This window comes from Meriones unguiculatus, chromosome 10 (genome assembly GCF_030254825.1).
Source record: "Meriones unguiculatus strain TT.TT164.6M chromosome 10, Bangor_MerUng_6.1, whole genome shotgun sequence".
Taxonomy (NCBI): domain Eukaryota; kingdom Metazoa; phylum Chordata; class Mammalia; order Rodentia; family Muridae; genus Meriones; species Meriones unguiculatus.
Genome location: NC_083358.1, coordinates 39161992 through 39304462, shown reverse-complemented (window position 1 = coordinate 39304462; position 142471 = coordinate 39161992). Strand labels below are relative to the sequence as shown.

At 49.8% G+C, this 142471-nt stretch overlaps 1 protein-coding gene across 1 annotated transcript; it reads left to right on the top strand.

Moving 5' to 3' along the window:
- Positions 1-61403: 61403 nt before the first annotated feature.
- On the top strand, positions 61404-129547 carry Nkd1 (NKD inhibitor of WNT signaling pathway 1). The gene is made up of 10 exons (XM_021656826.2): positions 61404-61618; positions 61746-61778; positions 62365-62498; positions 111428-111494; positions 119960-120066; positions 121999-122094; positions 125748-125895; positions 126352-126436; positions 127328-127455; positions 128050-129547. Exons 1-10 carry the CDS (start codon positions 61594-61596, stop codon positions 128640-128642), a joined length of 1416 nt encoding a protein of 471 aa, XP_021512501.1. The 5' UTR covers positions 61404-61593; the 3' UTR covers positions 128643-129547.
- Positions 129548-142471: the final 12924 nt, after the last annotated feature.

The following is a 142471-nucleotide window of genomic DNA, read 5'->3' as shown; positions in this document are numbered from 1 at the left end:
TGAAGCCAGGAGGAGACTGGATGTGTTTCACACTGGGTGTAGCTTGAGCATTTAAGACCCCAAAGCCTGCTCCACAGTGACACACTCCTTCTAGCAAGGCCACACCTCCTCTAATAAGGCCATACCTTCTAACAGTGCCATTCCCTATGGCCGAGTGTTCAAACACATGAATCTATAGAGGCAATTCTTATTCAAACCACCACACTCGCTGAGTTCTATGATTTTATTTTATTTTTTTTTCAGGTTGAGGTTACTCTAAGGTAGCTTGTAAGATTTTCATTTGGTTGGTTTGGTTTTACTTTTTAATTGTAAAACATATTCTCTTATGCTTTCACTTCCAATTCTTTAAATTGTGGTAAAACATATATTGCATATAATTTACCATTTAAGCCACTTTTAGGTGTATTTTTCAGTAGATGAAATATAGTTACATTGCTGGCAACCATCACCACATCTGTCTTTAGAATCTTTTGTTCTCCACACCTGAAAATTTGTAGCCATTGATATAACTCAGGTCTCAGGTCTCACCTTCCTTGCCCAGGAAGCCAGTGTTCTGAGTTCCTTCCCTAAGAAATGTGCACATATGTCCAATATCTATGTTTTGTGATAGACCAGTATCACTCAGTGTAATATCAAGGGTCTGCCATGTTGTGACATAGGTGTGAGGATGTCTTAAAGCTAGGCGATTCTGTTGTTGGATATGCACAGATGTCTCTCTGAGATAGTCTTAGTCCTTTGGATATACACCCCAAGAATTGCTGGGTTCATGGGAATTCTGTGCTTGAGTTTTTCCACAGTGGAGATGCCATTTTGCTCCAATTAGGTTTTTGAGAATTTTCTTTCCAAGCATGTGCAAATGAGGGGTATGGGATATCAAGCCAACAGAGTGTGAGTTTGGAGTCTTTCTGAATGCTCTGCCCCCACCTTAAATCATGAGAGGTTTTACATCTTGATACCCAAGAATAGACACAGAATGGGCTCTGGGCATGCTAACCTGCCCCAGTGTCATCTTTGTCTTTGTCTCCTGCTCTCTTCTGGGATAGATGGCTTTGATATTATAACCCTGGAAAGAAGGCCACAGGCTTGTTCCACTGTGCCTGACAGCAAAGATTTAGCTTACCCTAGGCATGGATGGCTCCAAGATCTCGGGCAAGGCTTGGAGGCCCCTCTTGGCACTTGCTGCTAGAAGGAGGATGAACTGGGGAAAGAGGCACCCAAAGGCTCTGTCTCTGTATGCATTTTAGCCAGCTGCCACCCTTCCCTATGGTGGGGCTTAGCCCAGAGTCTGATCATTTAACATCTCCAACATTTTGGGGTCTCCAAGGCAATCCAGGCTTCACCCACACAGCTTCACACAATGACCTCCACAAACCTTCATTCAGGGCAACCTCTGAAGCATATCTGGCCTTGGTGACTTTCCTTAGTCAAGAAGGAAGAGTTCATAATCCTTTTTTTTTCTTCTATTATTGACTCTAAAGCCAGAACCACATGGCCGAAGCTGCCAAGTCTGCTCCTTGCTGGAGCTGGATCATGGCCCCCTCATTCAATCATATATTCACAAGCTTTCGGTTTTGGATGGTTTCCTTCACTTCCTAAGTTTGGCTGTTCTGAAATGCTCTTTGTAGATCAGGCTAGCCTCAAATTCAGAGATCTACCTGCTTCTGCCTCTAGAGTCCTGGGATCAAAGATATGTACCAACACACTTGGCTCTAAGCTTTTCTTTAATTCCTTTTCACAAGTTGGAAGCTTGCCCTGCGGTCACCACTTCCTTTATTCCATTTAACATCAGGCCTTTCTTAAATCTGTTTATCTCCTTGAACACAAGACTTATCTCCATTCCACTTACTGGTACCCCTTTCTTCTCAAATTGCACATTTTGTATTTTTCCTTGCTTAGTTTGCTCCTTTTCATTGAAGATCTGCATAAGAAGGACCATTAATAACCACACAACTGAGTTAATACTGGGATGATTTGAGATTTTTTTTTCCCTGCCAATGCAATTAACCCAGAACTCTCCAATTTAGCCTCAGGCAGACTTATCAGACAAGGGCAAGAAGCAACCACATTCTTCACCAAAATATTACAAGAACAGTCACTAGACCACATACTAACATTCTTTTCCTTTGAAACCTCTTAAGCGGGGCTACCACAGTTCAAATCACCCTTGGTACCACTGTCTTCCATGCTTCTACTAATATGACATATTAAACCTCACTTAAAGCATTCAACTGATCTTTTAATCCAAAGTCTCAAAGTCCACATTCTTCCAAACAAAAACATGATCAGACCTATTACATGGATACCCCACTCCTGGTACCAACTTTTGTCTTAGTGTTTTATTGCTGTGAAGAGACACCATGACCACAGCTACTTTTATATAGGAAAACATTTTGTAAGAAGGAACCAAACTGAAGCATTTTTGAATAAAACTTCCATTTTGAATACGGGTCAGATAAAGTTCAAGTTCCCAAGACCTCCCTGGGTAACTAACATTCTGCTTGGCAGAGAGAGACTGGGTAACTGACATCCCGGTTGGTAAGTTGAGACATTAGTGCTAGGCAAGTCTCCCCACCACAGCTGAATAACCCAGCCAATGAGGAGAGGATAACTGTACCACAAAGACATTTTCCTAAGGAAGTTCCCTATTCCTATATCCTGGTTGGTGGAAAAACTTTTACTGTAACTTGGCACAGATGTTTGTGGTTTTCAGGTTTAAACGCTCTGTAACGTTCTGGCTCAGGGTTGCAGCTCAGCTTCTGAGTCTATACTGTGGCCCTGATTGATCATGAGCGGCTTGATTACAATAAATTTTTGTCACCTGCATCGATCTCGTGTTTAAGTTGTGTTTGACATAAGTTGACCCCGTAACAATTTAATTGGGGCTGGCTTACAGTTCACAGGTTTAGTCCATTGTCGTCATGGCAGGAAGCATGGCAGCATGCAGGCAGACATGGTGCTGGAGCAGGAGCTGAGAGTTCTACATCTTGATCTGCAGACAGCAGGAAATTAATGTCACACTAGAGACTGAACATTTGAAGTCTCAGAGCTCAACCCCAAGATGTGCTTCCTCCAACAAAGGCCTGCCTACTCAAACAAGCCATACTGCTATTATTGCCACTGGCTGTGCGCCTATGGCGGCCATTTTCTTTCAAATCACCACAACATCCTTCCTCCATCCTTCTCAGAACAGCACCACTGGGGTGCTTTCACATTAGTCTGTGGGGGTGCTTGACAGTCAACCCCCCACACCCTTCTCAGAGTCTTGGCACACAGGGCACCCTGCTCTTGCTTGTACCCTTTTTTTGTACGCCCTCCCCAGGGAGGGCCATCTGGAACTGCTGCCTCAGTTTGGAACAACTCTGAAAGGCCTGTGGGGCTCTGAAGACTCAGTGTTTGTTGGCATTCCAGCCTGACTCCTCCCCCTTTTCCACCTTGGTCCCTTCATCCTTAGGTGTGAAGATGAGAGTTCCTGACTGCTATATGCACACTTCCTCCCATTCTCTGGATCCCAGGGCCTCATGGGAGAGCAATCCTTTGAACTAAATCTAAAAGGAAGAGAAAATTTAGAAATTTTTATTTTTCCTTTGTGCCTGCCCATGTGCAGTCGCCCTGGAGGGATTAATGTAAACAAATGTAATGTAAGAGGTGCTAATTTAGAAGGTCAAAGGCCCAAGCTTCGTATATTCAGTTAGTTTCTTTTGTCCCCTTGACAGCGCTGAATGCTTCATGCCAGACAGCGCCCGTGGAGTCTGTGTAACCTGTGTCTCTAGGCTCAGTGCTCTGCATGCCATCTTAGCATGCTGTAGCCACATGAGGGACCGTTACCACCAATATCTTAAAACAGGGAAGTGATGCTCAGAGAGGCTAGGACGCATGCCCAAAGTCACAGAGATAGGTTCAGGACTGCTGGGAAGTGCAACCAAATGAGAGATTTGGGGAGCACACTTGTGTGGGCATTATGTTTTATTACTTTATACCCAATTATTTTGGTTGTTTTTGGTTTTGATTTTAAGACATAGAGTTTCACTGTTTCATCAGTACTGGCCTGGATCCCAATATGTAGCCCACACTGGCTTCAAATTCATGATCCTCCTGCCTCAGCCTCCTGGGTCCTGGGATGACAGCCGTGGACCATCAAAGCTTGTTTTCTTCATGGGCATTAGATCTGCAGGCTGTTGCCTGTGGGGGCTATGCTGGAGTGACTAGAAGGCAGCCAGTAGGGAAGAAAGCCACGCGTGGCCAGAGCACAGACCCATGCTGGCAGTGCCTGTCCACCTTGTATGCATCTTGGATGTGGGGCACAGATGGACATGGAGTTATTTGCACAGTGGTGGCAGAGTGGGCAGGAAAGGGAATGAGAGAGGGCAGGGTAGCCCAGGTGAGTAACTTCAGGCTGGTCAGGTGAAATAGATCGTGTGAGGTGGCCTGGAGCATAAGGGGTGGTGGTAGGAGTCTGTGGCAAACAGAACTGCCTGAGGGGCTCTCTCTAGCTCTGGTTATCATTGCCCTTTAAGAATGTGGGTGCAGTACGGACAGATAGCTGGACTTTTTTTCAACATGGCTAGTGACTTTAAGTCTGGAGTGTGTGTGCGCATGCACGCGTGCGTGCAAATCCTGCCACTTGAAAATGTTAGCAGCCAACTGAGTTTCTAGCTATTTTTTTTTAATCTGTTACTTTTTTCTTTTAAACTTTGTATCGGTTCTTTGTGAATTTCACATCATTCATGCCAGTCCCGCTCACCACTCCCTCCCTCACAGCCACCCTCCACCCTTGCAACCTCCACCCCAACAGAGAAAAAAACCCTGTTGTGAAAGCTGTAGTGTGTCCCAGTGTGTCCTACAGTGTACTCTTTTGCCCACACTTGTTTGCTTGTAAATGTTCATTGTAATGACTCGTTGGTCTGGTATGAGGCCTCTGGCTTTTCCTGCTCTATTAATACAGGAAGCTCACTGGGACTTATGTTGGATATTCTGTTGTTGCCCTGTGTCACGGAGATCCTGTAGTTTTGGATCTGTAGGGCTGGCCCCTTCGTGCATTCCAGCAGTTCCTAGATGGGATAGACATTCAAATCCCTGGATCTGGGCCTGAGAGGTGTCTGAGCTGGTCAGCCTATTGGCTCTCCCACTCTCACTCCCTTGGGGCGGTTCATCCATGGCCCTGCAATCAGGGTTGGCTCCACTGTGCTGCCCAGATGAGGTGCAGGGCCTGCTGTCCTGAGTGCTGCAGCAGGGGAAGGGCAGGGCTAGCTCGCTTGCTCTGACCCTGTCCAGGTCAGCCCTCCCACCCGCCACCAGTGGCAAAGGCAAAAGGGAAGGGAGGGGCCTCACTGACGGTGCCACTGCCCAGCAAACAAGAGGCAGAGCCAGCTCTACTCTCTCATGTCTTTGTCCTCGGGGCGGGCTCACTCAAAAGCCTCACATCCAGGACTGGCTCTACTACGCTGCCCAGGAAAGGTGCAGAGCCCACTCTCTGGAGCGCTGCAGTAAGTGAAGGGCAGGGATAGTTCTCCTGCTCTGATGACTCTGATGACCTCGGAGTCAGCTCTCCTGCCTGCTGTAGGTGGCAAGGGGCACACGTTGGGGTGCGTGCATGTGGCATCTCACTTTCGTCTATGTCACCACACGACAGACAAGTGTGGGGCCAGCTCTTCCATGCTCATGTTCTCAGGGCTGGCTCAACCATGAAACACACACACACACCTGCTATCAGTGTCGTGTGTGTGTGTGTGTGTGTGTGTGTGTATGTGTGTGTGTGTGTGTGTGTGTGTATTCAGAGTTATGTTGCCCAGGCTGGCCTTGAACTTGTGATTCTCCAGTTTCAGCCTACCGAGTACTGGATTTGTAGTCATGTGTTGCCACATGTTTGCCCACTTTGCAAAATTTCATGCAAATTAAATGTGACATTTTAAATGCAAAAACGAAAGGAACTCTTTCATTGAAGTTGCTGGATTGCTTTTCAGTCTGAAGGAACTTAACTGCAGTGGCAGCTCATAAGCCGAACAGAGCTTCTTTGGTGCCAACCAGCCATCATGCTGTTGTCCCTAAATGCCTTCTTCTGATGGCCCTGGCCATTGCTAGGGCACCTTTCCTTTTGCCGGGGGCACTTTGCTTCCTGCTTTTATGTACTACCTCTTCATGTTCTTTGCCATAATTCCCATGGGGTGTTTGTCCTTTTCTTTCCAATTTGAAAGAGCTTTTTGTAGATTACAGGCCTTAACCCTTTGCTCTCTGAATGACAAAGATTTCCTCCCACACTTATTACTTGTCTGTAACCTTTGCTTGTGGTATCTGCTGCTTTATGCAAGACGAGAATTGTCCTGTGAGCCCATCTTTTCTATGGCTGTTCTGGATCCCTGCTCCTGGCTTGGCATCTGATACTTGGGATGTGGCTTTGAGCCACCTAGATAACTTTGGCCAAAACGTTTGTTTGCTTTGTCCTCAACTGCTATGTCAGAAGCATAGGGAGCTACTGGCCCTGCCAACTTCTGGAAAGTTGTTGGGAAACCCGAAGCTTGTAGATGCTTCTGGTACTCTGGCAATGAAACCCTACCCAGACATGGAGTCAGCATAACAATGTGGCAGCTCCCAACTTTCTTTTCTTCTTCTTATTACTGGTTTTTCAAGACAGGTATTCTCTGTGTAGCCTTAGCGGTCCTGGACTTGTTTTATAGACTAGGCTGGCCCTGAACTCACAGAGATCCGCCTGCCTCTGCTTCCCTGAATGCCATGAGTACAGGCATGCACCACCATGCCCAGCTCTACTCACAACTTTCAATCAAGCAGCTGCCATGATTGTGTGGCCCTGAGGAGGAACCCTGAGGAGGGACAGGGCTGGACTCATACTGGGCTATGGCTAGACTGATGGTAGGTGGACAACCAATGTGTCTTCTTCCGCAGACTCAAAATCCCCAAGGGCTGTGGCAGGCACTGTGTCTACCTCCTCACAGTTCTATTCTCCTTTCCTGGTTAACAAAATTCCCCAAAAGTGGCCCTTTCAGACTTCTCTCACTGTCCATAATTGCACCGAAGGCTCTATTCTTCCTAAGAAAATGGCATTGTTATGTACAATTGGCTTAGCTAGTCAAGACTGACTGGCACGGTAGAGAAAAGTCCATCTGGAGGCAGCCATTTTGGTCTCCCATACAGACATAAGTAGGTCCCAAGGCAAAGGATGAAGGAAGGCCAGATGTGTGTGGTGGTTTGTATGAGAATGGCTCCCACAGGCTCATATGTTTGCATCCTCCATCCACAGTTGGTAGAACTGTTTGGAAAGGACTGAGAGGTGTGGTCCTGTTGGAGAAGGTGCTTTATGAGGGATGTGCTTTGAAATTCACAAACCCACAGCATTCCCAGTTATCTCTCTGTCTCTCTGCCTCATGCTTGAGGGTCAGACGTCAGCTCTCAGCTACTGCTCCAGCCCCATGCCTGACTGCCTGCTGCCATGCTCTCCTCCATAGTGGCCATGAACTCTAGCCTTCTGGAATCATAAGCCCCACATTAAATAGTTTCTTTTATAAGTTGCTTCAGTCATGGTGTTTTGTTACAGCAATAGAGAAGAAGCTAACACAACACGTTTTGCCTAACACATGTTCAAAGCAAGATTCCTTGGGGAGGAGCCCAGGAAAAGGAGAGAGATTGCCAGTGCCTGAGTGGGCACCAAGAGAAAGTAAGAGCCCGAAGGCTGGGAGATGCAGGAAGAGGAGTTCGTGTGCATATCTGGTGGTTGCCATGTGGTGTGGGGTTGCTCTTCCGGAGGGTGTGAATCTGATTCCCAGCACCCATATGGTGGCCCACAATCATCTGTAACTCCAGTTCCAGAGGATCAGATGCCCTCTACTGGCCCCCATAGGCATCAGGGACACATGTAGTACAAGACATCCATGTAGGCAAAGTATATACTTTATATGCACAAAGTAATAAAATAAGTTATAAAAAGAAAAAAAAAAAGGAAGCTGAATGTGAGCCCAAAGAGCCAGGAAGCAGCACTCCTCCTGCCTCCAGGTTCCTGCCTTGAGTTTCTCTCTTGCTTCCCTCGGTGGACTCTGACCTGGGATACGTAAACCAAACACTCATGTCCTCCCAGAGTTGCTTTTGGTCATGGGCACTACCACACCAGTAGAAAGCAAACCAAGCCAGAGCTCTTGCAGTCATGAGCTCCTGGGAAGAAGGTGCTGTCTGTGACCCAGGGTGTAAGCGTCATGGAAGCCGAACGTGCCAGTGTGCTGATCTCAGGCTCCGCCGTCCTCGGAACCGTGAGAGATACAGTTCTGTTGTTTATAAGGCACCCAACCCCCAGTATTACGTCATATCAGCCTAGAAAGACTAAGCTAGTTACTAAAAATTTTTGAGAGGAATAGGGTCTTATTGAACTCTTATCTAACAAGATACCAAAGAAACCACTTCAGGAGCTGTGGCTCAGTTGGGAGAGGGCTTGCCTAGCATTTTTAAAGCCCTGGGTTTGATCTTTAACACTGCCTAGACCCAGCATGGTGGTGTACACCTGTAATCCCAGCACTCAGAAGGAGGTGAACATAGGAGGACCAAAGGCTCATCCTCACCTTCACCTACATAGAGAGACAGAGACAGAGGGGAGGTGGGAAATGAGCTGTAAAATTTCACGTATTGGTTTGCCATCGATGGCAGGTGAAATAACTGACAGGATCCAATGTCAGCAAGCTTGGTCTCAGGACCAGCATGTGACCCTCTGCTCTCTATTGGTAGTGAATTAGCACGTTCGTAAGGAGGGCAGCTAGGGGGCGTGACTCCAGATGCAAAATGCGCCTGCCCTCTGCCTGTGTGGCCCTACTTCTGGAAAGTGGGGGCCATAAGTGCCCATGTTTCAACAGGCTTCTGAAAGGCTCAAATGAGATAATCCGTGACAGCTAGCTCAGTGCCTGGGAGACATTCTAGAGACATCGGGATTGCCATTGGCACAGAACCGCCTGCATGTCAAATGATGAGCTGCAGAAAATGCCTTCTGCAATGGCAGAAGCAGGGGCCAGCTGACAGCTCACCAAGAGTGAAGGAGACCAGTTCCCGGGGCCCCGAGTCCCTTTGTTAACACAGCATCACCACCACGAATATCCGGAGACCTTTAGTGGTGAACACAGGCTCTTCTTCCTTGGATATCTGACCAGTAGGGTATTGGAGCTCTCTTCTCCACCTGCTCGCCAGCATTTGTCCTCTGCCTTTTGCCTACAGCCATTCTGTTTGGGGCTTGATACTAGGTCCCACATTTCCGACTTGTGTTTCCCTGATGTTTAATTCTGCTGGGCTTTCCCCTACATACTTCATGACTTTTTGTGTATCCTCTTTTGGAGAAGTGTCTACTCATCTCACTTCCCTTTTGTCTTTTTGCTACTAACTGTAATTCCTTCCGTATTCTGGAGCTTACTCCCTTGTCACACGCTCAGCTGGCGCCGCTGCCTGCCTTGCAGTGGCTACCCTCCCCCCCCCCCTTTTCGCGGCTTTTTCCTTCGCTGTGCAGAGGCACATCCATTGGGTGCACCCCAGTCTGTCACATCTGTTGTCTGAGAGCCACTCCAAAGCTTCTTTACCCAGCCAATGTCCCGTTTCTCCAGTCTTCTCCCCTAACGCTTCCAGCCGGCAGGCCCACGGTTCTGACTTCTGAAGACTGGAGGAGAGGAGCAAAGTGGCCGGCCTCCTCCCACCGGGACTTCGCAGGGCCAACTTCTGCTGGAGCCTCTTCCTAGAAGGCTGCATCAGAAAACACTGGAGCTGGGCGTGGGCTGGAATCACAGACCCACAGTTAATTATGGCGGCACAGTTGGCGCCATCCTAATTAAGGCTGGTCCCCGTAGAAGCCAAGATTTAAAGTTCTCTCTTTTACGGTGCTTGCCGTGTCCCCTCCCTCTGCTGCATCTCCTTCAGTTCGGAGGGTGAATGGCAGGAAGCACTTGACGAAGGCTGTCATTGTCCTTTTGGAGGAATGCCGAGCCATCCTTCCAGTGCTGGGGACAGGGCAGCTTGAGGGTGGAAATGTCAGCCCAGGGCCTTCCTACTGGGAGTGGTGGGTAGGATGGTAGGGTCTTACTCTAAGGGAAAGGTTAAAATTATCTTGGCTCTGGGACCTTCCAGAAAGTGAGAAATGGCTCCCAGAGAGACACAAATGACTCATCTGGCCCAATGTCACTGCATCCTCAGCCATGTTCTTAGTCTCCTTGGAGTCTACAGAGCCTTAGCCCATATTGACACAAATAAGATACAGAAGGTATATTTACATCTGAAAACCACATTTAACACCCAGAGAATTTCCCTTGAGATCAATGATCTGCAATATAGACTGGTCCACTTCTGTATTTTGCAGTTCTGTTAAGGATCCATTGGATCAGCAGGAACATAAAAATAATTTCATATTACAGGTGAAAAAATTGAGGCCAAGGGAGAAATCTTTTTTTTAAATATATTTTTTAAACTTTTTATTGATTCTTTGTGAGTTTCACATCATGCACCCCAATCCCACTTATCTCCCCATTTGCTCATATCTGCCCTTTGCCCTTGCAACCTCACCCCCAGGCAGGCCTCTGGGAGCAAATTAGTTAACAATCAAATATAAAGCACCCGACCATGCTGTTACACTTTGGAGTGCTACAGCTGGCAGTGGCAGTGAGGGGCAAGGCCAATTTCCCTCTCTTCTGACCCCAGGGCCAGGTCTCCCTATTGCCAGGTGGTAAGAGGGGCACGGGCTGGGGGACCCCCCTGCACCCATGCTACCTCACAGCAGATGAGTGGTGGGGTCAGCTCTCCCCTGCTCTCATCTTTGGGGCTCACCTGTGCCCCTGCCACAGGGCTAGCTCTGCTGTGCTGTTCAGATGAGGTACAGGGCCTGCTCTCCTGAGTCCTATAGCTGGTGAGGGGCAGGACTAGCACTCCAGAGCTCATGGTCCTGTGGGTAGCGTTTCTAGCTGCTGGAGGTGGTGAGGGGATGCAGGCATCACCTCTGTGCCCATGCCAGCCCATGGCAGGTCAGCTCTCCCACACTCATACCCTTGGGCCAGCTCACCCACACCCCTGCCACCAGGGTCAGGTCCACTGTGCTGCCTGTGTGAGGCATGGGGCCCCTGTTCTGTAATGATAATGTGAGCCCTACACATCAATGCCAAACCTCCCATTGTGTAGCCAGGGGCTCAGACATGGCCTTCAGAGGCAGCTCAGGCTGGGACCTCACCATGGCCTCAGGGGGTGGGGCTGGCCACTCACTACAGGCAACTCCTCTCTGCCCTTGAGTCTCCAGTTCCAGCTCTCTTCATGATACTCAAGCCGCTCCATTTCTCTTTCTCTCCCACCTGAGCACCACATACACGATCGTTGTGGGTGGCTCCTGCTGCAGGCTTGCCACATGGCTGGTGGGCCCCTGGATGACATCCTCTGACTGCAAGCAGGAGTCTATGACCCACCTGTGCCATGGGCCAGAGGACAGGTCTGTGGGTGGCATGGCAGTTTGCGGGTCTCTGTCTGTCTTCCTCCTCTTGCACTGTGCTGCCTGGATTTGATTTGGTTTGATTTTTATGAGTCCTTGGCATAAAAACGGCTTTGGCCTCCACCAAGCCAGGCATCAAGCTAGGATGAACCAATCTCTGCCATCTGCTCTGCCCACCACCAATGATGTGTCTCTTTGCCCATTGCTGAGGGGTGGGAAGGGGGTGCTGGGGGGGATTTGTTAGGTCCTAGAGCATGTTAGATCAATGTAGACGACAACTATGGAGGGGCTCTGCCCGGGAGTGGGTGGACGGCTTGGGTTGACTGAATGGACAGTGCGGTGCTGAGGTCTTTATCCTGCTTAGTGGGGAGCAGGCATTCCTCAGATCAGCAGTGTTTGCCAAGGTACTGGAGGGCACATGGTGGAGCATGTGCCAAGACTGTTATCCACAAGTGGATGTCAGAGGGGCCCTCGGAAAGAAGGTGATGTGGGAGGTTTGAGATGGCCTAAGAAATGAAACTCAGAGCAAGCTTTTGGAGAGAGGCAAGGAATCCAGGAATTTTTCAGTGGACTGCTGCTGAGTCATCCCTTTAGGTGACAGACAGAATGGGTATTCCTGAGGGCTTTCCAGTTAAGCCCTGTTCTGATGATGAGGGAGCTGTGTGCCTTTGTTACTTTTCCCCAGCTCCGAGACCTGTCGTCCTTGGGGCTGTGGCTTATGGTCCTGGCGATGGATCCCAAAACCCTCAGAAGGGCTGGGCATGTGAGCAGCAGGCGTGACTGTGGGATCCCAAGTGCCTGAGATGAAAGGCCACTGTTGGAAGCCTGCCTGTAAAGGTGTCTAATTCCTCTCTGGCCTCTGCCATCACCATTTCTCCTTCAATGGGTGCTATCCACACAGTCTCAGGGACCCCAAGCTTTCTCGATTAACTGCTTGGTTCAGTTCTTCACAAATTGTGGTAAGTTAGGCTTTTCACAAAAATGAACATTTCAGGCGGGTGTGGTGGTACATCCTGTAATCCCAGCACTCATGAGGCTGAGGCAGGAGAATCAAGACTTGAAGGCCAGTCAGAAGTATGTAGCCAACCCAGGATAACATAAACATAATAATAATTTAACTTTTTTCGTTTAATCGTTTCTTTTCAAGACAGGGTGTCTAGCCCAAGCTAGCCTTCAACTGCCTACGAATCCAGGGCTGACCTTGATCCTCATGCATGCTGGGCTTATAGATCTGCCTGGTTTCTGTGCTGTGAGGGATCCAACCCAGAGCTTGCACGCTGTTGGCACCCGACCTCCCGAACCACAGTTCCAGCTGCTATCTAACCACTTTAAAGCCTGTAACGCAGGAGCTCACACTGTTCACGATGATCAGCATCCAGTTCAGAACTTTTCTTCTTCCTCATCTGAAACTCTTTGCCCGCTAGCTGACAACCACTCTAGCTCCTGGTACCCATTGCCGTGGTGTAAATAGGGAGCTAGCCCCCCTTGTGGGGTCCCTAAGAAGTCCTTCCCACATGACCACAGAAAGTACAGTCAGAGGGGCCTACAGTGATGAAGAGTACTCACACAAATCCTGGGGAGTGAGAGGTGGCCCTTCCCTTAGAAGACACGCTGAAGAGGTGACAAGGGAGCAGGTTCAACTAAACAAGTGCATGGGAACCTGTAGGCATCAAGTCAGAGAGAAAAGACTCCTGGCCAAGGACTTCATGAGGCTCGGGAAGAGGACACTGCAACTGTCATGAGAATTTGCCACTGTTGTATCTGAATGGCACTGGGTCCCAGTCAGGAGAGGACAAAGAAGGGGAACCATGGCAGGGTCCAGCTTTGTCACACTGGTCCTAGCCACCTTGGTGAGATGTTCACTGCCTGTAGCGAGGATATTGCTTTTGAAGGCATAAAGGTTTATCATAGAGTCCTTTGACTTTCTATCACTGTGAGCCGTCACTCTGGATACTTCAGGTAGGTGGAATCCTGTGGAATTTGTCCTTTTGTGTCTGGCTTATTTCATAACGTCGTTATCTGTTTGCAGCTTGTGTTGGGACTTCATGACAAGGTCTCTAGCCCAGGCTAACCTTTCACTCCCTACGTAGTGGAGAATGACAGTGTTTTCTCACTCATGGTGGGTGGGCCACAGCCACCTCCACCCCTTGTTCCCTGTGGACGATGATGCTGTGAGCATGGGGGTGTCCGTATATGATTTAGCCTCTGCTTTCATGGCTTTGGATGTCTAGGAGATCCCTGCATCCGATCCTCACTTGAGCCCTCCTTGTTACTTAACTACTCTAGATCTGTGGATTGTAGCAAAGGAAATGGCTCTGGGATGGCGGCATCATGTCACAAATCTGGCTCAGCTTCAATGAATCTCTGGGGTGTCTTCTGTAGCTCCTGCCCTGCTGAGATCTCCTCACCAACAATGCCTATTTTCTTCAGTAGCCACTTTCATGGGAGCAACGCAATCCTCATAGTTTCAGTTTGCATTTAGTTCATCTTCCATGTGGCATCTTTCCATGTGCCTGTTGAACATGAGTCTATTGACCCAAGTCCTTTGTCCATTTTGAGAATATCTTTCCTTTATTTCTTGACAATTTCGTACTTGTCTACAATGTGTCTACATTATACCCACCCTGCCTCCTTCCCCTCCAGTTAGTGCTGCCAGCTGCAGTGTTTGCTGACTTTCTTGGCTTGATCTTGTGCAGGTAACTACAGATGCTGTGAGCTCATGGGTGCAGTGGTCAGGCCATGTCCAGAAGACTTCATTTCATATCATTGCTTCCCATCCTCCGGGCCTTAACATTCTTTTTACCTTCACTGTTGAGATGCTCCCTGAGCCTTAATATTGGGGGTGTTAATATAAATGTCTTGTTTATATCTGAGCACTCACAGTCACTTATGGATCTGAATTAACTGCTGCAGCTGCAGAAGAAGCTTTTCTGCCCAAGGTTGAGAACATCGGTGACCTATGGTGAGAACATAAATATTTAGACGATGGTCTGACAACATGTCCATTTAGCATGACAGAAGTTGTAGCTTCCCCTTTAGGGTTTATGACCTGCTAGGCTGTGTTTTTTTTTTTTTTTTTAATTTTACTAACTTTGCAGGATTAGCCATGAATCTCCTCCCATGGAACAGACCTCAAAGCTTTAGGAAGTGCTTGCTCACCCCTATAACCTATATGTCACTACTGCACCAGTGGGCATGTCCTTACCTGGCAGGTCAGAATTGTATAAAAGTATCTTTCATTTGCCTGATATAATTATCATCTTGGAGGCTTACTGCCTCTGTCCGCAAACCTAGACCTAGTCCGGAAAGCTTCTAGCCTCTATACAATCTAATCTAGGCCTAGAATGTTTTCAGCCTCTGAGACTTAATAATGAATGAGCTTACTTTTTCTAGCTCATTCTGAACTCTGGCTGTCTTAAAACTTCTCTCCAGTCAGACTGATTCAAACTGGGTTCTCTCACCTTATTACTGAATTACTTTGCTTGACCTCAAACTAACTCTAGCAATCTGTTCTAATCTTTCGGTTCCTTCTCATTCTCTGGCTCATTGTGTTTTCAACTCTGTCTCGTTTGTTCTCTCTGTAACTGTCTCTGTAAAACTCTGTCAGTAAAATTGCCCCTCCTCCCTCTGTGTGTGTATATGTGTATGTGTGTGCTGCTCTCCTAAGTCTTCTCTTTCCTCTCTTTTCTCGTGAGAGTTGGGCGTATCCTATTCTGTCAAATCTTTCTCTGATTCATCACTTTGTCTGCCGCTCAATTAGACACCACTTTCAAGCATAGGTGCTTCCTTCTACAAACTATACAACACTGAGGGTTTGATTTAATAACCCTGGCTTCTGGGACATTATTTACAAGGGCAGGGTACCTGTGCTCAAACTCCTCTATTGTTTTTTAAATTACATTAAAAAAATTGGTTTACATCTTAGTTTTTGTTGACCTGCCACCACTCCCTCCTCTTGCTTGTTTCTGTGTCCTTTCCCTCACTTAAATCTTTCACCCCTAATATTCCCACACCTCCTGTCTTTATAGCATGTGTATTACTTTTCCCTCACACTATTAAGACTTCTTCCACTCCCCATCTCATGGGCTGGCCCTTTCTGCTTCTTAACCTCTACAGACACTCCAAATTAAACACCAAATTCTAAAATTCAAAACTGGGACCCATGTAAGAGCACTTGGTGTTTGTCTGGTGGGGCCTGGGTCACCTTAGCGTAACATTTTCTATTTCTGACCATTGTCATGTAAACAACTTCACTTCATTTTCCTTTACAGCTGGATAAAATTCCATTGTGTGTATGGACTACAGTCTCATTAGCCATTCTTTCATTGATGGCCATCTAGATGGATTGCCTTTCATAGCTACTTTGAGTAGATCAGCTGTAAACTTGGAGGAGCAGATAACCGTGGCAGGATGTTGAATCCTCGAGTATACACCCAGGGGTGATCCAGTGGGGTCATAATGGTAGCTGTGTATTTAGCTTTTTGAGGAACTTTCATTCACGATGATTTCCATGGTGGCATCTCCTATTTATCTACTAACAGCGGATAGTGTGAGCATGCCCTTTCCCTACATTTCACCAGCGCTTGTTGTCACTTTTTCCCTCATGATAACCACGTTCACTGGAACAAGATGAAACCTCAAGCCAGTTTTCATTCGCGTTTCTCTGATGGCTAATGGTGTTGAACACTTTTTAAAGGTTCTAAAAAATGCTTTTTACCCAGTGTATTTCTTCTTCCAAGACCTCTCTGGTTCAGCTCCAAAGCCTGTGGGGTTCTTGTTTTTGTTTTTGTTGGTTTGTTTTCTTTATGTTTGAATGTCCTGAATTCTTCATGTATTTTATATAGGAATCCTCTGTCGACACAAAGCTGGAAAAGAGTTTCTCTCATTCTGTAGGCTGCCTCTTCACTTGATTGGGTTTCCTTTGTTAGACAAATCCTTTTTAATTTTATGAAATTCCATTTGTTGACTATTGGCCTTATTTCCTGAGTAATCAGAGTCCTATTCAAAAAGTCCTTACATATGCTTATATCCTTTATTTATTCTATTTTATTAATGAGTGAGTGTGTGCTGGTGCCCACGGAGGCCAGAAACAGGCATTGGATTCCTTGAAGCTGGAGTTCCAGGTATTTGTGAGTTCCCTGATGAGGGTGCTGGGATCTGAATTCTGGTCCTCTGAAAGAGCAGTACGTTTTCCTAACTGCATTATCTCTGCAGACACACCAACCCCTCGATCTTGAAGTGCACTCCTACTTTTTCCTCCAGCAGCTTCAGAGTTTAGGGTATCAAGCTAAAGCCTTTGATCTATTTGGAGCTGTTTTTTTACACACAGCAAGAGACAAGGATCTGGTTTACTATTTCTAAATGTAGATGTCTGATTTTCCCAGCATTGCTTATCGATGGTTCTATTTTTTTCTCCAATGTGTATTTTTGGCATCTTTGTCAAAAAAAAAAAAAATCAGGTAGCTGTAATTGGATGGCTTTGTGTCTGGGTCCTCTATTCTGTTCCATTGACTGATCTTTGCATCTGTCTTTGTGCCAGTGTTGTGCTATTTTCATTAATGTGGTTCTGTAGTTCCATGTGAAAACAGGCCTGGCAATGCCTCTGGAAGTATTCTTTTGCTCAGGATTGCTTTGGCTATCCGAGGTCTCTTGTGCTTCCCTATTTTAAGTTTGTTTTTTTTTTTTTTTCTATTTCTGAAACATTAATGCTTCTTTACAGAGATCTAGAAATGATCCACACATAGACACATACACGGAGAGACATACACCTATAGACACACAGACACACAGAGACACAAAGACATATACACACAGGCAACACAGACACACAGACACACACACACAAACAGACACACACGTATACACACACCACCCCTTGGAATAAACCTTACAAAAATCTCTATAATGAAAATTTTAAAACACTGCAAAAAGAGGTTTGAGGAAGACACTAGGTAAAAGATAGAAAGACCCTCCATGTACACATGTAAGCTCACAAACAGTCCTTCTGGAGACTCCAGATTAAAGCACCCCTCAGCCAGCTCCGTTCTGGCAGGAGATCCTTGTACCATGATGTTATGGATGTCTGGATAGGTTATGCTGTAACTCCCTTTTATTAGATAACTCCTATTTTTTAATTTGAGACACCGTTCCACTGTGTATCACAGTGGATACACAGTGAATCTATGGCCTTAAAGTGGCCATAGTTCTGTCTCCGCATCCCAAGTGCTAGCTTTATAGGTGTGTGCCACCACATCTGGTTAGGTGACTGACTCTTGATTGTTCAGATATTAGGTGGGACAGGCATTAGCTACCTGGCCTTCAAGGACAGATTGTCACATCTTCCTTCGGCAGGGAATGGACCTCTCGGGATTGACCCTGCCCGTGTCACTGGGGCTCTACTCTTTGATAGATGTCCTTTAGGTACTATAGTTTGTATGCTTTGCTCCCCATTATTCGTGTGCTGGAAGCTTGGTCCCCATGTGACAGTGTTGTAGTATTGATTGGGTGTTGCTCCTAATTAATACTGAAGAAGGCTAGTTCCTGAAAGAATAGGTTGCTTTTAAGCAAGCTTGGCTTTCTTGGCTCTCTCTCTTGCTCCTCCCTCTCCCTACATGCCCTTCTACCATAATACCATCCTCCATCCTATTCTGGAGCCAGACCACCCCACCAGAGCTGAGCAGATGCCTTCTCCAAAACGAGCTAAATAAACTCTTTCACTCCATACATTACATAGCTCTAGGTATTTTGTTATAGCAACAGAAAACAGACTAAGACACTAGGCATGGGGGCAGGATTGAGCCAAGCTGTCTATTGAGGCCCCCATATCCTCCTCCTCCTCTTCTTCTTCCTCTTTTTTTCTTCTCCTTCCTCTTCCTCTTCCTCTTCCTCCTCCTCCTCCTCCTCCTCCTCCTCCTCCTCCTCCTCCTCCTCCTCCTCCTCCTCCTCCTCCTCCTCTTCTTCTTCTTCTTCTTCTTCTTCTTCTTCTTCTTCGCCTTGCAGAGAAATTCCACCAGTAACTGAGGTAAACACTCTCTGTGGCTTCCCCACCTGCCATTTCGGTTCACTCTTGCATCTTCAGGAGGTGTTTTTGAATTCTCTAAGGCCATTCTGGTGGCTAACAACTATTTGAGTCTTGGCACAAGACACAGTTTGTTCCCTTGCCCTAAGTGAAAGCCTGGATGTCCGATTGGGAAAAGTCCCCCAAAAGGAAGTGACTTGTGCTGGAACTATATGTGGTCATCTGAAGACCTAGCACATGTAGTGACATTTCTGTCACTGGCCAGCAGACCTAGCCTACCCATGTCTTCTTTGTCTCTGAGGTCCTTAGCACTCTTACTCTATAGGACCTACTAAATAGATCTCTGAAGGCCTCGAGCAATGGTTTGGACCTTAGATAACCCTGAAGGCTTACTTGCTAAGGGCTACTTAGCACCAATGGTGCTGCTGGCCAGTGATGGAAACTCGAGAAGGCGGGACCTAGTGGAAGGAAATCAGGTTATTGGGAGTGTGTCCTTCAACCCTAGCCTCTCCCCCTTTCTCTTTGCTTCCTGGTACTGGGAAGTGAGCGAAGTTTTCCTCTATGGGATTCTGTGATGTCCTGGGCCACCACGGGCCCTGAGAAGTGTGACCAAGTAACCATGGACTGGAAGCTCTCAAACTGTGAGCCGAGTGAAATCTTTCCTCCTTTAAGTTGGCCATCTCAGGTGACTTGTCACAGTGGTAGAAAACAGAGTAACACGTTTCTGCTTTACTGGCTCTACAGTGTTTACCTCCTCTGTAGAATGGATGTAAAGACCCCTTCATGAGAGGCTTCTGTGAGGTAAATGCCTGTTATCTACATGACAACACATCACAGTGCCCTGCACTCAGGGACTGATGGGTAAGTGTTGGCTGTTATTTAGTTCCCCTTTAAAAACATCTTAGGGAGACAGGATTGAATTAAACATAAGCTTTGACACATGACATACCACTGCTCCATTAATTAAGATGGCAAACACCTGTGAGACTGTTGCTCCATTGAAGAGCTGTCATCAATGGTAAAGACTTAGCCTGCTGGTGAAGCCCTTCCTCTGCAGCGTCCTCAGTCTGTTTATCATTACCATGTGTGGGTATGCATGTGGTCTTATCATAGATAAATGTTCATCTGAACAGCATACTGCTTTGTTTTGTCTGCCTTTGAGCTTTATGAAAAGCACACGTGCTGCAGAGGCTTAGGGGAAGTTTTTTTTTTTTTTTTGTGCACACACACTTTTTGGGTTCCCTGGTCCTCATCCACAAAGGCAATGTGATCTCACAGTGCATTCTTGAACGGAGGAAGGGAGGTCACTTTCAGCAGAAATGCATGTTAGCTCTTTCCTTCTTGTTCAGTTCTTGTGTTCTCTTTGCGGAGTCCTGCTGCCCTTCTAACTGTTTCCAGAAACACCTTTGGTTTGGATCAGTGTGGAGGGGCTTCATGCTCTCTGGTTTGATTGCCTTCCTGGGCACAGGGCTAAGATTTGAGGGCCCAGGAAATGTAACCTCTTAGAGCCTGGCCCATGTAGAGAGGAGGGTGCAGCCCCTGTGGAATTTTTCTGATGCTTTTGAATCCCCACCGGGAGTCATTTTTCCTTTTCCATCCCAAATATGGGCTGGTGCTCTGGGTAGCATGGGAGAAGGAGTTTGAAGATAGTGTAAACACTTCCGTGCCAGTGGAGTCCTGGCCAGCAGAATTCCAAGTCATCTAAGAATTCTGCCAACCTGGAGGTGGACTTTAGCTGGGCATTCTCTGGAGCTACTTTTAGCTGGGAACATTTTTTCCCCCAGGGTGGAAATGGAGCTGCCCAGGGGCATGTCCGCCATAAGCTGGCTGGTCACGTGCCTGCTTGTCTTCTCTTTCTTCTGGGGGTGCTAGAACCTGCCTACCTGTAGAGACAGAGCTCCTATTAGCTTAGACCGATGGCCCAAGTATCTCTTTTAGTTTCTCATCTGGAACATGGAGAAAATAGTAACACCCACCTCTTGGAGTGTGATGAACTTTAAATGAGAAAATACACATAAAAGTCCGTGTACAATAAAGACTCACAGTCAAGAGACCGAGACTACGTGGCTGATGAATGTCCAGCTATAAATGTGACATCTGTATCGTCCCCTCCAAGGCTCGGGGAAACATTACAAAGTAAGGAGTGAGGGCTAGCTAGACGGCTCAGTGGGTAAAAGTTAGTTACAGTCAAACTTGGAGTCTTAGTTAGGGTTTCTATTGCTGTAATGAAACACCATGACCAAAAAGCAAGTTGAGGCGGAAAAGATTTACTTGGTTTACACATCATAGTCCATCACTGAAGGGAGAAAGGGTAGGAACTCAAACAAGGCAGGAACCTGGTGGCAGGAGCCATGGAGGGGTGCTGCTTACTGGCTTGCTCCTCATGGCTTGCTCAGCCTGCTTTCTTACAGAACCCAGGACCACCAGCCCAGGGACGGCACCACCCACCATGGGCTGGGTCCTCTTGATCAGTCACTAATTAAGATAGCCCAATGTTAGGGATGCATTTTTCAATTAGATGATTCTAGCTTGTGTCAAGTTGACATAAAATTAGCAAGCGCACTGAGCAGCCTGAGTTTGATCCTAGGAACTCACACAGCGAAGGAAGGAACTGACCCCCAAAAGTTGTCCTATGACCTCCACAGGCTGCCGGGGCTTGTACACTTGCACAAAAACACAACAATAAACAAATGTATTTTAAAAAAGAAGCCTTGAAAGAATGAGCTGGAGGAAGCAAGGGGATGCTGTGAAACACTGGTCATGACACGGATGCTGCACGCCTGAATCACCGTGACTACCAGCACGTGACTGGTCCCATTAACACAGTTGAAAATGGAGGAGGCCCTTATGGGATCCCATCCAACTCTGCAGACTCTTACACACTTAACGGTTCATGGGGAGAGGACATACACGCACACGTGCATGCGTGCACACACACATACAGAGACAGACAGACAGACAAAGAGAGGGAGGGAGGGAGGGAGAGAATTTCTTCACTGGCCTAGCCACTGATAATTCTGATGCATCTACCAACAAACCTGCATCATACTCATGTAAGCACTCCTGATAAAACCCACTGGGGCACCACCACCACCAACAACAACTAAACAAACAGAAAAAAGGAAAGAAAAGGAAAAGAGAAAAGAAGGACATGAAAATAGAAGGAGAGGCTAGTTGAAAAGATCATTGAAAGGGAGAGGGGGACACAAGACAGGGTCAAGGCAATGGATGTGATCAAAATACACAAGGAAAACATCAAGATGAAACCTCTTATCATATGTGGCTAATACAAGATAATAAAAACAGGTTGAAAGGGAAGATAGGGATGAATAGATTCAACAACCATAAAAAGAGTTCTTGCACGTGAAAGTGTTTGTACCAGCCAGTCCAGGTGAGGCTACACACGGTAATAAACATCCCTCAGTGCTTAACACAACAGAAATGCAGTCTTATTCCAAATTTGCTGCATGTCCAACCCCCTTCTTGGGCAGTTTCTCTTCATGAATGGCAATGCTCCAGAGGATTGAATTCTAGCTTATCATTTCAGCAGAGAGCTGCCACGCTTCCTGTGGCCAGTGAAATCAGCAATGAATTTGCCAGAACACTTTTGCTCTCAGTTAACTGGTCTGGCTGTGCTTAAGACCAAGGATGACTCTCTATGTTCTGTGAGAAAAAAAAATGGTCCAGGTATTGGGAAGGCCTCATAATATCTGTCACAATGTTCAGCGAACACTCGTTTTCTGTCCCCAAAGAGCCGAGAAGCTCTTCAAGGTGAAGGGACATCTACAGATAATCCATCAGCGTGTTTTTAACCCCTCTGAAACAGGCATCCCCTGAACCCTACAGAGTCTTTTCGGTCACCTTTTCATGGCTCTCTCGCGAATGTTTCTCCTGTTTAAAACCAGCACGATAGTGGGTAATTCAGGGCTGGGGCTGTTGGTCACCTGGCAGGCACATGTGGGCCTGACGTCTCTGTAGAACTCTAAGTGCACCCAGACTCTGTCCCTTAGCAGCCCCTAGGGACAGGCAAATGGACAGGGATGGCCTCCTGTCTGTGGAGTCCTTATTATGCACCAGGCATCGGTGAGTCCTTTGTGCTGTCGATTATGTAGCTATTATCAACACCCAGCTTTACCAGGGAGGACACTGAGTCAGAGTAGAGCCGTTTCCATCTCAAAGGATGGGGCAGGAATATTGGATCCTCCCTCCACCTTTCTGCTCATGTTACAGCTGGAAAGGAAAACAGACAGAGTTGTTGGCAAAATACCACAGGGGACGATATACGGTGGGCCTTTGCAAAATCGGTGCTGCCTGTAGCAATTTCTCAAAAAGGAAAAAAAATGAGATTTAACTTCCAAAGTGGGAACAGCTGTTTCGTTTTGGGTTTTTGTTTGTTTGTTTTTGCTTTTTTTTTTTTTCTCCTGCTGTACTCAGGGTGATACTCAAGGTCCCAGTCCCAGTTGCTAAGCAACTCTACCTCTAGGCTCTCCTACTGGATCTAAGAGACTTGGGGAAGGATGAAGGACGGAAGATGAATCCTTCATGTGGGCAACTTAGGACAACCAAGATCAGAACCAAAGTCCTTGTGTGGTGGAATGTTGACATCTGGAACAGAAACAAGTTTGTTCAGGGTCCCACAGTTAGAAAGTGGTCCATGTAGGGAGAACCAGTCCCTCATCCACTCTTTAGCCATTCTACTGCTGCTTCAGGAACACAGCAGGAAGATCTGTGTTCTCCAAGTTAACAGAAACTCTCCCGGGCTCTGTAGACGGTAGCTTCATGTCGGTGGATGTACTGTCCCCATCCTAAGGGCCTGAGGCAGCAAGGAAGGAAGAGGAGGGATGACTCCACAGCACTTCAGTTTCCCAATTCGTCTCACTTCCATAAAGGTGATGGTGAACATACTGTCACAGCAATTACTAAGAGTGTAAGATTTAAAAAACATCAGGACCAGGACTCACCAAGACAAGGTGGACTAACAGGGGACCCTTATTATGCAGCTCCTCTCCGACCCTATCCCGGCATCCACATAGGTCCTCCTCCTTAGTGTGGGGGTGGGGCTGGCTACCCAAGCCCAGCACTTAATAATGCAGAAATTGAGGTGTGTAATTTCAATGAGCAGCTGCAAGTGGAGGCAAAGACAAGCTCCTAACTCTGAATGCATACACACTGAGGGCGGCACAGGCGGGGATGCTGTGGGGTGTTTCACTGCGCTCAGTGTTCTCCTTGCTCCTCCAGAACCTGATCCCTGATCAGACTAGCTTTACATCTTTATCTGTTTGACTGCCGTGTCTTCCATGACCTCCATCTTCTGCTTGGATTTGACCGGCAGGGAGCACCAATGGAAGGCCAGACAGTAGAAGACAAAGCCCTATTCAATGGCAGACCTTAGCTGGCTGCTGCGTCCCCCGTGCCCCAGAGCCTCTGCTCTCTCAAGGCCACCTGCCCTGGGTACCTGCTTGGCTCTGCCTCCAGTCTCTTGGGCCTTGGGGTGCTCACAGCCTTTCCAAAAAGGCTAATCCCTTGCATCCACCATCCTGTGACTAGCCTGCCATTAAGCTCTCCTTGGTCACTCTTCAGACCTTCTGATCCTTGCCTGGCTGGACTCATACAAAGAGGAAAGTTGGGACATTGATTTCCTGGATCTAGCCTTTCCAAGATGGCAGGATTCTGGGATCTCTGTGGACACCTGATTATCCTGGTGCCGGTACCCGGCTCCCGCCAGCCGTATTTATTTATTGAACAACATGCAAGCACAGTTTCCTTTTGTGCTTAATGTGTCAGCGTTTCAGTGGATTCGGACTTCAAGGCTTGGATTTTGTTGACAATAATGAGATCACCCAGACAATTATTGTTTGATTTTTCAGTTTGCTGGAAGATTAAAGAAAGTTAAGAAGCTTTGGCTGTTTCCTGTTATCCATTTGCTGGGGGCAGGGACGGGGTGAGGGACGGGGCGGAACAGAAGATCTCACGGCTTCAGCTGTCCACATGAGGAGCTGTTTATACAGCATGAACAGCTTCCTGTGCATCTAAAGGTACCTATCTCTACATGTAGAGGACCTTCACGAACCTCAAAGGTCCAGGTGGGGCTGAAAGTGTGTCTGCCCCAGTATCTGAGGTGACTACTGAAATCCAACAATGCTGTCAATAGATTATTGCTGTCTTCACCCAGCCATGGATTTGCTGATGTGGGAAGGCAGCTTTTCTTAGGTCCCTCTCAGTTTTCCCAGCTGCAAAGTGAGAGATGGTTGAGTCAGATGATCCAACTGCTCTTAGTTCTGCTTTCTAGATCCCCCCTAACTTGAAGGATTGGGTTTATGGGCGCTTCAGAAGAGGTGAAGCTCAAAGTGTGCTGTGAAGAGATGCTAGAGACAAAAGCAGCTGCCAGAGGCATCCCACCCAACCCCTGCCCGGCTCCTGCCATATACTCACCAGGACAGATAAGTTTTGGAGAGAGCAGGCAAGTCCTAGGGTTCCCGAGGGCCCTAGGGGAGAAGCAGAGTCACAGCAGGGCAGAAGGATGTGGCAGGACTCTGATTCCTCTCGCCTGCCTGGCTCTCCCAGCTGGGAAGTCCTGAGAAATAACCCCACTGATTTACAGGGTACTGTGTTTATGCCCGGAAGAACCGTTTAGAAGACACGTGGAGACTGGGATGTGTCTTCCCACATTGCTCTCCTTTTAGGCCTTCATAAGACTCTTCCCCGGCTAGGACCCATCTCGCCCCCCTGCTTAGACTCCTGCCCTTCTCCCATCCTGGTCCCTCACACACTGCCCCCTAGGTTGTCACCCTGTTCTCAAAACCCTGCTGGGTACAGATGTGAAATGTGACTGCGGAGGTAAAGCTGTTTGTCCCTGGGGAAAAAGTGATAGAGGGTGAAAGAGACTCAGAAATTTCAAGCAAGACAAATGAGGAAAGGGAAGGGCTCAGAAAATAATCCCAGTGCTGGGGAAAGCAGAGACAGCTGGAGAGCCAGCCCGGCCAAGTGGGTGTGCTATGCGCTCAGTGAGAGACCCTGTCTCAAAACTAATGTGAAGGGCGACTAAGAAATACACCCAATGTCTCTGGCTTCCATAACACACACACACACACACACACACACACACACACACACACACACACGCACACACACATACACGTATTCAGTCCTGAGTGTACAAGTGCATACACACACACACACACACACACACACACACACACATATATATATGACAACCACACACACACTTACACACAGAGGAAGCTGAAACTCAGGGAGAGGAGAGACTGGCTGCCTCCATGCCTGGCTTGAGCAGCCTTGCCACCTCAGAACTTTTCAGTTTCTGCAGATGGATGTGTATGGAGACATAAGGCTGAGGTTTGCATCACACCTTTATTCACTTTCCTATTCTGGGTGTTAGAATGTCTATGCTTCTGTGAAATCCTGGCAATAACTGATAATTTCCAATTTTCAAGTTTTTTTTTTTTTTCAAGACACGGTTTCTCTTTTTAGCCTTGGCTATCCTGGACTTGCTTTGTATTTCAATTTTTTTTAAGGTTTATTATTTATAACGTATTCTGTCTGTCTGTATGCCTACACACCAGAAGAGGGCACCAGATCTCATCATAGATAGTTGTGAGCCACCATGTGGTTGCTGGGAATTGAACTCAGGACCTCTGGAAGAGCAGCCAGTGCTCTTAACTCACTTTGTAGACCAGGCTGACCTTGAACTCACAGAGATCCACCTGCTTCTGCCTCCCTAAGTGGTGGGATTACAGGCATGCACCACTGTGACCTGCTACCAACTTCCTTTTAAATTGGCTTGGCTTGGCATAAAACATACATTTGAAACCTTGCTAACATCACATTAATAAACCAAATATGGGAGTTCTGGTCATTTCGTATGGAAAACCTTTGCTTTCAGAGGATTTGCTGCATGGACCAGCTGTGGCGTAGCCTTTATGGGGATCCTAGTCTCCTTGGAAAGCAATTCTGATGAGTAAAGATCATCAGGAGTGAGGAGGCCCTCACTATGGGTGACTAAGGGGAAATTTGCACTTTTCCACTATTAAATTTTCTTCTTCCCCTCTTCCTATTTCTCTCCTCCTCCTCCTCTTTCTTCTCTTCCTCCTCTCCTTCCTCTTTCTTCTTCCTTCTCCTCCTCCTCCTCATTTCTGGTTTCTGGTGTTTTTGTTTTTGAGACAGGGTCTTAACAAGTAGCCCTGTTTATCCTGGAACTTGCCATATAGGCCTCTAACTCACAGAGATCCTCTTGTCTCTACATCCTGAGTGCTGGGATTAAAGCAACCACACTTGGCTATTTTTTTCTTTTTAATGATGAGAAAAATAACTCCTATAACTTCCTCCAATAAATGATGTCCGTAGCAAATGAAAGACCGGCCCAAGGACCTCTGCTTTCCAACTGTCAGAGCAGCGATTGCTCATCAGGCAAAGAGGGGAAGCTCAGAAGAGAATAAGGTGCCTCTGTACTGTACATCAACTTGACACAAGCTCGAAAGGGTGGGTAGCACTTCAGGTATCTCTCTTCAGCATTCGGGTCACTCCAAGGCAGTTGCTATGATAAGGACAGGCACAGTTGTCAGATGCCATGCTTTGAGAAAGCAATCCCTTCATTAGGGACTAAATCTGCATTCTCAGGTTCCCTTTTTCTTTCTCCCAGTGTCCTACCTGTGCCCTCATCAGCCTCCCTCAACACTATTAGTAGCCCTGTAGCAGTTCCTGCGTGAATATTTGTGGAGTGAGTGACAGCAGACTGGAGAGCCAGCTCCTTGGACAGGAGGTGTGCACTCGGCCTGGAGGACACTGCTGAGCCCTTGAATACCCTGCCCTTCTTTCTTTATGCTGTTTGGCTCTAAACAGAGATGAGACTCCTCACTGTCTCCAATGACCTGAAATGGTTTCCTAAGCAACCTGGGCAGCCCCCCAGTGTCCACAGGGCATTCAGGGGCCCTGGGCCTCTGGGCCTGGAGGCCTGCCTGCCTTGCCCTGGCTGTCACAGATTCCAGAAGGGCAGCAGATGCCTGATGGCTGAGAGCTGAGGGAGGGAGTGTGGATCAGCATGGGGGAGGGCTGGGCAGGAAGCAAGGGGCCCTCCTGGGCTGGGGTATTGTCTGTAGGGCCAGGGAGGAGGAAGAGGGCTCTGCAGCTCTGGACAGTGATGAACAGACAGAATGGGGTTAGTCTTCCAGAAAGCTGAGTGCTCAGATCTGGGGTACCTCCCTGGGGCTGGTGGCCTGGGGACAGTGCCAGAGCATAGCTGAGGGTTCTCTACAGAACAGAAGGGGAGCTTGTCCTGGGCAGCCACGAAGTTCTAGGGTTTGAGACGTTAAGGCCTAGAAGGCTGGCCAGTGATCATCAAGATGGAGAAACTGAGGACCAGAGAAGACCGTGAGCTTTCCTGAACTCCTTCAGTGAATCAGCAGCAAAACTGGGGCCTTAATGCGGGTGCCTGTGGAGACACAAGGTTTGAGTCTGAGTTAGTCACTTGGTAGGAGTCTTTGAAAACAGTGGGGCCGCAGCTTCTTTGGCTGAAAAAAAAAATTGGAGCACATTTGTCATTGTTTTGTTACTCTAGTGAGATGCCAGAGACAGGACCCTTTATAAGAAATGGAGTTTACTCAGCACACAAGTTCAGAGACTGGCAGGCAGTTCCTGGGGATGGTCCCCTTTGTCTCAATGGCCCCATGGCAGGTGCTTCTCTCTGGGTGGTGTCTCTCCCTCTCCTTATGAAGTCACCCAGGTTCAATCATAGCGCTCTCCCCTAGTGGCCTAATCTAATCTACTCACCCTGTGAAGGTCCTATCTCTAAACATCCTGGGGATTAAGTTTCTACCTTCTTAATCCATTAAGATAAGACTTTGGGGATTAAACTTCTGCAAGAGGTTTTGTTTGCTTGCTTTGTTTTGTTTTGGGCAGGGGTAGGGGTGGGAGGAGAGATAAACAGCATGGAGAGGAGATGGCCCAAGGAGCTAATGCAGCGAAGACCTTGTTAGCGTGTGTACAGCTGACCCTCTCCCTCCCCAGCAGTGTGTTAACAAGCCTGGCACATGACGGTTACATAAGCCTCAAAAAACAACAAAACAAACAGACAACAAAAGCCCTATGAGGGGCTGATGCTATTTGTTCTCATTTCACAAGAAGAATTTGGTGCCAAAGTTGCAGGACCTGATTCCTTTTAGGAGCTACTGCATTAGCCTAGCATGAGTGCTCCAGGCCTGGGGCCTTCCCTGCCCTTTCCCTCTAGACTGTGTGCCTAATGGGCAGCGCCTGGGTGCCCTCTACCAAGGGACTGAGGAGGCATTGGCATTTGGCTACCCCTGGTCATGTGGTCTCATGGAGGGTGAGTCCAGGTAGGCTGGGTGTTGTGCACCCGAGAGGGGTTGGAGAGCAGAGTCAGCAGGTTTCATTTGTGAGGTTTTACTGCTGGTGCAGCACCACTGCCCTCAGACTGGCTCTTTCCTTACAGAGCCTCAGGCTTGAAGTCACCCTCCGTGGCCGGGGGAAATAAGCCAGATTCAGAGAGACAAATAACTTATTTTCCTCTCATATATAGAACAGCACACATTACAGTAGAAAGGAGACTGTGAGGGGCAGAGGGAGGAAAGAGACCTGACTCGATCGGGAAAGAAGCAGCAGACATCTCCTGCACAGACCCTAGGCCTAAACATTTGTGTATGTGCCAGGAGCAGTGGCGCACGCCTGTAATCCCAGCACTTAGGGAGACAGAGGCAGGTGATCTGTGTGAGTTCGAGGCCAGCCTGGTATACAAAGCAAGTCCAGGACAGCCAAGGCTACACAGAGAGAGCGAAAAACCAAACCAAACAACAACAACAACAAAACTGGTATGTGTATGTAAATATATACTATTTATTGCCATAGATGTGGTTAATAAGAAAGTGGAAGAAGGGCTATTTAGGAGAAGGGATGGGAGAAGGGAAGGGGGCAAAAGGAGTGAAATACATAAGAGCTAATTACAATGATATACATGCTTTATTTTGTATATTTAATGAAACCTTTTTTTGTTTTTAATTTCAATGAAAAGAAAAGAAAGCATAAAAAACTTAGGGGAGCCATCTTGCACCATCGCCACTGGAGAGTTCTAGCCACTCTACCTACCTGTTGGCACTTGGTATCATCCTGCTTGCTTTCTTGGCTGAATACAGCTATAGCCACCTAGTGTCATCTTGTCATTTCCACTTACCTTTCTCTGGTGGTTAGTCACACCAAGTGCCGTGACTCGCTCCACGGTTGGTCACACTGAGTGTCTTTCTGCGTGCTGGTATCATCTCCCCATAGACAGCTTTCTTTCTTAATTTGTTGGCATGCATTAAGATGGATTCTGTATCTTGGCTGTGGTGAAAGCTGTGTCCAGGAATTCAGCAGTACAGAGATCTCTGTAAGCTATGGGTTTCATTCCTGTAGGTCTGCAGAGGAGGGATGGTAGCACGCAGAGTAATGCTATTTAAGTTTTCGATGATAGTTTCTATTGTGCTCTGTTCTAGCTCAGTCATTTCTGTTCAGATTTGTTCATGTTTCCCCTCTCTGATAAGCTTGGCTTTAGTGTTTTCTTTTAATAACGCCTTACGGTGCAAAATTAGGTTGTTTGGCGTCTTTCCTTTTTCTTAATGGAAGCATTTGTCACTGCAAATATCCCCCTTTGAATTTTTCTCTGCATTCTGTAGGACACAAACGGTTTACATTTTTATTTATCTTAGGATATGTATTTCAGTCTGTGACTCTGTGTTGGTTTTCCATCTAAATGCTATTGCTGAAAGTGAGGCTATTAAACTCCTTACTCTTGGAGTCATTTTCCCTTAAGTCTTGTTAGCATGTGCTGTGAATGTTTAGGTGCTCCTCCATTGGGCACATGCATGTTTATAACTGCTATGCCCTTTTGATGAAGTTCTATAATGAACATGATACGATGAACTGTTTCTTTTGATACTTTTAACTTAAAGTCTATTCTGTATGATTTAACCGCAGATGCTGTACTTTTTCTGTTGCCATGACAAAATGCCTGACAACAACACCTTCAGAAGAAAGGTTTATTTTAGCCCACAGGGTAAAGGTGCGTCCCATCATGGCAGGGAAGGCATGGTCATATTACCATATTAGTAGAGGAAGCAGAGAGAGGGAATGGGTAATGCTTATGCTTACCTTTTCGTTTCTATTCAGTTTGGGATTGGTGCAACCCAGCCTAGAAACCGTCAGACCTAGCCTGAGGTTGTCTCCTAGGTTATTGTAGATCCTGTCAAGTTGACAATAGTAACCATCACAAGTCAACTTGATGCCTAACATATCACTCTTTAAATAATTTTTAAGGTTTCAGTTATGCATATATGTATGTGTCTGTATGTGGGTTTCTGTATGTGTGAGTGAGTGCAGGTGTCTGTGAAGAGGGAGATGGGTCCCCTGAAGCTGGAGGCCATCGTGAGCCATACTGCGTGGGTTCAGGAACCGAACTCTGGTCCTCTGCAAAAACAGTATACACTCAACCACCGAGCCATCTCTCCCCCTGCTCAAATAGATTACTTCTTTTTTTAAAAAAAAAAAAATTATATAAAAGCAGGTTTATTAGAAGCAGTACAGGAGGGGGAGGGAGAGATAGAGAGGAAAAGCAGTACAGAGAGAAAGGGAAGAAGAGGAGACATAGAAAGAGTGAGAGAGAGCAGAGCAAGAGAGAGAGGAAGAAGGCAGGGGAAAGGGAAGGGGAGAGAAAGGGAGAAAGGGCAGAACAGTTTTTTTTTTTTTTTTTTTTTTGAGACTGGGTTTCTCTATGTAGCCTTGGCTCTTCTGGAACTCATGCTGCAGACCAGTCTGGCCTTGAACTCATAGAGATCTGCCTGCCTCTGCCTCCCCAGGGCTGAGATTAAAGGCGTGTGCCACCACCACCACTTCTAAACCACCTCCTGTTCCCCTAGGCTCATGGACGTCTCAAAATGCAAATTTTATTTACCAAAACTTCAAAAATCTCCATAATTTTTAACAGGTGAGATGCTTTTTAAAAGTTCATAGTTCAAATCTTTTCTGAGTAAGGGCCTATAAAATAAAATAAAATAAAATAAAATAAAATAAAATAAAATAAAATAAAATAAAATAAGTTACATACTTCCATTATACAATGGCACGGAAGAAATATTCCAATTTCAACAGGAAAGAATGGGGGCACAGCAAGGAAATATCAGATCAAAGTAAGAATGGAACCTAGGCTTGGGGAAGTGTGACTGGGTAACGTGAACAGGTCCAAGCCAGCCTCATCCTCCTGTTTCCTGTCGCCTGTGTATCTCAGTGCCAGTGAATGTAGGGACTTGTTGGGACTGTATTCCTGTGAGGGGAGGAGGGGTGCTGAAACTCCTCCCATCTTGCTGACGAAACCACGATGGCTTAAATAAAAATATTTTCCTAATGTACTCCCAGGCAAGCCATTTAGCCTCAGTTTCTCCTATGTTCAAAGCAAGCATATAAACTCCCACTCATAGAACTTTTGGGAATTCCAGGATATATGTCTAACCAAAGACACTTTGCTGTGGTGCCGACGTCCTGCCTGCTGTATGTAGCAGGTTTTAGTTGTGAGCAACTCCCTGTTCACAATTCCAGAAGTTTGACCAACAATAAGAACAGTCTGCTCAGCTTCAGAAATGGATAGTGGAGTCAGAGGATGACAGCTGGGATGTGGAAATGTGCAGGTGGGCAGACAGAGAGGGGAGGCTTCAACTCATCACCAGCTCCATCAAAGTGTCTACTTTGTGTGTGTGTTTACCTGCATGTATGTTTGCATGTGCACACCTGAGTGGTGTCTGGTGCCTGAGGTTGTCAGAAGAGGGGGTCAGATCTGCTGAAACTACGGATGATTGTAAGCTACCATATGGATTCTGGACCTGAGTAACAAGTGCTCTTAACCACTGAACCATCTCTCCAGGCCTTGTTAAACCTTTAAACTGAGGTTAAAAGACTTGCCTAAGAGTTTGGTTTGCCTGTGGTATATATGCAAGATTAGAGTCTCACAACAGCGTAATGCAGCCATGACCATTCAGGCCTTTACAGCCATTGAAGCAGGACAGTCTCCCCAAGCATGGTTGGCTACCATAAAAAGCCAAAATGTTACGCTCAGGATGAGAGGCTAAGCACTGCACTCAGGGTCAGCCGCTTTGGACCCAGAGAAGAGCATGTCTGATTGCATGCGGGTTGATGCCCCAGGTCCCGCCTCTGAGAAAAAGGTATCAGACGGGTCTGATGCTCTTTGGGTGGATGACACCTAAATGAACATCAGTACAAAGTCCCAATTTATTTCTAATATCAGAGATCAGACCTCTACTCTTGCCTGATGCGTCCAAAACAAAAAGGGGGAACTGTAGAGAGCTGCGTAATGCCGCACCTGAAAGATGGAGCTGGTTTCCGCCTTCCACCTTCCCGATGGTGAGTGCTCTCTGTCACAAACAACTCCACATTTGGCTAAGGCTGAGAATCTGGCTTGCTTCCATGTATGTGGACCTATCTGCATTGCCCACGTGGCATGCTGAGGTTGGCTACCCAGAGGCTATTTAAAGTGGGCTGGCTTTACCCAGGGTCAGATGATTGTTCAAGGTTCCTGAAAAAACTGCATTGAAAAAAAAAAAGAGTTCATTACAAGGACAAAGTCAGGTTTTGAACCCAGATCTGTCTGGTGTCTTCATGTGGAGCCTAATGCAATGCCGCGCAGTACGCCCTGGCAGTGCAGGGGCATCTTAGTCAGTGTTCTATTGCCCTGAAGAGACACCATGATAACGGTAACTCTTATAAAGGAAAGCATTTAACTGAGGCTGGCTTATAGCTTCCATTGTCGTCATGGCAAGAAGCATGGCAGCACACACACAGCCACGGTGCTGGATCTACATCTAGATTGGCAGCAACAGGAAGACAGCACCACTGAGGCTGGCTTGAGTGCCTGGAAGCTCAAAGCCTACCCCCAGTCATACGCTTCTTCTAACAAGGCCAGGCCTCCTAATTTTGTGCAGTACTTCCACTCCCTAATGACTGAGCCTATGGGGGACATTCTTCTTCAGACCACCACAGGGGGTGTCCAGGGTAAAGGCTGGAGGTGGCACTGGTCTTCTTGATTCTGTCTAGGAGTCTGGATCAGGTTCATTTTTTTTTTTTAATATGCCAGTTAAAGAATTGAAAATCAGGAAAAATCTGGAACACAACAGGTGGCAGCAGAGAAATCTCAAGCATCATAGACAGAATCACCAGCTGAAGAAAGGAGTTTGTTTATTGGGGGTGAGGAAACACAGCCGTGCTGCTGACACAGAGAAATAGGCTCTCTGCAAAGTAGAGGGGGACTCGGAGAGCTGAAAAGTTCTGTCTTCTCTTGATGTCTGAGCTTTTAAAGCCTCTGAAGATCTTCACCCTTGACTTTAGGACTGGTCAGTATAAAGACAGATGGGATGGCTGATTGGTCTAAAACTGTTGCATAACAAACATGTCTTGATCTGGCTTGAATTTGCGGAGCTAGTCCATTTTCAGGGGCCTGCTGGTGGGAGACAAGAGCTGCCAGGCTTTTTTTTCTCAAGTCAAAAGGGTGAGGAAGCAGCTGGCCATCTTGGACATTCACCATCATTATTACTTACCCACGTCCCTGTCCCTGTTTGTCTGCCTAACAAGGAGTCTGCCTAACTCCTAGTCTCTCATTCAGGAAGGTATGACTAGAACAACAAAGCCCTCTCTCTTTGACAGTCCCAGAACCTGTTTTTCTCTCTGTTTCACCTTCATCCTCTATCATCCCATTTGCCTGGTGAAGGTCTGTTCACCCTGCTGTGGTACTATAGAATCTAACACAAAATTTCTGAGGAAGAAGGACTGGCCAAGCCTGGCCCATGTGTCTACCACTGGTACAAGTGGCAGGTTTGAGAGATGGCACATAAGTCTGGACGGCTGGATCAAGGACACCGGAGGCTCTAAGAAGTCATCTGGGTAAAGATCTCCCGGGCTCATTGTGGACTCGGTACAGAGCTGCTAGTGGCTGTTAGTGAGGGGCTTGAGCCGAACAGAGTTGGCTCACTGTGTTACCTTGCTTTGGTCCTTCATTCTCTACAGCCTTGAGTGTCTCCATTGTATAATGCAGATCAAGGGGCAACACCTATCCAGCCCCTCAGCACACCAAGGTTCCTGAGGTCACAGAAGCAATATGGTGCCATTTCTAAGTAGCAAAATTGACGGTTTCATCAAATTTCGAAAGGCAAACAAGTCCTATGGCCTCCGTGTTGCACTTTGTTTTCTGAGTTCATCATTAACTTCTGTGTGATCTAAGGCCAATTTTCTGCATGTCACAGGGCTTCAGTTTTCCTCACTTGCAAAAGGACATACTCATCATCGCTAGTGTACAGGAGTAAAGTTAAGGTTGGTGGGCTGTGGGGTGGGGCGGGAGGGCACAAATGAATCAACGGTTTACAGCTACAGCCAAAAATGAGCAAACAAGACCTCATCCATATTAAAGTTAAATGCCCCAAGGACCAAGAAAAAGCCTCAGAGAACTGATCCCTCATTTCGTCTGAGCAGGTCCAGTATTGTAGATACATTGACTCGAAAGAGAATTTTAAAAGGAAGTGTTCTATTTCTTTAAGAAGTAGTTAAGTAACTGACATATTTTATCATCCTTTCAAAAACGTTGTAATATCTCAAATTAGTGTTTAAATAAAAAATTGCTATGGGGTCAAACAAGATGTAGCCTGAGGCTACCAGGGTAATACCTGTTCCCAGATGCATCTGAGAAGTTAAGGGCCTCCCTCTGAAAGCTCTCCCCACTCTCCATCTGGTCCAAGCCTCAGACCAGGCCACAGAATTCCTGTCCCCGCACCCCCTCACCCCTGCCTGGTGCCAGGGATGACTTCAGCTGAGAGACAAAGGGGCCTTCATGTTCAAAGGCCGGCAAGACGTTCATCCTCCATTCTCCACAAACAAACAGGGCGGCTTTGATCTGAGTGGGGGTGGAGGCAGCCGCTCCAATTAGGAGATCAGCCCGTGACTGGGCTAAAGAATGTTTGCAATAAAATAAAAGATCTAAGTGGTCGTAATGAAGGGTAATAGAAAAACAGTGTCATTCTGGCTTCCCTCTGAGTTGGCCCATTGAAGTGGATTAACCAATTGGTGTGGGAGAAGGGACAGGGCCAGTATCCAGACCCTTCTCACTCCCCCCAGTCTGGGGTGAGGTGCCTGGGTACACACAGAGAGGCCACCGGAAAAGACAGCAGTGCCATTTGCTGGAGCATGACCCCCTCACTTTTGCAGATGTAGCCACCTGTGCCAGAGTGGCCCACCTTCATCCTGTGACCCCCAGGGACCTTCCTCTGGAAGATGTCTCTGCTCCTCTCTGCCTTTGCATTCCTAGACCTTCTGCAATCTTTGCAGTCTGCTTCATGGAGTCCAGGACCGAAGAATAGAAGCCCTGGCCTACGTCCTGCTGAAACTGTTGAAGGAGGCATGAGAGGCTATCTTTAGCACTGCTGGTTGCTTTATGATCTTCTTCAGGGCTGCTCGGATTACCTATTGCCTAACCGTAAGAAGAGTCATAGACAACCTGGACAATGATTCTTTGAGTACTTCCATTTTTCTGGCTGACTTCAAGCCTATAGGACAGCCATTTTGGTTTCCCAAATGAGAAAACTGAGTTTCTAGGAGAGCTAGACTCTATCCCTGAAGCAAGCTGCTTGCGCTGGGGAAGTGAAGCTTCCTAGGCATTTCACCATGTGTCACCAGTTCAGGACCCAGCACTGCCAAGGTGTTTAGTGCCAAGGGGGGATCGAGCAGGCACATTGGGGCTTTGCCCACCTTGCGGCCCATTCTTTGCACATCCTGTGGGTGCTGTTACAGGTAGAATCATCACCAGTTTGTCGTGGAGCCGAAGAGGTCTGGGCACACTCGGTAAGTGGAGCTATGCGTATCTGAGCTTGAGGAGCTGGGCCCCTAAATCCACAGTGTCAGTCATGCATCTGTCACCACCCCCACCTCCCCACCTCACTTCAGCTATCTGGTCTGATAGTTATTGGGTTTTGTTTGTTTGTTTTTGTTTTTACCATCTATAAACTGGTGATTCCATTCTGTTTATTCTATTTATTCTGTCCCAGGCCCCATTAGACCCACCTAAGTGGACAGGGACCTTCTTAGGAACTTGCTGGGACAGTGGGTCCTTCCTTCTGGTGTCACAATTGTCTGGCTCATCTTTTTCTGGAGCCAACTGCAGAGTCTTTCTCTCCCCCAGTGTGTGTGTGTGTGTGTGTGTGTGTGTGTGTGTGTGTGTGTGTTCCAGGGATAACATGCACCCTTCTGCTTTCTCTTTCTTCTTTCAAGGGGTCCTGCTTCTGGGGAACCTGCCTTGTAGAGCCCTGGGTGCACTGCTCTTTCTTTGGGGCAGGGTTCTCTAACCCGACTCTTCTAAGGATGAGTTTCTCTCTCTCTTTCACATGCTTCCCCACCTGTTGTTTCTGGTTTGTGCTCATCAGAACTGTCTGAGGCCCAGACTGGCCTTAAGCCGATCATCTTGCCTCAGCCTTCACAAGCACGCACCACCACAGCCAGCTGAGGAATAACTCTTCTTTTGAATAGAGAAAGATACTCAAGAAGCATTGTCTTAGATAGGGTTTCACTGCTGCAATGAAACACCGCTACCAAGAGCGAGTTGGGGAGAAAAGGGTTTATTTGGCTTGTACTTCCACTTCGTAGCCCATCACCGAAGGAAGCCAGGACAGGAACTCAAACAGGGCAGGAACCTGGAGGCAGGAGCTGATGCAGAGGCTGTGGAGGTGTGCTGCTTACTGGCTTGCTCCCAGTGGCTTGCTCACCCTGCTTTTCATAGAACTAGACCACCAGCTCAGGGATAGCATTACCCACAGTGGGCTGGGTCCTCCCCCATCAATCACTAATTAAGAAAATGCTTGCTGGGTGGTAGTGGTGCATGCTTTAATCCCAGCACTCAGGAGGCAGAGGCAGGTGAATCTCTGTGAGTTTGAGGTCAGCCTGGTCTACAGAGTGAGTTCCAAGACAGTCAGGAATACACTGTGCAACTCTGTCTTGAGAAACCAAACCAATCCAAACCAAAAAGAAGGAAAAGAAAACGTCTTATAGCAGGGTCTTCTGGGGACATTTTGTAAGTAAGGTCCCCTTCTTCCAGATGACTGTGATTTGTGTCAAGGTGACATAAAACTAGGCAGCACAACTAGGTTGCACCCTCGGAGCATCTGGAGAAGGTGGATCTGTGTGGGGTTCTGACCCAGGGACTCTTGGTCAGCCCTTCGAGCAAACACTCACCACAGAGACTGGGAGACCAAGACAGTTCTTTCCTGAGCAAAGACAAGTGAATCTAGGAGGCTGTTCTGGAGGCAAACACGCACACATGCACATACACACACAAGACACACTCACACAGACATATATACACACACATATACTCATACATATATACTCATACATATATACACACACTCATATAAGCATACACACGTATGCACACACTCACATACATGTACATACACACATATACACATACACACTCACACATATATGCATACATACACTTACATATATAAAAACATTCACACACACTCACACAATATGTACACACACACACACACACACATACTCATACATACACAATATCCTCACACTCACACACACATATGTACACACACACACACACACACATACTCATACATACACAATATCCTCACACTCACACACACGTACCTCCTCCAAAGCCGCCCCCCCCCCCGCGCCCCTGTGGAGCAGTACCCTGGCTAGAGGTGCCAGCAGGCTCAGCTGAGCCCTTTCCAGCTGTGTGGTGCACTGGTGCTCTCCTGCACACGAGGAGAGGCATGCCAGGGCCAGGCTGGCTGAAGGCTGTTTCCAAACACTGGCCTTCCACGCCAACATCTGCCCCTGGCCTTGGCAACCAGAAGCCTGAGGACAATGTGGAGTTGTTTGTGACACTAAATGAACTTATTTTAAAGGCCGTCCTTTCTTCTGAGATGACGTCCTTCCTCTTTTTGATATTCAAATATCACTTTAAGAGTCAAATGAGTGAGGTTCTGTGTGCGTGTGCCCGTGTGTGCTGGTGACGAAGGGCAGCACAGAGACTTTGACAATAACTGAAGCGCAGCCTGGAGGACCCCAAAGCCCTTTCAGGGGTCTCTAAGGTCAAAGCATTTTCTTACGACAGCGAGATGTCATTTGTCCTCTTCAGCAATTGACATTTGCACGGACGGTGCCTGAACAATGGCAGTCACACCTGCCGCTGTTGGGTGTGGTGCGTGTCAGATGTAGAAGCGTTATTTTTAGTCACACACACACACAAACACACACACACAAAATGATTGAGGAGACAGAGTAGCTTGCGATGTCCCCAAAGCAGGAAAATCTGTTCATTTGTTCTTTTCTCTGAGCTCGAGGACAGTCTGTTTTAACATTCACTGTAACCAAGCGGCCTTCGCGCCCAGTGGTCTTCCCGCATATGACGTTGGAGCATCACGAGCAAATCATTCGTGCGGTTGAGATGTGAGCGGACCTCACACACACCCTCACCCAGCACCATTCCACCTGCGGCGAGGGGGAAAGCACTGATGGAAATCGTGGTTTTCAGACTTGAGCGCATGTTTTCTTAAAGATGAACAAAGTGTCTGTCACTTAAAAAAAAATAATGATGGGCATGTTTGCATCTAATGATAACACGATAGCTTTTAAGAGAGCAGTGCTAAATGGCTGACATGGAGAGGAGCGTCCACCAAGTGCCATCTTTCTGGGTTCTCTCCTCCCTTCTCCAGTGCCTACTTGGTGCCAATCAGCCTTTTGGCTTGGTAGGTAAGGCATCTGAAAACTGGGCATGAGGTGTGGAGAGGAAGTAGGTGCTAGGGACCGGGAGGCTGCTGTGAGGAAAGTCCCCTGCAAGTGACATGGATGAGAGAGGATGCTCTTTCTGTTGTATGAAGCTCCAAGCAAGGAACCGGGGTAGGGGTGAGGGTGGTAGTGTTGGCCATAAAAGTCAATTCTGTGAGCCAAGGACTTAAGAGCTACCACCTTGTTCTCTGGCCAGCCCAGAGCTGGAGCTGAGGTTTACTCTGTGTCGTAGGCGGAAGAATGGAAGGCTCCCACAGCTCACACTGTTCGGGTCCCATTTGCACGGTGAATTGCTTCTTTTCCTGTTGCTGAGCTAAAACACCTTGATCAAGGCAACTTGTAGAGGAGTTTTTGTGGACTTACAGACAGTTCCAGATGATTAGAGTCTGGAATGGCAGGAACAGCATGGTAGCAGGCAGTGGGCGGGGCAGCAGGGACAGGAAGTTCAGAGCTAATGTTGAGAACCACAAGCCCAAAACAGAAATAGTGAGACAATAAGTGGCAGGATTTGGGCTCTGCAAGCCTGATTCCAGAAACACTTTCTTTAGCAAAGCTGCTCCTCCTGAGCTCCTCCCCAAACAGCCCTACCAATTGGGGACCAGGAACTCAAATACGGGAGCCTGTAGGGACATTCTCCTTCACACATCACTGCCAGGGAGACCAAAAAGTGTGATCTCACCTTGGGGCCAACTATTTCTAGAAAAGAGCAAGGGAAGACTGGATGTTGGCAGATACCTCCTTCAGGAGGAGAGGTGCAGGATCTTAAGAAAGATATGGAAGGGCAGAAATGTGGCACCCATGGACTCTCAAGTCTCAGCAATGTGCCCAGGCTGGTGGCCACTCGATCTATTCCCAACCAGGCAGTGTGCAGTGGTCTAGACCAGACAGGTGCCCTCAGGTTTTCCCAAATTCCAAACCTGTGTATTCTAGAGGCCTGAGAGAACCTCATCCGTCCAATGGACACTGTAAAGTCAGGGCCGGGATACAGCTGGAGCCAACATCCCCCTCCCCTCCTCCAGGCTCCAGCTTCCCGCTCACGCCATTTAGTCGTCACTGGTGATGTATCAGGCCAGCTCCTATCTGGAAGAATGAGGTGACGCCACACTGGAGCTGGGGTGCTCACCTCGACAGGTGCCAGCAGCACACTTTAAACAGCAAAGGCCGCACCTGCATCGTCAGGAGCAGTGGAAGACCGTGGCTTCCAGCAGGCTACCCAGCCCTCTCCATTCACGTTTTAGCCACTCCTGGCACCAGCTTCTCCGCCACCGGGGGTGTCTTGTCAACAGTAGCAGTCCAGGCTGAGGACAATCTGAGTCCTGGGCCTTTGTTGGAATGAATCCAAGAGTGGAAGAAAGGGCTGAGAAGCTTCATGCTGGAGGGTGCCAAGGCCAGGGGCAAAGCGTGCCACCTCCCCCACTCTGAGGATCCCACAGAAGTCCCTGTCAGTCTCCAAGCCTCTGTGCCAGGATAAATGTGAGGGAAAAGCCTGACTCCATGATTATCCTATTGGATTGGAAAAGAAAATCAGCTGAGGTTGGGGAGGGCAGGAGTGGCGAGTGGGTGGGTGGGGAAGCTAGGCTGCAAGTGAAGTCAGTCCCACGCCTGGGATTCCCACACTAGCGACTATTATTCAGGTCTGTTTAGTAGATTAGGTTCTGCATTGCCTCTATTTTGTCTGCAGCACTGGGGGCTGAAGCCAGGGCAAGGCTAAGCAAGTGCTCTGCTCCTGAGCTCCATACCCAGTAGATGGAATTTTATGTGTTTATTTATTTGTTTGCCTGTTTGTTATTGTATTTCTGCATGCTTGCAGGTTTGTGTGTGTGCCATAGCCTGTCAGTAGAGATCAGAGGATGTCTTGATGGAGTTGGTTCTCTTCTATCTTTCCATGGGTTCTGAGGATTGAACACAGGTCAAGCTTCCCAACAAGTGCTGAGCCATTTTGCTGGCCCTGGGTTGCAGTCTTATTCCAAGTTTTAATTCAGAAAATATGTGTATAGGTTTTATTGGGGACGTGTTTCTAGTGGGAGGTGACGCATACAGCCTCACCTCAATACCCAGGAACTACAATGCTTTGAGCGAGCTACTTAGCCTCTGAGAGACTCCATTTCCTCATCTTCAAGGTGGGGATCAACGCTCCTTATGGGGTGCATGAGCTAATTAAAGCGGCAAGTACGTGAAGGGTCTAGGAGCTGAGTGAGCATTGTAGCAAGCGCGAAGATAAAAAAAAAAACTTTTTATTTCATATGCATTGGTGCACGGGTGTTTATCCTGTCTGTCTGTCTGTCTGTCTGTCTGTCTGTCTGTGTGAGTGTCAGATCCCCCAGAACTGAAATTACAGGCAGTTTTGAGCTGCTATGCAGGCGCTAGGAATTGAATCTGGGTGCTCTGGAAGGATAGTGCCCTTAACTGCTGAGCCCTCTGTACAGCCCCCAAGCATGGGAGCTTTTTAAGCATCTAAGTTTTCTTCCCTTTCCCTCTTTTAGGTTAAGTTTCAGAGAGGGGGAGATGAACAGCAAGTGACAGCTGTGGCAGGGAGAGGCCAAGCAGAGTTCCACAGAGCGTAAAAGCCACTGTTTGGGGTTGCAAAAGCAGGGAACAAGAGATCTGTGGTATTGGTAGTCCTACCATGCTAGTCTTTCGTTGAGGTCCCTGGAACGCTGGGGCAGCCTGCCGACAATGGGAGACAGAGCTCATCAAGGGGTCAGAGAGAGAGGCACTCTGGGAACATGACTGCAAGCACCCAACTGCTCTCACTCTCCAGATGGTGAGACCTTCACAAAGGAATTAGGGCTAAGCAGGCACAGCAAGGTGGCTAGGCAGCCTCACTCCTGTGGCTAGAGCTTACCACTCAGGCTCTAGTGTGCCCTCCTGGGAGTGGGTAATTTGCAAAGCACCTCTTAACGGAGGGTTGGAAATCCAGGTGCTCTGAGCTCAGCTCAAAACCAGGGATGTTGAAATCCCAGCCTCAAGCTGGCTTGGTGGTGCATGCCTGTAATCCCAGCCTCAAGCTGGCGTGGTAGTGCATACCTGTAATCCCAGCCTTCAGAAGATGACCCAGAGGATCATGAGTTCCAGGCCATCCTGGGCTCCAGGATGCTATTGTGATGCAATAATTGTGATGCTATTAAAACAAAAGGAATGCTATCTCTTGGGGGGACCTTTTCCCTAGGAAATAGTATTTCTCCACCATTGGTGTTCTGAAGTTCCCTGTTGCCCTTTGTTTAGGATTTAGGCCCTTTGAAGTTTTTCCTTTCAACAGCATGTCTATTGGCATCATCCTTGTTCAGGTCTTGTTTAGGCAGCCATGTTGATGGCCTTCATGGATGTAGCATCTGACATTTCTAGGAGATGCAGTCCCATAGCAACCTTCCTGGTCCTCTGGCTCTTAAAAGCTCTCTGTCCTCTCCTGCTACGATCACTGTCTTAGTTTGGGTTTTATTGTTGTGAAGAGATACCATGACCATGACAACTCTTGTAAAGAAAGAAACATTTAATTGTCAGTTGGCTTACAGTTCAGAAGTTTAGTTCATTATCATCTCGGTGGGAAACATGGTGGCATACAGGCAGACAGGGTACTAGATACGCAGCTGAGGGTTCTATATCTTGATGTTCAGGCAGCAGGAAGAGACAGTGAGCCACAAGGCCTAGTTTGAGCATCTGAGATCTCAAAGCCCACTGCCAGTGATACACTTCCTCCAAAAAAGCCACACCTACTCCAGCAAGGCCACACCCCTTAATAGTGCCACTCCCTGTGAGACTAGTGGGCCATTTTCATTCAAACAGCCACAATCCCTGAGCCATGCTGAAGATATATCAGTTGGGGCTATCAACCACAAGGTAACTTGTTCTCTCTATTTTGATCTGTTGTGGTTTTCTGTGGTTGTCTCTGTGTGTCCCAAGAGACATTTCTTAGATGGGAGATAAAGACTGTGCTTATCAGTGTCCATAAGAACAAATATTTAGAATGAGTTAGGGATTGTGTTGGTTTAGTAAAGTGGTAGTGATAGATTCTCCTCCAAGATCCATGGCCCTAGGCCTCTGTAGTTGGCTAACTTTTTCAAGTAGTCTCCCTGAAAGCATGTAACAGAAGTAACATGGACTGAGCAGATTGTATTTGTACAAAAAGAGGCCGTGAATCTGAGGGAAAGCAAGGCTGGTGCACAGAGGCCGTGAATCTGAGGGATGAGGGAGGAAAGGGAAGGTGGAAAATGATGTAATTGCATTTTAATTTAAAACATTTTAAATGTTAAAAAAAAGAAAGGGGAGAGGTACCTATTTATTCCCAGGCCCAGGATCTCCATGTTTCATTTATTTATTTTAACTTTTATTCATGAAGCATCTACGGTGAGTAGTTATTCCAGAGAGTCCTGCTTTGCACATGCAAATCTAGTCCTTGCTTGTACATGGTGTGGATGAGGGGCCCTTGTGGGGAGTTGGTCTGCCCAGCGTGCACCTATGTCTTTGATACGGGTTGTACATATGTTTTTTTACCCCATAATAGCTAGAGTGTAGAAGAGCCAGTGGGGGTGCTTCTCTACTTGGGAAGTGGCTGGGTAGTTTATGTCAACTTGACAGGAGCTAAAGTCATCTGAGAGGAAGGAACCTCAATTAAGAAAATGCTTCCATAAAACCTCTAAGCCTGGGTTGTAGGTAGGTCTGTAAGGCACATTGTCTTAATTAGTGATTGATGGGGAGGGCCCAGCCCATTGTAGGTGGTGCTATCCCTGGGCTGGTGGTCCTGGGTTCTATAGGAGAGCAGGCTGAGCAAACCATGATGAGGAATCCAGTAAGCAGCACCTCCTCATGCCTCTACCTTAGCTCTTGCCTCCAGGTTCCTTCCCTGTTTGAAGGTTCCTGTCCTGGCTTCCTTCAGTGACGGACTACAATGTGGAAGTGTAAGCCAAATAAACCCTTTCCTCCCTAACTTGCTTTTGGTCATGGTGTTTTGTGACAGCAATAGAAACCCTAACTAAGACAGGAAGGGAGCAGGCACATGGGAAGGGCTTTTTGTAAACAGAAGCTTCAGGAGCCAGTCTCCAGGTCCCCAGGGATGGGCTCCTATACCACAAGTCTGTGGCTTCTGGCCCCAGCTGTCTGACTTTGCTGTTTTGTCTTGTTTTCAGTATGATCTTATAGGTGCTTCTGATTTCTTTATTGGTAGAGTTGATCATGGTTAGATTTGACTCTTTACAGATCTTCAGATAAGCTGAGGTAACTGATAAACTTGACTAAAATTGGTGGAACATGGGTCTAGGCTAGTGGTTGGGTTTGGAGCTGTTCTGTAAGTTTTCCATTTTGGGACCCAGGCTGCCTGAGCAAAGCTTTTCATGAGAAACAGCAAGAATGCAAGAGGAAGGTGCAGAAGTGTGCATTGCCTCTTAAGTCCTTGCCTTGGAACTGGCACCCTGCATTTCTGCTTGTATTCATTTGAGCAGGTGAGTCACGTGACTGAGTCAAACACACTGGTGTAGAGCAGTCCCTCTGCTCACAGATAGAGGTAGAGGAGGGTTCGTGGTATTTGCTGCAGTGTGATGCAGCAAACCCCTGAGCAGTTGCCCGCATTCTGCAAGCTGCCCTCTTGGTTTTGATCTGCATTCCCACACTCAGAAAGACTGTGCCGGGGTCAGTGAAGGGCCGCTGCAGCCTTCCAGCAGAAGAACAACACGACCAGCACAGGGCTTACAAGACAACGGCAAAGGAGGTGGCTGTGAGGACTTGAACCTGGTGTTCTTTATCTCGGGTTGTGTGACGAAGGTCCACAAGAGTTGGTGGCTAGGGACAACAACTGATTGTGTCTGCTGACTTCGGGCATGGGTCATTCAGTGTGGCAGCCGTGTACCGTGCGACGGCCTCTCAGATGCAGTCAACGGGAGACCTGCTGGTGCTGGAAATGTGAGGTGACAACATGCCAACTGATGTCGCTGGCGGGGGCTCAGCTGGAGCTAGTCGATGACGCCCCTGCGCGCCCTTCCCTCCCAGCTTGGACTTGCAGCACGGTAGCTGGGTTCTCAGAGAGGGAACACAGTGAGTGAGCGCTCACAGAAGGAGAAAGCAAGAGAGGCCCATCTTCCCGCAGGCTGGACCCAGGCTTTTGCCCGTCTCCCCCTCAGCTACTTCTCCGGTCAGAAACAGGCAGAAGGGGAAGGAGCTCTGACTTTATCCTTCATCGACTTCCACCTGCGCCATGCCTGCCAGCTCAGCTACGTCTCCTGGCCCTCAATCCCAACCTTGCTTAATCACCAGTGAAAGCACTCATTTTTCTGTTTTTCCTCCAGGTATCTGTTTGTTGTTTGTTTGTTTTTGAAATGAGTTAGAAGCTTCTGGGGCAGCCACTGTTCCCTGGGTGTTACTTCCTAGGTTTTTTGCTTACAGGGCTGGTACTGACTCACGGGATTCCTGGGAAGTGATGAGTAATTTACTTTAGCTGTTTTAATCAGCCACAACTGGGCAGTGCAGTGCAGAGGGAGCGGCTGCAGCCTCACGGGAGATTTAGTCAGAATAGACATAGTCATTATAATGCTTGGATCTTAAATGTCTCCCTAGAGCAATGGTTCTCAACCTTTCCAGGGCTGCGACCCTTTAATACAGTTCCTCATGTTAGGGTCACCCTCAATCATAAAATTATTTTGTTGCTACTTCATAACTGTAATTTTTGCTACTGCTATAAACTGTAATATAAATATCTGCTATGCAGAATGTCTGATGTGAAAGTCCCCCGAGGGGGTTGAGACCCACAGGCTGAGAAGCATTGCCCTAGAGCTCGTGTGTTGAAGGCTAGGGACTAACCCATGGAGCTACTGCTTCCTCCACTGAGAGCCCTGTCTCTGACGCTTCCCCAGAAGGCAGTGGTGGGATAGCTGGTCCTCCTTTCACTTTGCTTCCTGGCCACTATGAGGTGAGTGAAAGTTCCCTTCACCACAGGCTTCGACCAGAATGTTCTGCCTCATCGTAGGCCCAAGGACAACAGAGCCAAGTGACCACTGACTGAGCCTCTGGGACCATGAGCCCTGACATTGCCTTTCTTCCCAGAGGATGATTTTCTCAGGTACATATTTCAGTACATCAAGGAGAGCTAGTTGCCTTGGTCAGCTATGGAAGGAAGCAGTGGGGTGCTCCTGAGTCTCAGTCTTATGCTTTCCGGGACAGCTGCTTCTGTGGGGTAGCTGTGGCATTCTGACGTTTGATGTTGGCCCCTCGGTTTGGTGTTCCATGTGTGCCCTTGCCCTTAGAGGGAAAGGTGCTCACAGTCACCCCAGGGACATCAGCTCACCAGAGACGCTGTGTGCCTCATTCAACACTCATGCGGAGGACAAAGGATAGGGAATGCTGCTGACAAGGAGGCAGAAGAGGGATACCCCAGGCTCTTCCCAGAGAAGAATGAGATAGGGTGTGAACTGTATGGGGATGTGCAGAGGTGAGCTCCCGTGACTCCAGGTCCCATAGTATCCAAGACCAAATCTCTCTGGGACAGTGGTTTCCATCCAGGTGGGACATGCTTTGATGGTACCCACCCCTTCAAAATTTCCCTCCCTTCTGAGAGACCCCAGGCCATGAGCTCACGGGAGAAGAATTCCCAAGTCACTTCACTGAGGCCACTGAGACCTGGCTGTGGAGAGCTCTCAGTGTCCTACATATGCTTCTACCTTCGGGGATTGAAGCAATCGCTGTCTCACGGTAAAAGCTGGCTTCCCTTCTCTGGTCTGTTGTCACCGTTACCTACAGGGCAAGGGCTGGCAGAGGGAGGCAGTGGCATGGAGGGGAAGTCTACATCCTGCTCAGGTCATCCTTCTCTCCTCAGAAGGGCGGTACTAGGGAATAGGAAGAAGCCAACAGTCTAGACTGAGTTCCAAGGCCACCGTTGTGTCACATGACCATGAACTTTGAGACTCACTTTCCCTAGTTGTAAAGTGGGCTGAGAGCCAAGCTGTGGGGATATCCCACCACATTCCTCTTGCTGCCCCTTCTCTTAGGCCCTTGCCCCTTCCCATCTTGTACTTGGCAGAGGAGAGGCTGCCCATCGTCTGGTCATGGGGCTGGGCATCCGGCTCAAGCTGGATTGACAAAACTGCTATTATAATTGGCTCAGGAATAAGCGTACGACTCAGGCTATGCCAGTCAGAGGCAAACTTTCCCAGAGTTTTTCTCACAGAGGCTGGGAAGGATATCTCTCTTATGTGGGTGGTGCACACCTGTAATCCCAACTCTTGAAAGGCAGAGGCAGGGGGATTTGTAATTCAAGGCTATCCTGGGCTACCCGAGACCCCCATCTCAAAAACAAAACCCTGAAGCTCTCTTTTCAGACTCTTCCCCGAGTAGTTAGACGGAGGCTGTCCGTCGCCTGTCTTCCCGGGGCATGTGCGCACTCGAAGCTCCTTTATACTCCGCCTGTCTCCTCTCACTCCAGTCACTTCACCTTACAACCAAAACGTCTTAAAGAAAACATTAATGTTTCTGATGCTAACTATGATAATGGAAGAGTAAGAGTCATTCTAACCACAGGCCTGCTGGGTATCTGGCCCCATGCAGAATGCTGGGCAGGCACCAGCTCCTGATCTCCATCCATCTTTCATGTGTGTGCAGAGTGGCACACCCACCCCTGCGCCCACTCTCTTTGAGGTTAGATTTGTCTCAGCATTGTTTGGTGAACTGCTGGGTACCTAGAGAAGGTGCACGGGTGCCTAGCTTCAGGCCCTCAGTGAGTCACCTTAGAGGGAAGTCTGCGATATTCGTTGTGGATTGAGTAGGGGGTCAGTGCAGGGCTATATCCCGATGCCTTAAACCTGTTGCTCCTCTTAATTAAAAACAATTACTTGTCTGAGATTTTGCCTGCGTGTTTGCCTGTGCACCACGTGTGCAGAGTGCCACAGAGGCAGAGGAAGACGCAGGATCTCCTGGAAGTTACAGGTGCTTGTGAGCTGCCCTGTGGGTGGATGCTCTTAACTGCAGAACCACCCCTCCAGCCTCTGATATTAATCCTAATAATTTTTTTATATTGCATTTTTATTGTTTGTTGCATTTGGGGTGGGGCACGGGCATGTCTTGGTGCCTGTGGAGGGCAGAGGACAACTTTTGGGGATCTGTTTTTTTCTACCAAGTAGGTCCTGGTGATTGAATTCAGGTGGTTAGGCTTAGCCAAGCGTCTTTACCTGCTGAGCCGTCTCGCCTACATCTATTATTATTTTTATAGCTAGCCTAAGAGATCACCCTAGGGGTGTGTGTGAAAGGGGGGGTGATAAGGAGCTTTCTGCTTGTTCTGAGATACCCAGAGTGTTGGGGAGACCTCCTCTGGGATCCAACTGGCTGGTGCAAGAAGAAGGGACAGATATGGCTGAGGGTGGCCAGGAACCAGGAGTTGGAGGAGCTGAGGAAGAATTGGCAGAGAAAGAACTCAGACTCAGGAGGCAGCTAGGTACTGGCCAGAGGAAGACCCAGGGATGGATGCCCCAGGAGTAGGTTGAAGATTCTAGTTCACCTCAAAGATAGATAGATAGATAGATAGATAGATAGATAGATAGATAGATAGATAGATAAAAGCAGAAAATGAGTAGTATACAAACTTGGGATGGAGGAGCAGAGGATGTAGCTGAGTTAGACAAATGCCTGCTTAAACAGGCATGAAGCAGATGGACGTGGGTTAAGGGTAAAGTCGAGGCTCTTTCACCTACTGCCTGGTTTCCGACCAGGAGAGTTGCTGAGGGAGAGGCGGCCCCATCACACACATCATTCAAGGTTGTCAGGTCTTGGATAAGAGGACTGGCCTCAGAAAGCAAAGAGGAGAGGTGGGGTGGGGGTTGGGCCAGTATCTCTTGCCACCTATCCTCAACATTCCTCCTGGCTGCTCTAGAGTCACAGAGACACAAGAGGTTCTGGGGACATGAGAGGAGAGGGAAGCTCAGCAAAAGCCCCTGGCCTCACTGAACACCTACAGGGCCTCAACAGCAAGAGTCCCAGGAAGGGATTCATAGCACAGAGAGCTGCAGTCCAGCAATGCCCATGCACCCAGCTCTTTGACACCTGGGATAACCTTAAACTTACTATGTATGTGAAGATGACCTTGGCCTTCAATCTCCCTGCCTCCACTTCCCAGGTGCTGACATTACAGGCGTCTGCCACCACGCTCAGTTTGTATGGCGCTGAGAATTGGATGATGAGTGTGACGAGGCCGCCTCTCCCTCAGCAATTTCCCTGGTCAGAAATCGGGCAGTAGGAGAAGGAGCCTCGGCTTTACCCTTAAACCACTTCCATCTGCTCAAGGTCTAGCAACCAAGTATGGATGGCAGCAGACAGTGTGAGCTCATCTTACGTCGTGTTGTATGGGAGGAGTCTGCTGCTTTGCTTCTGTGTCACAAATGCTCCCAGAAAGGCCGGCTCTGCTGTCCGTGAGCTCCAGAAGGAACTGGCCTGATGCCTGAAGAAAGAGGGAGCCAAAGCGGGGACGGGGGTGCTGTATGTAGGAGATGGGCCTGGCTCCGTTGTAAGTCGTGGAATTATAATGGTGAGCCAACAGTCACGCCTGCTAGGTTCTACTGTGGCCTGCTGAGCAAGGGCATGAGTGATGCTACAGCGAGTGAGGTAGACAGACAGTGCTCCATGCACAGCTGGAGGGTGAGGACAGGCTTTGGCAGCAGCCCCCTGTGCAGCCTCGAATCAGTCTCCAGTAGTTCTAGGAATGCTTGGTTCATGCCCTAGCTGTAAGTCTGTGATAGTTACTGAAGGTTTCCACTTAGAGATGAGAAGACGGAGGGCCAAGGGATGAGCTGCAAGAGCGACTGTTCCTCTCCTTCTCTGCCTCTAATGTCCATGACAGGAATAAGGTCAGGTCAAATGAGAAATATATTTTCTCCCTGGAAGCAGAGACTGTGTTAGAAAGAGGGATGGGGGGAGGGTGCCTCTTCTTCCTGGACCAAGCCCAGGCTTTGTGCATACCTTGATGAATGCTTAATTTGTTATAATCTGTCTGTTCTGCTACAGGGTTGGCAGCTAGTGTAGGACACATGCTGCACACTTCCAGGAGCCATAACTGTGGCTCTGTGTTAATTAGCTCTTACATCATACTTGAGAAATAAGAATTAAACAGGAGATTCACTTGGCTCATGGTTCAAAAGGCTTGGATTTATGATCTCTTGGCCTGCTGTGAAACAGGACACCATGGTGCCATGGTAGGGAGCAGCAGGGAGGCAAGAGAGACCCCAAGAATACACCTCTGCTGACCTACTTCCCTCCAACAGCTGGTTCCTTTGCCTCCAACATCCGAGCCTTGGGGGGAGCACTTTCATATGCTAACTAGAACACTGGGTACCTAGCCTTGCAGCCTAGGACAGTGGACAGTGGCAGCCAACCATAGGCTCGGCCAACTAACAATGGGGTTGAAGTCTGTCTTTGGCTACTTTGCTCAAAAATCCCATCATTCATCCCTCACCTATTTCCTCATATATAAAGCAGAGATGGTGACTGTCATCCCAGCTTTCCTGGGAGTTCCTTGGTCACAATCCATGTACAGACCCTTGCACAGAACCTCCATGCATGGGAAAGTCAGATTTCCATACTTCCATCTCTATATCAAATGTATTACCCTTTATGTACAGCTCTGCCTGGCATATAGGACCAAGTGTCATTGCTGAAGGCCTGGTAGGGTCACCCTGAGGACAGCAAGGACCCCTGGAAGATGAATAGCAGGCGGTTGTTTCCTCTGTGGCACTCTGCTTTGATTCCTTCTAACCCTCATGCTTTTTCTCTGGAATGAATTGAGGGAGTTGGTAATCAGGAAGCATCCAGCAAACAGCAGGAATGGTTTATCATCAGAGCTTCACACTTCACACTTTTCTTTTCCTTCCTTCCTTCCTTCCTTCCTTCCTTCCTTCCTTTCTTTCTTTCTTTCTTCCTTTCTTGTTTTTTGAGAGAGGGTTTCTTGGTATAACCCTGGCTGTTCTGGAACTCACCAAGCTGGCCTCAAACTCAGAGATCTACCTGCTTCTGTCTCCTGAGTTCTGTCTCCTGGGATTAAAGGCTTGCGCCACCATGGTTGTCCTCTCTCCTTTTCTTTTAAGGCAGGGTTTTACTCTATAGCACAGGTTGGGCTTGAACTTGTGATTAGCCCTAATTTAGCCTTCCAAGTGCAGTATTACATACACCACTACATATGGCCACTTTCTTAGTTGCTCCCTCGCAGCAACATTATTATTATTTTTTTAATTTGCAGATTGCCCTTGGAAAGTGTGGCAGTGCCACCCTATATGATGGGCATGACACTTAGTTTTTCCCAAGTCTACACGGCCCCTCCCCTGGGGTAAATCTGGAGCTCAGGATAGGCCTGCTGACAGCTGCAGCGCTGGCTGGGCAGTTTATGACTGTGGCAGGCTTTGCCTCTTGCTATGGGCATCCCTCACCAACCAACCAACAATCTGCAGAGTGCCCTCCCATTTGCACACTGGGGTACCATCTCCAGACTTTTCCTTTTCTGCCTCCCTGAGCCAGCCAGGCTGCTGCCTTGCTTTGGGACGCAAACACACACGTTATTAGAAGCCCAGATCAAAGGCGGCACCCCACTGCCTGCCTCTCAATGGACCCTTTGTGCAGAAGGAAGCCAGCGAGAGTTAGGATCCAAGGAGACAGGGAGGGGTGGAGGGGCTCTGCACAAAGATACTTGTCACTCGGAGAAGTCTTCGGAAGATGATGTTAAAAAGGCGCCAGGTGGAGGCCGGGCGGCTTGCTGCTGGGAGGTGCAGATGGACAGTCCTTGCCTCTGGTCCCTTAGGGTTTCCCAGGCGGGAGACAACGACAGTGGTCTGGAGCAAGAGCACAGCCTCCATCTGCTCTCCTGCCCTCGCTGAGGTGCTGTGGTATCGGCACGGACTACTTGGAGCTGCAGGATGGCACAGCCAGATGAAGCAAAGGGATGATGGGGGAGCCCCAGGCAGGGCCTGGAGATGCTGAGGGCAAGAGTGCATGGTGTCTCCTCGGGCCCGATGTGCCTTTCCCTTCTGCCATTTAACCCATATTGCGAGGCTGCTATGTGCCAGGACAGTCATAATATGAGGCGGACTCAGAGGGAATGAAGTTGAATCAGGACCCCAGTGACAGCGGGACGCCGGGCATTACAGAGAGCTGCCATCTGCCCCTTGCCAGATGCGGAGGTCACATACCGGTTCTCATCTATCTCCAGAGAGGACAGAACAAAGCACTGCTCTCAGAGCTCAGCATTTCTTAGAACTTGCCTGCCAAAGGCACTGAAGAGGAGGAGTGGAGAGCAGGTATAGGAAGGGTCGCCAGGAGCGGAGTCTGTAAGGACCGAGCGAGGGCTGAGGCGCTGCTGTGGTGTTGTGAGGTTAGGAGACAGGCAGAATGGATGAGAGGGTGAGCACTGACTTGCAGCCCCAGGCTCTGTCCCTGACAGTCTTTTCTCTGTCCCTGCCCATTCTTCCAGAGTCTCTCCAGGCTTGGGTCTTGCTTTCTGACACCTGCTGGGATCTGGCAAGGCGGCTTGCATCTGAACTCTGTGGTTACAACTGTCTATCTGCAGATCTCTCAGACACCAGCTTCTCCTCTCAGAATAGTTTGCTTTGAACAGACCCCTCCTCAGTCGGAGCTTGTCACCTGCCTCACTGTGTGTGTCCCATCAGTCACTGGCAACCCTTTTTATCCAGTTGCTGTCGCCAACCTTCGAGTCTTCCTTAGGGCTCCCCCGCCTCCAAGTTCTTTATGTTAGTTAATCTTGTGACCTTGAACTTCCCATAAGATTTAGCATATGACTCCTTCTATCTCCACTGCTGTCACTCTGGTCTAAGCTACCATCATCTTGGGCCTGACCTCTTGCTGTCATCCCTCAATCTGGCTCCTCTCAACTGGCTACTGTCTTGCTTGAGTGAAGCTAAAGAAAGCCCTTGCTGTAGCCCATAAAAGTCTCATGATCTTCCCCTGTCCCCTTCAGCCTCTCCGCTTCACATTCTCTGCTTCAGAGCCCTCTTTGTTATTCCCACGTGTTCACAGTTTGTTGCTACCTCAGGGCCTTTGCATGTGCTGAAATCTGCTTTCTCAATATTTAGTCCTTCTCTTGGGCAAAAAGTTAGAAGAAACAAAGTAATGTATATAAGAAGGGCTTAAGTTAAGCCAGGAGATGCCATGGGGGCAGAGGATGGAATTGTCTTTGAGGCTTTAGAGATTTTTATTTTTTATTTTTAAAATTAATTTATTTTTTATTAATTAATTTATTCACTTTGTATCCCAGCTGTAGTCCCCTCCTTCATCCCCCCCAATCCCCCCAATCTCCCTTCCTCTTCTCTTCCCATGTCCCTCCCCAAGTCCTCTGATATTGGAGGTCCTTCACCCCTTCCATCTGACCCTAGCCTATCAGGTCTCATCAAGACTAGCTGCATTGTCTTCCTCTCTGGCCTGGTATAGCTGTTCCTCCCTCAGGGGGAGGTGATCAAAGAGCCAGCCACTGAATTCATGTCAGAGACAGTCCCTGTTCCCCTTACTAGGGTACCCTCTTGGAGACTGATCTGCCATGGGCTACATCTGTGCAGGGGTTCGAGGTTATCTCCATGCATGGTCCTTGGTTGGAATATCAGTCTCAGAAAAGACCCCATTGCCCAGATTTTTTGGTTCTGTTGCTTTTCTTGTGGAGCTCCTGTCCCCTCCAGGTCTTTCTATCTCCCCCTTCTTTCATAAGATTCCCTGCACTCTGCCCAAAGTTTGGCTATGATATTCAAAACATGCTCAAGTATATAACAAGTACATTTGCTCAACTATCTTTGTAGCAGCTTTATTCATAATAGTCAAAATCTGGAAACAACCCAGATGTTCCTCAACTCAAGAATGGATACAGAAATTGTGGTACATTTACACAATGGAATACTACTCAGCAATTAAAAACAAGGAAATCATGAAATTTGCAGGCAAATGGTGGGATCTAGAAAAGATCATCCTGAGTAAGGTATCCCAGAATCGGGGAGACACACATGATATATACTCACTTATAAGTGGATATTACATATAGGATAATCATACTAAAATCTGTACACCTAAAGAAGCTAAGCAAGAAGGAGGACCCTGGGTAAGATGATCAATCCTCACTCAGAAAGGCAAAAGGGACGAACATCAGAAGAGGGAGAAAACAAGGAACAGGACAGGAGCTTACCACAGAGGGCCTCTGAAAGACTCTACCCAGGAGGGTATCAAAACAGATGCTGAGGATTTGAAGTTTTAAATTTTTACTTTTATTCTGTGGGAGCATCAGGCTTGTGTGACCAGTGCTTTGCTCACTGTGTTATCATGCTGGCCCAAGGTTTTGATTTTTTTTCCCCACATTGGCCTGTCTGTAGAAAATCATGAGGCACATCCTGGTGTACCTTCTTCCTGTTTCTCACTTGACTTTTTTTTTTCCACTGTATATTTCACTGACTAACCTGATCCTAATGCCGTCCTCCCTAGCCAGTGAGCTTCATGAAGAGAGACCTTTTCATCCATGTTGAGCATAGGCCAAGTCTGGTATAAATGAGACATTTAGTCACATTTGTTTGTTTGTTTGTTTGTGACAGGATTTCTCTGTGTAGCCTTGGCTCTCCTGGATTTGCTTTGTAGACCAGGCTGGCCTGGAACCCACAGAGATCCACCTGCCTCTGCCTCCCTGAGTGCTGGGACTAAAGGCATGAGCCACCTTGCTTGGTTGTCTAGTCATCTTCACTGCACAGTGGAGTTAATGGAAAAGAAACACACGTGTCTCTTGGTCCCTTCCTGCCTTCTGCCACAGCTTGGGCTGCCTGCCCTGCTTCTCCTCACACTGAGTCATGGTCTGCAGCCCCAGAAGATGGCTCACTGTTCTCGAGCCTCACGCTCATCTAGGACCTGTGAGGAGCACAGTCTTCAGGCCACACTGGTACTGCATCTTAGTGGGCTCGGGGCTTGGTGCACATGTTCCACACAAGGAGCCTCGGTGATTGGCATGAGCCCAACAAAGAAGGGCTGTCAGGCCCTTAGGGATTTAAGGTCAGAACACAGGCCACTTTATATCCAAAACCCAGCGTCATCTCTGTTCCCATCCCAGCTTCCTCCTCATGCTTTTTATTTTCCCATTAGCTTACCGGTACCTGTAGAGGCCCTGAGCCTCTCTGTCCAAATGCTGCAAAAAGAGCTCCATTGGTCAGACTCATGGGTGAGGCATGTGTGGTGGACAATCCGCTGTGTCCAAGGAATGAAGTGTTAGACAGTGTCAACATGGGGTCAGGGGCCACCCAAGTCCCTGTTTGTGGAACGGAAGGAGGAAGAAACTGAGCCAAGGGGAGGGTTCGAGGTCCAGGCCAATTGCTGGTGATCTCTTCAGCAAGAGCTTTCTCTTCACTACCCAGGGTGTTTGAATGAGAATGCTCCCCTCCCCATAGGCTCATAAATTCGAATAGTTGGCCCCAAGTTGTTTGAGAAGGATTAGGAGGTGTTGCTTTGCTGGTGTATCACTGGGAGTGGCCTCAGGGGTTCAAAGCCTCCCACCATTCCCAGTATGCTGTCTCTGCCTCCTGCTTGTGGACCAAGATGTGAGCTCTCAGCTGCTCTTCCAGCACCATGCCTGGCTGTCTGCTGCCATGCTGTCCACCATGTTGGTAATGAACTCCTATCCCTTGAAACTAGGAGCCTCAAACTTCTTTTTATAAGTTGCCTTGGTCATGGTATTTTATCACAGCCATGGAAATTAAAAAAAAAAAACACCAACAAAAACAAAACAAAAAACAACCCAATATATTCCTCAAGCCCAGCCCTTAAGATGCCTGTGTGCCAACACAGAGCGTCAGACAGAGAAAGTATCTAGGCTTTCAGAGGCTGTGATTAAGGATGTCCTAAGACAACACTGACTAGACATGAATGGATTCTCAACCTCCAGGAACCCTCTCTTTGCCAGCTGTTTCCAGTTAGTAGCCCACCCCTACTCCTCTCAGGTTAACCTGGGATGCAGAACCTGGAAGGAGGTCTAGAACTTATCATATCCAGCACAATCCAGGGATGCTTGCTTACACTGCTATTTCTCAAAGTGTTCCTTGGTCTGGCAAGTACAAGAAAGAAACTCTGTTTATGAGGCTTTTCTCTTAGGGAATTGCAAAACTTGGCTGCTTGTTGCCCTGACAAGTCCTGCAGATAAAGAATTCTTGGAGTTGGGGAGGTAGATCAGTTGGTAAAGTGCTTCCTATGCAAGAATGGGACTATCCCCAGCAACTATGTTTAGGGGAAAAAAAAAAGGTACAAAGGCATGCACTCTTGTAGTCCCAATGCGGAGGTGGAGACAGGTAGGTCCCTGGGACTTGCTGACCGCACAGTAAGTAGTCTAGCAGAATCGGTGGGCTTCAGGTTCACTGAGGGACCTTGGCCCAAAAACAGAGCGGAGAGTGATTGTGAAAGACACCCACACTGATTACTGTCCCCCGACAGGTACACACGCACATCCCTTGCCACATGCATGTACCACATTGACATTAAATGCACAAAAGAGAACTGCTGGTCTTCCCTGTCTTTCCTTCTAGGTTATGGACAGGGGGACAGGGATTGGGGACCAAACCTGTGCTGGTTGCATTTAATGGAAAATGAACAAAACGCAGCAACATTTCTCTGTCTTGGAAAAGAATGACTGGAGAGCTTCTCAGAGGGTCAGTGATGCTTGTTATCTTGGCTTGGGGCAACATTCTAGACCAGGACGAGTTCCTGCCACAAATGTTTAATTCAGCTAGCATTTGGAGGAGATGGGTACCTGCCTTTCGGCCTCTTTCTTTTAAAGTCCAAATACAGAGGGAACCTGTGCTTGTTCTGGGGAGCCCATTTTCTCCCATTGTATTTCCCAGAGCCAATTGCTGGGACAGTGTAGTTCCTGGCTGCCTCTCTCCCAATCCTTCCTCTAGCTATCTGGCTCCCTAGATGATACCTGTGATAGTGCCCCATGGATGAGCTGTGTCACTTGCTCAGGGATGTGGTGAGGGTTCACCCAGAGTTGAGCGCAGTGGAGAGAGGCTACAGCATAGGTTCAAGAAAGTGACAGATGCCAACTGCACTCTAGACCTGTCAGGCTGCTTCTTCACTTTCCTGCACGTGCTCCTTTTCGACCTCCACATACCACTCATGTTTCAACCTCTGTTGCTCTTGAGACATCCATCCTTCCTCCTGGGTTACACACCCCTCCACAAGCAGGTCTCCAGGCCCCAGCAGTCCTAGCTGCCCAGGAAACACGGAAATGCAGCAAAGGGAGGGGCTTGCAAGAAAAGAGAGGGGGCTGGTTCTCCTGCTCATAGTCTCATTTTGTAGCCCAGGGTGGTCCCCAACCCACAATGCCCCTGCCTCAGCTTAGCCTCCTGAGTGCTGGAATTTCAAACCTGAGCCGCTATGCCTGTCTCCAGATCATATCTCTACTTCTTATGGACTGCAACTCACTCCAGGGCTTAGGCTCCACATTGGGAATGGAGCTGGGTTAGGGACTACACCGGGAGATGGAAGGCAGTGAGAGCCCTTCCCTAAAGGAGACTCAGGAGGGAAGGCAGCTCCATATGAAAAATGAAGGAGTACCAACTGGATGCAGAGGAGTACGTGCTGAGCTGTTTAGAGAGTAAGCCTTGAGTATGGAAGGCCAAGGAGGGTTTCTACCCTAGGAAATGGTGTTTGACAGGAGCCAGATAAGATAGCTTAACTTGGGATATGGGCAGCCAACCAGGGCGATGGGGCTTTTGAAAAAAAAAAAAAAATCTCCTAGCTCTTCATCTCACAGATTTCCCCACATCAGTCTCAGGAAATCTGCAGCCCTGTGCAGGCGGAGCTTCTAACCTCTTTCTCTTATCTCTTCATGGCCTTCCTCTCCTGTTCTCCTCCCCCAAAGGATGGGAAATCTTCAAAGAAAGAGATGTGTCACTGTAAGTATACAGCCCAAGAAAATGGGCCAGATAAATTATTAAAACAGAACAAGACAGCAAGTGGTGGGGTGGGGAGCCCACAGAGGGCAAAGAGCCACTCTAGGTAGATGGGGCCCTGGTGGCTGCTAGGAGTTCATCCTCTGAATCCTGGACAGGTGACCGCGTCCCCACCTGGCTCACCCTCTGACTTCTCATGTCAAGGTCAGAGGTATGTAGTGGTGGTGAGGTCCAACAGCGTCAAAGTCCCAGGCGCCTGGTGGGGCCTCTGTGTCTAGCCAGACACTTGGGATTTACTTCCCTTAAGACTCAGGCTGGTAACTACAGAGTTTTAGTCCTTGCTTTTATCTCTTTTTGAACTGCAAAGAGACATTCCCAAGGGGCAGAGGGGATACTGTTTTCTCATGAAAGAAGAAAGCCATGACAGGTTTAAGGAAGTAACCAATGTTCTAAGCTCTGCGAGGAAGAGTTTTGCTTTGATTTCGAAGCCCCTGGCACTGGTGTGGGTGTGGGTGAGAAAGACAAGCAGGGACCCCACAGGAACTGGACTTCCTTAGCAGGATTGATGCGAGATGTTCCTTGTCAGCTCAGGACCCTGACCTGGGCCACTCTCTCCTGGTCCCTGGGTCTTCTCTTCTATTTCCTCACAGCTCAGCTGTTCTACATCTCAGCCTAGGCACCTGGGCCAGGTGATTCTGGGGGTGTCCTGGGCACAGTAGGTGCTTAGCAGCCTCCCTGGCTGTCTTGGACGATATTAACCCTTTCCTGGATGTAAGCTGCTTTCTATCCTCCTCAGTGTGCTGTTCTTCATGGGTACCGTTTTGTGTTTGTCTTCCACCAGGACACATGGGGGCAAGCCTGTGAAAGTGGCACTGTCCATTTGTTCAGATACATATTTGATGTGCTAGAACAGTGCTTACCACACAGCTGGCACACACTCTTCCTTTCCAGAGGTTATGCTTGGGATGTGCTGGAAACAGGGGTTGTGAAAATGAGTGCCAGCAAAGGATCAGTTTGAGGCTGATTCTTAACTAGGTCACTAATCAGCTGTGTGAGGGGTAACTCCTTGGTGTGTGTGGGGAGGAGTAACCCCACTTTTATGAGCCTCCCTTACAAGGCCTATCCTTTCTACAAGTACAAAAGCAGGCATCAAGAGTGACCTGTGAGGGTGGTAGGCACAGAAATGGTACAGATACTGAAGGTGTGGCATAGACGACTGACAACCTCCAATCCCACTATGCGGGAGGCCAACACAAGAGGGTTGCTGTAATTCCAGACCAGCCTGAGCTACCTGGGGAGTCCCAGGCTAACCTGGGCTACAGTGTGCACCCTTGACTCAAAACAAACCAACCAACCAACCCCACAAACTCAACAGTATTATTTTGCTGTTTTGTGAGGTTCCAGCCGTGTTTCAGTGAATGCATCCTGCACGGGATTTAGGTATGTGCTTAGATTAGCTTTCATTTCCTCCGAACAGGGTGTATAAACGTGAAGAGTGATGGGAGGGAGAATTTTGGAGGCTGATGCAGCTCCGGGTTGCCTTGTCCTTTTGAGACAGAGAGACAGATGCTCAGAGTTGTGCTTCACAGCACAGCAGCCACTAGCCACAGGCAAAGGCCACATGCAGTGCGGCTCTTGTGTCTGAGATGTGTTCCGGGCGTAAACTGCACACCAGACTTAAAGACAGTGCAAAACAAAGAATGCGACAACTTGTTAAGTATTGAGATTATTTTGGCTGTTTTGGGCCAAGCCAATTTCACCTTTTTTTTTTTTTTAAGTTACCTTTATCTATTTATTTAGTATGTGGGGATATGAGTGCTACAGCCCTCATGTGGAGGTGGGAGGACAATTTTGCAGCAGATGGGCCTCTCCTTTCAAACGGTGTGGTCTCTGAGGATGGAACTCAGATCCTCAGGCTTGGTGGCAAGCACCTTTATCAGCTGAGCCATCTGGATGACACAACTGTTTAACTTCTTAGAAACTGTGGCACCTAGGGCTGCGGACATAGCTCAATAACTGTGTGATTGCGTGCCTAGCATGACCAGTGCTTTGGGTTTGGTTCCCTTCCCCCAAAGTGCTTACTTGTAAGTCTAAAATGACCAACGTGGCTCACCTGCTTCTATTGAGTAGTGCTAGACAGAGAGCAGGTTAAAAAAAAAAAAAAAGGCTAGAACTGTCTCCATTACACAGATCATAAAACTGGGACTCGCAAAGAGAGTCGAGTTGTAGGAGCAGAACTGGTTCTTTCCCACGCCCAGGCTGTCAGATAAGGGGATGGGCTTAGTGCAGGGCACCCTGTGCGGCCAGCAGAGACGGCATTCTGAGGACCACAAAGGTGGGGCGAAAGCCTTCAAGTCGCCCTCCCCTTTGCAGAGACCTCCCCAGACAAAACAAACAGGCCCTTGGGGTCTAGAGAACTGCAGGGGGGTGGGGGGAGCGGAAACTAAGAAAGATCAAAGACCCGGCGGTTCACTGCTCCCGGCCTCACAGCTTGGCAGCTCGCCCCAACCCCAGTTGGGCACTCGTGAGCCCATGGGCGAAGAGTTGCGAGAGACTAGGGGACAGCTCGGGACTTCTGGACACTTGTCGGTAACAGGAGTGGGCAGGACCCACACAGTCTGGCGAGGTGCCGTGTTGATTTCTACCCGCTTTCCAAATGAACAAAACAAAACAAACAACAACAATAACAACATAAAACCCCAAACCTAGAGGAGTCCAAGAAAAGGACACGCAGCCGGAAACAGGCACCACTTTCTGCAAAAGACTGGGCACTGGAAGTCTGGAAAGGGACAACGCCGTGGGAGAGATGCAGATAGACACGCGCACCAGGGCAGCTGAGGTCGCCAGGCGTGACCTCAGTTTCCCCACCTGTGAACTCGAGCCATCGAGTCCCACTTTAGCGGCTCCGAGGAAATGCAGAGAAGAGGGAAGTCTCAGTGCCACCAGCGAGGGCAGCGCTGCTCCACCGCTCGGCGTCCAGAGCCTCCGCCCGGTCCCCATTCCCGCCCACAGGTCCGCACAGGGGGCTTAGGGCCCAGCACACCCAAAGCCCCTCCCCATCTAGGCTCCACCCCGTCCCTGCCCACAGACCACGCCCTCCCGTGGGCCCGCCCCTCGGCAGGCGCCTACCCGCAGGCCCCGCCTCTACCCGCCCCGCCGCGCCCGCCTCGTCTTTGATGGGCCGCTGCCGGCCAATGGGCGCTTGGGGAGGCGCGGGGCCGCGGCGGCGGGCAGGGGGCTCGGTGAGCCCGGGCGTCAGTCCGGCCGCGGCGACGGCGGCAGGAGCGCGTCCCGGCGCCGCCTGGGGCTGCGCTCGGCGCGCAGACAGTGAGGAGGCGAGCGAGGCTGGCGCGGGGTCGGCGGCCAGACGCATGGCTTAGGACGCCCCGCCGCCGCGCCCCAGCATGGGGAAACTTCACTCGAAGCCGGGTCAGTGTCCCCGCCCGCGCGCCGGCCGCGGCCCCGCGTCCTCCCGCCGGTGCTAACTCTCCTTCTCCTTTCTTTCCGGCTCCCGCCGCTGCCGCCGCCGCCGCCGCCGCGCGCGATGTGCCCGCAGCCGCCGTGTGCAAGCGCAGGGAGAGCCCGGAAGGTAGGCGCGCGGGCCACTGGCCCGGGGGGCGCGAGGGAGGTGGCGCGCCGGCCCAGCCGCTGGATCTCATTACCAGGGCTGCCCCAGCCCCGCCCCGGGAGCGCTCTTTGGGGCCCCTCTGCCCCTCCAACCCGTTCCCCGCAGCCCGGGGCTCCCACTGCTGACCCTAACCCCCTCTACTTCGGCGGCGTCTTCCTTTCAGACCCCCAAGATCTTGCACCTTACTCTGGCCGCCAGCCCCTTCTTAGGAGAACTTGGTCTCTGCGTCCACTGCACCCTCTCTCCTGACCCTCAAGCTCCCTCCTCTGCAGCTCCTGCCTCCCGCGCTCCTTCCTCTGGACCCCGAACTCCTTCAGTCAGGGTACTCCCTTTCACCCTCTGAATCCTCCTTGCCCTTAGGATCTTGCCGAGCCTTCTTGGCTACTACCCTCTTTTGGATTCTGCTCCGTCCGGCGCTTGACCCTCCGACCAAGCCTTTACTCTCCCGGCTGTTCCGCCCTGTCTCCTTCCCTTCACTCTCAGGTCTCAGGTAACTTTTTGCCAGCTGGGGGGCACAAACTCAGGTCTTGTGTTCTTCCCGCCTCAGGTGACAGCTTTGCTGTGAGTGCTGCTTGGGCAAGGAAAGGCATCGAGGAGTGGATCGGGAGGCAGCGCTGTCCAGGCAGCGTCTCAGGACCCCGTCAGCTGAGATTGGCAGGCACTGTTGGTCGAGGCACCCGGGTATGGCTCCAACTCTCTTGCACCCTTTCACCCCTTTCAGCCTTGGAGAGAGTCTGAGGGTGCCCCTCCTCCAACTTTTAGCATCCTGCTGGCACATTTTCTCTGTCCCCCCCCCAAAAAAAATCCCTTCTCAGACACTGAACCCCACCAGCCCTACCCGTGCCCCATGCTTTGGGGGACTCTTGTCGATCAAGCTGGCACCAATCTCCTGCCCAGCTGGGCACAGAGGGTTGCTTGGGGAGGAAGTGCCAGGGAGGAGGTGATACAGGTCCAGTGGGTGGAGAAGCTGTGCTTTGTTGTGGTTTGAGGGGTGGGGGGGCTCCTCTGCTTTGCTTTTGTGGCCAGCTTTTCCACAGGGAGGGGTAGGGAGGCAAGACTGTCTGGGTAGAGGGCTCTGTTGGTCCAGGATCTGTGGCCACCTCCAACTGTGTCTGTGGCATTCATCAGTGCCATCTGCCATCTGAGGGTAGAGTTTGGAGACACTGAGACCTGTCTGTCCTCTTACCGAGGCCCTCAGAGAGAGGGCCTCCAACTAGTGGTTGGGGTACACCCTTTTTTTCACCCGGGGGCCTCTTGAGGCTGGAGTTGTTCTGCAGGAGCAAGTGGGATGGGGGGGGGTGAGTGACTCCAGCCCCTGCGCCTGGCCTGGGACTGGTGTTCACAGATGTCCTGTGAGCTCCAGAACTCTGCACAGGGCTTTCAGATGGTCTGCGTGGAACTCTTGCAAGCCGAGGATCAAAGGATGAATCAACTTTTTGATGTGACATTTAATTTTTTTTTTTTTTAACTTAGAGGGGGAACAAACTGAGCCTCAGGTCTGGTTAGTTCTTTGGTCTTGTTCTTTGGGTGAGGCTGGTGGAGTGTTCAGATGTGTGTGTGTGTGTGTGTGTGTGTGTGTGTGTGTGTGTGTGTGTGTGTTGGTACGTGGCAGCACCATTGCAAGGAGGTGGTTTGTGTGTGTGTGTGTGTGCTAAATATTCTCTCTCCCTGAGATAAGCTCCCTTGCTCCCTCCACTAAGTGGCTCAGGCTTTCTCTTTCCTGGCCCTCCAGTTTGCTAGCTTGCTGGGATTGGAGCTACTACCCTAGTAGAAAGGTCAGAATTGGGCAGGGTGGGTGGCTGCATTTAGAGCCTTTTAACAGAACCACAAACTTCTTCCCCCTCCATTCCTAGTTTTTGATGTACTTATTTATTTAAGGACCAATGAAAACAATCCAATTTAGACATATGAACAGATGCATTTGCAGCTCAATACAGGCCAACAGAGAGGATTTCCATTAATCAAGTTTTTTTTTTTTTCCAGCCTGTTTATTTTCATAAAGTATTCCTGCAGAATGACATTTATTTAGGCTGTCTCTCTCCTCTTTCTCTCTCCTCCCTTCCTCCTTCTCTCTTTCTCTCTCTTTTTTCCTAAACTGCCAGGCAGCTTTTACTCCATGCTAGAGGGGAAACTTGAAATACAGCGAGGGCTTGCTTCAATTGACTTTTATCTTCAAAGCCATAACAAATGTTACCCGCATGTTTTTGGTGGGTCTCCTTGGCATCCAGGCTGGGAGGATGGGAGGGAGGGGGAAAAGGAGAGGAAAACAAAAGTCTGTCGTTTTTAATTAAATAGTAGTGTTCCCAGCAAGAGGAATGCAAGCCAGTAAAAGTTGCCATTGGGGGAAATGAAGAAGGGGCGGGGGGGGGGGAGCCCCTGCTTAAGCCTGTGGCTTTGCTGAAGTCACGGAATTTTGTTGCCTGGTTTCTTCCCCCAGCTGAGGACAGCATGGGATGGATGGTGCTCGCTCGCCTTCCTGCCTCACCCCCCTCTCTGAAAAGGAGGGGTCATTAATATTTGTTCAAAGTCCTTTTGAAGATGTGAGGCATAGAGCCATCAGTGTGACATGTGTTGGACAGTTAGAGGGTGGGCCCAGCCATCAAAGATGTTGAGTGGGGGGAGGGAGGCCTCTGCTTCTTGCAGAGTCGATTTTAATAACAGACCTGGATGCCTGGGTTCCAACCTGCGGTGGCTGCAGTCCTGGGGTCACACATCAACTCTAGGGAAGGACCCAGGCTGAACCAAAGTGTGGGGCTGCACTGGTAGTGGCCTGTGAAACAATTTAGGTGGTCTTTAGAGGGAATATCTTTAATCTTTGTAGGTATCCATCTTTGTTAATCAGAGAAAAATAACTAGGACATCAAACACACCATTTCATGGATGTTATATCACTTAGGATGAATCAAAGTTGAAAGAGGTAGGTGAGTTCAAAGTCAACACAGGGAACAGTACTGAATTCAAGTGGTCGTAGTCAGGAATATAAGAATGACTGTTGAAATGGTGGGGGCATTAAGAGTGCTGGACAGGCCAGTGATGAGCACATTGAAGTCCTGTCATTTCCCTCAATCCCACCGGCATGGGAGGGGTGCCTGGCAGGGTCCTTCCATGATATCATCAGGATGTAGATGGGTGTGGACTCTAGCAGTCTGCTGGCCTCCAGGGCTGACAGTTTCCTGTAGCCAGTACCAGGCCTGTCTTGGGGAAGGCCTCAGTGTCTGCTTCTCTACCTGTCCTGTCACTGAAGGGGCTGGGGATACATTACTGGCTTATCCAACTGACAACATTATTACTGCCGTGAGAACTACTGCTGCCTGAGTGCCCGTGTGTGCCGAGCCCATTGCCTCTATTACTTTAATCTCATAACCCTCTGAGAGTTTCGAACAGCCGGTGTAGCCTGAGTTGTCTTCCCTTCCTAGAATCAGTGTGTGTGTGTGTGTGTGTGTGTGAAGCCCAGCATTGCCTTATTTCCGGAGGGGGGATCGCAGACAGTTACCACCATGAGTTGGCCACATGAGCTGGTTGCAGGATAGGAAGAAGCAGGAGGGCCCCCAGTGTCCTGAGTCTGTGACAGGATCCAAGTTGCATGTGTAGCCATAGGGTGTGAGGGTTGCCCCACGGGCACTAAACTCAGCCTACCCCTCTACATACAGAAGTGAATGAGGTCGGGCTCTGCACAGTAGCTTGTCACCCTGGGCAAGTCACTTTAACTTTGTGTATCTCGATTAGCACATCTGTAAAATGGGCACAGGAATAGTCTCATCCGTGGGCAGAGCTGTCACAGATAAATCTTGAGAAAAAAAAAAAAAAGTAGGACCTGGGTTGAGACTTGATCTTTATGTTGGGATCCTGATGTTTGTGCTCTTCTCCCTGCACCCTTCCACTGCAGGCTCGTCTCGTGGGACCCAGGCTAAGGTCTGGGCTTTTGCTTTTCCATGGATGCTTGACGAGGTTCAAGAGAATATAAGCTCAAAGGAGAAATGTGATGAATGACAGGAGCCATACAAACACTGAACGAAGGACAGCGGACTGAGCCAAATACATGCCTGAGACCCATGTACTGAGCAGAATTAGAAGCAAAACCCAGTTACCTCCAAGAGACAAGGCAGTAGGCAGTAAGAGGAGGTCCAGTGGAAATGTTAGGCAATCAGGGTCTGGATGATGACACACCATAGGTGGCTGGAGCACTGCATTCAGGCATGTAGGAAGACAACTTACATATGTCCGTGCTGTGAGAACGGGTACATGTGCATATGTGGATGTGTGTGACGAAGTTATAGGCAACCTTTACCCCTTGCACCATGATCCTTTTGTTCTTTTATAGCAAAACTGCTTGCAGAATCAGGCTGGGGGATTGGGGGCAGGCAAGCCCCCCTGTAGATCAAAGGCAGCTGCCAGGCACTTCAGTAATTTGATTAGGGGCACCTAGCACATTTTGATATTGGGGGAAGATTAGGAGGGTGCAGGCGTGCTGCATGGGGCCAGGTGGGGCTGTGTGATGAGACTGGCCCAGCTGCTGCCTGAATCCTGGATTCCAGGGGAATTACCCTTGAATGATACCAGTTGGCACAATTAAAAGGCCCCATGTCTTCACCATATGGAAAGTGTTAGGCCTCCTTACGTGGTTTCAAAGCTATGTGTTGGGAGGTGCACTTGACATTTGAGGTAGAACATAAATTAAATCCTCGGTGTTTAAGAATTAAAAGATGGTTTGCTTTGAGGCTGGTGGGGGTTTCAGGGTAGAGGCACTGTGCCTTCATTCACAGGCATCTTTGAGTGGTGTAGTGCCTCGGCTGATGGCACTGGGGTCCAGCTTCACAGCTCTGAGAGCTACCTGTTCCGGGGGAGCCAGCAAGGAGTGGTCTGGAAAACCTGAGTTGTGCCAGACACCACTGCAGGTTGCTCCTGGTCTGGGTCTATCTGAGCGGGTGTGTCATCTTCTGTTGCTGTGGTACATCTGTGGGATGGGGCTTGGTGGGGGCACCTTTTCTCCCTTAGAAACGTCTTTAAGAAGGAGACAAGGAGGAGGACTTGTTCCTTCCTTGTTACAAGGAAGTGACTGGGGGCTGTTACTTCCTCCCTAGCAGCAGGAGGAGAGGAGATGGGATGGTGAGAGTGTCCTTGCTTATACCAGGAAGCTCACCTCTCCCCCATCCCCCCAATTCCCCAGTGACCACTTGTCTCCTTGGACACATAAAATGGTCAAAGTTGAACTGTCACCAACAAAAAGTGAGCTACTAAATGCAACTTCTTTCCTGAGGTACTCAACAGGTACTCCCTGCGTATGAAGGAAGAAAATTTGCTCATCAACCTTGCTGCCTCCTCCCACCTAGCCAACTTTTTAAAACCCTTTATTCCTGGTGCCAGGTTTCATCTTTCCCAAGTCCACTGCCCTTAGTGGAGCTATAGAACCAAACCTTTCTTATAGGCACTTAATTACTTAATCAATCACTATTAACAGTGTATTGTTAACAGGTCCCAAAGCATCAGGCACTGGGATACAGTGGAAAGAGACGTGGTCCTTACCCTTCCAGGGAGATGAAGGAAGCAAAAGTCAGCAAGTGAACAGGCGGAGGGCTGGAAGACAGTCAGGGTGTGTAGGGGAAGGCATGGCCTGATGCCTGGGAAGGCTGTTGTCTTTGAAAGGTGGGTAGACAGGCCAGGTGGTTGTGAAGGGGCTGTGGCTTGCTGGGCGGTGAGAACCGGAAGTGTCCCTGGGATTCAGTCTTGGAAATCCCTGTAGGTGAGCAGCGTTTGGCATACTCCAGCCACCTGTCCAGGGACAGGTGTGTGAGGCTGCCTGCTGATTCCTTGGAAGTTACTAACCTGTATTTTGAAGATGGGGCATTACCAAACTGTCAAATGGGTTGGTGGCTTCTGGATCCAGGTTGTAGGTGGAAGTCAGCTGAGGGTTGGAAGCTCAGCTGTGTGGGTAGGGAACTGAGGAGTGACATTGGCTGCAGAAAGGTAAAGGATAACTCAAGGGCTTTGGGGAAAGAGGCTGCTGGTGGCCAACTCCAGAGAGTGTACTGTGTCATGGGGTACAACAGGCTGAGCTGAGGGAAGAGCTCTCTTGCCCAGGCTTCCCAGATAAGGCCTATCAGAGCCCATGATGGGGTCCCTCATGTTGACGAGTCAGGTGCCCAGGGCTGTGAATTTACACTCTGCTTAGTTATACATATTTTGAGAGCTTTTTGGCTGCTTGTTAGATCCAGGCACTTTCTGCACCAGCCTTCCCTCTCTTGCTGGCTCCCTTGTTCCTCTTGCCTCTCTTGTCTCTCACAGATATTCTCCTCTTGCGTTCTCCCCCTTGCTTCTTCCCTAGCCCTCTCTTCCTGAGAAAGGAAAGAGTCTAGTTCCTCACAAACCAAATATCTGCCCTCCGTCAGAAGTGAGGCAGGAGCCCAGAACACCCTGGACGAAAGACCAGAGAGAACTGAAAGCCTTGGTTGTTGGATGTGGAAGCTGGGCTTTGATGTCACCCTGCTCCGTTTATCCTGGGAAGCTGCCTCAGCCTCTCTTCACGGACAGGGGCAAGCTCTCAGGTTGGAGCAGAAGAGAGGCATGCCCACTCCGTGAAGGGTTGCCCTCTATAAAGGGTAGCCCGAGAGTCCGGCCAGGCCGCACCCTGCCAAGCCCAGGTGGGTGGGGAGCCTTTTCTAAACACGCACTTCCAGAGGCATAAGTAATTCTTTGATAGATGCCTGGGCAAGCTGAGAGGGATGTTTATCCATGTGGGCACCAGCCACAAGACTCAGGAGGGAAGCTGTAGGCTCCTCTGCTGAAGTCATCCTCAGCTTCAGCGGGGCACACGGGAGCACTAGCCAGCCAGTGTGGCTCTGTCCGAGGGGCCTGTCCAGGGCCATGTTTGCTTAGCAGCCCTGAGGAATTAGTTTGGGCGTCACTGTTCTGGCTTGCTGAGCCACATTGGCTATGGCATGTGGCCCTGTGTGTGGCTGATGGCTATTAGAGGGCCCCAGGGTAAGGTGGGCCTTGCTACATCCCATGACATCAGCTAAAGGGCCTTTCCTTCTCCTGAACTTTGGCCCCTCCGGCTAAGAGAGATGACGTCGTTCTAATTTAGTATGTGTAGAATGTCTTCTGTCCCCACTACTTGTATGTCTGCAGTAGATGTGGAGGGCATATCTCCTCTGTCTACTGACCATGTTTTAAAATACAAATAATAAAGTATAAGTTGGACAGATGCTTTATTAAGGTTCAGGGTCTGGGAGGTTGTTCATTCTCCATGTTGGCAGTTCCTTCTGCTCAGGCTGCTATGGACACTGAGGAACAGCTTGTCCCTGCCTGAGAACTTAGTGAGAGTGTTTTCTGAGTTCTGTTTAGTAACAGTGAGGTGTCCTGTGTGTTATTTGTTTAGCTAAAATAACTTTTTTTTTTTTTTTTTTTTTTTTTTTTTTTTTTGTCTCCTGGCTCTCTAAGATTTCTTAAGTTAGGATTTATCAAATGTTGTTGGTATGCCGATGGGATTTGTCATTCTACTGGTGTGGTGTATGATTTGGGTTTCTGTGACAGACAGAATCTTGCTGTGGAGGTCAGACTGGCCTGGAAATCAGCATCCTCCTGCCTCAACTTCTTGATTGTCAAGATTACAGTGAGCACGACCATCCCTGACTGGTGTATTATTTGTGTAGTAATCCATATTCCCAAGTTTCCTAGTGTTCAGCTTCTCTGCGCTCCTGAGGTAAGTCCACTTATTGTGATATATTGTGGAGTCAACTGTTCATATCTGGGCCCCACATCAACAAAAACTGAAAATATTTGAAAAAAAATTCATTTAAGCTGATCAGGCTTTTTTGCCCCTTTCTTTCTTGTCATCATTCTCTAAACAAGACTATATAGCATTTTATTATGCTGTGAGAAGATACCATGACCGAGGCAACTTGTAATCTGGATTCATGGTTTTGGAGGATTAGATTCCTTGAGAGCTCACATCTTGATCCACAAGTGGGAGATAGAGAGAACTAGCTCAAAATGGTTTGAGTCTTTTGAAATCTCAAAGCCTGCCCTCCTCCAGCAAGGTCACACCTCCTAATCCTTTCCAAACAGCTCCACCAACTGGGGACCAAGCATTCAAACATATGAGCCTCTAGAGGCCATTCTCTTTCAAACCACCACATTGTGTATTATAAGCAGTGTGGAGTTGATATGTATATATGGAAGAGTATGCAGAAGTTATAGACATGAGTCCCTTGTTACATAAGTGACTTGAGCAGTAAGTTTTGGTATTCATGGGTGAGGATGAGGGAGAGGGAGTGCTCTATCCAGGTTCCCTATAGATACCAAACAATCTAACTGTATTCTCTTAATTTAATGCAGCTGCACTTGCTCTCCAGCTGCTGTACCATGGCTTTTTAAAAATGAAGCTTCATTTTCTATGCAGATGCTGTAGTCTGTGTCTTTGCATGGGGGTCGCTTAGATTGGTTCATACTTGGAAGGTAGATTTTGAGCAGTGAAGATACTAAAGGAAAGTTAGGGGATATCTTAGGGTCCCCGATTCTAGAACAGGAACTACTGGGGTCAGAGGTATCTGTCCTCAGAGGAAACCTGGTTTAAGATAAGCACCAGAGGCAAGTGGGGAATTAGGAGCAGAGAGGGAATGTCAAAGTGGTTGCATGTTTTGATAAAGGCCAGGTAGGAAGCTACAGAACATAGTTTGTTGGAGATGTTGGTGGAAGTCGTGGCTGGCCTGGTCACCTTGTGTGTATACTAGGGTTGGCCACAAGCTCACAGAGATCTGCCTGCCCCTGCCTGTTGAGTGCTGGGATTTACAGCACAAGGCACTGCACCCAGCCTGTGTCCACCTTCTTCCTATGTTATGGGCTCAGGTCCTTGTTCAGAGGGAAAACTTGAAATAGCCTCGTGTGAGGTCAGTGTGATAAGAAGAACCTGTGATCTGATATGTGGAGGAGGAAGAATGGGGGGATGGGCTCTCTGTTGTAAAAACATGTTGGAAGATGAAGAAGAGTCAAGTGACAGAACTCTCTGAGGATCCACGGGTCTGCATTGGGACAGGCATAGCACTTGGTTCTCTGGGGCCCGTCCAGGCCTTCCTAGAGGAAGCTGCAAGGGGCCAGGAGAAACAGAATAGGATATGTGGTGTGCAGGGGCTGTGCAGGGTCTAATTCTGTCTGCACGCTTTCTCTATGAGTCTTCAGGCACCAAGCCAGCCCTTCAGGTCAGACAATGAGTGTGGTGGGGTACAGGTGCGTTGTCGATTGTTTCAATGAGAAGATTCCTGGGGCCCTAGAGTTTCGAGCAAGCATGGGAGAGACCCGCTGGGTGTTGAAACAACTGGGGGCTGGTGCCAGCTACAACACAGGTGATGGGTGACCAGGAGAGGCTGTAATCATGTTGATTAGCTGAGGCCAGAGCCATAGTGTGGGGGTGACAAAGGGTGGAAAGAACTATTTCACTTTCTCGCTACCTTCCAGGGCCTTCTCTTGTCTGAGTTAAGAGGCCAGCAGGCAAGGGGTTCCTAGGGAACTAGTGCCAGGGGTCGGCTTCCCTAGGATGCCATAGAGAAAGTAGGAAATGGGTGAGCATGCTGTGGCAGTAGATTAAGCATGTCTGCCTCAGTTTCCACAACTGGGAACTGGGGTGGTAGTACTAGTCGCTTCCTGGCATGGTTAGGAAGACTCCCATATGGGGCTCTTTAAGTTGTAACCCACAGACAAGGGTGGGATTAGAGGAGGAGGCACATGAAGAAGGCTTTGTAGGATGTTGATACTGAGCTCAGGAACTCACAGAGCCAGAGAAGTCAGGTTAATAGGTGCAGCAGCAGTGGGCTTGCTGGAAGGCACCTGCGATTGAACGCACACCCTGCCTCAAGAGGGCAGTGCCACTTAGGCCCAGCCAACACTTAGCCTCTGGGGAACATTGTCATCTGGAGGTTGAGAGAATCCACATAATCTGGAATTTTACGTAGAACCTTCCAAATTTAAAACACTGGGCGTGATGACACACATGTATGACCCCAGCACTCAGGAGGCTGAGGCAGGAGGATTACATGCTTGAGGTCACCTTGGGCTGTATGTACGTGAGAGCTTGTTTCCAAAACACAATTCAACTAAAGAAAGTTTTAGGGATCACTTCCTATGGATGAGCAGGTAGCTGGATTTGGCCTGCACACTGTGCTTGTACTTTAACTGAGCCTTGTGGGTACAGGGGGTTGGCGATACGACATGCATGAAGGCTGGATGAAGTATGGAGCTGAATGCAATGCCTGCATCTTCTTGTATGCTCTCTGTACCCACCTCTTGAAGAGACTTTCATGATGTGGATGAGGGACCCACTCCTCAGCTAAAACTGCTGCCCTGACAGGAAAAGCTGGGTTTGGCTGCAAATAGGATAGAACAGGTAGCCCTCCGAGCTAGGAAGCCATGGCTTGTTTCTGAGGCAGGACAGCAGGAGGGCAGACAGCAAGGGCAGTAGAGATGTGAGTGGGCTGCTGGTCTTTAGGTATGACTAGGCTTTGTAGAGTCTGACATTGTAGGCCTCTGTCCCAGGCACAGGGTGGGGGATATCCAAAGGCACAGAGGCCACACAAACAGCATCAAGCCCCTAGCCTCTGCCTGGAGTCTGATTCTGGTCTCCTAGATATCAGGTCAGGAGACTGTGAACCAGCATGGGAGTGGACCTTGCTGGAGTGGGTGGTGGAGATGTGTGCCATATCCTGTGGGGAGATCAGACATCTACTGCAAATCCTCCTGACTCCAGCTGCTGCCTTTTCTGGGGCTCTCTGAGCACCTAGTTTTGACTGGAGATGGGTTAGGCACAGGTGAGCTAGTGGGCTGTGGGAGAGAGGCAGACCCACCCCCATCCTGAGGGCCTCTCCTTTGCCTAGCTCAGGCAGGGCGCCTCTCAGAGGTCTGTCCTGTCGAGGACTCCAACCACTGTGCCCCACACCTGTGCCACACCTGGCTTCCACAGGTGTCTTGTTGCAGTGCTGTTTTTGACCTTGAAGTTTTGTTGTTTCACCCTCTTTCTCCCAGTGGTTTAGACAGACTGCAAGAAAAAGGGCTTAAGGAAACGTGGGTTACCTGGGAGCACAGTTGCCTTGTCTGTGGGTGCTGGGGACCTCTTCCTGGCCCTGCCTGTGGGAGGGTGTGTCTGGGGTAGCCCTGGGCACATGCCTTTTTTGATGTTTTGTGGCTGCACAGTTCCTTGGTAAGCATGGGTGCTCACCAAGAGGAGGTGGTTGCAATACAGTTCTGCCTACAGAGTACCCGAGGATGCCAGGCCCTGGGCCATGACTTCTTTGTCCCCACTGCTTAGGTCTGTCAGCATCCTGATGAGGTTGTCTCTGTACTGGTCAGTTTTCTTGTTGCTGTGGCAAAATGCCAGGGGAAGGATTTATTTTGCTTACGGTTTCAGTGTAAGCCCTCAGAGCGGGGGTGGGGTGAGGTGGGTGGGTGGAGGAGCTGAGTGGCCCATGTTGGACAGGAAGCAGGGGCAGGAGTCAGAGACAAGATATCCCCAGTGACCTTTCCCTTCAGGACCTACTTACCCCAGCTGGACTCCACTTCCTGAAGATATCAGTGCCATTACCTAGGGATCAAGACTTTAGTACTTGAGCCTTTGGGGGCAACATCTCATATTTGAACCGTGGCAGTCCCTCGCCACCTAGTGCCGTGGTTCTCAACCTGTGGGTCCAGACCCCTTTGCTGGTTGCATAGCACATATCCTGCATATCAGATATTTACATTACAATTCAGAGCGGTAGCGAAATTACAGTTATAAAGTAGCAGTGAAAATTTTATGGTTGGGGGGTGCATGTCACCACAACATGAGGAACTTTTCTGAAGGGTCATGGCATTAGGAAGGTTGAGAACCACTAGTGGAAAGGCTAATGTTGTAAAAACTAGTCCTCCTTACTGACTTGCTGAGGCTTATCTGACGTGAAGATAGGACCTTAATAGAGCAAGACTCAGAGTCAGGCTGCTTAATTGAAGAGTTGTCTTAAGAGACACATCTGTGGGTTCAGAATTATACGGTACAACTCCATTCCTGAAATCAGCTTGTGGCCAGAAACAATGAAATAGAAAATTACAAATATAAGACAAAATATTACTCACAGTAAGACCACTGTTTTGTGTTACTTTTTGCATTACTTTAAACACACATTTACACCCATGCTCATACATACAGAAGCCCATTATAACGTAATTCTGACTGTAGACCATGATCAAAGTGTTAGACAAACACTGGCATTTGGTCACTGCTCTGGATTCTGAACACGAATACCTGGGTTCAAGCTATAGCTCAGCTCCTACGAGCTGTGTAGCCTTGGGCAAGTTTCCTGACCCCTCTGTGCCTCTAGTTTCTTTCTTGGCTTCAGAGTCTTTGATTTGATGGATTTTTCTTTCCCAGGCAGGAGCTCCTAAGGCTTGGGTGAGCACTTTCATGCTCCCCTTTCACTGAGGATGAAGGGAAGGAGGAATGTTATGGCCTCATATTGAGGTCACCATCTGAGCCTGGAGGGTAGTAGCCACACCTCAGAGGGGACATGGCTGAGCAGCCATGGTGGTCCAGAGGAAGCCTCCTGTTGCTTGAGCAGCATCGGGTACCCATTGGCTAGTATATGACTTCTCTAAGTGCCCTGCCAGGACTCTCAAGCTCAGACCTAGAGCTGATGCTCTCATATTCTCTTTGGCAACACAGGTCACAGATTTAATCCAGATTTAAGGGAAGGGACCACAGGGATCTCAATCCTGGAAATGAGATCTCTGTCAGGGATTGTAGCCTACCACAGAGAGTATGTTGAGAGAGAAAGCTACCGACAGACAACAATTTTTAAAGAAGGGAGAGGGCTAAGTGTCCACGAGATACAGGTTTGGTAGGATAGTTGGGGTTGTTGTCACAGCTGACCTTTACAGGTGCTGACTTGCTGAAGAGCAGGCAGACGTCAGAGGGCCTCAGCAGAACTGAGGTGTGCCTGAACATGCATGTTCAGAAAGGTGCATGGAATTGAGAAAACCTGGTGACAACCAGGGTAGTCCACAACGGCATGCCTGTTTCACTGCTTTCTGTCCCAGGAAGAAGCAGGAGGAGTGGGGCTGTTTGAAGAAGAGTCAGGGCATTGACAGGTTTTGGTGTCCATGCAGGGGAGTCCTAAAGATAGCCTCCAGGGACATGGCGGTGGTGGAGGACAGCTATGAGCAGAGGTCTGCCTAGGCCTGTTTCTGAGTGTATATAGATATATAGGGGAAGACGTGGAAGGATCCGCGGTCACACTGAGGATCGGAGAATGTGACTTTCGTACTGTACGCTCCCTTATTTGACTTTTCAGGTGAATGAGTGTGTAATGCTCATACTTTTCAGAAAGCAACAGATTTAAAAAGGAAAGGAGAGACAAGGAAGTGGCACTGTGGGAGCTTCTCTGGAAAGGTCAGGGAGATGCCAGAAGGGGCTGAGGCCAGGGTGGCTTACTGCTTCCCAGGTTCCTGGGTGCTGGTTAAAACACAGAGTCCAGCTGGTGTGGTACACATGCTCGTGCTGGGTAAGCTGAGGCAGGAAGATGGTGAGTTCAGAGCTGGCCTGGGGAAGACCAAATGAGGAGAAGGGCAGGGGCCAGGTGTAGGGGACCCAGTGGGCGGCTGTATGGGACTCTGGCTGGTATCAAGTTCTTAGTTGGTAGGTCTGTATCCCTCCTCCTGCTCCTGTGGTGGTGGCCACATGAACTTCTATCAGGGCTTAGGCTTCCACTGATGGTTTTGATACTTGGCTACTGTGAACTAGAGGGATGAAGGGGATGTTAAAAGGGTACGCAGGCAGTGTAGTTCAGTCTGATGGGTTTCCTCATGATTAGAAGGCTCTGGGTTACTGTGTGAGCTGTGCAGGACCGTGGCCCAGTGACTGAGCTCTAATAGGAGATGCTTGGTTTGACTTGCAAGATTAAAGAGACTTCAGGAGCTGATGGCATCTGCTTGCACTGCCTAGCTCCGGTCCGGGGGGGCGGGGCTGTGGTGCAGCCGGCTAAACTGCACCTTGAGCATCTGTGTGTGTAAATTATGTTTGCAGCAGGAGATGGTGGAAAGAGTGTTCTCTACACCTTTGAAAGGAAGCCCTGGTCCACCCTCCCCTGTGGACCGTCAGGGACATTAGAGGCATGGATGTGTTGTAGCAGAAGAAGCCAGTGCCGTTGGCCACTGGCAGCCATAGTCAGAGTCTTCAGTGGTCCTGGGCTTCCTTCTAGAGTAGAAGGGAGCACTTCAGAAGGCCTAATTCTGGAGCTGCTGCACACTATTGTGCAGCTCTGACAAGAGGCTGCTTCTTCCAGCCAGACCTGGGGTGGACACCTGACACAGATTCTGCTGCGTGTCCTGGAATGCAAACCCCCAGGCTGGATCAATGGCCCCCAAAACTGGGCCGGCATTTATTGAAGGTAAACCAGAGACTTTCTGGTTCCCAAAGCCTTGCTCAGGTTGATACATTAATTGGCCAGGATTATTTGCACGGGGAAACAGAGCTCATACTTCAGATTCCATGGGGCAGTTCTCTGTGGGTTGGGTACTGCTTAGCACATGGCGGGTGCTCAAAGGGTATCTGAGGCTTGGGGGATCCCAGGAGCTTGGAGAGAAGGGCCACAGGTATGTGTGGGGCGGGGCTGGGATTCAGCCTCTGTGCCCTTCAGTTCCAGTTTCAGTTCCAGGTCTTTGCAGAAGGTTTGGCTTGCTTCTCCCTTGTTCTACCCTTTTTCCTAAATCATGGTGTGGCCCAATAAATTAGAAATAAAAAAATAAGTAGAAAGAAGCCATCTGGTGCTCAGATTGCTTACTTCAGGTTGGCTTCACTCATGAACAGTCTCTGGTCAGTGTGGGTTTCCTTCTTCCCAGTTCAAGCTTCTGTCTTCAACAGAGAGTTTCAGGAAATCTCAGGCTAGCCTTCCATTCTTTTGACCTGGGCCATATGCTTTCCTGCAGAGTCGAGTCACCCTGTCCCTCTGTCTTATGCTGAGCCCCTTGGGTGTGCTGGTAAGAGAAGTCACCCATAGGAAGGTTACATATGCTGATGAACAGGTAGAGCCAAGAGTTTGCATGCCTGGTTCCCTGGGCTGAAGACTCACCAAACAAAGAGATCATGACTGGTCATTGGCTTTCAGAAAAGCCAGGGTGGTTTGCCATTTCCTCCACGAAGCCCACAGGAGCCTCCTTCCTTGCCAGCTTCTGTATGGGGGTGCCAGGGAATTCCTCCCACTCTGAGTGCTAATAGCAGTCTTCTGGAGCCCATGTGTTCTCCACCTTGGAGGAGTGTTCTTCACCCTTATTGTAGTGACAGTGTAGCTCAAGTCCTCAGGTCAAAAACTCTGCCTGATTTGCATGGAATACAAAAGGCCAGTGCTAGTCTTAGATTTGAGTCTAGTGCTGCAAACAACACAGCCAAGCAACAACTATTTTAATTGAGACATTTTCATACATGCATTTAACATGTTTTGAGAACCAGGCATGGTAGCACATGCCTTTAATCCCAGCACTTGGGAGGCCAAGGTAAGTGAATCTGTGAGTTGGAGGCCAGTCTGGTCTACATAGCAAGTTCCAGACCAGCTAAGGCTGTATAGTGAGACCCTGTCTAAACAAACAAAGATAAATAAAAGATAAATAAATAAATAAAAGATAAACAAAAATAATGTTTTGATCATTCCCCTCATTATCCTTTCTTGACAACCCCCCCCCCCCCCAATACTCACATGTTAGGTCTTTTAACCTTCCCTCCCTATTTATAGATCTGCCAATTTGGGGGGACATAGAGCTTTGGGTACAGCTTTAGACTGGTGTTTACCCTATTTCTCCTGTGTAGTGTATGTGGGGGGGGGGGGAAGTCCCCATCTTGTTTCTAGGATTCAGTGAGATAATGTTTAAGGCCACATGAGGCCTGGGCTGGTGGCCACATATGTAAGCCTACCTCTGTTTCTTTAGGCCTAAAACAGCACTTGCAGGGGTCTCGACTACTGTGTGGTAGGTGCAGCGGCTAAGGGGGACCTGCCATCAGGGCTTGCATTTCTCTAGAGTGAGCCTTCCACATTGACAGATGGGAAGAGTGAGGTCTGTGCAAGGCCTGTGCCTTCCCTAGTGTCTTGGAGTGAGTTAGGCTAAAGGAGTGAGTTAGGTTAAGCGCTTGTACACTGACCTAAGACCCCTAACTTACCTTAAAAGGTTCACTGCCTCTGTGACCAAGGACCGGCCACAGACAGCAACTCACCTGAGTATCATGGACATCTCTGGGGTTTTCTGCTCTCCAAATTCCTTCCAGGCCCCTGAGCCCAGCCGTGGCTCTGCTGCCCACTTGGCTGCCCCCTGTGCTGGGATGGTGGGTATTGTTTCAGCAGAAATGTGAACTGGTGTTTTGCTTTGAGTGTATTAAGACACAAAGTCCCTGTGGTTAACAGCAAATTAATCACTGTGCCCGGGAGGACTGCCTGGGGTAGACATGACTTCATGAGCTTGTCATAACGTCTGCCTTGGCCGTATTTCACTCTCCAAGGTTTTTGACTTTCAGAAAAGGAGCCGCAGATAGAGTTACCAAGTTTTACAGAAATATTTTTACTGGGCAGAAGGTTGCTTCATGGTGAGAGCCAGTTATTTCAGGAGACAAGCAAAGAGCCCTTTATTCTCACGTTCTGTGGGAGGAAAATATTATGTTGGAAAGCTTGATTCTTGGATGGGCCATGGGGGAGGCTAGGCTGCATTTCTAGAGTGGGAGTGGGTGCCAGGAGATGGCAATGGGTTGTGGAGGGGGAGGGAGGATGAACACGCAGCCATGTTCTCTTTCCCTTCTTGGGGATCTAGGGCGATGTAATATAAGGATATTGGGCAGAGAGGGAGCTAGGCAGACTTGGAAGAAGGAGCCAGAAATGGGGAAGGGGGGGATACACCAGCAGGGAGGCCCCAGATGAGATTTGGAGGCCTGCTCAGAGCTGGTGCTTTCTTTACTGGCCATGGGACTCTGGCTTATCTGTCATCTGGAGACAGCAGCAGTACCTGCCTCATGGGGTTTCCTGAGTATGGCCATCCTGTGGGTTGCTCTCTCCTTCATTCTAGCCTTGGTGTTGAGGGTAATGGTTGGGAGACAGGGTCTAACTTCCTCTCCCCACACCCCTGGGTCAGTTCACCCCTCTTCTTTCCATTGCCAGGACTCAAGCAGTGGGAGATTTGAACTTTGGGTTAGCCACCCTTGGGAATTGGAGGTTCACAGGCCTCATTCTGTTGCTCAAGCTACAGTTGGTGTTCTGGTTCCCAGAAGGGGCCCTTCTCTTTTAGAAATTTGGGGGAAGATCGGCCTGCGTGTACTCAGGACGGCTTTGAGCCTGTTGCATGAGGATTGCTTGCTCGCCTTCCGATGCGGAAGAAGGGTGCCTGCCAAAAGTTTTGTTTGTGTCTGGAGCGGCCTTGTGCCTGATAAGAACACGGCATCTTTGCTCCCTCCTTGCTCTGGACCATAATCCCTTTTAAGTTGGGCAGTGGGGAGGGTTGATTTATTTCCTTCTCCTCCCCACCTCCTCCTCGTTATTTAGAATGTGAGGGAGAGTTTATCTGGTTTTCCGGGAGATCTGTCTCTTCAGCTCGGGAACCGCATCCAAGTTTACAGAATGGAGACTGTGCCCAGAGCCTTCTGGTAAATATTTTGGGAAGTTGGATTCAGCTGGCATTATGGCCCAGGAGTGGGCAGTGGGTGCTCTTCAGGGGTAGGTGGTTGTATCTGGACCCCTTCTCATCCAGTGCCTGTGCGCAGGCTGGCGATAAGACTTCTGTCTCCAAATCAGAGTTCCTGCCTCTACCTGGTTCCGAGGATCCTGAGCTTGTTCTATCAGGCACGACGGGTCCCGTGTTTCCTTGCCCTGCCTTATCCTAGGGACCTGCTTCCTTCTTCCTTCCCAGACCACTGGTGTTCCATGTTCCTTCCCCTTCTGGAAGCTTTCCCTCAACTTCCCCTCCTCCCTCCAGGGAGCTTCCACATTGCTTTGCTCATGTGTTCTTGGATTGTCCACGTCAGAGCCTTGGTTCCCCAATCAGTAAAACGAAATAGTCTTAAGAACTCATCTCTTAATCATAAGGATTTAAAAAGGGGAGTGGGAACCTTAGGGCCTGGGGACCAGTAGCTCTTACTACATATAGCCTTCCTATGACACTGGTTCCTGTGCGTCTCCTCAAGTCCCCTATACAAAATGACAAGATGTGCATGCAGCTTAGGCACACCCTCCTATTCCTTAACCAACCCTGATGATTGGTCATGCCAGAGACAGAGGAAATGCCTGAAGCAATTGTTGCACCCTGTTCAGGGAACAGTGATAGAAACAGTGTGGACGTGCTCTCACGAAGCAGCTCCCCAGTGTCTTCCAGGCTTGGTCTCTGGCTGCACTGCAGTTCATCTCTTTCTTGCAGAGTGACGCTGTGCCTAGCAGAAGTGTCCTGCATTCTTGGATCTCCCCAAGAGCTGCTCCTCAGGATGGCTTGCCAACAGCTGGTACAAAGTGGGGCCTGCCGATTGGGGTTGATAGAGATTCTCTATCAGGGTTCTCGGGAGTCAAAGGTTCGTGAGAGCTTGACAGTAGAGCATTTTGGGGAAGGTACACAGTCTAGCTTCAGCAGAGTGGCTGCAGCCTGTGGGCCCTGCCCACCGTGAAGGCCTCCTCTGTCTCCTGGGGGCTGTTGGGCAAGGAAATATGGCTGGCATAGGGCAAGTTCCTAGTAACAGTTTTAAAGAGATTTACCTGTACTCTTTTTAACTGTGTTTGTTCATATGAATGAATGTAGATGCCCCTGGAGACCAGTGGCTTCAGTGAGGGTTGGGAACTGAACTCAGGTCCTCTGCAAGAGTTGTATGTGCACCTAGCCATCTCTCCACCGAGCGGTTTCTAGCCCCTTCTGCAGTGACATTGTAAAAACAGAATCATTGTTAGATATAGTAACACTTTTGAGATGTAAGCATTTAGATACACTAGCTTGAATAACATCAGGACTAAGTTCACTTTTTAAAAAACACTTATAGGACTTTGAACTCACATCCCTCGTATTCCCTTCCTGTAGATAGCATCACTCCCCACTCTATGCTACTCTCTAAGACGTTGGCTACTGTCCCCAAGGCTGTGACAGTTGGTTCCTCAGACTTTAAGGATTGCACTCTCTGAAGCTGTAGGCACAGCTAGACGTGCTGTTAGTGAACAAATACACAGTCACCTGTGAGGGTGAGGATCCGAATGGGCCTCGCAGGGGGCAGGGTGGACAATGGAAGACACAGCTTCCTCAGCTAGGCCTGCTGCCAGTGCCGGTGCCGCCCCCCTCTCACTGGCTGTGTGACTTTGAGTGAATGCCCTGTTGTCTCTACACCTCTTTGCTTATCTGTAAACTGGAGCAGGCACAGAGTTCTGGTGTAGGTAGCTGTGAGTCCCTCAGAAAGACGCCACCTCCAGGCAGCTGTGCTCCTTACAACGTCAATAGCAGCTATGAAGGAAGGACTCTGGTTCCAGAGTGACCACATCTGTTAGCTTCTCCGTTCTCATGTGGGAAACGGGTTGCTGAGAGCATTTGCAGAAAGGTACTGTACATTACTTTGCTGTTTCTAGAGATTTCCACACTTGGCTCAAACAAAATCTCCTGGCTGTGTTCTGTCCAGCTCTCTGGGCCAGGCTGTCCTGGCAATTCTCCCCAGTGCTACCTTCAATGGGAGGGCTGTACAAGGTTGCAGGAGGGGCCTGTTGACTGTTCTGCCCAGAAGTTAGATTAAAGGTGTCTGTCCAGGCTTTGAGAATTGGTGGTGGCTTGGACCCTGTCCTGGAGATGGCAGAGCAGCCTCACAGTATAAACTGGCCATGTGCTGCCATCACCTGTGAGAGGCCAAGGCTGTGCCTCCTGTTGACACAGGATCTGGAGATAGCCAGTCACGGCAAGCCTAGGAGGCACACCTGTGCTGTGCACAACCTGGTGGAAGCAGGACACACATGTGTGTCAGGCTTGGAAGTCGGGCGGGTGGCAGGGGTGGGGGATTTGGGGTTGGGGGTTGGTTCCAGTGATCTGCAGTCTTCCCTTCCTTTTGCTCACACATATCAACCCAACCTGTCCAAGGTATCCCTCTGTCTGAGAGGCCCGTCTGGGCTCAGACCTGGCGCTGCTTGTGGCTGAGCAACAGATGGCCGCCTCTGTCTACTGGCACCACTGTACCCAGCCTAGTCTTGGCCATCAACAAAAGAGCCAGAGGGCTCTTTTGTCCCCATCTGCATTCCAGCCAGACCACATCTACAGTACAGAAAGGCATCTCTGTGGTGTGGTGTGTGGTGGCGTATTCCTATAACCCTAGCATTTGGGAGGCAGAGGCAGGAGAATCTCTGAGTTTGAGCCAGTGTGGTCTAAGGAGTGAGTTCTAGAACTACATGGGGGCAGGGGACAGGGAGAAAGAAAGGCAGCCATCACTTTCTCCTGTCACTTAGATCTCTCCAGTGACTTCTATGACTTTCTGGTGAAGAGACTAGGCAGTGCCTGATTCTCTCCTGCCCCTCCCCTACAGCCTGTTCCTCACTCTCTCTGCCCCAGCCATTTTGGTCCCATCCTGAGTCTTTGCACATGCTCTTGTATGTATCTCCTTGAGATAACTTTCTGATTCGCTTTCCCTGTCTCTTCCCTGTTCTCCCTTTGGGGTTTAGCCAGAGCATCATTCCCCAAAGCCTGAGAGACAGGGGATATTTATCAGACCTGTTTCTCCACTTCTATGTGGTCATCACCACTGGCCACTCGTGATTTCTTCCGATGACTACTGCTCACCTGCAGAACTGTCCACTTTGGTGCTGACAGGTTATTGCCAGAAGGGCCCAGGAGAATGCTGGACTTGTAACAAGCATGGGTTTGTCCTTAGGGAGTGAACTTGTTTAGCTGTGTGTCTTAGATAAGAGCAGTGCCCTCTCTGTGCTCCTGACTATGAAATGTGGAGGTAGATAGATTTTGGTATTTTTGTGGAATGCCCTGGGGGCTGGCTTTCAGCTGAAGTGGGGGATTGTTTGCCACACCCCATCCTTTGTGCTAGAGCTGAGTAGGAGGTGGGTGCCAAGGAACAGTCGGTTGACCCAAAGAAATAGAGATATTTGGAGGGCACCAATGAGCCCAAAGCCCATGGCTCTTCACTGCCGTGGATGAATTAGAAGTAGGCTTTGCTACTGGGGGAGAAGTGGGAAGGATGCTGACCTCCCCGCACAGAAGGACCAGAGAGGGCTCTACACTTGCATACATTTAAATCCAGAGCTTCCTGCCTATTGATAATGCAAGCTTAGGTAGCTTTACTGTCTTGGAGTCTCAGTTTTCCCATCTGTGAAATGAGGTTGTCAGCGGAACTCTTGCCCTTGTGCAGTGGTGTGCGAAAAGTGTCTCAGATGGCCATGGAGCACCCAGGTGCTGAGTGGAGCTGTCCTTAACACCACAGGTTATTTCCTCCTGTGTAGCACCTGCTCCCACCCTTCCACACGCTGGATCTCTGACCCCCAGGTCTCCCTCTGGCCATCAGGTAACTCATTGGTGACTCGAGGTAGAGGGTGGCTGTAGAGCCTCCATGAGCTAAAGTTACTTTGTGGGTGAGTGGATGTTACTTCTAAAGAAGAAAGATTTCCTGACATAAAAACTAGCTTTCTATTGATGTGTGCGTGTGTGCGTATGTGTGTCTGTGTGCCCACGATGGTGTGCCTGTGGCAGTCAAAGGCAACCTTTGGGAGTTGGTCTCTCTTCCCATTGTGGGATGTGGGGAGTGAACTCAGGTTGTCAGGTTTGAGCAGTCAGTGCCTTCACCCTCTAAACCCCTCCTTGGCACAGAAAGATTGATTTTGACCCATGACATTATCCTGTGCTTTGCAGGGTCACACTGGAACTCTGCTGGTCTCTGCCCCAGAGCAGGTACAGTCTTCAAAGGCCTGGCCCGGTGACCTACTTTCCCCATTCAGGCTCCATCTCTTTAAGGTTCCACGGCTTCCCCAGAAGTCCCAGCCCCTGAGAAACAAGTGTGAATAAAACGTGAGCCTGTAGGGGGACACCAGATTCCAGTTATGACACCCACCCCTCTAGGAGGATCAGGGAATGTGGGGTTAGGGGTTCTGGGCCTTTCCTATCCTCTCTTGCTCTGTGGAGGTCATCCAGAGGAACAGCATGGCACTGTTGCCACCAGGTCAGGGTGAGTGGGCACCAACAATGGCTACATATGCTATGTGTCTAGAGAGAGCCTGGGAGACCACCTTAAGCACACAGACAGTTGCACCAGCACACGTATGAAAAAGTGTGTGTATAGCTGGGGAGATGGTTTGGTCATGTTTGCTAAGCAAGCACGAAGACCTGAATTTGGACCTGAAGCAACCTTGTAGAACCACAACGAAAGGGTAGTCCTATAATACTTGTCCTGGAGAGGCAGAGAAAGGCGGCTCCCAGGAACTCCGTAAGAGTTCTTGTTGAACTGTTGAGGCCTGTCTCTAAAGTGGGAAGCAGTGCAGTAAGACCCCCTCAGGCCCTCACATGCATGTGCGCACACGTGTACCAGCCCCCCAACAAGCACACATCACAAACCACACAGACAAGGGAACAGAAGGCACGCGTGTACTCATACATCCTGATGCCCTCTCCCTGTTTACAATGTTCTGAAGAGGTTATTCTCGCTTCAATTTTGGAGACAACAAAACAGGGGCCCTGAGTGGCAGAGTGCCTGCTTCCTGGCCATGTGTGGAGTCTGTGTGGACCCTGATCAGGGGTGAACTCTGGGTTGCCTGTGCCCATTCTGTCTCACTCCTGCTGCTTTGGGGTCTTAGTCTCCTCAGCTAGCAAATGGGTAGATGTACCCAGCCTGGGTGGACAGCACCTGGAGAATGAAGGAAAGTGAAGGATAAGAAAGTGGTTTGAGTCACCCACAAGTCAGGGCTGGGGCTGAAGTCTTGGAAGCTGGCTTAGCTTGGTTGACTTCTCTGGGCCTCCCTGGCTGGGCACATACAGCTGTCTTTCCCCAAAGACTAAATTTAGGATTCCTTGGGGCCTGGCGGGCCTTGTCTTGTTTTTAGAAAGGCTCCATTTTGTTCCTGCTGCTGCTGCTGGTGGTGGTGGCGGCAGCCACAGCTCAGTGATAGCCTTGCGTGGTCTCTGCTTCCCAGAACCGGCCTCAGTTGATCTTGTCAGAGCTAATTAGTAGCTGGCCTTGCAGGCCTGGCCTTCCGTGGACAGGAGGAGCTACAAGAGGTGTGCCAGGAGCCCCCCGCATCCCTGCCTCACTGCTCCTCAGGCAGAGGCCCTTGAAGGGAGGTGTAGGGTTTTCTTTGGCACATAGTGAGCAAATGGCTCCGTCTCCCTTTTCTTCTGAGCCCTGTAAAAATAAAAAGTTAAAAGACCCAAAGTTTGAACAGTAAAACCAAATACATGAAACCAAGCTGTTTCCACGCGGGAGCTGCGGACTGCGAACACCCAAGTTTGAAACTTCCTCTCCTCGGGATTTATGGAGGCCTCGGAAACTTTTCCCTTTTTTCCTTTAAACATTAGATGGGCTCAGGGCGCGCTTGAAAAGCATAACCCGACGCTTCTCGCAGCTTGATTTAATGCAGCTGGGTACCTTAAGGACTTCTGAGGGCCACACTTCAGAGGCCTGTAAAGCTGTTTCACCACTCAGTAAGTGGAGTGTGTGTGTGTGTGTGTGTGTGTGTGTGTGTGTGAGGCTGTGTTTCTTAGCCAAGAACTCTAGCCTGAGATTTATTAGACTCTTCTGCCTCCCCACCAGTAACCCAGATTCGGGCTCTGCAGCTTGTGGGGTGAGGAGAAAAAGGGTCTTCCTGAAGAAGACCCATCCACACCAAAATGTTCATGTGCTTATGGGCCAGAATCAATTGCTTCACAGAGTGGCACTGACCCAGATCTGCTGTGGGACATGAGCAGGAGGTGGTCGTAGCTGGGGAGAAGGCAGGAAGGGGAGGTGCCACTCACCCAGGGAGTTGGCTCTGGACTTCTGAGCCTGGGCTCCTGGGAGATGGTATAGGAGGAGGGCTGGCAGGTGGGGTAGGGGATGGTATCCCCAGAAGTGGATGTGATCCCCACTTTGCTGCACTCAGGGCTCACATATCCTGGGACTTCTTCCTGGGCCAGGGGTTACAGTGTAGCCTTTCAGGAACTGGATGCTGGAAAGTAGGTTCTGTTTACTGTTGCGAAACCAGCAGAGAGCTGGTGGAGGTGGCAGCTGGTGTCATGCCTATGTGTTTTGTGGCTCTGACTGCATAAAATAATTTAATTGGGTTTGGCGTATAATGCGCGCTGTGGTAGAGGTGTTGGTCCAGTGTGAGAGGACCTGCAGTCTATCCCCAGCACCGAGTGGATTTAATTAGCTACCCAAATTTAAAAAATGGAGAGAAACCAGCAGCTTTAGGTTTTGGCCTGGGCATCAGTCTTTGTGCTCATGTAGCAGGGTTCCCAGGGAGGGCCTAGAATATTGGATAGTGCTCTCTGTCCTGCCTGGATTGGGGACCCTGAATGTAGTCGGCAGAGGGGAAGGATAGCCAATGGCAGCTCTCCATAACAAAATGCGTTGGTGCCTAACTTCAGGAGGGCCAAGGTTGAGAAGCCTACTCTGGGTGCACCTGGCCTCTACTTGGCCTCAGAACCCACCTCATCCATCCCCTGGACTTTGGAATGTCCTCAGAAGTCTGAATTTTTATGGTTGGTTGCTAGCCACATGACCTTTAGCTGCCTTTTATTCAAAATTGGGATTATATACTAATTTGCACCCAGGGTCCTCCTACTCTTGCCTTGAACTAGTTCTGGACGGATGGGTTCCTGAAAACTGGCAGATGTGTGTATTGCACAAGTGAGTCCATGTCAGTGCCTGGAAGAGCCACTCTTCTTGTGGTCAAATTCAGTGACACGAAGGCGTTTGGTCACATCTCCCCCAGGTGACAAAGGAGATGAAAGGCTCCAGATGTGAGTGTCACTGGCTTTCACATTAGTTGAGGACTAGTGAGATGTAGATCCTTTGCCAAATTGCTCGATCATGTTGCGATGGATCATAAGGGAAGTGGGCCTATCTGTCCTAATATTACAAGGCTAGATTTAGGCTGTGAGCCATAGTCAAGAGACACCCACACTGGCCCACTGTGAGCAGCTGGATGGTGTATGACCCCTGAAGAAGGTTTGGGAAGTTTTAAGTTTTTGATACAATATTGCTAGCTATTGTTAGTTTTTGATACAGTATTGTATACAATTGTGACACAATATTGTAGCAGAGTAATAGATCTCTGCCACCATACTGGCTAGGCTACTGGTCAGTAAGTCCCAGGAGTCTGCTTGTCTGTTGTTCATTAGTATCAGGATTACACACCTGTACCACAATGCTAACTTTTAATATGGCTGCTCCGGGTTGAATTTTGGTCCTTGTGCTTCTACAGCAAAGGTTTTACCAGCTGAGCCATCTGCCCAGCACCTGGAAGTCACTTTTGATTGAGGCAGGCAGAATTGAGCCCTGGAGTTTGGGAGCTGACCTTCCTTCTGGGAGGGCTGCATGGAGGGGGTAGGGGCTGATCTTGTCTAGCAGATTTTCCCTTTGCTGCTTTTTGCCTTGACGTCTTCTCTCCTACTCCACCCATGATTTCTTTCTTTCTGTTTTAGATGAACCAACACTATCACAAATAAACCTTGGCCCTGCAGTGGAACGGTACATTAGAATTTCATCATGTACCAGCCCCAAGCAAGTGGCTTTTGGCCTCAAAGTGACTTGGTGGCCCAGGTGACTTCCATCTTGTGGCTCATTCTGCCTGCTTTCAGTTGCCAAATCTCGATTTGCTTAGATTCACGGCTACCAGGTGCAGATCTTCCTTCTGCCCAGGTTTCCTTAGAGTAAATTAATTTCAGTCCCACTGTGGTGCATGAGCTGCAAGGAGATAGCCCATCTGAGCTGTCATCCCACATGAGGGAGCAGTTATTTTTTTTCTTAAGGTCCAGTTTGGTATTTTATCCTTTGCAGATGTCCCGGCCTCCTTTGTGGCTTCCTCAGCTGTCTAGCTCTACATTGTAGAAGGTTCTGCCTTTTCAGCACAAAGAGTGGCATCACCACTGAGGCCTGCCGATGCTTTGCTGTGGGACTCATACTCAACACTTTGGACACCCTCACTGGGCACCGCATTAGCACTGTTTGTCAGAACCTGAGACACAGTTAGCTATAGCATCACTGTTAGTTTGGGTCACTACTTTGGTGATGCCTCATCTTGTGAGGAGCCCAGTTTATCTCTGGAAATGCAAATACCACCAGGACTCCCTGGAAAATTGCTTTATATCTGTGGCCTCAAGATAAAATAACTGGGTATGGCAGCACATGCCTGTAATCCCAGATGTAGGAAGCCCGAGACAGGAGGATGGAGAGTGAGGTCAGCCTGGGCAGCATGGTGAGACCCTGGCTCAGATTGGATGCCCTGGCCGTGCAATCATGTTGACCACTGAGAGGTCCTCCCAGGTCTTCCCTGTGCATTGCGCTTTTGCTGTCTCACTACCTGACTATGAACAGTATGTATGGGTAGTACTGTCTCCCAGAACAAATCACGTTTCTGAAAGGTACCTTGAGAGTGTTGCTGTGGAACCATAATGGTTTCCTGTGATGGACTGGCCATCTGTGTGCTGCTCTCCTGGCTTGCCCCTTCCCGTGTGTGCCAGGAAAGAACACAGTGCAGGGATTGCCTCCTTAGAGACAGAGCTTGTGTCTGTGGGAGGCCCTCATGCTTGTGGCATTGAAGGGGGGTAGCTGTTCATGAGCACATTATAGCAGCCTCTGAGGCATGCCCTTGGCTCAACAGTACTGTTCCCAGGGGGTCCCCTGGCGGCAAACTTGATGATAGCACCCATTAATGAACATCACTATGCCCTGCTTGGCAGAGCTTGCAGCTTTGGGTTTTACTGTTCCCATAAAGGTTCCATTTGATTCACATTTTAGATTTATTCATTTTGTTTTCTGTGTAAGCGTTTTGCACACATGTGTATCTGTGCTTCATGTGGATGCCTAGTACCCACAAAGGTCAGTAGATGGCATCGGATGCCCTGGAACTGGAGTTATAGATGGCTGTAAGCCATCATGTGGGTGATGGGAACCATAGACTGGTCCTCTGCAAGAGCAACAAATGCTCTTAGCCATTGAGCCACCTCTCTAGCACCTTGACCCACATTTTAAAATGCGGAGTTTCACTTAGAAGTCTAGATTTTGGACTTCTGTATAAAAAGCAGAAAGCTCCCTGTCTCTGGCCTTAACGACTTCTCCTTTGTGCCACCATGGGTGGACAGAACACAGAGCCTAGGCATGCTAGGCAAGGGTTCTGTCATGTATCCCCAGCCTTAGGGGCCTCACCATGTGGCCCGGGTTGGCCTTGAATTAGTGACTCTTCTACGTCAGCCTCCTGAGTGCTGGGATTGCACCCTCATTTCTAAGCCTGGTTAGATATAGCCAGAGCTGAGGGCAGCTATCCTCGGGACAGGCCTGTGTCCCCCAGTGCCCCCGGTGCCCAGCAGTACTGTTGCTTGTTCCCCTCTCTAGTCTCTTCTTAATTTTCCTGCCTCATTTAAAAAAAATGCAGATGACCCATACTGCTTATTTTCAGAGAAATGAGAATGTCTTTCTTCATGGAATACTCAAGACTACTCTTGTGTGCTTCCTGAGCAAATATTAAAGTTCCCACTTCACCTGTTTTGAACAACCCAGCTCCTAGGATCGAAGTGGAACTTGCTTTGTCTGGCCCGCTTCCCACACAATCTTTTCCCAATGTATGATCCCGCTAGATTCTGGGGAAAAGAAGATCCTTTGTGAAGATAAGTTTGGGATCCATTAGCTGCAGTGATCAACCTTTCTGCAGGACTTCTCAGAGCCTTTATTGTGCCATCAAATGTTGTGAATATGAGATGCTTTAGATCAACTCATTATTGCTCCCAGTTAAGTGACTCACTTCCCAAGCTTGCCTGGCCTGAGAACACCCAAGTGTTCAAAGTATTCTGCCTTGGGTACTGCTCTCACAGAGTGCATTCCTGTGCTCTGGAGCTTACCTGCTGGGACACCAGATGTACCACGAGCTTTGCAAAGACCTGGCTTCACCTCTGCCGAGCCTCTTCTTTCTGTCACCTCACAGAGGTTTCCAGTTCTTCTTGCCTTACGGGATCTCTGCTGCCAGCTCAGAGCAGTTGGCTTGAGAAAGCTGGTCAGCACTGAGTTCGTGACCCCGGGTACTATTGGGCCACACAGAGCTATCGAGTCATTTCTTCTCTACTTTTAAAAAAGATTTATTTTATGTGTACGAATGTCTGATTGTGTGTATGTGTACCATGTGCCCATGGAAGTCATAAGAAGATTTCACCCCCCTTTGGACCTGGAATTATAGATGGTTGTGAGCCACCGTGTGGGTGAACTCAGGAACTGAACTCAGGTTCTCTGCAAGAGCAACCAATGCTTTGAACCACCGGGCCATCTCTCCAGTCTGACAAGTCGTTTTCTACTTCCTGATGATGTAATGGCTCTTAGTGGTTGTGAGCCTAAGCTCACAGGAGCAAGTTGGGACCTGGAAAGACAGAATGGTTATATATAGGTATGGCTCCCTTATCCCACCTGACATTAGTTTGGAGAGGGTTGGGTAGAGCAGGAGGCAGGAGGTGGGAGGCGTGCCTCTCATTGCCCAAAACTCAGATGCTAGAGGACCAATGGCTTAGGGTGGTGGTTTGGTGGCGTTGGCAAGGTTGCCTGCTGATCGTGCCAGAGAGCACAGATCTGCCTAGCTGTAGTAAGCTGCCCCATGGCTGAATGATGTTCAGATCTCCCTGATATATTTCTGGAAGGCCAGAGTGCATTGCCTGCCCAAGGATATCTCAGCTAATTAGTCCATTAGAACCGATGGGCCTCAGATCTCATACTTGGAGCCATCTGCTAATTATCCCTTGATTGTGGTTGTAGTTAACTGATGGTGAGCTCTTCCAGGCTGCTCAGTGTGGCCATCCTCAGCTATGTCCAGAGCCTGGCTAGTAAAAGAGTCATTTCTGTCCTGGGAGAGAGAGTAGTACCCTAGGTCCCCAAGGAGTCTGTACTACGCAACACCACTTCCAAATTGAGGTCTTGCCAGAGAGCCAAGTGACACATTGTCTTTATAGAGACCTGTGCGTGTTGGGAGGTTTTCACTGTTACTCAATGATTCTTGCACGAATTCATTCGGAGGCTTCTGACAGCTGTGCTGAGAGGCTGAGGCCATTGCCTTCATCCTGGGTCAGATGGAAATGTACAAATTGCTCATTAAGTTGAATATGGTTTCTATGCAAGCTTTCTGGAAGGTGAGGATCAGGGGACAAAATGCCCCACTGCTGTGCCTCAGGACCCAGGCTGCAGTGACCTGGGGCTAGACTGCATGCAGGAGGGCAGAAGCTGTGGGTGATAAACTTGCTGTCCTTGGAAGAATGTCCTCTCTTTGAGCTTGGGAGGACCTAGAACTATTTTGACCAATAGGAAGCAGTGGAAAGGGGTGTCTGGGAGGCTTGGCAGCATTCTCTTTGTGCTCCTGTTGCCCGTAGTGGCCATGTGAGACATTGAGCCATCTTGCTAGTAAAGCCATGTGGAGGGACTCCAAGGCTGAACGAAGCAGAGAGAAGCCCAGTCATCTCAGCCTTTTAGCTGTCCAGTAGTGTGCCAGAAACAGCGTGGACCACTTTGGGGTGCCAGTCAGGCTGAGCTCCCAATGACTCAGCTGTAACCTGCAGAATTTCTCAGCAAAGCCTGCTAATATGAAGCATCCGGACAGAGACAGCTCCAGGGTCAGGATGAACCTCTACGTTCAAAGTGGTTATTGTACAACAGATCCAAAGACTTGTGGCTTCATGTAAGTAGAGCATGGAAGAAGTGTGACCTGTCACCTGCCCTGTCACCTGTCCTGTGGTGCAACATTGCTTCCTGAGTAACTGAGTGGGGCAAGAGTAATCCATGCTCCTATTTCAGGGCTGTGTACATATGTGGCAGACAAACAGATGTGTACCAGGGTTAAAGGTCACCTGTTCTTTTGGTATACCTATAGGACACAAAGCCCTCTGTAATTTAATGAGCTTATCCTTCAAGAAGGGGATGACTGCAGCCTCTGTAGTCTGGAGATCTGAAATCCAAAATGCTTCACAGTCTACAATTCTCTCTCTCTCTCTCTCTCTCTCTCTCTCTCTCTCTCTGTGTGTGTGTGTGTGTGTGTGTGTGTGTGTGTGTTTCTCAGGATTGGGTGGGAAGAAGCAGAGGTGGGAGACAGACAGACAGACAGACAGACAGACAGAGTGTGAGTGTGTAGGCCAAAGGTTAACTTCAAGTGCCAGTCCTTGGGTACTTTCCAGGCCTGTATACTTATTATTTATTTATCTGTTTTTAAGGCAGGGTCTTTCATTGGCTGGAGCTGTCCAATCAGGCCATCAGTAAACTCCAGGGCTTCTGTTTGTCTCCCCTGTAGTCCCAAACCCCTGGCCTTTTTATGTGGGTTTTAGAGGCTGAACTTAGGTTTCTCTACTTGTGAAGCAAGCAATTTACAGACTGAGCATTCTCCTTATCCCTGAAACTTTTTCAGTATCAACATGATGCCACAATGGGAAAATTACATACCCTGTAGGCAGGTTGCACTTAAAACATGGCACAGAAAGAATATTGAATCAGATTCCCTCTAGACTATGTATAGAGCCTGTATGAGACAAAGGAACTTTGTCTTTAGACATACTTAGATATGGGTCTCCTTCCTAGAATATCTACCTATATAAATTTTATAAATGTCTACCTATATATAAATATCTACCTATATATATATAGTGTGATATAAATATTCTAAAATAAAGAAATAAAAGATAAAAAATGTCTCTTGGAGCTGGAGAGATGGCTCAGCAGCTAAGGGTACTTGTTGTCTCTCTTCTGGAGGAGCAGAGTCCAGTTCTTTTAGCAGCCACATTGAGCAGCTTGTGACTTCAGCTCCTGAGGATCTAATGCCCTGCTCTGGCCTCTCCGGGCACCTGCACACACATGGTGGACGGACACACACCCACACATACAAATAAATAAAAAATGTTTAAAGAATTAAAAAAAAAGACCCAACATAGTGGTACTTATTTCAAGTAAGGGGTGCTTGACCTACAGTGACTGTTTGCCCTGTGGCCCTCAGGGATCTTTTTCCATTGCTTCTTTGCCTTTTGGCTAAGATAAGCTAAAAAATGTTTTTCTCTCCTATGTCAAAAGAGGATGGCCATTATAGTTGTTTAGTTTATAATTGTTGCTATGTAACAAATTATCCCAACATCCAGTGATTTGAAACAGCCATTTGTTCTCCCTCACATGTGCAAGCTGGCTGGGTCATATCATTGGTCCAGGTCGTGCTGATGTGGGCTGCTCTGATTGGGAAGACAATGTTGGCTGGTCTATGTTGGCCTGGCTGGTCTAGACGAGGCAGATCTGATCTGGGCTGAGATGAGCTGGTTTAGATTGGTCTAAATTAAACTGTGCTGATCTGGATTGAGTTAAATTAATTAGGATTGGGCTGATCTGAGCTGAACTAGATTGCATTTACAGTGTATCTGAAGAAAGCTGATAGGTTGGCGACTACTAGCTGGGTTGAAATAGGATTGACCTAGACAGGTTGCCTCTTCATGTATGCTTCACAGGCACTTCTCATCACAGTGACAGGCCTTAAACAGAGTGAGGCCCTCTGTTCCTTGTCAAATTTTGTGTTCCTTTTATCCCTGTCCTGCTGGCAGTGGCTAAGTGAAGACCCAGATGTGAGGACACTTCAAAGAAAGTGGAGTAAAAATGTAAACAAATGAGACTAGTGACATAGTAGTCAGCCCTAAAAGGGGTGAGAGGTCTCTTACCTGTTCGCAGACCCTGGAGTTGGGCAGTCTTGTTTTGGCCAGGGCTTATGTGGGGCCTCAGTTTCCTTCTCTGTGAAACTGGTGTAGTCGAGGTTGAGAGATGGCTCTGTGGCTATGAGTGCACGTTGCTCTTCCAAAAGACCAGAGTTCTGTTCCCACACCCACAGTCATCTGTAACTCCCAGTTTCGGAGGATCTGATGCCCTCTTCCGGCCTCTGTGAACACCAGGCGCACATGTGGTGCACAGATATACATGCAAGGCAAAACACTCACACACATTAAAATATAAAACAAAACAAAACAAAAAACCCAAACTGGTGTAGTCATAGAATCTGGGATGTTGCAAGGGTTTCAGAAGAAGGCAGGGGTAAGGCATGCAGCAGCGTCTGGCCAGATGAGCATGTGGCAGATGGGAACAATTATTCAAACACCAACCATCAGAGAAGCCATTGTAGGTCACAGGCACATGGGTACTTGGTCTCTACTAGGGCTCCTTGGTTCCTTTTCTTTGGCCTTTATGGAAAAGGAAGGGCCTGCACTGTCTAGGGTGGCTCTGCTGAGTCTCCCTTGACTAGACAGTGAGGGCTATCAGTGCCTTCTCTTCTGAACGTATCCTGTCACACCTAAGTATCTGAGGACCCATTGCCAGCATGCATAGCCAGTACTGAGCCCCCAAATGCCTCGGGACACAAATGAACTCAGACCTCTCTCTTCATGGGATTCCTTTCAGGCCTTGGAGAGAGTCCCAGTGGGTAGATGGTGAAACCATTCATCAGTCAGATTTTGACCCGTGACACTAACGAAAAGGAGGAGTCACTGAAGTTCAGGTGTCAGTACTGAATACCAGGCAAGGAAAGGGTTGAGCCAGCCGTGTTGTCTGCTCAGGAGCTGTGTGGAGGGTGGGAGGAGAGAGGAGTGGTACCCAGCAGCTGGGGTCTGTCAGCGTGGATAGCTGGCCAAAGAATTCTGGCCTGTGCCTAAGAAGAGGCTGCCTTGGAAGTATAGCCAGGCCTGGAAGGAGCTGAGAGGCCTGGCCAGCAGGCCTGCTTGGGGACTTGGAGCTGGAATGCTGGGAATGGAAAGCTGGCCTGACTTCTGACACTGTGGAGCTGGCTCTCTGGAGGCCTCCCTGCCTTCAGAATCCGGCAGCCAAACGTTTACACAGCCAGGCCTGCCCCTTGCCCTCAAACGCACACCCTGGGCTCTGTGCTCAGCTGGACTCGGACACTGAGCTTTGTGACTTAGCCCAGTCTTGTTGCTGGGCTCCAGGCCTGGATGGTTGGCTCCACAGCTCTGCCTGGCTAGGATGCTGGGGTCTGGGAAGTTTTCTGGGGGAGCTTTGTGTGTTTGTGTTTGTGTTTGTTTTTTTTTTTTTTTTTTTTGAGACAGATCTCATTGTGTAGTCCAGGCTGGTCTGGAGCCCCCACATGATGAAGCTCCAGGCATGTGCTACCATGCTGGCTTGACAGCTTTGCTTCCTCTCCGGTTTTGAACTGGCAGTGACAGGAGGAAGAGCAACAGTGGTTGCAGCTGCCATCAAGGGTAGGCTTACTTGTGCAGAATACCTAAATCATCTACATCTCCATTGGAGCCAACCCCTGTTCAAAGCCTCCCTTTGTCTCCCTCCGGGTTGACAGGGGTGGGCCTTCTACAGACCAGCACTACTCCCAGCCACGTCCCTACAGAGGTGAGAGTCATCTTTGACTGGATGGGCTGAGGCCAACATGCTGCTCTGTGGGGCTGGGCTCATCTGTGGCTGGTCCTGCCCAGTCCTGCCACTGCCACACATACCTCACACACCTGTGTAGCATCTCCCTGCTTTTGACCTCTTAGAAGACAGGACCCTCTTGGAGTACCAGAACTGCAGTTTATTGCTGAAGACAGCAGCAAGTGGGGTCTGCTCAGCCTTGGCTGCTCAGTTTAAGAATCGTAGGCACCTGAACCATGGACCTACAGATCTGCTGAGGGCCACCTGTGCCCTGTGTCAGGCATATGGATGGTGTTTGGAGTAAAGGGTTAAAGACAGACCCCACCATCTGCTGAGACCTCTAAGGCCTTGGGTGCTCTTGAGGGCTGTCCACATTTGTAGCATCCTTTAATCACCTTTGTGTTGCCTTTTGCCTCATCTCAGTGAGATACAGGAAGAATTTTCCTGGCAGTGGATTGAAGCAGAAAGTCTGACCCATGAAGCTATACTCCTTGATGATCTAGGAGTTGCTCCCTGTGTGTCCTGAGGGCCTCCCAGCCTTGCCTTGAAGGCCTCCTGTGACTGAGGACTCACTACTTGACCAGTCCTTTTCTTGTTGGTCTGCCCTGGTTCCTAGAGCTAAGGACAGAGCTTTTGGGTCTTCCCTCCCAGTGATCTTGCTTTGCCTCAAGAGACATTGACTCAGCCTTCTCCCTCTTCAGAGGGGTCGTTCCTCCCTGTGGGGAAGCAGGCTACTGGCTGTTTCTACACTTGGGTTATCAGGTTGTCCGGCTGCTTCTTGAGTCCCCATCTTCATCTCTCTGCCAGCTCTGTGTCCTGGGAGTAGTTACTTGGCCTCTCTGAGTCTTCACTTCTTCATCTATGAGATAGGGATGGCAGCTGGGCGTGGTGACATTCATTTGTCATCTCAGGACTGGAGAGACAGGAGGATTAGAGGTTTGAGGCAGCCTGGGCTACATGAAACACTGTTTCAGATATGAATGAATGAATGAATGAATGAATGAAATGGAGATAGCTATAGTTAGCCTTATAGATAGCCTTTCTGTGACTGTCAAATGGGCTAAGACATGTGAAGACTGCCGTGAATTATTCTGAGATTGACACATGCTAAGTGGCTCTTCCCTAGGTGAGGGCTTCTCAAACTGGAATGTACATAGGAGTTACAGGAGGATCATGTACAGAGATTCTGACTTCGTAAGTCAGGTATTGGCCTGACAGATTCCTTGGCTACGTGGAAATTGCTAGTCCTCAGCCCAGAGTTCGAAGAATGTGTCTTTCTTTGGTGTGAAATGTCACTTTCCGGAAGAGTTCTCCCGTCTGTAGAAACATCACCTTCCATGGTATAGCTGTTGTACCTTGTGTGTGTGTGGGGGGGTTACTCATGCATGAGTGTATGCACCCATCACATGCATGTGGGTGGGTGTGAGTGCACGCATGTGTTTGCCCAGCGTTGATGCTGGATGCTGGCTCTCGCTAAACCCGGAGCTTTCCATGCTTGTTTTAATGCAGCTTAGAGTGTATTGCTTAGGGGGTCTAACTGGGGGTATTAAGGTAATTTTTATCCCTTTCCTGAGTTGGAAGGAGTCGCTTTTGGGTAAGTTATTCTGCAGGTTGTGAGTCTTGATGGACCTGAGAGTCTCTCTTAGAGAGATCTTGGCAGTTTCCCTGGATAATCTTAACTGTTAACTTGATCCCACCTGTTCATCTGAGAGGGAAAGCCTCATAGAGGAACCACCTACATCAGGCTGCTCTGGGCGGGATTTTCTTGATTGTTAAATAGCTCACTGTGGGCATCACCATTCCTGGGGCAAGTGGGCCTGGGCTACCTAAAAAATGCTAGTTATGCATAAGCCAGAGAGCAAGCCAGCAAGCAGCCTTTCTCCACGGTTTCTGCTTCAAGCCCCTTCCTCAGGTTTCTGCCCTGACTTCCATCAGCCATGGATTGTAACTTGGAAGTGTAAGCCAAATAAACCTTTTCCTACTCAGTTTGCTTTTAGCCGTGGTGTTTTATCATAGCAACTGAACGAAAGCAGAACACCACTCCATTTCCTCCTGCAGTTCAGGGAGATGAATCATGTGACGAACCAGAGCAGATGGAACCCGAGGGTCCTGAAGGGTGTACCTCAGGGATGGTCTATTTGGGTGGCCAGTGGGCGAATCAGCCTGTGGCATCTGGGCTGTGGGGTTTCTGGTGTCTCACTGCCAGCAGGATTGCTTGGTAAGGAAACGTTGCCAGCAAGTTGGTTGCATGTCCTGCTGCCAGCAAGATTGCTTAGGAAGGAAAACTTCTGCAGGGGAGAAATTCCTGTGAGTGGACAGGCTAAACGGTTCAACACAGGTTGGGACAGGTACCCTACAGCAGGGGCCGCCACCGCCAGCTTATCGCCTTACCAGGGTGCCCTGTTCCAGCGCTGACCCTGGCTTCTCTATTGTTTCCGGGGCCTCGGGGCTGCTTCAGCTTCACCGGCTCGCCGTTCCAAAGGCAACGTGAAAAGTCCTCAGGAAACTACCAGGTCCTGCCTCAGACCCTGCACTGCTGCCTCCTCTGAGCCACTTGCTCAGAGTTGTTTGTTTGTTTGTTTTTTAAGCTGCTCTCGATCTCAGTTTTCTCAGGTAATAGTGCCTGCTTCTGGTATCCACAACAGAGTTAAGCACAGATACAATTAAAGCCCACAACATTTGAACTCTTCCTCATGTGCTGTGACTTTACTGTTGAAAAAAACCTAAAACTGGGTGTTGGGTGAAGGCCTGTCATCCCAGCCACTCAGGAGGCTGAGGGAGAATTGTGAGGTCAGGGATAGCCTGGGCAACTGTGACCTCAAGCATTTTGGAAGCAGGATTCTCGGTCATGCCCATTCTACTGTGCAGTTTGCAAAGCAGTGGCTGGGTCCTGCCATCTCAGAGAGGGATATCCACTGACCTCAAGTGTAGCTCTGCCAAACTGGGAAGCAGCTGGAGGCTAGTCCAAAATGGCCACTTGAAGGACGAGGCCCTAGGGATAGCCCCTCACATGGGAGGGGACTCTAGGTTTGTGGTGCTGGTCTCCATATGGGATGCTGTTCTCCATGAACGGTCTCCTGTCTTGTTTGCATTCTGGGAGTGACTTGGCTGTTGCAGAGAGCTGAGCTGCTGGAGGCTGGCCACATCACCAGCATCACTGGCCTGTGTTTATGAATAGGAGCCAGGGCCAGATACTGGCAGAAGCCAGCTGGTGCCTGTCCCTGGCCTCAGGTCAGTGGAAGCTGTTGGAGGGCCAGTGCCTTGCCTCTGCTGCCCTCCCCTCCTGAATCCTCCCTGACTCATGAACCCCAGTCTCCAGTCTCTGTGTCTGTCTAACAGCTCACTGAGGATGGTTTCCTCAACATACAGAGAAAGTTCAGTCTGCGGGAAGGAAGGAAAGGCTGTTGTCTCCACTGCTGGCTGTGTGTATGGGTGCATGTGTGTGCCAGCTTGTGAAGGGCTTCAGGCACAGGGAGGGAGTACAGCAGGAAACAGTACATCCCAGAGCAGAGGGCTGCATCGGGGGCCATGCCACATCTCCAGGATGGCGTCTGGAAGTCTGCAGGAATGAATAAGGAGGTGGCACAAGGAGAAAGGAAGCATGTACGTGGAGGGCAGTGGTGGAGGTAAGAAGAACAGGCAAGTGAGATGGAAGTGACAGCTCAGGGGAGGCAGAAGGTGGTGGACAGCGCATCCCCAGGTCATAGCACTTTTCGCTCTTGAAGGTGTCCTGCTTAGGGCAGTATAAACAGGTTCACCTGCCATAACTGGAGTGAGCGTAAAGGCCTGCGTTTTGAAGGCTTGGCCCCCAGGGAAACCTAACCAGGGTTCACTAGCGGGAGTTTGAGAACCTGAAGGTCACCGGGAACTGTGCTCTGGGAGGGGACCTTGGGACCTTAGTCCCGCTCCCAATCTCATGAGACCGGTCATTTGTTCGACACTGTTGCCATTTGTGCCTACTAGTGGCCTTAGAATGATGTTGTCTCTTCACCACTGCCTGGATTCTACGTGATGTCATTCATGAAGTTCATGTTCAAGAAGTCTTCAATCAGGTACTTCTCCCCCCTCAAAAAAAATCACAAAAAGATTAATGTTTTAAGAAAGTTTATGATTTTGTGTTAGGTGCATTTGTGGCTACCTTTGGCTGAATGTGGTCTACCGGCAGCAAGCTGGATGTGCCTACAAGCCATGAGTCCAAATAAGTATCTTCCCTCTGTGGTGGTTATTGGGTATGTGTAGCAGTGATGGGAGTGTGTGTGTGTGTGTGTGTGTGTATGTGTGTGTGTGTGTGTGTGTTTACAGCAGAGAAGGCTGAGGCTGAGGCTTCAGGCCCTGGAGTAAGCCTGGGTGGGAACTGAGCCCTTCTGACTGGAAAGCTCAGGTTTTCCTGCCATCCACAGTGAAAGGTAAACTTAGGAGTCCTGGGGACATACAGCCTGCCCCTGGCAATGCTGGTGGTGAAAGGATGCTACGTTAAACAGGACGCAGCAGCCATGATGGAAGACAAGCTCAAATTGGTTTAAGTAGGAAGAGGGAGAATTAGCAGTTCACATCATTGAAATGTCTGAGGGGCCCTCACTTCAGGCATGGTTTGCTCTAGGGGCTCACGTGGTGTTGTAACCTGTTTTTTCTTGTTTCACTGAACCCTGTTTCTTCCTGTGCCCTCTTCTTACTCAGCTAGGATCTTCCCAAAAGGAAGTAAATGTTTCCAGCAGGTATGAACTCCAAACCTCATTATCACAGATGTCCTAAGAATGCATTGGGTCTCCTTGGCCTGACTTGGGACACTGCACAGTTCTCACTGGTTAGACCACACCCCGTGCTTGTCCCCATGGTAAGATGGAGAAGCCAGCCGTGACTGCCAGGTGGATGGGAGTGGGGGAGGGCTGGGATTTCCCCATTACATTAGAATTCCAGATGGAAATTTTGCTTTGAATCTGTTTCAGATCTCGCACGGGAGAGCTTCACACTGAGCAGTGAGGGGTTGTGTCTGAGATGCCCAGCACAGTGGGTGGAGTCTGGGCAGCCAGGATAGCCAACCAAAGACAGTAACTCTAGTTGGTGATAGATATGGACACTGGGAGGGGCTGGACAGGAGCTTCCAAATCACAGATACACTAATCATACAACCAAAAAGAGGGACAAAGGTCTTGGATTCCCCAGAGAATGGTCTGAAATCCACCCTCGAGTTGTAGATGGGTGATGAGAGGAATTCTGGTAATGACATACTCAGGAGGGACTGGCCATGTTTGAACAAGGCCTCTAAAGATGAAGGGCAGAAATTTTCCTTTTGTCTGCCAGCAGAGACTGAGTCCTGGTATGGATCCTGACCTCCACTGGCTAGACTGCTCTTGCTATGGTTTCTGGGCCTGGACCTGTGCTCTATCTGTTTTATACAAGACCATGCAGCTGGCCTTCCAGTGACCTGTCTGATATCTGAGGAGTCAACCACATGGGGTTGGGGCTCCCCAACTCTGCAGAAAATCCATTGGGTACCCAACTGAAGTCAGAAGCAGAACCCGAGGCGAGGATTGTGTCTCTGGTTTCTTAAGGATGTTCTGAGACAGTCAAGTAAAGGAAGAGAGTCGAAAAGGTGCCTGCCATTTCTCGGTGGGACTCTGGGCTCTAGCTTGATCCTGTGAGGGCCTCTAGATTGTGACTTCTTTCTAGAGTATGTCTACACACAACATGGGCATTAGCCACCCAGATCAGAGCCTTCAGACTAGGTGCCAGGGTAGGTTCCGAGGAAGCCTCACAAGGGTGACTGCTGGGAGGCCTCAGGGAGCTCCATGTTCCGAGCCTCCAAGGTGGTGGGCTAGTCACCCTACAAAAGGCTTTCTAATGCAGACGTCAGTAAAGGTGTGAGAAGTTCCACGTGGGAGACCCCTGGATGTTTTATGTGGTCTTTCTGATTGCCAGGGCTGAACTGGCTGCATGCAGAACTGAGCTGATCTCTCGCTTCTACTTTGGGTCTTTGGGGTGCTGACTGCTGCTCTTGGGCTCCACAACCCTGGCAGGTTCTGTCCCTTTTTGAGGCCTATTTTCCCGCCTGTGCTCAGGCTTGCATTAAAGTCCACAGATAGATTGGTAGAGGGAGGCTCACATAACCCATGTACTCAGTGTGCCATTTTTGGGGTACGGGTGCATCCTGAATGGGTCTCTTGCTGCTGTCTGGTCTGATGCCAGCCTGGGAGGAGAAGCAGTGTGGCTTTTGCTGCAGTCTCCTCTAGTTCTCTCTGGTCCGCGGGCTGGCCTGCATAGAAGGACATGGTCCTTCGCAGCGGCACCTCTTTCTTGCTTCCCCTTGCAGATGCTCAGTCCCCAACCTGTAAAGGATGGTGATAATTGCCTATTGGTCCCTCCAGGTTACTAACAGTAGGAGGTGATAGATAAAGCTTCAGCCATGGATGTCTTCTGTCTCTGGACCCGAGCAGCTTCCTTCCCCCTCTGCTGGCCACACAGCATTTGCCAGACCACCCAGCAGCCCTCCTCAGGCCACCAACGACATGGGGCCCTGACAAGGACAAACAGTGGCCTCTTGGGACCCAGGATGTTCTTCTCCTGGGTGTGGGGTTTCCTGGAATGGAACAGTAAAATCCGGTGTGTGATGGTGACTGTGCTCTTCTCTTCCCTCACGTGCTCCCAGTGATAGCTCAATTGCCATGCTCCATCGGCCCCCTGCCACCTCTGCGTTCCAAGTCCTCCTGTATCTCATGGACCAGCAGTTAGTGCCTTCGCTTCCTAAGTGTGTGCAGCCAAGAGCAGCACGAAGAAGGCTGGGTCTTCAGGCCCCTCAGGTGGCTCAGGGCACAGAAGAGCTTTGTACTGTTTGGTAGTGGAGACACCATCACTGTGAGCTCGCCACCCTTCCAGCTGACGTCTGTAAGCCATGCTGGCCACATAGGTGCTGTTTCTGGTACAGTGCCTAGCTTTTTCTCTGCCTGCTGGTGGTGAGCATCAGGCGACTCGCCTACCATCTGGCACAGCCTCAGAGAGCAGTTTTGGTGCCTATCTGTAACCTTGATGTATGAGAACATATGGATAATTTTAGCAGAGGCAATCACGCTCTTTGTGCTATTGGGCCAATGCTTTTTTTTTTTTTTTTTCCCTTGGGAGAAAATGCAGGGAATGTTTTCTTAGTCTGTAAATAGAGAGCCGTGTTGGTTGCTCAGCACGTGCCTGCTGCATGCCTCCTGTCAGGCCTGGGATAGTATTACAGATGGTGGTGAGCCCCAGAGAAGAGTAAGGAAGGGAGTGAGTGCATGCCGTGGGAAGGGCTGCAATTTTGAGTAGATTTAATAGCCAAACTCTGAAGGAGAGAGGGACTTTCTGGAGAAGGAACAGCCCAGGCAGAGGTGCTGTGGGTGCAGAGGCCTGTGTAGGCAGTGGTGGGGGGGGGGGGAGTCCAACATGACTGCAGCAGACAACGGGAGGGAAGCAGTGGGTGATGTGTAATGGGTGGTGCACCTTATAAAGGGGTGGTGGGGAGCAGGTGCAGACCATGAGCACTGTTGTCCCAGTAATGAATCGGTGCTGGGACACATTGTGGATCCGAAGGAGGCGAGAGCGTGCGGTGTGGGCCCGGGGCTTGAGGGAGAGCTAGCAGAATCTCCCGATAGATGGAAGGAAAGGTTGCAGGAGAAGCATCGTCTCACTCCTGTGGTCTATCCTGAGCAGCAGTGCAGACTGCTGTCTTTGAACACAGGGAAGGCCCAGGGAAGATGGCTTGGAGAAGCTGTGGGTTGGTTTAGGGTGCGTGCGTGAAGCTACATCTTTGTTTTAATAATAAAACACACACATACCCACCTTTAAAAATTCAGTATTTTAGTGTGAAGGCAGTACATGTTTAGAGAGTGGGGTGAGGGTGTAAAACAGTCTCACAGTGCAGAACGGGGAGACTCCTGCAGGAGGCACCGGTATGCAGTCTGCTGGGTCCCCACAGGCACTTGCTCCGCTGCCCACTCATCCCGTGGCAGGAAGGGCTCCAGACTGTGTCTCGCTTGTGCTCCCTGGGAGCCAGTCTTCCATGTTTGCCTCTATGTGAGCCTCATGCACCTGGCCTGACTACCTGTTGTCTTGGGCCAGAGCACACATCCTTCCCCTCAGCCAGGTGGCTTGGGGGCTGCAGAGGCACTGTTGTTAGGTCAACAGATGACAGTGCTGCCTGCCATAGGTGGCCTGGCTCACAGCCACCCTACTCCGAGAAGCACGTGGGATACATCCTGGCAGCAGACCGGAGTCACTAGCAGCAGTCGCTGCAGCTGGAGGGTGGTCAGGGGTGCCCAAATGCTCTTGGCCACTCCTGTTACCAGGTCTCAGCTGTGTAGCAACAGCCAGTGGCTGGCTGGGCAGTTAAGCGGTGCGACAGGCAAGCGACCTGGCAGTGGAAGGTAGGAGGTAGGGTAGGCAGGAGCCTGACTGTGCCTTTTGGCACATCAGAGCTGACTAATCCCTAAAGACCTCATAGAAGAAGGGCCAGTGGGGTAAGAGTGAAGGCCGAAGGCCAGGGAGAGGGTGACGGCCACTGTTCCAGGTGTACAGTTCATTTCCCTGTTACAGCACCTGGGGACACTGGGGAGCAAGCATGTAGAATTGCTTGTATGGAGTCTCATAGCATGTGGGTGACGTCAGAGCATCAACTCTGAAGTTCAATGTCTTCAAGGCTCACGCTGGGATAGCAATAGGGTGCTGTGGAGGGGTCTAGGGGAAGAACCAGACTCAGCGTAGCACTGGGCAGCTGTCATACTCATATATGTTAGTTACTATTATCCTTGGTACTTGGTCTTTATGGCCTTTGTACCCACAAGCCCCAATAAGCCCCTGGGCTCCACTGTGGCGATGTCTCTGGCTAGGTCCATGCCCTGGCAGTTCTAGACAGTCTCTCCTGCCCCAGGACTCCTGCTTCAAACTCTGAGGTTCACCATAACAAAGTATACAGAGTTTACCACATTCTGTTGGTGTGGGCTTATTTTCCCCCTCAGCCTTCTTTTCTCCACTCATAGACATCACACTCCAAATGTAGTAGCTGTTGTCCTGTGGGAAGAGCCTGGGCATCCTTCATGTTTGCCTTGCTCTGTGTCTGTTCTCCGATCTTCTCCTGTTAGAGCTAGGCTTGCCATAGGAGTGGGGCTGAACCATGGGGCTCTTCTCGTCTTACTGTTCTCAAACCTTGGGCATCATTCTCCTGTGCGTTGGGACATGTAGTGGACATCTGGCATTTTGATGACTGAATTTGTTTAATGCACAATATCCTTCAAAAGCCTCAGACATAAAGAGGACTCACACCCGTGCTTTCCCTGATCTTATTGCAGGACTGAGGCGAGAGAGGAGGGGGAAAGAATGAAAATATTTAACATATTTAGGGAAGATTGAGTGTTAGCCAGCCGCACACCTGTGATCCTAGCTACTCAGTAGCTAGGAATGTAGGTTTAAGGCTAACTTGGAAATTGAGACTCTGTCTCAAAATAAAATAAAAAGTCCAAATATAAAAAGGCTGGGGAGCCCAGTGGTCCAGTGCCTAGCATGTAGAAACCCTAGGTTCCGTCCCTCAGGACTCCAGTGGGTAGTGGGAAGGGGATGGGGGCATTAAGTAGCTTAGGTAGGGACTGCCTTGAAGAAAGTTGTAATGGTGTGCCGTGAAGATGCCGCACAGATGTTCACAGCTCGCAGAGTGGCAGCTTGGGCAGCATCGGTTGTTTATCTGTGGCTGGCTAATGCCAGAAGTTAGCAAGGCCATCATCTCTGAGGATCATGTGTCCTGCGGGGTCCTCCCAGATGTCCGATGTCCATCTCCTGAGCAGCAGACTAGGTGTTCGGGCTGCATGCTTAGCTGGGGGAGGCCAGCTGGGGGCGCTACAAGGAGCGCTCTGATTACATCCTAGGCAGATAAAAATAGGAGCAATGCAAGGAATTTTAATCACTGCTCCATGTCTTTGGAGCCACGAAGGCTGTACCTTGTGAGCCTAGGCAGAAAGCCAGACCTGCCAGTGCCTGAGAGCTGCTGAGCAGTACAGTTGGGCCAGCTGGGGAAACTGGAGGGGCCATGGGCAAGGGTGGCAAAAGCCTCCCACAGCTCTTTGCATGGCAGGAGTATTGGATTCCAGTTGTAGTAGGCTGAAGGTTGGTCCTGTGTCTGTAAGAGTCAGGATTTTTACAGCAAGGGGCAAGTTTAGCCTGAGTCACTGTTGCAAGAGGTCAATGTGTTGGTGATTGTCACCATCCCAGGTTACCATGCCTGCAGGATAGGCAGGGGCAGTGTTCTTGATGTCCAGGGTCCATCCAGAAGATGTTTATCACATTTGTCCAGCAAGTAACAGATGGGTCCAACCCATGGCCCAAAAGTTGTAGGCACCTCAGGAAATTAGGAATGCAACTTAACACGATATTGCAAACTTACTTAGAACAAACAGACACCACAGTGTTTTTGTTACCATTGTGTCAAAATGTTCAAAGATTGGACACATATATAATGAATGTGTCAGGTATTTCAGGACAAAGTCATCCAGGTCCCCTCATGCAGAGCCTGATTACAGAGATGGTGGTTCACAGCCTTTTCTTCACTGGCCTCTCTTGCTGACCTCCATTTGGACAGAAACAGATTTGGGGAGCTGGAGCTGAGGCAAGACGCATTCAGAGAGGCAGGTGTCTTTGCCAGCTCCTGAGAAACTCAAGATCTCACTGCTGGTGACCTGAGTCTGGCACACTGCCAGAGGAGCTGTGTCCTTAAGAAAAGATGCTGCTTAGCTTTGGAAGCATCCAGCTGAGATCGTGTTTCTGATACTGGTTGGGGGTAGAATGAGCTTGGGTTCCTCTTGTCCCTAGGGAGAGGGTGCTCCAACTTCCTGTCACAGGAGCCAGTGATTCTGAGAGTCTTGTCTATCTCCTCAGCCCTTAAATGGTCACTGGCTCTGTATCCTGGGCCTGCACATTTCTCACATTGGCCTGGGTGGGCAGCTGTCAGTGCCTATGGCCTGTGGTGCTCCTTAGTAGCGTGGACTCTGAGGCTAGAGAAGCTCGGGAGTCTGAGACAGAGTGTGGAGAGCCAGATTCAAGGTGTGTGCTAGACACTGTAAGAGGTCCAGATGGAGAGCAGCCTTCTTCCTTCATCTCTTGTTCCTTGGATGTGCCACAGAAAAACAATCAGGCTGCACCCCCCAGAATTCCTGGAACTAGGAGATCGTAGCCTCATCTGGGCCTGGAGGATCCCAGCCTTCTCTGCCACCCTCTCTGTGACCTGTTGGACCATTCTCTCCATCTGACTGAGCTCCAGATCCCTCTTCTCTGAAGTGGATAGTCATCCAAGGTCTTGTCAAGTTGGGGTTTCGTTCCCTAGTGACACGTGGATGTGCAGCTGGCCCTCTGTGTCTGTGGGTTCCACACCTACCCATTCATCCCATGGAAGACACACATAGAAAAACAACCTTGTATTGAACAAGTACAGACTCTTTTCTTGGCTGTTATTCTCCAAACAGAGCAGTGTGACAGCTGCTTACACAGCTGCACTTGTTGGAACTCTGAGTCATGTAGAGATGGCTTAAGGACTCCGAAGAGGTGCAGATACTGTGCTGTTTTATCTAAGGGGCTTCCGAGTTCTAGGGTTTGGCTGTCTTTGCAATCACCCCCCAAGGAGCCCAGGGGACCACTGTCTTCACCTTTGAACACTAAAAGGACTCCGATAAGGCCAGGGTTTTGGCTGAGGCTCAGGGTTTCCTTCCCTCCCAGTGAGTGACCAGGACATCTGTTCCATAGGCTGTCTGTCCTGTCGGGTGCCGCCTGGTCACCTTATGCAGTCACTGTTTCCTAGGTGCACAGTAGTGTTATTATGTCCCCTGCATGTGTTCCCTCACTCCTCCCTTGCTCTGTGGGGCACAGAGAGGTCCACCACCCCACTGTGAAGAACCATACAATATCTTTTGATGGCCTTTGGGGGATGTCTTAGCCCTAGATTTTATTGAACTTGGAGGGGCTCTCAGAGGAGTTGCTGGGCACTAGCTGCTTGGTTATCAGGGTGGGCCATGAGGACATCTGAGCGCACACATGAGAGGGCACTGCAGCAAGAGAGTGGGGGAAACTGACATTTAGGCTGTTGGCTTTGTAACAGATGTCACCTGGACATTTTGACCCCACCTTTTCCTTGGCTCCTCTCTGACATAAAAATCTTCATTTTGCAAAGGAGGAAAATAGGGGCTGAAAGTTGAGTGATACCCGAATGGGCCCATCCTCACACTGGAGGTTAGACTGACCCTGTCTGGCCTGGATGGGCCCTGTCCCTCCTCCCCTAAGAATAGGAGGCAGTGCTTCCTGTTAGTGAGGCTGGTGGGTTCCTTCAGAGTACATGGAGGAGTTCGCCCTGCATTCATTTTAGGGTCTAACTAGGACAGGCTGCTTGGATCTGAGGGTTCTGGGGTGGCCTGGGCTGTGTCTTCCTGGAATGTCTCAGCCCTGTGCATTCCTGAAGTCTTCACGGAACCGTGTTCTGTGGGCACCAAGAGTTTTCTTGGAAAAGTGTGCGGCACCCACATCTGTTACCTCTTAGCGAACAGAAAGATTGACAGAGACCTGCCGGGGCCTTGCGTGGGGGGAGACAGAATTCAGGAGTAGATGTCCCAACGACAAAGAGGAAAATCCCTAGCCTGTGCCAGCGCTCCCCGAGGCCCCACTTTGATGTGGTTTTCCGTCCCCGAGGCCTTATAAGGCAGTGTGCCTGTGCTGCTGAGCTCAGGGCTGGGCTGGCTGCGCACCAGTGACCGGAGTAGTTGCTCTTCTCTGGGCCCAGGGACGGGGGGAGGCTGGGCTCCCAGGGGCAGCAGAGGGACAGAGCTGGGACTTTAGAGGCACATGTAGGCCACATGTCCTAAAAGACAATGAAGCCAGGTCTCTAGTCTAAAGTCAGAACCTGGAGTAAATATGAGGCCCCCAGTTCTGCAAGTCAGAGAAGGGCCCCAGGTCCTGGGTCCCAGGAATTAGACAGTCCTCTGTCTAAGCCCCAGATTCAAGCCTCTTCAGGAGGTGCAGTGGTGAAGGTTGGACTCTGCTGTGTAAGAACTATAGCATTGGCAAGTCACAGGACCGCCCTGACTTGGTTTTCTCATCTATAAAGTGGGTATAATAACAGCATACCCCACAGTGATTGCCGTGGGCGGGCAGCGAGGGCTGCTCAGCCCCAGCATTTCTGGCATTTGCCCATCGCTGTTTGATGGTGAGCACAGAGGAAGCAATGTGCCTGGGTGCTGATTGATCTTCCAGCACAGAGGAGGAGCACTTCCTTGCTTTCCAGGGTCACTCTGAGATAGTGTGCTGTGGGGCCTGTTTATGGAGGGGAAACCAAGGCAGATGGGAGGTAGAGCTGTGCCTCCTCTGCTTAGCTTGTGTGGGAAGCTGTATTTGCACCATCCATGCCTGCCTGATTCCACGTCTGTGCCCTCTGCTGTGGCCCCCATGGAGATTGCTATGGCTATGAGTCTAAGTGCACAGTTCCAGCAGCTCCTGCCTTCCTGTAGGATGATGCTACAGGTCTGTGGCTATGTGGAGTGGGCTTAAGGCCAGGCTGGAGCCAGCACCAAGCCCACACCACAGAGAGATAGAGTCCCACTGTCCTGATTGGAGCACGTGGCCTCTGACCCAGCAGAGCTGATGGCCAGGCCCTGTTTCATGCATTTTTCTGTCTTTGTTTGTTGTATTGAGATAAAGTATAACCCAGGCTGGTCTCAACCTTGCAGTAGAGAGGGCTCCATTCCCCTCCTCTTTCCCTCACCATCCAGGCCCTTCCCTTTTTACAGTGCTGTGAATGGGACCCAGGACCTTGCACATGCTGGACATGCTACACAAACAGTCTGCCACAGAGTGGCAGCTGCTATCCTTTCAGCTGCTGTCAGCATCCTTCTTTTCTGTCCCATGGCCCCTGAGGACTGGGGCCATGTAACAACAGTGCCCACACACACACCTTGATGTTTGGAAATCATTCATTTCTTGAGATATGCACATAACAGGACTGTTAGGATGGCCGGAGGAGGTTAACACATATCAGCACTGTGTGCTGTGCAGGGAGTGTCCAGTGAGCGTGAGCTGTCTTACCATAGTGTGCTTTATACCCGGGCCATTGCATAGAAAAGTTCACCAGAGCCCAAACGTTAGGAGAGCCGAGAAGCCAGGGTGTGACCCTGGCTTGGTTTGCCATGCCGCATTTCTCTGGGTCTAGAGACCGTGTACCAAGACCCTGGAGTGGCCCAGGGAGCACTGCAGTGTGTTACAGAGCATAGACTTTGTGTGAGCTCAGTGGGCCGCAGGTGGCCAGATCTGCCGCGCACAGTGACGCTGCTGAGTGTGGCTGCTCTGTTGGGGTGATATTGCAGTCACACCAGTAGAAAGTCACAGGACCTCAAAGGCTCCTCTCTGCCAGTGCCCTTGCTGTGATGCTGCCAGGGCTTCTGAGATCAGTCTGAGCCCACTCTCTCCTAGCGGACCCAGCATGAAGGGCCTTTGTCCCCTCTTAAAGCCTGCTGCCTACTGCTGTCGTAAGCACTGACTGCCAGCCTTTTGGGGCTGAAGAGATGGCAGCAGTCTCGGTGGCATGAAAGTTGGGCTTTAATTGGCTGCTGGGGCGTGTCCGCCATCTGATGAGGCCACCTGTATGTATCCTTTTCCTGTCACTGTCTCCAGATTCCCCGTCAACGCTGGCTCTGTTAACACAAACAGCCAGGTTACAAGCCTGGGAAATGTTCAGTGATTGTGATAATTGCCAAGAAGGGGAGTGAAGAAAGTCACCCAGGTTTGAAGGAAGTGGGGCACCAGAACAGGCACAGTCACATTTCAACTACCTGGAAGAAGGAGCAGTGCCTAGAATGGTCTAGAGAGCTGCATGCAAGCAGAGAGCTGTTTGTCTCTAAAACAAAAGCTCAGACGAAGCCACCCACTGTATGCAGCATCCTTTTCTGTGCCTTGTCAGGGCGGGCCTGGATGTTCTTTGAGCGTCTGAAGTGCAGAGTTTGGTTGGTTTGTATTCTGTGAAAGTTTTGCCAATCAAAGGTTTTTGTTGTCACAGTAAGGCTTTGGTAGCAGCTGCTGCTTTGGGGCTTTAGTGCTTGCCATTTGCTGGGATTTAGAAGCATCATCAGACCAACCATTGTGGCATTAGGAAAGAGAATATAGCATACCCCTTCCTGACCTCTTCCTTTTTCAAGAGAGGAATAGTTTCTAAACTGGGTCCTTGGGGTATGAGCCCCACACTGCAATATACAGCAATGGTGATTCATGTGTTGATAACTATAGTTAAGGCCCTGGGACATCTTATATTAAAGGGCTTGTTTAACTTTATCTAAATAATCTTAGGTTACAGAATTCTTGGCTGAGCACCAATAGAGAAGTCATTTTTGCAAGATACAGTCTAATTCTTTCTGTATCTCTAGTCTCCAGAGATGAGTCAGGATAGTTGGAGATTTCATATCTTGACAGCTCAGATTTTCCCTAGCTTGTAGGACAGCGAAATTTCCTTTGCCAATATGACAGTGTCTGAATGACAGCTTGACAAGGCTGCTAGGAAGGACCCCTGCCATGTTGGTTTCAAACATCACCAGCTCATGGAGGGGACAGATCAGGCATGTGCCAAGATCAAGCTAGTGACTGGGAAGATGTGTAGGCCCCAGTGAGGCCCACTGGAGCAGCAGCATGCAGGCCCAAGGCATTGGCTGAAGGGATTGCATTTGACCTTGAGGGTAATGGGGATTTATCAGAGGAGAGAGCACAGAGGGTCCCACTTTGTTTAGAAGAAGACTCTAGACTGAGAACTTTTCTAGGTGTCTTGCTGAGTATGTGGCTGTGAACTTGGCTGGACAGCAGGGACACTAATCCCTGGACACCTTGCATTCCAGTAGGGGAGTGGCCTTGGCCTCTAGGAGATAAGGGTCCAAGGTAGATCCTGGACATTGAGAAGCCAGTTGCACTGTCCTATCACTAGCTCCCATCCAATCAGTTTGGTCCTATGTCCTTGCTGCCACCTGTCCAGTCTAGTCTGATGGATTTCTATTGGGTCCCGCTGTCCTGTAACCTGCTGTTCTGTCTTCCACAGGAGCTCGCGGGTGACACTTCTAGAGAGGCACTCGGTGAGGAAGATGAGGACGACTTCCAGCTAGAAGGTATGTGGGTTTCAGTAGCTCTACCTATGGTGGGGGAAAGGACCACAGAACCCACAAGGGGTAGACAGGACGTGAAAGCCCTCACAGTACTCAGGGTTACTTCCACACCCTGTGCTCAGTAGCTACCAGACTTCAGGCAGGCCATCACAGGGCTAATCCCCTGTGCCCGTGTCAGTGATAACGAGTGTCCGCTGCTGGCCTATGCTTCTCTCCTCTGGTCCCTCATGCAAGAACCCTCCTTTCTCTAGCAGAAGTACTGTGCTATAGAGCCAGAGACAGTGGCATGGACCCAGCATCTAACTGCTGGTTTGTTTCTGGAGGTGGCTATGTCCTCATCCATAGAGTGGGATCTAGTGCCTGTTGCTGGAAAGCTGCCCACGTGACTTCCCATGACTATGACCAGCAATAGTGGAGAGGGCTTCACTCTGCCTGTTACTCACTGTGGGAGGAGCGCCTGGCTAATGCTGAGCAGCCCAGGAGAGCAAGGACCTTGTCTGTTCTTTGAGACCCTTGGAAGGATCCAGGACCCAGTGCCCACCTGGGGCTCTCCTGCTACTCCTGGCACAGTGGCCCAAAGCCCACCCACATGCTGGGCATGGCACACTGTCAAGGACAAGGTGCCTCTGAGCCCTGGCCATACACCTGCTGGATCTGGGCTGTGGCATCCTTCTATGCTCCTGGCCAGGGGAGAAAACTGGTTCCTGAATGTCATCTTTGTCTTTCTGTTGGCCAAGCTCATTGCCTCTTGGCTGGTAGAGAGCCGTTTTAAGGGAGAAAAGGGGCCATGTGAGGCGTGAAGATGAAAAGGAGTCTCTGGCAATCCCAGGAGAGGAGGGCTTTGGCTCCTGGGTTGTTCTGTAAAGCTGCCCCTAATCCCGAGTCTTAGCCGCCTTAACTGGCCAGCTGGGAGCGAAGCAAGAGATTAAGGCTGGCTTGGTGTGCAGGGCTGTGAGCTCCTTTTGAACTTGGGAAAGAACAAAGTAAACATCAGAGGTTCCAAGCTGACTGCAGGCCTGTGTGGCAGGGTGTGGAAAGGAGAGGGAGACCCCCCTTCTGCGAATCCAGCAATAGCCAGGGGCAGGAGGGGCAGCCCCTTGCTCATTTCCAGCACCTACATGGCCTCTGAGGCTTGTACCCTGAGTGCAAGTCAGTACTGGCTTGGTAGGCAGGCCCAGGATACATCCAAGGGAGTTCTGCCCCGCATGTGCTTCCCTTGACTTACGTATGAGTGTCTCCTATCCCCAGGGTCTCCTTGTTGCCTCTCACCTGAAGTTGCTCCTCCCTGACCCAGCCTCCTGGCTCGCTTGGCATCACCGCAGAAACCTAGTTTTGCAAACCCTGGCAGTTCTTTACCACCTAGTGAGGCTGACAAGGCTAACTGAAGTCTACGATCCCTCTCTTTGGGCCAGGTCCTCTCCAAGACCCCCAAACAGAATGTGCAGGAGCTTGCTGTCTAGGTAAAGACAGAGAGGAGTCTGGGTGACAGGAAGAAACACCGGGTGCAGGGCATTTGGTTGGGGATGCCAAGTTAAACACCCTGCTGGCCATCCACTGGAGATGCTGAGGTGGTTGAGCTACCGGCTGCTGGGGACTGGAGTTAAGGGACAGTGGACATGGGGGGGAGGGTAAGAGCTTCTCAAGGAGTGGCTACGGGCAGTTCCAATCACCCCTCTTTGGCAGGTTCACCTGCAGGGCTAGCTGGCCCTGCCTGAGGTGTGAGGAGGCCTCTGGAGAACAGCAGGCAGCTGCCCTGGCTCCTCTCCCTGCTTGAGCTTCCCTGTGAGCTCAGCAGCCCCACTCCAGTCCCCAGATCCTCTTTAAGCCATTTCCACTGAGTGAACTTGACCTGGCGTCTTCCCATTTGCTCTCCATGAAAGTGCAGCATAGACAGTTGAGAATCTGCCTCTGCTGTGCCAGGGAGGTTTAGCTGTATCTCCAGTAGCCAGGTTTGAAAGTTAATCTTCAAGGGCTTTTGTATGGGGGAGGGACAGTGGGCAGAATGGATTGACCATAGCAGACTCTTACCACACTTTCTTAGTCCGGGGTCCCTGCCTGCATTCATGATGTCCCCTCAGTCCTATTCAGGCCTCAGAGCATGAAAACTAGACATTATCTGTAGACAGTTGCCTCCGATCCCATTTCCCTATTGCCTCTTTCCTTCCAGTCACAAGTGTCTCTAAAGCAGAATCTGTACTGGGATTGGGCCCAATGGTGGGATGTGGGGGGAGGGGGCGGGGTGTACATTTGGAGGAAAGCCAGGGAGTGCTTGGGGGCTCTGCAGGGTGATAGAAAAGCAGAGGCTCAAAGAGAGGCTCCTTAATGCAGGACTTGGGTCTTTGGGAAGCTCAACCAAACTTGCTTGAACTCGAAGCTCTTGAAATTGAAAATTCCCAGGGAAGGATTGCCTAAAAAGGGCTGGCTGGGCCTAGGAATGCAGACGGCAACACCAGTACGAGCAGATGCATTCAAACACACACACTCGAACACATGCACACACCCTTTCCATCTCTTCTTGTTCTCTGTCCCTGAAAGTCTGAAACGGGCTTGTGGGGAATACTGGGAGCATGTGCCCGTGGACGGGTAGGTTAGTGACACCTCTGGCTTCTTTCCCTCAGTTTCTAAGCTGTCCTGACAGGGAGGATCACTGGGCCCAAGTCCCCTCTCATCCAGATTAGAGCAACGACACAAAACTCCAACTCTAAGCTCTCCACCTTACGCATGTGGAATGTCCAGTGGTGACTCAAGCGAGACATGGCTCCTGGGTCACGGGATTCTTTTCAGAATTGCTGTTCCCGGTTTCCTAACCAGGGAATCGGTTTGTGAGATCTGACTTCAGTACAGTGGGGGGGGGGGGGAGCATGAAGAAGCCGTGAAAAACACATTCTTTTGTTGTTGTTGTTAAATACAGAGTCTTGGTCGAGTAGCCTGGCAGGGTGGGGGTGGGGCTCAAACTCACAGTCCTACCGCAGCCTTCAAGTGCTGGCATGACAGGAGTGTGCCACCTCGCCCAGCTTTCAATGTTCTTTAGGCTTCATTCCCAATGTTGTGAAATGCAAACGGTGACACTCCTACATTGTGTTAGGAAGAACTTAATGAGGCAATACGTGTACCTGCCAACTTGACCGGCAGTGCCAGGCTGGCACATCTGTGCATCTCCGGGGCCTTCTCCCTCATGAGACCTGTGCCAATCATGCAAGAAACCATTTGGCCTGGAATGTACACACGACCGTGCTCCTCATGGCCCCAGCTTTACCCTCCTAATTATTTTTGGCATAGGCTAATATTAAAATCCATCTACATTCCCCCTGACAGCTGCTCGCCGGAGGCTTGGAGGCCCAGAAACATCCTGGCAAGCCACCCTCAGACCAGAATATTTGTCACAGATAGCTCTGCGTGGACAATTGCAGGGATCATGAGCATGTTAGGGCATGTGTCCAAACTTCAGCACGGAAGCACCAGCTTGTGCCCAGTCTTCCATTGGGTCTGCCTGAAAATTTGCTGGCTACCCAGGTGGGGAGATGTCTGCTGTGCTCTTGATGGTCATTCTGCTCTTTCTGTCCTTTACGACTGTCATCTGTGTTTCAACCATCTCCTTCCACAGCAGGCCTCCATGTTGCTCCAGCTGGGATTGGCGGCGTCTGTCTGTCCTAGCTTGCTTATGCCAGTGTTATAGGACATGGCACAGCTGGGTTCATACCTATGAAAACCCTACTCTGCATGGGCAATACAGGGGCAGCAGCTAGCAGGGACCAGCCTCCAGGAGGTTAGAATTCTGTCTGTGCAGAGATGGAGCCTGCTGTGAGGTCATTAGAAGGCCCCCATATGGGACTGTACAGAATGAATTGCCGGGTTGAATGGAAGTAGACCACGCCCTGCCAGCCCAGATGCATTTGTACCAATGAAGAGACACCACTCAGAGCTCCTCCCTCCACACCTGCCTGTCACTTGCTTGAGAAATGTCGGAAGCAGTACGCTGCACACATCTCTGGCGTCCTGTGAGTGGCACTTCTGGGGTGGAGCGGTGCACAGCCTGCTTCTCAAAACCTGTCTCCCAGCAGCTCCAGATGACCCCAAGCGACCCTAGTCACAGGGCAAGAGCTCTAGGTGAGCATGCCCCTGTGCGGCTTCGGAGGGAACTGCTGCACGGGGAGGGCCCTCTTCACCCCCTGCTGTTTGGGTGGCGCCAGCTGTCAGCGCTCAGGCTGGGTGGGCTGTGCCAGGCTGCTCTCTGGGTCACTGCTGTTTGCCAGGGTAAACAGTCCCCAGAAAGTGATGGGGAACTCTCCCAGCATGTGACCACAGAGGTGCCTCCTATTGGCCCTGGGGAGGGTTTGGGAGTCCAGGCTCTAATCACAGCTGCCACCTTTCGCTGGTTCCCAAGTCTCTTCCCTTTCTCTTCCTCCTCCTCCTTCCCTTTTTTAAACTGGGGGAGGGGAGAGGGAAAAGAGGCTGTCTTTGATCTTGGTGGAGGAAAGAAGTCTGTTCTGTTCAGGCTTTTGGCTAACACAACAAACAGTGTTTAAAATTTAACTTTGCTTAATTAATTAGTAATTCTGTTTAATGCTGTCTGATCTCCCTCCAAAAGGTATTTTGAAGCTTGAGAAGGGAACTTCAAAGGGAGCCGGGTGAAGATGGTCAAGTAATGCATTTAATCTGGCAGTTGCTGGGGGTGGAGTGCAGCCAGGCTGGAGCTGATGCGTAGACAGAACCATCATCTGCTAAATCAGCCAGCCAGCTCTGGTGGCCATGGCCTCAGTATGAGACGGACAGAAAGCAGCTTCCAAAGGAAGGAGCCCCACAGCACAGCCATCTCCACTCCCTGCGTGTTATTCTGGGCTAAGAAGCAATGTTAAAAAAGCAGAAATGACACTGTCTGTCTTCTGTGGCCACTATGAATGGTTGAGCAGGTTGGGAACTGCACAAGGGTTTCCAGTTAAGCAAGCAGTAAGTCAGTGGCGACTTCCAGGTTGTGCCTTACCAAGCATATACCCAGGAAGGAGTGGAGCTCAGCCTTCACCTAAAGCAACAACACCCAAAGCTCCACAAAGAGCCAGACAGTTCCTATCGTAGGCTGTGTGGACCATGAGTACTTTCATGACTGCTTGACTCAGCTCTCCCGCGTGCAGCAGAAGCAGCCAGAGACGAGTGTGTGTGGCATATCTCATTAAACTTTGCTTAGAGAGCCAGGCTGTGGGCCCAGTGGCTCACAAGGCATCATTGGCAACCTGCTCTTTATCACCCAAACATGCTTCTTGGGCAGTGGAATATGTTATTGCCCTCCTCCCTCATCTCCCTTTCCTGTGCTTCCCTTTCTCCTGTCATATTGGCACTGTGCCCTGCTTGGGCTCCCCCTGGCAATTGGAGTAAGGCTAGAGTGCCTCTGAAAGATGTCTCAGACTGGCAGCTGTTTCAGCAGGAACAAGAAGAGAGAGGACCTGGGTTCTAGAGTCCTTCTTGGTAGCATAGTGTCTTTCTGATTCCTGGGTATGACCTGGGTGATCTGCCGGGAGCAGAATTTGTTGCCTGGCCCTGATGCCAGTGGCCATGGGCAGGTAGAGATGCTCTGCTTGGCTGCCTGGGTACAATGCTATTCGCCTTGGTTCAGAATTGAGGGGGTCATCTGTGAATCCCATGCCAGTTGCCACAATCCGGGCCACCGTCTCTGATCCTCGGCCTGCATGGCTTTCTGTAGGTTCTCTGTCGTCTCTTCCGACACTTGTTCAGGGGGCAGTAGAGGTAGGACACAGGGTGTCAGGGGGCATGACGCCCAGGCTTGCTGTTCATTTCTGCCCCGCCCAGGTTGGGATGTTCTGTGTATTCAGAGACATGGCTACTTGGGGGACATCCTGGAGGCTTGTTGGGCTAGGACAGCATGGCAGACCTACTCGGAAAGAGGGGACAGTCTAAGCCACTCTGTTCTCTAGAGAAGACACATGAAGATAGAAGGGGGATGCTTTCTACCTCAGGTGAGGAGAAAGAAAGGGGTGGGGGAGGACCCAAAGGAAGACAGGCTCTCTAGCATGGCAGCAAATGTGCTCCAGAGGAGAGAACGGAACAGCGGTTCCTTGTCTTTGGGCTTATCAAGTGGAACATGAAAGGCAACATTGAACCTGGAGGTGCTCGTCTGATAACTTCCCTTTGAACTTGAAGTCGGGTTTCGATAAGCCTGGCCAGCTCGCATCAGCAGGACCTCTGCAGAGCCAGGCAGTGGCTTTGAAGATGGAGCGAGGCTTTGTTTTGCTTTCTGCTTCCTTTTCTCTCTCCAGGAGGGGGAGGGGAGGAGTCTGCAGGCTGTGATGTCTCTATAGTTTCTACAGAGGGGCGGACTGGGGCAAGGGAGAGTGTTCAGACTAGGACTACCAGCTGGGACTAGGGCATAGTCAGCACTTATTGAGCACTTGCTGAGTACACACCATACTGTCTGACCAGCAGACTCCTCACAGCCCTCTCCTGGAGGTTGCTTAAGGACAAGCATCCCTGTGATGGAGACATGGCCCTATTCCACTGTACAGACTTTCTTAAAGCTGCCTGGGTTGGAAAAGTAGGAACACCAAATGCCACTCTCTCCCATGGTGCTCCTGTGCAGCCCAGCTGTGTCTACCAGACATGCTGGTGACAACTAAAGCCAAGGCCTCCTTCGAGGAGTAGCAGAAAAGCCACCTGTGCCTGGGGCCTGAATGGCATGGCCACACCATGTGCCCTGTGTGGAGTCACGGTAGCATTTGTGGCCCAATGGGTACCAGATAGATTGAATAGTTGATGCTTGACTGTCTTTGAGTCCCTGGCCAGTCACCAGGCTGGCCTTCCTGGATTCAGGGTCCCCTGGAGGAGGGTGTCTGACCAATAGGATCAGAGTGGGACTGTTACAGATAGAATCCACAGTACTTGGAACCAGTGGCCTACCTGACAGTAAGAGTGCTGGGCACCAGGAGCCTTCTGAGGAGGCAGCCATTCTAGTTTTGTGCTCTTTTGGTTTTGCTTTGCAATAACAGACCATTCTACAGGCAACACTCTTGATGGTATCAGGGAGCTGTGGCCTCTTCGGCACTAAAGGATGGAGGCCCTTGTGAGTGCTGGCAATGGTGAGGCAGGGAGAGAGAGAAGGAAAAAGTTCTCAGGGGATGAAACCACTGCTCCAGGTTGCCCTGTAGCTGCTGTGGTCTCGGAGAACTTGTTTTCTAATGCTTTGGTTTTCCATCAGGAAAATGGATCTAATAACAGTAACTGCCTCACAAGGTTCCAGTGAAGATGGAATCCATGAATAGCCAGTGCTGAGGACTGTGGGGCCCAGTGCCATTCAAGCCTGTTGCCTGTGCTGTGATTCCTGGCTCCAGGGTACCAGGTGGACGGGTGCAGATAGCTGTCAGGAAGAGGGTTCTGACCTGAGAAGTATGAACAAAGAAAGGCAGTGTGCTCTCCCACACTGCACCCCCCAACCCCACAGCTGTTGCTCTTGGGTACTCATTGCTACACTGAGATGTGTGAATTGAGTGGGGTGAGAACAGAGCCCCATTTTCCTGGCCTGTGCCTCGCATCACCAGGATCCTGACATCCCAAGAAAGCTAATCTGGAATTCTGTCTGGTTGGGACATCTCAGCTGCCCTCACAGCTCTCCAGGCGACCTAGCCCTCTTAGATGAGGGGTCTTATTTCTTCAAAATAGGTTAACGAAGTCACTGTACGAGGGCACAGGGGAACTTTGAAGTGGGAGCACCTTTTAGAAAAGTACACTGAAGTTCCTTTGTGCCACACAGAAAGGGTCAAAGGACTCCTCTGGGACATTCTGTTATATGATGCAGCCTATGCCTAGGTGTAACTATGCCTAGGTCTGGATGTACCAGCTGGCCCCTCTTAGACACAGGAAAAATGGTACCAGTAGGCCACACACTTCCCATTTCCTCTCTGCTTCTGAAAGCCAGACACATAGAAGACCATGCCCTTTGGCAGAGCAGAGGACCCCAGGTAAGCAGAGGCTAAGAGCAAGGGTCAGGATGAGTGCATTCCCTGAAAAAGCCAACATACATCTATACCCTTCCTCATACTGCTACTCAGTGCTCATCCCTCTGCTCTGCATCTTTGAGGATCCCACAATGTTAGTATAGGAGGCAGTGGATACAGAAGGCTATGGTCCCTGGGTCCACAATTTGTCTGGTCCCCCAAACACCTCTTCTTGCCCTGCTCTGCTAAGTAGCTGGTTGTCTCTACCAGAACTGCAGGCTGCTTATCCAGGCTCTAAAGATGGGGCAGAGCAGGCGTCTGAGACACCACAGGGAAACCTGAGTAACTGGTATGGCTATACCACAAAGGCTTTCTCCGGGGCAGCCTCTGGCCTCTGCAGGGCCAGAGAACTGAAGGACATGGAGCACAGCTAATAGGAGGGGCAGACGGGCCCAGCACTCCTGGCCTGAGGACACAGCACAGCCACCTTGATCCTGAATTCCTCCTCTTCCCTGTGCCTCCCTACAGTGGCCCTACCACCTGAGAAGACCGACAGCCTGGGCAGTGGAGATGAGAAGAGAATGGAGAAAGTGAGTGAACCCAGCCCCAGCTCCAAGAAGCCGCTTAAGTTTGAAGTAAGTTTCCTTTTGAGGGCTGTGACTTTATGGTGGTCTAAAAGGGGGAAACTGAGGCCCATCTAAATGGCAGGACCTCTCACCTCTTGTGCAGATAGTTGCTTCTGTGGGAGATCCTCCCTGCTGCCTTTGGGTCAAGACACCTCAGCCATGGCCTCCCCACATGGGTGGTGGCTAGTACACACTTCCAGGACTCTATGACAAGGTGTGGGTGCACATGGGGAGATAGGATTCTGATCCTGGGGCCTGTTGTCTTCTTATAGGATCCTCGGGTTCCTCGGGCCTTCCATTTTACCCTCAGAGGCTGATCTGGAACATAGGGACCCTCTCCTGTGGCATGGAAGAAGCCGAGGCAGGAGGCCCTTGCCAGGGCCCCAGTTCTAGCTTGGCTTCTGTTTCCAAAGCAACACAAGGGTAGGCCCATCCTCCTGCCCTTCTTTAACCCCAGCAGTGGGGCAGAGTGGGAATCTGAACTCCCTCCAGGCGCCACAGACAGGATGAGGGCTCAGAGTGAGGCCTGGTTCAGCAGAGGTTACTGGCATCCCTTACCCTCACTGCTTCGTGCCTTCCCTGACCCCCTCTTCCCGGGGCACAGCTCTACTGTTGGCACGAAGGTGTGAGTTCAGGCCAAGTCCCTTCACATCTTCCCTGGACTGTGGGGATAGCGAGTATCTACTGGGGTTCTAGGAGCATTTGGTGCTCCCACCCTAGAGTATGCAGTTGGTTGCCTTGCTTGCCGTAACTGGGGTTTCCTTCTTTTCCTCGGTGCTAATGGAACCCTTTTGCTTGCCAGGAGACCAGCAATAAAATGAAACATGGTTACTGGTTCCTGCCCTGGCAGATCAAGTAGTGTGGCCAAGGGACAGACAAATGACATAGCTTGCCAACACAGTGTATGATGGATATGCACAGTTGTGTGTGTGTGTGTATATGTGTGTGTGTGTAATGTGTTACATCAAATCAAATGTGTCTCAGGGGTAGAGTGGACCCTTGACATGTGTCAGATTAGCATGTCATAGATGAGGGAAGGCTGGCTTTGAAATCAGCATGGCCCATTTGAGAGCCAGAGGGAACCAGCTTCCAGCTGCAGCAGTTGCAAGCAGGAACAGCTTGTCTGCCGTGAACACTCCCGTAAGCAGCTATTTTCCCTCATGGTGGTGAAGCCAGTCTCCATGCTCTCTGAACTGGGGCATGGGTGTCTGTGCTGACTCCTGGCATTGCATGGTTCAGGTCACCTCTGTCTGGGCCTTCAATGCCTGGACCTGTAGGGCTGCCCTTGGCAGAGAAGCAGGGCACTTGAGGTGGGAGTATGGGGATTGTTCCCATTGCTGCAGGGGAACTGGGAACTCTGGGAACGGGGAACGCACGATGGAGCACCATGTGGCAAAGGACTTAATTGTTCTGATGACTTTATGGGACAGAGGATAGATATGATCATTTTCTATAGTTTATATGAGAGGAAAATGAAGCATCGGAAACACAGCAACCTGCCCAGGATCGTGCAGCTCTTGGGGCCATGCTGGGAGAAGTCTGGGAAAACTGGAGTTTCACCTCTTCGTGTCCTCCTGTGTGCTGCTATCCAGTTCAGTTGCCCATGCTGAGATCTTCTTTGGCTTCCCAAGTCACTGGTCCCTGTTGCCTCCTGGGAGCTTCTCACCCTTGGTTGAAGTTTGCCCTGTGAGGCAGTCTGCTGGCAGAGTCCATGCATCTCCTTTGTCTTTGAGCACTAGAGATTACTGGTGCCCTGGGACTTGTAAGCCCTGCCTAGACTCTGGCCTCTTTTCCTGGCTGATCACATCTTAGTCACTGTCCTTCTCCATTTGCCAGGATATCGGGGGATGGCTAGAGGTACAATGGCCTTACCACCAGGCCTGAGGTGACCCTCCAGTTGATAGTTAAGCAAGCCACATGTCTGTCTGTCTGTTTGTCCAGGAGCTGCAGTGTGATGTTTCTGTGGAGGAGGACAGCCGACAAGAGTGGACTTTCACGCTGTATGACTTCGACAACAATGGCAAAGTCACCCGGGAGGTAGGTGTGCTTCCTGTAAGGTGGCAGCCCTCAGGCACCAGGGCTGGACTGAGCCTGAATCTCTTGCCTGGTGGGGCCAGGCCTAGGGAAGGACTTGTGGAGAAAGACTTTTGGTAGTGCAGGGTGTGCTATCCCCTAGTGAGTGATCAAGAGACAGAAGGCATGCAGCGGAACACCTCACACAGTCCAGAGCAAGAGGCACCCCTCTGGGGAGAGGTGGGAGACAGTGGCACAGTCCATGGTCTTCCCGGAGGGGGACCCCAGGATCCAGCAATTTCTCCCTGCTTCCTTCTCCTTGCAGTCCCTAAGCTCTAGCAGCCACCCCCAAGGCCGCACAGAACAGACTATGGCTGGTCTCGGCCCCTCTTCCCATTAAGAACCCTCCTACCACTCCTCCCATGTTCCCCTCACCTTTTCCAGACCTCCGTCTCTGGATATTGAGCACCAACCAGGCTGAGCCCTCAGGCAGGAAAGAAACAGTCTCTGTGCTCCATGTGTTGCTCTGACAACCTGATGAGGCAAAGAACACCAATGAGACAGAAGTGATCAGTGGGGCAGGAGCAGCTTCTTGGAAAGATGGCCCAGTGCTAAGCTGACCTCAACCATGCAATATGCTGGCCTGGGAGGGTGCCTACCTGGCTGACCCCCGGTTAAGAACTGAAGGATATTGGCCTATTCTCTTTGGAGAATAGATATAGTGGGTCTCTAAGGCCCTGCCAGCAACCCAGATTCTATTTCAGGTGTCAAGAAAGCCTAGAAGGGCTCAGGTTCAGTTCTTTCATTGTAACCCACCCACCGCCACCCTGAGTAGGCCTGCACTATGAGGTGGGGCCTGTTAGAGATGGTGCTTGGCCCTTGTATGGAGGTGTGGGAAGAGGTGGATTAGCTTTGTGTCCTTTTGTGGCCCAGCATGTGAGCCTGTCAGCCTTCCTCTCTAGAGGCCCTAATGGTTGGCCTCCATATCTCCTTATTCCAGTCAGGTTGGGACAAGTATTAGCTTCTCCACAGCAGATGCAAGGAGTCACCTTTAAGCACTCAGAGGGATATCTGAGTTACAAAGCGTGCCTCTGTCCCGGGCTGCAGCTTGGGGAACATGAGAAACAGGTGCAAGGAAGAGGCTGACAAATATTTAACCATTCAAGACCCTGACCTGTGGTAAATCCTAGCGTATACTGTTGTAGATAACAACAAAAGGAATGCATTGGCTCGTGCAGCTCTGAAATTCCCTTCTGGGAGGCTTGCTTCAAGTATGGCTGACTTCAGAGGCTCAGTATGTGCAGGGCCAGGCCTCACTCAAAGCTGTCCCTCTGCAGTCTCTTCTTACTGTGCAGACTCTCTATGACACTGAGTGCTGTCAGCTCTAGCCTAGATCCCTCCCTCTCAGGAATCCCTCCCGTTCAAAATTTCCATTCACATTCCAGAGTCAAATCTCACTGGCTTCATCACAGGACACATGGGATCATCTGTGGCATTTTTACCACACATGCCATAATGAAAATGGCCAGCCCTCAGTGGCTGCCTTCTTCCTTTCTCCCTAGTTTAGAGATGCTGAGGGGCCTCCTGTGTGTATCCCCTACTGCAGAGTCCTGCACACAGATATTCCTGTTTTTTCATTCATGTCTTTGTTGATGAGAGGAAGGAGCCACAATAAGGCAGGCTGTCCAAGGGAGGTGGTTCAGTGTGGCCTGAAGCCAGCCTCTGGTTGTGTTTTCTTTCTGAGGAGCTAGGATACTGGCTTTGAGTTACGGACCCTGCCTGGAAGATCTGCTCATCTCAAGCCACAAAGCTCCTTTTTAAACCTGCACACACCTCTCCCTCTCTTCTTTCTAGTGTGATTTGGTGTGCCCAGGCAGCCAGGCTTCTATCTCACTGCATCTGCTGCCTGGTGTCCGGGCTAATCTTCCAGGTCTGAACATGTGGCCTTTCAGGCTCTCAGTCATATGGGATGCAGTTATGGTCACTTCTGTCAATCAGCTTTCTGTCACTGTAGCAAACACTGAGCTACTCAGTTTACAGAGAGACCAGGCTTACTCCAGTTCACGATCAGTTGGCTCTGTTGTTTTGGGCCTGTGGCAAGTTGGCATATTCTGGCAGGTGTGAATAGCAAAGCAAAGCTGCTCAGCTCAGGGCCTAGAAACAAGAAGAGAGAAAGAAGAGAAGACTGGGTCCCACAGTTTCTTTGGGGAGCACATCTTCAGTGACCTAAAGGCCCACCACAAGATATTACCCCCTAAAATCTCCACCAGCTCCCAAAATGCCACCCTGAGACCACATCTTTATTACAGCAATTTTAGAAACAAACTGTAGCAGCCCCCGTTGCCATGTACCAAACCCTGGTTTTTAAAATGGTGTCACAGCTGCTTCTTAGCTTTGTGCTGAAGTCACGGAGCAGGACTTCAGGCCTTCTGAGCATACAACACTTGAAGAATGTTGGCAGTGGCCCTTGGTTTCCTTGTTTGTCACCTCCATCATGAAGATGATGTCTCTTGAAGATGGTGCAGCTTTGAGAATGGGTGGCATTGGCTATGCAGGGAGCCATGGGAAGGACAGGAAGGAAAGGAGTCCTGTGTGGCCTCTCCAGAGGAACTGAGACAGTCGAGTATGACAGGAGTGAGCAGCTGGAGGCTGTCTCAAATTGGTGCCCCGCCCCCAGTCTGTCCTCTGCATGTCTAGTCTGGTCTTTCAGGGGCTTTTGCTAAAAAATTAAATTTGTTGTCAGTGTTGATAATTTGAAATATTTCTCAGAAGACTGGATCTCTGGCTTCGCTCAGTAGCCTCGTCCTGTAGAGTCAGCCTTGTAGAATGTCTACCATGTTTCACAGGTATACCTTTGCCACAGATGCCCAGAGCACAGAAGTCCTAGTAAGGGGTGCTTGTGTCCCCTACCCCAGTGAGAACTCTGAGACTCCTCACAGCACACTGCTGCAGTCCCCATTCTCTTTTAATAGGTAACAGGCCCAGAAACAGTGGTCAGGTTTCTCAGAGATCAGTTTGTCTTCAGTGACTCTTACCTCACACTCAAGGCAGAGCGGCTTCCACAGTAGACACTGGTCTTCTCCAATCCATCTGGTGAGAGCACCCTTCCTAGTCTGTGAGCAGCTGCCTTTTCACAGGGAGAGAGCAAGTGAGCTCCAATGGCCACAGAGCAGGAACATCTGCTCCCATGCGCCCCCTTCCATCACCTTCATCTCCCTCACTCACTGAGTACAGCTACAGTGTCCACGGGGATGACTTCAGCAGAGGAACGGGTGGGGACCGCAATCCAGTCCAATGGAAGGGCATAATTGCATTGCTATTTTTCCCTCTAAGAGCACAGGTATGTAGCATCACTGGGTGCCCCTCACCCAGGAGGGTTGAGAGCTGGTTTGTAAACTCTTCCCCTTCCTGGATGAGGCTACTCAGGGAGCTTGCACACAACCTGTTAAGGCCCCCAGTGGCTCACAGTTACAAGGCACTCTGAGTTTGTGAGATTCTTTCCTTGCTCCCTATTCCCTCTTCCTGGGATTTCCCCCACACTCGCCATTCTGCTTCGAGCTCTCTTTGAAGGAGCTGGGGCCTTCAGCACTGCAGTGGTCACCAACTGCAGTGGCAGTGTTGCTGGTGGTAGTGCACTGGTGGCTAAAGTACGTGGGTGTCTGCTTCCTCCCAAACAGGACATCACCAGTTTGCTGCACACCATCTATGAGGTGGTTGACTCCTCTGTGAACCATTCCCCGACATCAAGCAAGACACTGCGAGTGAAACTCACTGTGGCCCCTGATGGGAGCCAGAGCAAGAGGAGTGTCCTTTTCAACCATACTGGTGAGAGTGATAGCAGAGATACCCACTTTGGACAAGACAGGAAGGACCACGTCAGCCTGGGAGGGGAGGATGTGACCTGGCTTCCACGGACAGTTGCTTGGTGTGCTGAAGGGCTTCAGCAGGTCCTTGAAGGAGTAGCCTTGGGTCAGAGGGAGGGGTGGGAATTGCAGACGGAAGGCCCTGCGTGAACAAAGGTAGATAGGTGAGACTGGGTGTAGCACGAAGTGACAGGAAGATGTAGTGAGAGGGTGGCAGGCCAGGCCTTGGAGGGCAGCCTATAAATCTGGAGAATTGAGTGGAGCAAGCAGCTTTTCTGATCCTCACTGGGCAGCTCTGCCACAGAGCTGTTGTGAAACACTCTGGGTGCTTTTTGAGGGCATAATGGCAGGCAGTCCCTGGCAGAGCAGGGTGAGAGTGATAGCACTGATTCGTGTTTCTTGGGCTTCTGGGACTCAGATCTGCAGAGCACGAGGCCCCGGGCAGACACCAAGCCTGCTGAGGAGCTGCGGGGCTGGGAGAAGAAGCAGCGAGCCCCTCTCAGGTACGGCATGCACAGGCAGGGTAGCCAACTCATGCCCGTGAAAGTGTATTGAGCACCAGCTGGGTATATACATCTGAAGGACTTTGAATAGCAGGCTCCATCTTGGGTCCTCTACAGTGGCCGTGGGTTTATTTCAGAAGTACAGATTTGCAAATCAAAATCTAAATTGAAAAACAAACTCTATAGCCTTCACTATATTCCATATTAAAACATCCTTCAGATTGTCTCCCCACTCGGTTTGGATTTAGCATGTGTTGGGTGTTCCTGATGTATTATGCGCCAGAGATGGCTTAGCACAGCACCTTGGGGTCTGACACCCTGGGATTTCGACCAGGGAGTGTGTGCGCATGCCTTCACAGCAGTGAGACGAAACCCCAAACATCCCAGCTCTGGTTGTTCAGTGGGCTCTGAGAAACCTTCATTTGCAGGCTTCTTGCTTTCAGAACTGTGGGCAAGGAGGGCTTCTAAATCTGCAGTTGTCTGTCCCATTGTCACCTCCGCATAAGCAGAGAGAAGGGGTGTTTGAAGGACACCTAATAATGGCATCAGGGCAGCAGGCAAGCATGGGGATCCTTCTCCTCTGGTGCCAAAGAAGGCATGACTGGAGAACAGCCTGTTGTCCTTCATGTGGACACGGAAAAGGCAGACGGTGCCAGGGCCCCGCTGGCCAGGCAGTGGGCTGGACGGCAGGCTCCAGGCTGGCTGGAGGTGGGTGGGGCAGGTTGAGCTGGGCATCGGGGAAATGAAGGCACAGACTAAGAGGTTCCTGTCTCGGATGCCCTGCTCCCAACTTACAGAGGAGAATGAGTGGTGAGCTGTGTTTTTGACCTGAGGGCTTGCCAGCAGACTTCAGGACCTGTGCCTTCCTTCTTACCGTCCATTTTGTCACAGGTTCCAGGGTGACAGCCACCCGGAGCAGCCGGGCTGCTACCACCATTGTGTGGATGAGAACATCGAGAGGAGAAACCACTACCTAGACCTGGCGGGGATAGAGAACTACACGTCTCAGTTCGGACCCGGTAAGGGACCGCCACGTGGGATGGAGGCTGGGTGCACAATGCCGGCCAGTGGCCATTGTACCCCGGGGACTGAGGAGATACGTAACTTTTTACCTGGACAGATCAGAGGCTCTTCTCAGGGGAGGTAAAGTTAGTGACATTTTTGAAATGAAAGCAATACTTAGACAATGCTGAGCAAAATCCATCAGAGTGAGAGGGGAGCTGCGGATCCAGCAAAAGCAGTAGCACCACTCACGCGATGCCAGGCCTGGCATCAGCCACAGCTCTGGTGGCCGTTTGGTCCAGGAAAGTGCTGCTCTGCCAGCCTCTGCGCCCCTTGACCTTGTTTCAGTCCTGTTCCCTCTTAGTGTCGAGTTCTCTCTGGTTTCCTTGCATTCCCTTTTGCACACTTAGAGCGCTCCCACCCACCTTAGTCCGCCCGTCTGTCATCATCTCTCCCTCTCACCTCTCAGCATACGGGAAAGTCCCTTCTTCTGCAGGGCAATAAGGGCAGTAGAGGGCTCAGATAGAGAGGTGATGATGGTACCTGGTCACCCAGGGAAGCCCAGTGCACACAGTGGGTGCTCATGAAGTATCTGTTGGATTGGTTCCTAGGCTCCCCTTCGGTGGCCCAGAAGTCAGAGCTGCCCCCTCGAATCTCCAACCCCACTCGCTCTCGCTCCCATGAGCCAGAAGCCACCCACATCCCACACCGGAGGCCCCAAGGTGTGGATCCAGGCTCCTTCCACCTCCTTGACACCCCATTTGCCAAGGCATCGGAGCTCCAGCAACGGCTCCGGGGTACTCAGGATGGGAGCAAGCACTTTGTGAGGTCCCCCAAGGCCCAGGGCAAGAACATGGGTGTGGGCCACGTGGCCAGAGGTGCAAGAAGCAAGCCCCCCCTGGTGCCCGCCACCCACACCGTGTCCCCCTCTGCCCACTTGGCCACCAGCCCAGCCCTCCTCCCCACCCTGGCACCCCTGGGGCACAAGAAGCACAAGCATCGAGCCAAGGAGAGCCAGGCAGGCTGCCGGGGCCTGCAGGCCCCACTGGCTGCGGGAGGCTCCACCGTCGTGGGGCGGGAGCAGGTGAGGGAGCTTCCTGCCGTGGTGGTGTACGAGAGCCAGGCTGGGCAGGCCGTCCAGAGACATGAGCACCACCACCATCATGAACATCACCACCATTACCACCACTTCTACCAGCCCTAAGCCCCACCAGGCCGCCACAGGAAGGACCCACCCCCACGCCCCGAGGCATTACTATTCTATTAATTATTGTTATTATGGCAATTATTGTTATTAATAATTATTGTTACTCCACTAATATCTAGCTAGCCTTCATGTAGAAGATATATGGAAACACAGAACTAAACTTTTATTTATAAGTTGTGGGGATTACGTAACTCACCCAAGAAGTGACCCTGGGTCTGAAAGGATCCTTGGGCCCCCCTGGCTGCAGGGCCCACTCAGATCTTCCCAAACCACAGGAGCCCTCGCCCAACTGCCCCACTCCAGCTCTTCCAGGAGAGCACCCTTACCTGGTTCAGCTTCAGAGACCCTCAAGAGCTCCAGAGGACAACAGCTGCTACCTCTCAGCATTATTCTGGTTTGACTTCGCCCTTAATCGATTGTAACATGCCACAGGGGATTTCAGCGGACTGCCATCGCACCCTCCCTGCCCTTGTGTTTTCACGCCTCAACCTAGACACACCTTATCTGTGTTTCCCGGAGTCACTGCCTCACCTTTCCAAAGGGAACATGCCCTTGGCCCAAGCCAGCCCTGTTCTATTTTTTTTTTTTTTTTTTTTGCAATGCACAATGTGGAAGCACCCCTCTATTCCTGTGCCCCCCTCTTTGATTTTGAAGGAAGCGCCTGTGTTTAAGGATTGTCCTTGGAGCCAGCCTTCTCATTTTGGAAACTACTACAGAGAGAAGCAACCACATAAAGAAGTATGGTTTCCCAAGACGGCACCATTGTACAACGGAGGGTGTGAAACCTGAGTTTGCCATCAGCCAATACACTTTGTGGCTCTCTAGCAGCCTTTGTATCTGTAGGTAGTTGCTGCCTGTCCGTGTCTCTGTATCTTTCTATAAATACACTCTCAGGTATCTTTGCTGGTGTGCAGAAATCACTGAGCTGCTCTGTAGAAGCTCCCCCTGTGTTTCATGTAAAGGCTGCCTGTCCATCAGGCGCAAGCGGCCACCTCCCTCTCGTTCTTTGGGCTTGAAGACTGCAGTTTTGGAGAGACCCTCTTAGGTATAGAAATTTAAGAGTGGAACGGGGGAGGGGAGGGGAGAGGAGAAGCTGAGACCCTTGGGCAGCATCCTGTCAACCCTGGAGCAAAGGCTGAGGGACAGCAGAACCCAGCCCAGCACTAAGCCACCATACCCCTGCACGTGAAGGGTGAGGTCCGAGGGGCACCTGGGAGCCATGACCTTCATTCAAGGAATGTAGCAGGCTGTGTGGGACACTCGCCTCTGGGGGCAGGAAGGTGAATGGCCTGACTCCCTCTCCTGCCTGCCTGCCTGTCCTCCTGTACTGGCATCTGCTGAAGGCCTTGGGAGGGAGTGGGGTCACATGGGCTTTTATTCTTAAGGGCCCAGAGAGAGTCTGATCCCAGAAGGAAATGATCCCAGCTGTCCCTCCTGCCCCTTTGGCTCCTGAGTTTAGCATGGTTGGTGAGCGTGTACTTCTGAAGGTAGTGAGCATTTGTTTTCATGGTGTTCATTGCTGCTGTGCTTGGGACTGAAATCCTCAGGACATCACTATGAGGAAGCAGGAGGTGGAAGTCAGGGAATACATTCTCGGAGAGGCTCAGAGAGGTCAAGAACCTGCTTGAGACACACAGTAGGTGGCAGTACCGAACCCTAGTCTTTGGGGTTCCTAACACTGAAGGATATGAGCCCTGGGTTTTCCACAGGTGAAGCTGTGAGTTTCTGTTTGGCTAGAATCCAACTCAGAGATGTTGTCTGCAACCAAACCAAATGGGCAAGGCATTGGGGGAGCTGGCTTTGAGGTGACAGGATCCAGTATGTGAAATGAGAGTTTTTGTGCCTGTGTTAGCAGGCCAAAGCAGAATGCCTACTGGCATTCTGGATCCAGGACCAGGAGAAAAGACTGTTCTAGGAGACAAAAGCCTGTTGAAGGATTGTGATTGCCTGGGCTTGTGTAAGGTGGTCATCCCTGGACCAATCACCGTGGGCCACCTGGTATGTGCCACCTGCCACAGGAGGCAGAGTCAACACTGATGACAGCAGTGAGGGGGGTGGCAAAAACAAAACACAAAACAATGGCCTCCAGCTCAGAGTTGCCACAAGCAACTATCCCTGGGGAGTGGGAGCCAGTGGTTTTAGAGCACAAATCCTGAGCCTGGAGAAGGAGGTCCCCTTCTGCGCCAAGATTCTGTTAACTTCCTGGGAACTCTGAAAAGTCACTTATAAAAATAGTGCTGTGCTCACGTGTAAAAGATCCAGCTAGCTCACAAGCTTAGAGTCAAAGGTAAGTCACCAGGGCTTCACCCCAGCACCCACGTATCGATGCTCTCCAGGACCGAGATTGCAGTGTGGTGGTTGTGACACAGCCTGGTGCCCAGGCTGCAGGCGCTCAAGGCCTGACTTCCTTTTCCTCACAGCATGCACTCCAAGTGAAATGCTATGCCTTGTCTTCTCCCTCGTGAGTACTATCCAGATGTTAGCCATCTTTGTTACCAGAATAAATGCATTTTATAGAATATCTCCCATTTAAATTTTGTTAATCTAAAAAAAAAAAAAATTCAGACACAGACTTTGAAAGAGTCATGTAACAAGTAACCTTGAACTCACTCACCCAGAAGTTTCAAATGCTGACATTTTGCACTGTTTCTTTCTGATCTATTTTTAAGAGCGAAAACCCTGCAGTTATGCTCAAGCCCCTCCCCACCCTGCTCTTTTATTTTTACCCAAGGAGCAGCATAGTGTTCATTCTTAGACGCTTTGCGCTGCAGCCCAGTGTACTTGGGGACCTCCTGCCCCCGCCCTGAGTCGCTGAACTCTGCCCTCCTAGCAGCTGCTCAGCCCGCTCTTGATCAGAGAAACTGTCACCTCCTGGCAGGCCTGTGGGTCTCTCATCCTTCCCTGTGACGCACTGCATAGAGGGTCCTTGTACATAACTTGTCTGGCTGTCTACTCATAAGACAGTGGCAGAAGGTGTCAACATGGAACTGGTTTCAAGAGCAAGTGCGGTTTCTGTTTTGAAGCTATTTCAAGTAACCTCTTACAAGTGGTTATGGCAAATAATTAGAAGTAGCAGGAAGGAGAAAGAAAAGAGAGGGAGGAAGGTAAAGGAAACAAGGTTGGATCCTGTGTGTAGATGTGACCCAGTTCTTTGGGCACAGCTACTGCTTCCCTGCCCCCCACCCAAGCTCCACTGGGGCCTGGAGAAGTGTCAGGGTCTTTTGAGTTTGAGGCCTCATGGTCTTGCAGCTGTGGGCACACATGTGCACTGTACCAGCTGCTGACTTTGCTCTGATACCCCCCCCCGCCGGAAGCATCACACACCCAGCCATGCCATTAGACCTTTTGACAAAGGGAATAGCCAGGACCTGTTTGGCTTTCTTCTTTTTCCAGCATTCGTATGTCATATTGCTTCTGCACCTGAGATCAGCAGCCAGAGAGTGGGAAGAGTGAGGCTACCTGTCAAAAGCCCTATCAATGAGCAGCACCCTGGGCTCTGCGTGAAGGTCAGGCCTGCCAGCCACGTAACTGGCACTGGGGGGCTGCACACCCCACATTCTCTAAGGCAGCCTTGCCCTTTGCCCAGGCTCACTCTAGCAACCTGTCTCGTGGCGCCAGCCTCGGCTTCCTACCCTTCCCACGTCGGCAGGGCCGTGTCTGCAGAGATACTGGAGATGGATCAGCTGCCTGCTTTATTGGTACTAGAAGCAAGCACTGGCAACCCTTCTCATCGTTAAACTTCTCCCACTCTTCCAAATTCTCCCTTCATTTGGAGTTCCGGTCTGCTCTGAGCCAGCAGAACCTTGAGGCCAGCCCCTCTTAGGAGCTGATGCTCTAGACTGGTTTTCCTGATCAATATATTTTCCTGTCCAGAGGAGGAATTGGCTGAGTTTAGCTTGGACACCCTGGTTCCAGCTGACCCAGTGGGCAGTTTGCGCTCCCCCAGCCTAACGAGCAGTAGAAGTAATCCTGCCATACAGAGTCCATCAGCCTGGGAGCTAAGAGTCATTGGCTTAGGTCTAAATCCCTCCTGCTGTGACTTGGGCACAGGCCAACCTGTCAACGGTGGAAGCTTCATTCAGAATCACCTGCGGGAGGTTTCACAGGCAAGTGTTTTGGTCCCACCTCTTGTGCTTATTTTGGGATCTGGGGTGTAGCCTGGACATTAAGAGCTCAGGATCGCAGAGGGTATGCTATACAGGCAAGGTGATTCTCTGGGGCCTTGTGGCACCCCCTAATGCCTTTAGAAGGACCTTTGAGAGAAATGCTTGAATTCTAAGACTGAAGAAGCAGGCCCGCCCTGGATTAAGGGATAGGTGGCTTAGGGTTAGGGTACTGGGACAGTGGTTTCTAACAAGCTCCCACCCCTGGATTTGGTGATATATCTTGCCAATAGGTCTATCAGAGAACCCCAGGAGCCTGTGCCTCAAGGAGTTTGTATATTGAGATAGGAGGGAGACAAGAAGAGAACTCCCCCGCACCCCGGCCCCTGACCCTGCTCCAACAGGGACCCAAACACTCCTTGGAAATTAGAACAAGTGACTATAAGTTCAGCAGAGGTCTAGACCGGAGGGCTCAGCACCTCCATTTGCGTAGGCCCACTTCCTCTCCCAGCTGTGCTGCCACTGGCTCTGTGTTGCCCACCTACTCCATTACCACAAAAACCACATGCATTACAGAGAACTGGACTTACAGAGACCCCATGATCCTCAGTTGGCCCTTGCGACACTGACATGGACACAGTCTTTGCCTTTTTCACCTCAGGCGAGATCTGCCACCGATAGGATATGTGTATACTTTTTCCTTTCAAGAAGGGGTTTCTCTGCGTAGCCTTGGCTGTCCTAGACTCCCTTTGCAGACCACGCTGGCCTCAAACTCACAGAGATCTGTCTGCCTCTGCCTCCCAGAGGGCTAGGTGTGTGCCGCTGCTCCCAGCTTGTGCACACTCTTAAAAACCCTGCTTCCTGATTTCTGCGCTTGGCCTTGGGGCCCTGGGCCAAGGTTAACTTGGTAGCATGGAACTTTATTTCCAAGTTATGGCTGCCTGCTTTGGGAATGACATTTGGGCAGACCCCTCCACAGGAAGAAAGGTAGACAGGGAAGCCATTTTGGGGCTTAATTCTCAAAGTGAGAAGGAAAGAAGGTCAAAGACCTTGAAGGCCCACAGCACTGACAGGATTATCCCTGACCTTCATCAGAGTTCTGATGGACGCCCTATGCTACAAATGTTACTGCTTTCTCGATATTTCTGAAAGCATTTATCAAAGTTGACCCCAAAACTGTTCATCGTTTCCAGCTAGGCTGCTCTTCCTGCAGCCTTAGCAAGTCCAGCAGAGGGCAGCAAGCAGTGTGTACCTCAGAACCTGGTCCTGAGTGTGATCATGTAGACTGCAGTCCCTGAAGACAGGGATCCTCCAGAAGTGAAAGTGTGTGCCTGAGGCGGTCAGTAAACAGGAGAATGAGTGTGGTGGGGAGGGAGACAGGGCACCTGCTACAAGACAACAGCCTCACTGTGAACCATGGCATCCTCCTTGATGGGGGTCTTAGGAATAAAAGTGTATAGCAACACCTTTGCCATCTTTTGATTTTGTTTTTCAAAGCATGCTTAGGATGTAGCTCGTGGTAGAGCTTTTGCTTAGCCTATGAAAGACCCTGGTTTAATTTCTACAACAAGCCCCCCCCCCAAGATACTAATTTAGTTTATTTAAAAAGAAACAAGCCACATTGTTTTGCCTTCGTTTTTTTCTGTTTGGTTGGTTGGTTGCTTCCCCCGACCCTTGCCCTTAGAAACCAGTGAAAATTTAGTTAAGAGTTCTTTGTGGTTTTAAACAATCAATTGTGATTGCGTAAGAAAGATCTTTCCACCATAGAGATAGGAGAATAGAGACTCCAGTAGGCAGATTCATCCAGACTGACACTTGTCCCAGAAGCCAACCCCAGATCAGCTCAAAACCTCTTTCCTGCCTGAGGTACCTGTTACCTACACAAAGGCAAAAAATCTCTTCCAGGTAGCAAGTATCTGGAACCTGGAGAGGGCCCTGGTCAAGACTGTGCAGGTTAAGGAGGCCTTGCTGGTATTGAAGGGGCCTAGCCACTGCCACGTTGATGATGGCCAGGCCAATTCAGTGGTAATCCCTGGACTGTGTTCTCATTGGTATGTGGCAGAGGGTAGATAGAGCAGGAATGAGCCCAAGACTCCCAGAGCTCTGGCCCTTCTTCCCTCCCTCTCCCACTCTCTGCCTGCTCAGTTCCTATGCTAACCCCCAGTGGCTAGACAGACCTAGAAAGGTGTGGCATATCATGTTTGACTCATGTCCGGGTTTCAAAGAACGTCCAAAATCTGAAGTTTTCACCTAAAAATCAAGGCTTCCAGCTTGTGGGTTTTTTTTTTTTTTTTTTTTCATAAGAACCAGAAAGTCAAGATCACATTTCTCCGTTCAGCATCTACAGGAGTGGAGTAAGATCTTAGGATCTGGTCCTTCAGGTAGGAAACAAGCCTCCCAGGACTCAGGGACCATCACCTGGCTCCAAGCCTTAGCCTGGCTTGGCTGCCTTAGAGCTCATGGTACATATTCCCTTGTACCGAACCTTTGACAGTCAGCTGAGCTAGATCAAGATGAGCGAAATGTTTCAGGCATGGGAGGACATTCACAGGAAGGCTTCAGGGAGCCCTCAAGACCCACACAACATAGCCTATTACTCAGGTGGACAAGGCTGGCCCAAACCTTTATTGGTTTGTCAAGTAGTCTGACAAAGTCCAGATTTCAGCAAGTCAGGAGATGAGAAAGGGGTGCCTTCCACGTGGAGCTCCCTGGACAAGTGCCACCCAGCTCGTGAGGAAGGGGAGCAGAAAGGGCTGCTGGGTACTCTGGAGATCTCAGGGTGGACAAGGAAGCCCAATGCTGCCTGTCTAGTTGCTGCATCCACAGATTCAGGAACTGGCTCAGTTGGCATGGTTGACAGTATGCTACCAGCTATGTGACCCTGAATGTGACCTCACTAGTCTTTACATTGGTTGCCTGCTCTACCATAGGCTCATTACAGCCCCTAGCTCACAGACCTTCTGTGAAGCTGAGATTAAATGGGCCCATGGGTGTTGGGTGTGAAGCTGTAGCAGGCCTACGGCAAACAGCAGCTTCTGTTAGGAGAATGTGACCCCAGAAGGCTGTGAGAAAGTGGGTGCAGCCTTACCCTCAGGCACCCCAACTGCAGAGGCCCCTCTTCCTCATACTTGAGGGTCACCTTACCTGGCCTGTTGCTTTTCTTGACCACATTCCATGGGGTCATTCTTTTCCTCCAGACATGGCTTGAGGTGGGGACTGGGAAAAGCCAGTGTATAGCACAATCAGACTGTCCTAGCCCTGGTCCTAAGGAGTGACAGCTCTGAGCACACAGAGGTGGATAGCCCTGGAGACTGGCTGTCTGGGGGGCCATTCTTCAGGGAAATCGGATTCTTTGCAAGATTTTGGCTGCATGGCCAAGAGGCATTGACCAAGTCTAACCAGGACCAGTCATTTTCCATGAGCCACCATCGCTCTCAGCAGTTCAGACAGCTGCAGCCTCACCACAGACCCAGAAGCTCTCGAATCCTGCGGTTCTTTCTCTCTCGGTGCTGATCATGTTTGTGGCTAGTCTGTGCTCATTCATCTCTTCAGTTACTCAGTTACATTGCCTTGAACAGTCAATTTGTGGGTACTTATCTGCTGCTTCTGGGGATGACAGAGGGTGTGCCTCCTGCCAGCTGTCATGGCATTGCCGTCAGCCAGTCAGAGCACATTGCTGTGTGCAGTAGCTGCTCAAAGACACTTGCTTTTTGAATCTTGATACTCACACTGAGCTTGGCTATAGCACCACACCTCCAGCCTGGCATTTCCTCCGTGAGACAATCCTACCTTCCCCGTGTTTAGGAAAGGGGCAGCCCTTCAGTTGTAGGCCTAGGGACCATTCTAAAGAGCAAAATTCCCAGTGCAACAAAACCCAGAAAGAAGCTGTGACAAGAACATGTGTTTATGAGATGAGCTGGAACCAGGGACCAGAGGATTGCCCTGTTCAGCCCCAGCTGCCCATGAGCATCCAGGCCACTTCATTTCTCTGCTATCTCATGTTCACGAATGGCCATGAAAATGCCGTAGATGCTAACTTTGAAGTTACACAGAAGTTACACAGGTCACTGAAAGCACAGTACGGCACATATCTGGGATGGAACCCACTGTTCATACCTGTTCACACCAATTATGTGATTCCAACCAGATCTCTGCACACCAGAGATAACAGCCTGGCTGAGTGCAAGAGTGACCAAAGGATCACACTTCTAGGCTCTTGCATAGCTTCCAGCCAGATCCAGCGTGTGGCCTAATGTCAGCCTGAGAAGTGGCTGATAATTGGCTTAGAAGCACATATGGGCAACGACATTGCTGTCACAAAATCCTCCTACCCAGATCCTGTAACGTGCTTGATCTGTTTCCGGGCAGTTGACACAGGCTGAAGACTGGAACTCTAGTGTGGACATTTTGGGGTGCAGAAGAGAAGAACAGTGGCATTGATGTTAGCTTGTGGGATCTTAGCAGGATCCATGTGGCAGGGGCCCTGGGTGACCCCATTAAGCCCTGCCCTGGGTTAGTGGAGAGAGACCGGCTGTCCTAGCTGAGTTCACTTAGTCCCACATCCCCTGACTCTGACCTCAAAGTGCAGCATCTGATTATGATGTGGTTGACCCTTAGCTTTCTGGCTCAACTGCTCCTTCCTCCTCTCCTTCCTTGAGAATTGGCCTGTGTGTGTTCTAACTGTCTTACTGCAGTTTACTTGTAACTCATCAGTCTGTGGTTATAAGGAGATGCCAAACTTTTGAGCAAGATTTTGAGTTTTTGAGCAGGATTTGGGCAGAACAAAGAATGTCCCAAATTGGGGCTTCCCTGCTCGGAGATGGCCATCTCAGACCAGCTGGCCAGTCCCTGGACTACAACCATACCACATTTATCTCCAGAGTCCTCTGTCCAGAGTCCTCTGTCCATATATGCACTTCCAGTATGTAGTGATCAACAACTGTGTCAGAAAGTGTGCTCATATCAATCAAAAATGCCCATATCAGCCAAAGCAGACCCCATCTTGACAGGATTCACAGAGCTCACAGCTAGTGGGATGGGAGCAGCTTTCACACAGTTGTGCTGTTTCGTGCTGGGATGCCTTCTGTGGGGATATGGAAATACAACAGCACATAACTTACCAAGGGCAGCAGAGAGAGTCCTTGGAACCATGTGAAGGTGAAGACTGCAAGTCTGATGAGGAATTAGCCAGGTAGAACAGCCAAGATCCTGAGGGAAAAGAGAAGGTGAGACATTGAATGGCTGGAGCTCAGTGTGGTGAGCTGACAAGGGAGCCAGCTGGGGTTGGTAGGGTCTGGAAGGGGCCATCGCAGTTGGTGTCCTCTTCAATCTAAGAGCCATAAAAGAATTAGAAGGTTGGCAGGGTGAGACAGCACATGGCCCTGGCCAGTGCATGGTGGGAGGGTTGGAAACTGTTCTGGACAGGCAAGTCTCACTGTAAGGCACATGATGACTCACCACTGTGTACTGTGGGTGTTGGAGACATGCTTCCGCACGAGGGTCCTCAGCGTACACTCGTCTCCATCCTGGACCAGCACTGCTTGTCTTGATGTCAAACCACATCTCTTCAAGTGCAGGAAAGAACATATAGATGTGGATGAGTCTGAGCAAAGATCGACTCAGACGAGATAGAGAGATAAGGGAGACTGGGGAAGGTTATGGAAACGCTGGTGAAAACCCACTGCTTTGTGAAATCATTAAAAACAAGTCTTTTGAAAAAGGAGTTTGAACAGAGGTACTCTGTGTGAGTAGATAATGCCACTCCCAGAAGCCATAATTTCTTAAATGAAAATCCCAGTGCTGGGTTTGGGGCGACCTCTCTATCCATTGTTAGTCAGGGAGGCCCTAGAGATGCCCAAAATACAGCCATTGCGATGGCTTTTGGTTGCCGTCATAGGCGGCTAGTAAGGCCGTACTGTTAAAGATGCAGAATGCTTTAGACTCAAGACACAAAGGAAGTCAAGCTAGAACTGACCTCCTGCAAACTTCTTCCCTGCTGACTAGCTTTCCCAATGCCAGTGGTGCTACTCAGACTACTGGGTGAGAAAAGTCATCAGTGTTATCCAGCAGTGAACCCAGAATACTCTATTATTGACCTTCTAGGAAGATGTTCCCACTGGCACAAGGTTACAGGGATAACCAACCTTCATACACACACACACACACACATATATATTGCATTTGTGGCCTGCTCTACAGTAGTGAATTCACGCCTGGTACTGTAAACCCAGTCAAAAGCCCATGACTGAGGGTGTCCATAGATCCCGGGCCAGGGGGAGGAGGGAGGATGACTTTTGTCTTGCTAAATGGCATACTGTCCAAGTACCTTGTACAGAGAGCCATGTTTATACCCAAAGATTCATGCTGCTCTCAACCCTGGGCACAGAAGCTTCTTTTTGCAGTGGTCAGTACAATTGGTCAAAGGGCTGAAAATAAGTGACCACTGAGTATTCACCCCTAAATGGGGCATCTATATCAAGTCTCTGCCCCCAAGGCTCAAGAAATAGTTCAGAAGGGACAGGAAAAAAAATGTTAAAAGATGCACGTATAACACAAGAGAGGCTGTGGTTTCCTGAATGTGACTGAAGCCCGCTGACATCTCGTCATGGGTGGAGCATGGTACAGGAAACCCCATCCCTATCTGAGGAGTTAGTGGCTGTTAATGAATGCTGGGGAAGGGGGAGTGCTTTTTCTTCAAGGCCTTAGCGGCTGGTAAGTCGCCCACGGTGCAATAAACAGCCCATATCCGTGCAACCATCCAAAACAAATTCAGTGGGCTATTGGGAAGAGCTCCAAAGGGAGTGAGTGGGAGAGGATAAGAGAATTGAGAGATGGAGTTGAATTTGATCAAAACACATTATATATATATGAAATTGTCAAAGAACAAAACCTTTTTAAAAGAAGGGGGTGGGACACGCAAGGTTGGACATCTGGGGCCTGCATACCCCTCTGGTAATTGCGGAACTGATGGTAGGAGGCAAGAAGCGGAGAACGGACTTGCGCCCCTCCGCTAGCAAAGGTTGGGGGAGGTACATATTGACTTTAACGTGGGGAATTTTAAAAGCCCCGTGTTCCCACTTTGTGCTTTGCTTCTCACGGGCAGCCCAGGACCTTTGAAGTCTGCCTGGCCCAGTGGGGAGCAGCGTCTGGAGAGAGAGAGAGAGAGAGAGAGAGAGAGAGAGAGAGAGAGAGAGAGAGAGAGAGAGAGAGAGAGAGAGAGAGAGAGAGAGAGAGAGAGATGCGGGAGGGGGAGGGCTTCTGTGGAGAGGCGATGTGAGAGGGGCGGGGTCCAGCATTTGTGGAAAGGAGAAGCTGAGAAGGGCCAAGGGGCGGGCTTCTGTGAAGAAGCGACGCGGGGAGGAGCTGGGGGCGGGGTTCTGTGCTGAGTGGATGCAGGAGGGCTGGGGGAGGGGGTGAGGGAGGGACGGGGGCGGGGGAGGAGCGGGCAGGCTTCTATGAGGAGGCTATGCTCACGGGGGTGGGAAAGGGGCCAGGGGCGGCGGAAACTATTAGGCACGCTCCAGCAAAAAGGCCGCAAATCCAATGATAATGTACATCTGTTTCAGGACTTTATAAGCTTTGAACATTTTTTATGGGCAGATAAGTGGGTCGTTTTCTTACCATAACTTAGAACTTCAAAGCGGAATGTGTGGATGATGCAAATTGCTGAAATATGAGATTTTCCTACAAAGAGGCTTCCAAAAAAGACAGGAGGAAAGGATGGGAGGGACCGAAGGCTAATTGATGCCACAGCCTTTTATGTACATTGCAAAAAGCGGGACAGAAATTGATTTTTATGAAAAGTTGATGAGAGATGTGTGAGAGAGGGGGGCTGGGCCCCCTGTGGGGTCTGAAGTGGCAGTCAAGGCTACCCAGGCAGAGATCAGCCCTGCTGACATAGCCTTGGCTTCCAAGGTGCCCTCACTGTAACGGGGACACTTGGACACTTCTAGGCCAGCTAAGCATGTATCAACACAAGGCCTGGAACACCCCAGGGGCTCACAGTCAGGAAGGGCTGGGAAGCCTTGGGAGAGGCACTTCATGGGAGCAGTATGGTCAGGTACCCCAACTCTCCATCCAGTTTCTTATGTTTTTGTCTGTCCTAACCCCACTCTGGCAATTAGTTGGGGAGCTCCTGAGAGGGGACCTAGTAAACACGCCACATGTACTCAGTGAATGAATGAATGAATGAATGAATGAATTGAGAAAATGGAGCTTCTTGGCAATGAGGGTCAACCAGCTGCCTTTTCATGATTTTTCATACCATTGTGGAGGATTCATTCTGAGAAAGATATGGCTGGCTTCCCCATCCTTACGGCTGACCCTGGCACCCTTTCTGTCGGTGAGTATGTAGTTTGTCTAAACCAGCCTGGGCAAAGCAATTAGTTTTGCCAGTGATTGAGTGAGGTCATGTGGCTGGATTGTGGCCTATGAGATGTACAGTCCATGAATGCAGCCCATGAGGTGCTGGCCAGCTGCCTGAGAGTAGTAGGGTGTGGGGTCTAAGGGCCGCCACCGAGTTCCCACTCCTGCAGTACCTGGCAGCCACCCAGTCATGTGGCTTTCCTCTGGAGAGGATTTCAAGACAATAATTTGGGTACATGTTTATTTTGAGGTGAAACAGCAGGAGGGAAGGGAGGAAATGAAAGAGAAGTCAGGGAGCAGCTGAGGGTCATCCCATCAGAATCTTGTTCTCCGGGAGAGTATGGGGAATCTCTTGGGAGACACCCCTCCCCACTGCCCACTCTGACAAAGCCAAGGATCTGGGTGATTATCCACTCATTCCTGTCACTCACTTGTTGAGGGCCGCTTAGCTCGTCTGGCACGGGAAGTGCTGTGGAGAGACAGAGAGGCTTAAAGAGAATGGCAGGTGAGGCTGTGTCTTCAAACACATGCTGACCTAGATCCATTTCTTTCTGACCTGGAGACCAGATTGACCTGGACCAGGCATGGGTGCTGCCAGCTCCTTTCTGAGGAAGGCAAATGGAGAGGGGGGTATGGAGATGGCAGGACAGACAGAACCCTTTCAATAGTCTGCAAGCATCACATGCCGACAGCTGCAGCATCAGACAGGGGGACTAAGAAGTAAGGGACCCAACTTCCCGATCAAACAGAAGAGGCAATTAAGCTAATGAAGGATCACTCTGCTGGTTTGCAAACTGTAATTAACAAGCACTTGTCGTCTTTTTAAAAAGTCTAGCAGGACACAGGCTCAGGAGTCAGCGGCAAACACAGTGCCCTTCTAGGCACTGTCCAATAGCTGCCCAGATGTTGCTTGAAGCCTGACAAGAGCCTGGTGAGGGGCCAAAGCACTTGTTGGTCTGCTCATCTTTTTGAGACATCCTTTGGGAGACGACGTTTGCTGTCTGTGCTTCATCCTTGCTTAAATAGCATTGAACCTGGCAGATACAAGCTTTCTGGGCTCTAACCAACAACTCAGCTCAGCTTTCTCACGGTGGCTGTGGTGGCCCTGCTTGTCCTATGGTAAGTTTTGCAACCATATCTGTGTGTGGACAAACATCAGTGGAACTTGGAGCTGGCTCTGTCTGTGTCCTGGGATACAAGATTACTTAGGTAGCTCTCCTGGGACCACATGAGCTGGGAAGGGAGGTCCAGGGTTGCCTCCTTGTTCACATAAACTGGCTAAAAGCAAGGCCCAGCTAAGCTTTGTGGCTTGGAGGCTTCTTGCTCATGGAAACATTGAAAGTCTAAAGGAAGCACTGA

Coding starts and splice junctions, on each gene's coding strand:
- Nkd1 (XM_021656826.2), top strand. CDS start 61,594: ATGGGGAAACTTCACTCGAAGCCGG. Junction 125,896..126,351: donor TGTCCTTTTCAACCATACTG/GTGAGAGTGATA, acceptor TCTGGGACTCAG/ATCTGCAGAGCACGAGGCCC. Junction 127,456..128,049: donor CACGTCTCAGTTCGGACCCG/GTAAGGGACCGC, acceptor ATTGGTTCCTAG/GCTCCCCTTCGGTGGCCCAG.